General features: G+C 42.5%; 3 protein-coding genes and 1 long non-coding RNA gene across 10 annotated transcripts; 2 read left to right on the plus strand and 2 right to left on the minus strand.

The window, feature by feature from the left end:
• Window positions 1–4,050: 4,050 nt before the first annotated feature.
• On the minus strand, window positions 4,051–15,014 carry GFRA3 (GDNF family receptor alpha 3). The gene is made up of 8 exons (XM_075766546.1): window positions 14,868–15,014; window positions 11,898–12,173; window positions 11,108–11,200; window positions 10,334–10,679; window positions 10,146–10,255; window positions 9,133–9,267; window positions 8,022–8,152; window positions 4,051–7,698 (listed from the first exon to the last, which is right to left on the minus strand). Exons 1-8 carry the CDS (start codon window positions 14,908–14,910, stop codon window positions 7,564–7,566), a joined length of 1,269 nt encoding a protein of 422 aa, XP_075622661.1. The 5' UTR covers window positions 14,911–15,014; the 3' UTR covers window positions 4,051–7,563.
• A 1,359-nt stretch (window positions 15,015–16,373) lies between these two features.
• On the minus strand, window positions 16,374–26,707 carry LOC142603844 (uncharacterized). Of its 2 annotated transcripts, XR_012837728.1 has the most exons (5): window positions 26,327–26,707; window positions 26,107–26,178; window positions 24,573–24,709; window positions 24,014–24,169; window positions 16,374–19,371 (listed from the first exon to the last, which is right to left on the minus strand). It is a non-coding gene; the product is annotated as an uncharacterized LOC142603844 (long non-coding RNA). The 2 variants fall into 2 exon arrangements; XR_012837727.1 differs by lacking the exon at window positions 24,014–24,169 and having other exon boundaries at window positions 26,327–26,704.
• Window positions 26,708–33,518: 6,811 nt separating this feature from the next.
• On the plus strand, window positions 33,519–45,409 carry LOC104630065 (C-terminal-binding protein 2). Of its 4 annotated transcripts, XM_075766451.1 has the most exons (11): window positions 33,631–33,746; window positions 33,929–34,008; window positions 34,739–34,893; window positions 34,986–35,130; window positions 37,627–37,833; window positions 38,451–38,665; window positions 39,448–39,578; window positions 39,754–39,881; window positions 40,273–40,323; window positions 40,441–40,561; window positions 41,908–45,409. In XM_075766451.1, exons 2-11 carry the CDS (start codon window positions 33,960–33,962, stop codon window positions 42,077–42,079), a joined length of 1,374 nt encoding a protein of 457 aa, XP_075622566.1. In that variant the 5' UTR covers window positions 33,631–33,746; window positions 33,929–33,959; the 3' UTR covers window positions 42,080–45,409. The 4 variants fall into 4 exon arrangements, with proteins under 4 accessions (XP_075622567.1, XP_075622566.1, XP_075622569.1 ...); XM_075766452.1 differs by lacking the exon at window positions 40,273–40,323 and having other exon boundaries at window positions 33,519–33,746; XM_075766453.1 differs by lacking the exons at window positions 33,631–33,746; window positions 33,929–34,008 and adding an exon at window positions 34,097–34,219.
• Window positions 45,410–47,713: 2,304 nt separating this feature from the next.
• KDM3B (lysine demethylase 3B) lies at window positions 47,714–119,745 on the plus strand. Of its 3 annotated transcripts, none has more exons than XM_075766479.1 (24): window positions 47,714–48,024; window positions 68,240–68,407; window positions 70,859–70,972; window positions 71,421–71,526; window positions 73,038–73,162; window positions 74,592–74,660; window positions 75,603–76,181; window positions 78,623–79,868; window positions 80,223–80,424; window positions 81,778–81,992; window positions 83,060–83,212; window positions 85,755–85,862; window positions 90,251–90,378; window positions 90,993–91,269; window positions 92,234–92,490; window positions 99,403–99,669; window positions 108,288–108,459; window positions 111,595–111,685; window positions 111,772–111,902; window positions 114,383–114,502; window positions 115,015–115,154; window positions 115,496–115,672; window positions 116,219–116,353; window positions 118,403–119,745. In XM_075766479.1, exons 1-24 carry the CDS (start codon window positions 47,854–47,856, stop codon window positions 118,481–118,483), a joined length of 5,232 nt encoding a protein of 1,743 aa, XP_075622594.1. In that variant the 5' UTR covers window positions 47,714–47,853; the 3' UTR covers window positions 118,484–119,745. The 3 variants fall into 3 exon arrangements, 2 of the variants coding, with proteins under 2 accessions (XP_075622594.1, XP_075622595.1); XM_075766480.1 differs by lacking the exon at window positions 47,714–48,024 and adding an exon at window positions 62,834–62,970; XR_012837736.1 differs by lacking the exons at window positions 108,288–108,459; window positions 115,496–115,672; window positions 116,219–116,353; window positions 118,403–119,745.
• The last annotated feature ends 5,006 nt before the right edge of the window (window positions 119,746–124,751 follow it).

Raw genomic sequence — 124,751 nt, forward strand, 5'->3', positions numbered from 1 at the left:
TTCAGTCCTGTACATGTAATGTATGTCCTATGTAGTATGAATAAAACAGCTGAGATTTTACTCCCGAAGTTTTAGTAAATTCCTTCATGACAAGTCATAATCTCTCTCTGCCTAAGGGCCTTTCTGTGTTGAAAAACTTGCATTTGCACTGTGATTTGCAGTTCCTTATTAGTTTCATTTGCACTGTGATCTGTATTTACATGTCAAGAATGAAGTGTTCAGTGCAGTAAAAATGTGCTTCTGATGTGATACCACTACAGGTCCAAGTTGGATGTAGAATAGTGATCAGTTGTGTAGTGTATTTGAGGACCTGGACTACTTGTGCATTAAAAATTTTGCACAAGGCTGGATTGAAGTTGAGAAAAAAAGATGGGAAATCTCTTAACTGATTTCTGCTAGAACTATGACAAAAGATGCACACGCTCTTATTTGGAATGATGGGAGTGAAATCCAAAGAGCTTGAGGCTGGAAGAATTAGCTGCTAATCTCACATTTCTACAAAAAGACTGAGCAATTCCTGTTTTATAGCCCTGAAAACACAATGGAGCCCTGGGGATCACTGACACAACAAGCTTCTGAGAGCCACTAGCACTTAGCAAAATTGACTTCAGTTAATCAAAAGATTCTTTAGGGAGAGGGGGAAAAAAAAAAAAAAGCTGCTTGTTTGGAAAGCTGCAGAACAAGGAACTGTGTGTAGATGGTTTAAGAAATTTCAGTTCCTTGCAGTGGGGCTCAGTGACCTAGAATGATGGTATCTAATGGGCCAACTTAAATAGAAGGAAAAATAAGTGCTAGACTGGTGGGGAAAAAAGTGAAAGGGGAGAGTACAGCAGCACTTTGCTCACCCTTTATTAAAGCATTTCTTGAGTGAGTTGTGTATGAATCTGCAAGCACATAAGAGACTACAGCAATAATAGGTGCAAAGAGAACAGAATTATCCAATGTGCATGATCTGGAATATTAACGTGCTCCATTATGAAGAAACATTGGCCATTAATCTGACTCGTGCCATTTTCCTGTAGTCCTAGGTAAAAGGAAGCACTGAATTATAACTGATGCCCCACAGCTCTTGAAAGTCCTTGGCATTTTTTTGAAGAGCCCATGGTGAAATCTCTGATGTGGAATTCTAAATTCACATGTAGGTTTGAAGTCAGCTTGGGTTTAATAGTGTCCTTTTCTTAGGAGAAAACACATTTTATTTATGTTCTGCTTTTAACTGTTGAGTGCTAGATGTTTTAAGAGAAATCTGGGAGGGGATCACCCTTTCTATAGTCCACTGAAATGCCCAATATTATAAGAACAAAGCCAGAATAACAAAAATAGGACAAATATTGCAGAAAACAGTTTTGAAAAATTTCCATTTGCTTTTTTAGGAACTTAAGACTGCAAGGAACTTCCTGTGTCATCAGGCTCAATCTCCTGTTATCACAGTCCAAGTTCATGCATATAATCTGTCACATAATACTTGTTTTTTCTGGGAAAAAATGTGTTATGATTTATATGTCTCACAATAATGGACTAAATGTTTTTATTTCGGTGGAGTTTAAATTAGTCTTTTGTGGATGCCAGGGGAATTTATCTGCAACAGCAATTCCAGCATTATAAAACAGCTTGCAGCTTTTTCTTGCTGAATATGTCACTGTAAAACAAAGTTTTGATTTTGGCTCTGTAGGTGTTGCAATGCAGGTGTTTCCATGTAATGTTCCCTGCTGACCAAATGCCAAAAAGGTAGGAGTAGGAATGGACATAGTTTAGAACAAGAAGTATCGTTGCAGGAAAACACTTCTGATTTCCTTACTGAGCAGTATAGTATGGAAGGAGGAAGATGGGAACATAACGATTAAAATCTTTAACTTAATTTTGGATGTGAATGCGGAATCCTATATGGTTGTGGCAGGACAAAGAAAACTGAAGTCTCATGCAACTGTTTTATTCTGGCACTATCTTCAAGGGGATGATAGATGTGACAAAGTATATGTGTGGTGTAATGAAAGTGGAATAAAAATTATTAGATATATAGTTCCAGTTGCTGTAACTCTGTTTAGTGCTTTTCTATACTTTTTGCTCTTTATTTTGATCAGAGGTTGCTGAGATATAATTCAGTTGAAGACTAATTTACTAATTAACTTTAATTCAGTCAGATAATCAGTAGAACATTTCTCAGTCTTTTTATCTACAGACAGAGATAATGGTAATATTCTGCCACGTTCTCAAGCTCAGTAGCTCACTTGCAAAATGCTTCTAGAGGCTCCAGTCTACATCCCTTAGCTCTTCAAGCATCTAGTGGTGTGAACTCAGTGATTCTGGCCATGCAATACAACAGAGGCAAAGACGATTTTCTGTCCATCAGGATAAGCTATTTGAATGTTGCTTAATAAATTTTGTCATCTGGTGGGGAGAGGGGGAGAACAGCTGAATCTCATGCCTTACAGGAAAACAGGTGGGACCAATAAGAAGAAAGATGAGCCAAAAATCACGCAATTATTTTGTGCTAGCTTAATGGCTGCCTTGTTCTGCCCAAAGGTAAAGACATAGTTATCAGCGCCATTTATCAGGTACACCATTTTAGTATAAACTTGTTTAAAAGAGGGTAGAGCCCCTTTTTCATCTTAATTAGACAGTAACCCATTGATTCCAAGTGGGCCTTCATTTTCTAATTATTTAGTACATAATATAATGTCATTAAACGTCTTTGAGTGGACAGGATTGCTCTAAAAGCTTTAGCTCTAGAGCTCTAATATTAGGTTTTTGGCATTCATCCCTGTGTGTGAAAAGCAGTCAGTTTGTTTACCAGGAATTTAGATTCACATTACTGGGGGAATTAGCAGTGAGCTATTAGTCTGATTCAAGCACTTAACAATTGCTGATCATCTCCTCCTAGCCTGGGGATAATGGAGGTGATCAGCTGTAAATGGGAAGCATGTGGGGCTATTTTCATGAAGGCACTTGGAGAAAGTGCTGCATCCCCTGACCTCTGCTAACCCTGGAGTTTGCAAGAAACCCAAATACCAAGTCACTTCCTGGAGGAAAGCTAATCACCTATAAGAAGAGCTTCCATTAGAGATTAAACCAAGCTCAGACTCAACGCTCCCTTCTTCATCTGAAAAAAAGGTTCAGCCACAAAATCCCTAAGGTAGAAGTGATTAGCCTCTGATGGTATTTACCAGTATCTCTTTTGGTGGGGGAAGCAACTGTAGAATAGCGGCTGGTTTTGATTCCATAGCAGTGCTGAATGATCCTGTTCAGCTCAGCGATGCTGGTTGGTTTCCTGCTTCTCCGCTGTTGTCCCCAAAAGCTTTGTCTGGCTCCTGGACCCCTCAAAGATTGCTTTGAAAGATTTTTTCCTTGTCCTTCTGTAAAGTTGCCTATCATTTTAGCAATACAGTGACTTGTGATTTTTCAGATTTGTTGAATCATTCTTTATAGGTGCTGAACCTGTAGTGTTGTATTGTCAACTCAAAATTACCTTTTATTGTCAGCAGATTTTAAGAGGCATGCCAGGGATCGGTAGCCAGGAATTACTGTTTGAAGTAAAGCTTAGCTTTTCCTCATCTGTGATACATATTGTGTCCCCCTTTAACAGGAAAACTGCAGTCACTTGATCCTTGCTGAAACATACGCATTTGTTGGAGGCAGTGGAATGATTGTAGCGAGGCAAGGACACCATAAATTTGGACTTCAAATTCAAGGCTTATCTCTGGCATCACCTTGCTTATCACCTCGGGCAAGAAATGCATATTGCTTCTCTCACTTTTCACGTAAGAAACAACTTGTCTAAGGAAGTGACTGAGCTTACTGCTGGAGAAGGACTATATGAATGCCCTTTGTAGGTGCTACATTTGACCGTGTTAAGGGATCTAAAGCTATGTCAGAGTTCTAGAAGCCACATCTGAAGTACCTGACAGTGAGTGATGTCTGTAAAAGTTGTTGTGAGGATTGCTTTGTAAGAAATTCTAACTGTTCTTTAAATTTCTTTCCCATAATGCCTCCAGCAGTAGGAGACAAGGAGTGTAGCTTCTATTAAATGCAAAGGAAGGCAGGAGACCGCTAGAGTTGCGAGATAAATTTTATTAGTGTGATTTAGCATTATTTTACACTTTTAAAAATAATCTACATTACAATTAGAAGGTTCCCTCCTTTTATATGCTTGCTGAGAGCTCACTGTTAAGACTATATTAGATTATTTTTGTGTTTAGACCAAAGGTACTCACAGGATATTGTATTCCAGTTTCTGGGGAACAGAAGCTGAGGGATTTTTGTGAATTGCCGTATCGTATGGTTAGTAAGAACTGTTCTGAATTGGTCTAGGTAACTGTGCCAGTCTCTGAACATTGGTGGTGCTAACAGAACTGAACTGATACTGGCATGATGTTTCTCAGTACTGGTTATACTTGTGCATGCATGTATGCTGTGTGGTTGAATAACTGTGATATTTAGAGATCAGGTGTTACAAAAGACTAAGTAAAAATGGGTTTGTACTCATAGCAGTGTGAGTACCTATGAATGTAGGTGTATTTACAGCTGAATTTTGTTTGCAGTTATTGATGAACCAAGCCTAAGAGGCAGATGTATATAAAGATGCATATGTACATGCAAAAGGGACATAGGCCACTTGGAGAAAAACCCAAACTGACATGTTTTGCTTTAATTTCAGTCTAGACTAGCATTTGTCTGAGTGTCAAGCATTTTCCTGTGTAACACAAGACATGACAGGAGGCTGCAATTACAATCAATAACCTTCATAGTAGGGGTAAGGGAGTAAAGATCCACAGTGCTGTCTGTATGAACAACAAAATGGTAATACCTTTTCCCCCTATCAACCTTAGAGCACTAAAGTGGGGAAAGAGGAAAGATCACAGCGCAGATGAGTGGAAGATGAATGCAGTACATTGTGTGTGTGGTACAGATGGCTCAGGGAAATCTATTTCATTATTCTCACACTCTCACTGATTTGTGGAATATTGGAAGGAACATTTTCTTCTTCCCTGTCACTCTAATAAATTCTGGAGATGACAGACACTATTACACTACAGTCAAAAGTCTTGACACATTTCTAGTCCCACCATATGGAGGATGGTCTAATACAGATACTGGAATATGGTAATATGGACTCTCTTTTCATTAAAGAATGGTAGCAAACGTGGAAATAGTGCTGTGTCTTGGTCCAAATAGCCGTATTTCAGTAGGTAATTGGAAATACCAGCATTTGTACTCCTCTTAATTAAGAAAACATGGTATTTGTTCCTACTGCATGGAAATAAGATATTGCTTCTCTGTGCGACAGAGGAGATGGTTCTGCTCCATACAGCGATTTCCTTGCCCTACCTGCCCAGGAAGTAAAGAGAAGGCTGGAATTTGAAGTGGCAATATTACAGCTGCAGAAAGACAACTACTCTGATACACGCAACAACGTAAGATTCTGTAATAAGGTGTCTGACAGTGACTGGGAACCACAGCATATTACCTATCTGGTACTTTCCTTGCAACAGATAAAGCACAGGGTAAAAATACCCACCTGTTCTGCACCTATTCAGGATTGTAATATTGTTTGGCTGTGTATAATATTGTTCAGATGTGTTGTATCTTGTAGGATGAGCAAGGGGCACTACATGTGTGTGCAGAGGAGCGGCGTTGAGCTGAGTTTCTAGCTATCCTGAAAGCATAGGCTGGCTGATGAAGCAACTCTTGCACACAATTGATTGTGGACTATTAACCTATGCTCAGAAATCAATATTCACTTAACACCACATTTTAACAGGCAAATGCAGTACAAAATAACAGCAGTTACACAGTGCACACATTTACACTCAGAATAAACAGGTCATGAAATAGAATTTGGCAGCGGAGGAGGAGGAGATTGGGCAGGCAGCGTGGAAGGGGATAATGACAACTTGAGTATGTGGAGAGGTACAAGGTCGTTGCAGCTCCCAGAGATTTTTGCAACTGAATGCCCCGGGGGTTTTGTGGTCAACACAGCTTCAATGAGCTATATGTATTCTCTAAGCATTACCAGGAAGGATCATCCTGAGGCCAGGTAAGGTCATCCTTTGCTACCTAAATTTACTGGGGTTGAGCACAGAAATCCATCTTAAAACCCAAGTCTGTTGCTAGCTGTGATATTGGATGATATGTATGTTGCAAGGGGCAAACCAGAAAGGAGCAAGAATATAAACTGTAGTACAGTGTCCTTGATCTGGGGTGTTTTTTTCATATACTTAAAAGAATGGATTTGAAAAAAGGAACTGAAAGTAATCCAGAACTGGTGTTTACCAGGGACTTTATGTGTATGTTTACTGAGCTTTACCTGCAACCCACCCTGGAGTATGGACTTCGTCTTCAGGATGGTATGCTGTTCTCTATGCCTTGACAGGCTTGAGGAGTGGAGCCACGTGAACCTCATTAAGTTCAACAAGGCCAAGTGCAAGGTCCCGCACCGGGGTTGGGACAATCCCTAGTATCAATACAGGCTCTGGGATGAATGGGTTGAAAGCAGCCCTGTAGAAAAGGACTTGGGGATACCAGGGGATGCAAAATTGGACACGAGCCAGCGATACGCACTTGCAGCCCAGAAAGCCATATCATGTCCTGGGCTGCATAAAAAGCAGCGTGGCCAGCAGGTCGAGAGAGGTGATTCTCCCCCTCTACCCTACCCTACTTGGAGTCCTGCGTCCAGCTCTGGGGTGCCCAGTACAAGCCAGACATGGACCCATTAGAGCAGGCCCAGAGGAGGCCACGAAGATGCTCAGAGGGCTGGAACACCTCTGCTGTGAAGACAGGCTGAGACAGTTGGTGCGGTTCAGCCTGGAGAAGAGAAGGCTCTGGGGAGACCTTATTGTGGCCTCTCAGTATATAAAGGGGGAATCATAAGAAAGGCAGAGACTTACTACCAGGGCCTGTAGTGACAGGACAAGGGGCAACGGCTTTAAACTGAAAGAGGGTAGGTTTAGATTGGGCATAAGGAAGAAACTTTTCACAATGAGAGCCGTGAGACTCTCGAACAGGTTTCCCAGAGAAGCTGTGGATGCCCCAGCGCTGGAGGTGTTCTAGGCCAGGCCGGATGGGGATTTGGGCAACCTGACCTAGTGAAAGATATCCCTGCCCATGGCAGGGGGGTTGGATTAGATGATCTTTAAAGGTCCCTTCCAACCCAAACCATTCTATAGTTGTATGCCTGAGGAAGACCTCCAGAAGGTGGGGTGGTAGGACGCATTGTGTCAGGTCCCTCCCTGCAATCAGAAACTGAACCCTGCACGACTTCTGACAGAACTCAGATTTTTGTCTTAAAATATTGTGCTGGAATATTAGCCTGACTGTAACTCAAAATATTATCGTGGCAGAAGCAATGGTGGGCACCATATCTGCAGAGCTCAGTGCAAACCGATTGGGGGAAAGTGGGGTGCAAATTGTGGGGGAGGTTTTCGGTGACTGCCGTTCTGGGTTAAGGCTGTTCCATTCCTCTTTTCTGGAAGCCTTCTGTTTCCCAAAGGTAAATCAATAGTGGGAGGTGCCTGGATATGGAATAAGATTAATAATATAGGAAGGAAAGATGCCATTTATGTCAAGTTAACGTGGGCTCAGCAACAGGGGCAGGAACAGAGCCAGAGATGGCCAAGAACTAGCAGCTCCAGAATACACAGAGGAGGCCATAGGCATACTGCTGTGTTCGGAGATGTCTCGCTGTGTCTTCCCTTCAGCCACCTAAGAAATCAAAAGGAGGAATGAATCCCAGTTAGACACATTTATGCTCAAACATCTTGTTACAGAGCCTAAAGTTCTGAGCCCTAACATCTGAGCCCTAACATGAGACTATAGGAAACTCCTGTGGCCAGGCAGCATGGCCTCCTATTTCTGCTTGTCTGTGGAAGGAATAGCTCAAGGTAAAGTGGTCCAGGGTTCTGCATATGTGTGGCATCCCTTGCTTTGATGTCCAAAATCACACATTTCCGGACCCAAGGTTTTTCAAGTACCATCTCTAGGCTACCTGACTTGCTGCTTTGTGGAGGCAACAAATCGATGCATACCTGGGACATTTCTGAAGCAAGAGATGTGCTGGCACTGTCCCCTTGGAAACTTAGGGAAGATGAATAAAATAAGTCTTCCTGTCTTTCTAGAGCTGTCTGCTTCAGGTGCATTTGAGACCAAATGGCATTTTCTGCAAACAGAAGTAAAGCAAGAGTCTTATTGCGCTTTTCTTGAGCATGCCTTGGAGTCTAGTGAACAGAAGTATAGGGAAGCTAGTTTAGGAAATACACTCACAGGCTGTATGGCGTCGATTTAGAAAATACGTATTCTCTGTTCAGTGAATGGCCTGTTAGTTTGTGGGCTCATTTGTGAGGTTGAGCAGACTGCAAAGCCAATTTGCACTGTACTTGAGGGCTTTTGGGTCCCTCTGGGACTTTCCCAGCTGTCTATTTTGTAAGGGGCAGGTATGTAGTATCTCAGACGGGATGTTTAGGTTGTAGGTGCATCTATAGTGCTGGGTGTGAGGCTTTTCTATACAGCAGGAGGTAGGTCTTAATATTAATCATTTAGCTAATGATGCTGGTTTCTTTGGTATCATTTGGACACTTTTACAAACATAAAATATTTAAATCTTATTAAAGTCTGTTGCTAAAATGCTAGAGAGATAAAAGAAATACAGACTTAGGATTACATAGTTGCACGTAACAGGATTTTTGTAACTGCTATGCTGCTGAACCTATTAACAAGGTTATGTCAGGAGCCACTTATCTTGAAGTAAGTGAGGGCCAAAGGTGAGCGTAAGGAAGGAGGGGGAGAAGGGGAACCCCAACCCCATAATCCTGGTGCATTGCTACGGTTACTCAGGAACCTATAGATACAGCCTGTCTGACCTCCCCTTGTAATTTTTTTTGCAACCTCTTCATTTGAATGCTGTTTGGAAATAGCTTCGTCATGTTTGAGATGAACAGAAGTGTTGCCAAAAGACACAGAAACACTTCTGAAAGCAGATCCAGGCTCGTCCGATAGGCTGGATAAGAGATCATGGAGATGCTGCAGAAGAATACAGAACTATATGCAAGAGCAATGCAATGTAGGGTCTTGAAATCAACAGGATTTGAATTTCCCTGTGCTGAGCTGTTTCTCTGATTCTGTGATATGAATGATGCTTACCAAGGCATTTGTTGCTCTCAAACATGCCGAATATCTGGTCGCACTTCTCCTTCTGGTTTCCGCTGCTCTCACATGTACACCACAGGGAGACCTCCACGCTGGAGTTGCTGACATAGTTGGGTGTCATGGGCGTGCCTGTCCCAAACCCCCAGAAACTGCAATCAGGATTTACCTCACCAAGTGAAAGAAGCATAGTGAGTCCTGTTCTACTAAAGGGAATGCTCCCCTGGAAGCAGAAGCCTTCCATTGTGATATGCATGTTTCCCAGGAGAGGTGAGGAGTGCCTGCGAGGTGCCTGGTGAATCTACACGAAGTCTGCTGGGCTGTGAGAAAGTGTGGAGATTGCTACCCCTGACTCAGGCAATCTGATGGTGAGGTATACTGATAACTGAAGCTTTAGTGCAAGCTGGTGCAAGCATTAGATTGAAGGATGTGAAGCATCTGCAGGGACCCAACTGCGGAACTGGCATATGGCAGCAAAAGGCACTCTTACTTCTTCTGTAGCTGGCAACATTGTGCAGCCAAACGCCTTTTGCCAAATGAATGCTGCACACCTGCAGTGTCCTATTCAGCCAGAGTTCATTTAGCACAAAACCAGCAAAGACATCTGGAAAACCAGAAGGTATAGTCTAGATTTACAGCTTGCTATATTGGGATATTGCTCTGCTTCACAGCTCCTCTTTTGAGCCACTCTGAAAAAGTATTAGCAGGTTGGCAGTGAATGCCTAAAACCAAAGATGACCCTCCTTCAAACAGCTGGTAGTGCCATGTCCTGGCTGGGTCTGAGAAGATAGTGTGTACAACACTAAGAAACCATCAGGCGTCTAAAAGTCAGGCACTGAGGGAATGTCATGTTTAATCACTGCTGTGATTGGGATGTAAATCCTGCAGCAGGAATGACTTAGCTCATACAGGCCTACAGAGCCCTGTTGGTCAGAATCAGAATATGCCTGCAAGTTTGTGGCCTGACAGCATCCACCCTGTATGTTCCTGTATGTGTGGATATCACTTACCAATCATCCCCATGTAAGCCTGCAGGCATGCAGCATAGTTGTGCTGAGAGCAACCATCTGGAGACATGTCCGCAGGTTGACAGTTTTGTTGGAAGTCAGCCAGTCGGGACCTGTAGAAAGGAAAATAAGACTATGAGTGTCTATGCTGCTCTCTTCTCTTGGATAATATCCACTGCTGCCAGACCTACTTGCAGATATGGTCTTCTAAGCAGGAGTCCAGAAGCCAGAGGCAATTGGGTTTGGTATTATACTGAAAGGAACAATCAGGAACAATAGTTTTCCGGCGTCGTTCTCCACAAAGTTCATCTTGACATGGACAGAATAGGATCCTTTTGGTGAAATCCTCAGGGACTTTCTCAAAGAAATTCCTTAGCCCTCTGTGGCATCTGCGACGGTCACACATGTCCTCACTTCCTGCTCCCTTGGTGCAGATAGAGGCATAGTCTGTGCGCAGACGAACACACTTCTTGCTCAGATTACAGACGTGAGTAGCTTTCAGGCATGGATTTGTTGCATCTCCTGCTAACTGTGAGCCTAAAAAGCCAAAAGAAACCCAGAAACAATGAAGCAAGTCTCCAGAAGAGGTTCTGTGCAGAAACAGGAATAGCCTTTACTTGGTGGTCAGATCGGGAACATCAAAAACAACAAAGCGAAGTAGTCCTGCTATGTGCCTGTAGTATGACATTGCAGTTACATTAGTTACAAAATCATATTTTTTTATTGGTTCATGTTAAGGTGTTTGTTTCAGAAAGTGCATCATTGTGGGTTATGCCCTGTTTCATGGGCCTGGATCTGTGGCTATATTTATACTTGGTACGGGGGACAAATTTAGGCAAGTATGCAGAGCAGATGTTCCTCTGATTAAAGGGGCCATTACCCCAAATTGTTCTTCTTAATAATTTTCAGCCCCTGAAAAGATAAGAAAGGGCAGCATTATATCATGTAACCATTACAATCCTTACCTGATAACAGAGCTGCCAGTCTATTATAATCTGTCTTCCAGTGTTCTTCATTTGCTGGATTCTCATAGGGAGAGGTCTCCAAATTGAAATAACCTAGGCAAGATACAAGATATTTTATGTAGTAGCAGAAATGCTTTGTGACCAGCTTTCTTTTTTTTTTTTTATTTATTTTTTTTTTTTAAATTTGTGCCTGGCTGTTTCCTCAGGCTGGAGTTCAGAGATGCTCTGTCTTGCTCAAACCCAAATGCCAAGAATGGTTCTGCTGGAGATGCAAAACTATCACTGTTTAAAAACATCATTACATTTTGTCTTCAGATTTCCTCTGACTAGAATTTGGTATATGTTGTCATTTGGTTTGTTTCAGCCCCAGTACAAGTGAGGAGATGGGCAGCATAGGCCAAGTAGAAGCATCCCACTAAAGCTGGAAAGAAGCAGCATGCTCAAGGATGCCATTGCAGTATGTGTCATAACCACATGTCCGTTTTCAGTGATGGACAGATGTGATCATTCTGAGGTGATTTTCACAGCAGTCCCCCCTCACAGCACTAAATCTAACTGTTTCAGAGTAGCTATCCTTGTTTCTTAGGGTCCCTGGGGTATTTGAAAGACTGGTCCCAGACCAGATCAGTTTGCTTATCAAACAGAGCAGCAATGACTCCACTTCACTAGGAGATGCGGTTCCAAAGTGATGCCTGCAGTGTTGGGAAGTGGCCTTTCACAGTTGTTTTCAGATGAGGGACAGGGGTGAGCCTTACTTAGAACCTTGTAAATTCATATTATTTCGTCTCACCATCTGTCATGCTGGAGTGAACGGTCCAGAAAACACGTAAGCAGTGCTCCTGTCTCTTCATGCGCCGGTGACACTTGCAGTGCAGCAAAGAGCTATTTCCGAGGTCTAGCTCTGCATTCAGACATCTAACCCTGCTATTGTGATCCAGTGGAAGGAAGCGAGTCTTAGCAAGGGCACAGTTTTCCAGGGTCCTGTAGGTGGCATTGCAGGTAGAGTCCAAGAGACACAGCTGTTCTGCTGTTACGCAGTCACTCCTTGGCAGAGCCAGGAGGTCTCCTGGTCAAGTAGGGAAAAGGTTGTTAGGATTACAGTCACGATGAATGCCACACAAACACCTTGTCACTGTTCTGTAGGCATCCTATAATCAATAAGGACCCCTTTCAAGAGGCAGAACTGGTTGGGGTCCTTCATATGGAGTACAAAGGAACAAGAGATGTCTCCATTTAGAAACAAAAGGATGAGTATTAATGTATGAAAGAGGGAACAAAAGGTTAAAGAAAAGTCTCAGAAATAATTCTGTTTAATAAAACCTTTTTTTATCACACTTAACTCTTTGAACTTGGCCAGGATCAGAGATGGCTCTGTATTTTATGGAGCAGTAAATCCCTGTGGAAACCTCAGTGTTGCTGAGGCATGCCTTGAAGAAGCTCTTCTGTCTGGGTAATGAAAACCGCAGTGCAATAAGCACATAGCAACACCATACTGTGTGCTGTGAGTCGGTGCTGCTGCCATTGCTAAAGCCTATACTGGTCATTAAGAGATGTACTGAGAAAGCCATTTGTAGGGTGTAAAAGCAACTATTTCACTGAAATGGGAAACTTAAGAATGCGTATTTTTTGCATAATAGAAGAAATCTGTAACATAAGATACAAGTAGTTTCATATAGAAGTGCTGATATGCAATCAATTTAAGTATATAGAACCCAGTCCCTGAAATCTCTGCCAAAAATGCTGGGATGCAGGCTTGGCCTGCCAGCTTTATCTGTTGGTTGACTGTGAACTCTGACTATCTCTGTGTGTGTATATTTGCATAACACATGCATTGATTATATATGTGCACACACATACACACCACCTTATGTGGAATTATTAAATAATCTCAATTTAGCAATATAATCTTTTAAACTAGACTTTTTTTCAGCTTTTTAATTTTTTTATATGGACTGTTGTCTCCTAAGGGTGATACTGGGGTACACCACAGGTAGATGGATTGAGTCTGTAATCTTTCTTCTTTTCTGTAGTATATGAATCTGTGTTTACAGTACAAGTACAATGAAGATCTGGAACAAGACTGCTAATAAAATTCATATATAGGCTAGTATGTTTCTTCCCTTCAGGACAATATTGCTTGGCTGGTTTTAGGAAATGACTGTGCTGAGCCTTACATCTACCTTTAATGTCCTTTGGGTACATGATCTTACCTATCGTTCTCTTGTTCAGCAGGTGCAGTAGTACTATGTCAGTCTGCATTTACTACAGATTAGAAAAAAATCTTGGTACATATTACCTGGTACACCGTCTTCACCATCTAATCTGTTCTCTCACTTCCTTCACTTTTGCTGGCTTCATCAATTTATTTGCTGTAAGCAATAGGTTGCATAATTCTATGCCACTCTGCTTCTCAAACTTTCTACTTTTCCTACAGCCCAGTAATACTATCTAGGTATCTCTGTCTCACTTGTACAAATTTCTTTGCTTTTCTAGCAACTTACTGTACTTTGTCCATCTGACTGTTCCGTAGAGACTGTATGACTTTGTAAGCTCCCTGAAAAACAAATATCTCATCAGAAATGCTTTGTACCCAGCACAAGGGGTTTCGGTTAGCTGTTACTCCTAGGCACAACCTCAATGAACTTTCCATGTCCTGTCATATATATATATGTATTATTTTGATGCCCTTGGTGCACCATGCTATTGATAGAGGGGACAACTGCAGGAGGGAAACTTTTCCTTTATTAAGCACCGTTATCAAAGAAGCATTAGTATTTGGACATGGAAAACTGTGGGAAATCTACTGTAATCATGTGGCTGCAAGTGCTACTGAGGTGTCAGTGCAATAGCCCATTTTTATAACAGTCACTGTGATATTCAGCAGCTGTTTTTTCCTGAATGTAAAGCACTGACATCCTATAGCCAGGGTCTAGGAATGCTTCAGAGCAGTTTTGTAATTTCCATATTTCTAGTCACATCAGCCATGAAGGCTGCACAAGAGGTGATCTGGAAAGAGGAATAATTTCTAACCTCAGCTCTTGTGACTTGGCAGTAGTAGAAGGCAGAGGAGAACAAACAGCTGCATCTTTGCAGGAGCTCCTTGGATTTGTGTTTGCAAACTAAGCCTCATCTCAGACAACTATCAGCCTGAAGCATTTCAGAGGAGGGAATGCATGGAAGGCAGGTATCAAAAGAAGCTCTCTACAAAGTCAGCGTGAGAGGTACAGCAAGGATCTGTTAAGTGAGGTCCAGCCAGAGCAGATGTTCGCTTTGTGCCTTTTCTGCCGCGTTGAGGGATCAGCTCCTGGCATCTGCCCCTTTCTGCTGCGGGAGAGCAGCAAGGCGTCCTCCGTCCCCCCCTCACCCCTCGCCTCGAGGACAATCGTTTCCCCTCCCCAGCGCGTCCCTCCGGTTTGGTCACAGCCGCATTTGCAATTCGCGTTTCGGGGCAAAGCAGCAGCGCGCCTTTCCTGGTTGGAAAAGCAGGGTCGTCCCCGCCCGGGGCAGCGGGGCGCCCGCCGCTTCTGGCAGCCGGTGGCCGGGGAAGGGAGAGACGGGCAGCGGCCGGGAGCCCCGAGCTCGGGACGCGCCGTGGGCCCGCCCAGCACCGGGGGGAGCGCCGGCCGCCCGAACGTGAGCCGCGGATGCCGCCCGCCGGGAGAGGGACGAGGGACGCGCCGCCCGGCCCCGCCGCACTCCCCAGCCCGCCCCGAGCCCGGCGCCCGCCCCGTCCGCCGCCCCGCGCTCCGGGCGCTGTTACCGGCTCGGGAGAGGAGCAGCCCCAGGAGCAGGGCGAGCCCCATGCTGGAGCCCGGCGGTCGGTCGCTCCGAGCTCTGGGGCCGCAGCTCACATGCTGCGCGCAGCCCGCCGCCGTGTGAGCGGCCGCTGCCCCGCCCCGCCCCGCCCCGGCTCGGCACGGCACGGCACGGCACGGCACGGTCTGCCCGGCCCGGCACCGACCGGCCCGCCCCGTCGAGGTGCGAGCGGCGAGCGGCGAGCGCCGCCCCGCGGCCCGGCCCGGCCCGAGAGCCGGCACGGGGGAGGGCGGGGCACTGCCCGCCGGGAGCTCGGCAGGTCCGCCCGCGGGGGTCTCGGGTCCGCTCGGAGCCGCGACGGGCGGGGAGGGCGTGCGGCCGGTGGCGGGATGGGGTAGGGCTGCGGAGCTGGGGGCAGCCCGCTGCGGCTGTCTGCAGAGCGTCCGGGGCAGCTGCTGGGCCCCGCGGTGCAGGGACACGCTGCCGAGGCGAGATGTGCAAGGACGTTTGGAAAGGGGCTGTGGAAGACTTCGTTTATTAATTCATACCACATCCTAGCCCTGAGGGCAAAGCTGTGATTGCTGAGTGAGGAGCACCCACAGAGGTGTACTTTGATAAAAGAAAGTAAGTCTTAAACAGAGGGAGTGTTCTTGGAGGGGACAGATGCTGATTGGCTTTTGAATAAATTCCCTTGGTGCTGCTTTGGTCTGCAGGAGGGATGAGGGAGCTTCTGGCTTCTTCCTATTGACTTTGTTGTGAAGGGTCTTATTTCAGTATCTTACCTGTTGCTGGCTCAGCCTTGATTGAGCTATTTGACTGTATCCACTCTAAGGATGGCACTTCTGAGAGCCCACTTGACATTTAGGCAGCTGTGCTTCTTTTTGAACAGATCCTTCTTTTTAGTTTGCATCGTAAGGTCAAATTAACCAATGCAAAAAAGTAACAGTCCGACATGCACATCAAACATTAGTACTTGAAAATGAGGCAAACCTTTTGTAAGTCGATTGTTTGCACAAGTAGAGACACCTACCCCATCTGCCCGGAAAGCCCAACAGAAAGGGTAATAACTGTGCAAACACATTGAGTATTCACAATCCAATTCAGTGGTGCCCTCTTCTTCTTGCGTTTTGAAAAGGAATAGTTCTTCTGCTTACTGCAGGGAGCTGCTGTGACAGAATTCTTCTGAATGTGAACAAGTTGTCCACAAACACTGGAGGCTCTTCATGCTTAAGGAGGAGAGAAAAATAATTCTCACCATGGCTCAAAGTCTAATCAAAGTCTAGCAGGTGGAGAAGTTTATGGAAAATGGTGGATGGGATGCGGCCTTTTTAACTTTGTAGTGAATTGTTTGCAGTTACCATTCAGGAGGAGGAAACAGAGTAGTTAAACTGAAGGAAAACTAGGGGCAAAGAGGTTTACTTATAACGAAGACAAAAAAACCCAAGAAGTGACTTGGTCCAGTGAACTTCCAGTCAACATGTTTTTGTAAGAAATTATAAGAATAAACAAGTGGATCTGAAAGGTTTTAACTGTGACCCAAATTATAACTGTGGCACAGTAGAGACCTGTTTGGATGATTTCTATGGCTGGAATATTAATACAGTAGTGTGCAACTTGTGAGGAATAACTGGCAGATGAAGAAGAAGAGATGTTGCCATCTATGTCGTGGATTTGTATACTTGCTTTGAGATTGTAGGAGGATCTTTTCTAAACAAATTTGAGTGATTGTTAAAAGGGAAGAAAACTGGGCACTACCGTTTATGTTCCAGGCTGCCTGCCAGTAAACCCAAGCAGAATCATCCAGTGCACAGCAGTGGGAGATTACAGCTGCCCAGGCATCCCTCATTACAGCAGTACTGGTGGTATGGGAAGTTTGTGGAACATGTTAGTGAATTTCTTGGTACAGAAGATTATGACAACCACAGGAGAGGAAGCTCCACTAGACCTGGTTGTAGCTGACAGGTACAGCTTTTTGAGAATATTAACATAAAGGACAATTTGGATGGTAGTGGTTGTCAGTCTACGATCCTTAGTCTGCTGTTTCTATTTTGCTGGTTTTATGCTTTTCCTAAGCAAAGACAGATTTCACCAAACTCAGTGAATTGATAGCCAACATCTCACAGGAGAAAAGCCTGGAGAAGAGAAAACTGTGTGTGCCTTGAGAAAGGAAAGACTATAAGCAAGTAGTCTTAACTTCAAGCTCTAGGAAAATTCTGGAACGCATAAACTGTCTGTTAGTGTGTCAAAAATAGCAGGCTTGCTATTTGTCTCCCAGATGGATTTGTCAAGGACCAATACAATTTCTTCTACAACAGGGTAACAACTTTTGTGGAGAGGGAAGAAAAAAGAAGAGATCATATGTACTGGGGATCTTTAAGAACAGCTCTAGACAGGTCAGTCCAGCTTGGTACAAGAGAATAGTTTAGAGGATCTTTCAAGTTCCTTTCCAGACTCTTTTTCTGAGTCTGTGATTATAAATCTTCACCTAAAGCCCACGGAAATTATTCATTAACTCAGCTTTGAATTATGCTCTGCAGTAGATAAAAAAGGAAAGGGAAAAATCTTCCTTCCATGTTAAAGCTGGATGCTGCAGCAGTGTTTTCAGGTTGCCTCGGCAAGTGGCCAAGTGGAGGAACCCTAGCTTAACATCTGGTGAAGAGCTGGCCAATTCTTTACACTTCAGTAGCCACCACAGCCTATGACTGCAGTGGAATAGTCTTTCTCGATTTTTGCATACTTGTATGTGTCTTTGCATGGGACCCATGACATACAAGGTTATTTGGTTATTCACCCTCCCCGCACACACGCAGAGGAGCACAGTAACCTCATTACAGGCCTCAGAGAGTTGGTTAATTACCAATCTCTCACAAACAGAGCTTTCACCACTCTTTCTATTTGAAATTGTATAGGCCAACTCTGACCTGTGGGGGTCATGTACCAGTGTAATGTATAATATCTCAGGAATCAGTTTCTCTAATTCTGTGGAAGGTCCACGCCTTTGACCTTCTCAAACAGCTGCAGAAACAGTGATCAGCTCTGGTCTGATTTCCTCAGCTTTTAGCACCACTTCCATGGTTTCTGTTATCTTTGTTGCTCTTTGCAGGTTCAGATAGGTCCTGGCTGATTTTTGGGTTAGTGATGTCAGCAGGTCCTGTGATGAAATAGATATGTGACTAAGGCTCATAGTAAGTGACTTCTTGACAGATCTTTGCCAGTATTTTGTTTTAGCCAAAACTGAAGTGTTAACCTTGTGCATCAAAGTTGCATAGGGCTTAAACACATGCAAAAATTGGACACCTTGTTCCTTTCCTTCTTGCTCTGGCAGATTTGTCCGTAGCATCTTGTCAACACTTACTGCAGTAAGCACAATTCTCTTCACAAGGCTAAGCAGTACCTGGGCTGTATATCATCACTTAAGTACTTAAACACACTCACTTAAACACAAGCTCCTGAGAACTGTTACCATTTACACACGGGATCTTGAGGCACAGAGTTGCCCAAACTCATCAAGGAAGTCAATTTGCATGCAAATTTTTTTAGTCCAGAGCTACGCAGTCACATTCATGTGATCGCACTCTTTTCCTAGCATCTAAAGAGGGTTTGCTCCTCAGCAACTGGTTGGAGGGCATCACCCCTGCACATGTATGAGTGATGGGCTGTCGCTTCAAAAGAGCTGAGGGAAACATTCAGTAAAGTAGTCTGTCATGGTCAAGTAGGCAGTTACCTTACAGAACCAGAGCCAATGTTATTACAGAGCCGCAGTTCCTTTCAACTGAATCCCATGAAGACAGAACTTGCACTCCAACTCTGGAGTGAACCATCTTTCCTCTTGCATTGGCTGTTTCATCATTATTTCATCCTCATGGAGGTTGTGTGGTTTTGACAGTTACACAGAATCATCAGCCAAAGAGAGCAACTGCTTTTGCAGCAGTTGTAGGAACTCTCTCTTCCTCCCAGTACATTACAGGCAGCATGACCAGTATAGATTTGTACATTTCCTCCCCTCACCACTCCCCCCCTCCTCCCCTCCTTGGAACATTGCCTTAATTTGCTTTTCATTTTTGTTTTATCATTCGTGACTCTAAATCTTCTGGTCCTTGCAGTGCAGATTACAATCCAACTGCTTCATTGAAAATACTAGCACCAAATCTCATGTTCTTGAAATTCATTGGAACCATTGCAGTTCATCTTCATATTGCTTTCAGGCTATGAAGGACTTGATGCAGTGCATGGAAGTTTTTCCTCTAACACATTAAGAATTCATTCAGCAGGTTTGGACACATGGCAGGCCACATCTATGTTATGTCTTATCATAGATGGTGCGTGAGGTGCCTGCAGGATCCTCTATGAAACAGGAAATCCATTCACCATACTGGTGCTGTTTCTTCATTAGTTGTTCCTCTCTTTGGTGGAAGGAAGATCCCTACCGTATCTGCAGGAGGATAATTTCAGTTTCCTCTTCTGTTCCAATCAACAGCAATAACAATTCTTTCCATTTCTGAGGAGCCCTTTTGAACAAACCAAGAGCACAAAGCATTAGTTTCCCTCTGAAATGACTATATCACTGTATTAAAGCAAGTGACGGTTCCAGTGATGTTCTAGGCATTTCTTCTCTACATCTGACTGCCAAAGCCAGTGAAGAGTGGATTTGACCAAGCAAGTATTTTGTTTGCAGTATGTGCTGAGTTACTCAGTTGTACCTTATTTTGTGTAGTACTAATCTTATGATGATTATAGCACACTGGTGCTTCTGCTGCTTTTTTCAGGATTTGATCAGTACAACACTTCCTCAGTCAAAACCAGAGCATGTTACTGTGCAATGCAGAAGATTCTGAGGCTCTTACAGCTGAGCCCGGGTCATTTGTAAGGAATACTATCAGAGTACTACTGCAGGAGGCAGCACAGAGGAGGACTGTGCAAACACTTCCCCTGCCTGGACCAATATTTACAGCGCCACACTCTGCTCTTTACAGGGCTAGAGACAGACAGCAGACACTCACAGCTCATATTAACACCTGTACACTACAGAAATATTAACCTAATGCAAACAGCCCAGCAGAAGTTAATGTCTATATTCAGAGAAAACCAAATAAAAAACTCTCTCATTTCCTAGCATGAGTACTAGTGCCTTAAACAGCTCTGGCTGCTCATTGCCAAAGAAGGTTCAGGGGTTTGATATCCATAGCAGCTACCCATGGTTTTCTGCTTCAGTACGTGTGGTATTTGGCCACTTCTGGCTCAGATGATAGTTTTGTTCTTTTGTTCCTATGAATAAAGCTGCTCTTGTATTTTAGCCTCAGTGTGGTTCACAGCAGGAAGATCAGATACATTTAGGTGTCTGTCTGGATAGGTACAAAGTCATATAGCTTAATGGATAGACTATATCTTTGGTGAGAATGACTGTAAGTCATCCTACAGGAAAAAGGAACTAGTAAATTTATGATGATAATAATTTAGGGTGGGCAACTGACATGCCGAACAACAGAGCTTCAATCCAAAGGACTTTGAGAAATGAGAGGACTGGGTCAACAGGCACCTTGTGAAGTTTAGGAAGGAGAGTGGAGTTCTGTACCAGGTCAGTGTGACCCCATGCACCTGTTCCGGCTGGGGACTGACGGGCTGAGGAACAGCCCCACTGAAAGGACCTGGAAGTTGCTGTGGATACCAGTAAGCTCTGATCACGAATACGACAACCCACACACCACACTGTATTAGGAAGAACATGGCTAGAGACTGAAGGAAGTTATTCCTGTCTACTTAGCAGTGGTGTGGCCACATCTGGACTGTTGTGCGCAGTTCCCTGCCCCTGAAGTTCAAGAGGGATGTGGAAGAACTAGAGAGGGTACAGTGGAGGGCTACCAAGGTGGTAGGATGTGACCTACAAAGAGGTTAACAGAGCTGGGCTTGTTTGCTTGGCAAAGAGGAGTTTAAGAGGCAATCTCCTATCAGCCTTCCGCTACTCGAATGTAAGTTGCAAAGGCAACAAACCCAAACTCATGTTGGCAATGGCAGGTGATATAAGAAGTGATGATGGCCACAATTTCTAGCTTGCGTTGTTCAGGCTGGATGCTATGAAAAACTTTTTCGCTAAGAAATTTGTGCAGTGCTAGAACAGGTCATCCAGAAACATGTTGGAGTCTGTATCCAAATATGTAGAAAAACCCACAGCTGACTTGCTTTTGCATTGGTGGTAGTACTGCCTACCACACAGGTTTTAGATTAGAGACTCTGTAAGTCCCTTTCCACCAACTAGTCAAGACAATGGTTAGTGTGCGTATGCTTGGATGACAGATTCAGAAGTAATTCAAGTCATGAACGGCTTAGAAGAAAAATTATTTGCAAAAGGAAAGCCAAAATATTTCTTCAAGAGAAGAAAGGAGGAGCTCCTTAGAACAGCACTGCTCTAGTACCTTAAGTCTAATTTTTTTTTTTAGAGACAAGAACATAGAAAAAGTAAGCAGCTTTAATAATGCATTACACCAGGTTTTGATTCAAAGACATTTAAGTGATACACTGTGAGCCCATTGTTCTCATCCTGGTATATCCATGATGCATATTGTCAGAGCAGCTACTTGCTCTCTCCTTGTCTCAAGTGAAGCTAAATTAGTATGCAGGACAGTGGATCTGGCAGTGGCAAGACAGATCCAGGCCTTAGGGGTAGCAGCTGTTCAGAGGCATTGTACTATATTGAACATGATAACAGAGAAAAATCATGGAACCAAACCCAAGATTTTACTGTTCCTGTAGGTTGGCAAGGTACTTAAACAGGTGTGAGAACAATCAAGTTACAGAACGTGTCTTAGACTATTTCCCTTTGATTCAGTAGCAGCCCTACAGCTGCTTTCCACCATGAAATGGATTGGGTTTCCATTCATTCAAGCCATAAGACAGGGGACTCCAAGGCACATTCGGCAGCAAAGATCAGTGGTTCCACCCTGCTTCACTACCTTTCAGTGCTGTGGAAGACAACTGGAGGCAGCAGGCTCCAGCTGCTTGCAGTAGGTTTTTGTTTTAATCACTCCTGTACATTTTCTCCTATGTGCTTGTAAAAGAGATGGGCACATGGCTGGGCAGCAGTGCAGGGGCTGTTTACTCTAGTCTTATCAGCAGCATTAGGTGCTTTAGAGACTACCAGGAAAGACCCAGGTACGAGCCGCTCCCACATTGCAGGACTTTGGACCACAGCATAGAGCAGCTGTGTCCAGATGGATGAGGCTTTCTCTGCTAGTTCTACCCCCGGCAACAAGGTTTCTAGGATTTCCAATTTCTTTGTCTGTCCTCAGAATAACCCTCTCTTCCCTCCTATCCCTCCTGTTCTTTTTCCAACAAAGTACTTGCCTTAAGAGCTGTCAGCAAGATACTGTTGACAGTCCAGGAGGATACCTCACTGCGCTCAGAGAGGTTTTAACTGAGGTTTTTTTAATACAGAGGTGAAGGTCAGTTGGCATAAATGTAAAGGGAGGCTCCATGTGCCACGCACAATTGTGCTCCAGAACACTAAGGCAGTTTGGCTAACAGGTGAGAAGGTAAGGCTTGCCTCTCAGATTTTGCATGCAAGCCAAATGGGTAAACCTGTCCGGTTTGGTTTTTTTTAGTAGCAGTATATAGACACTGTTGTTGTGAGTTTTTTATTTTCACTAACTTATGCTGAAGGGAAGCTGTGCCAGTAGCTGAGGCACCTCGCAGGTATGCTCACGCACCTCTTTTACCCCAATGATTGAGATAATTTGTAATAAAAGGGAAGATGTTCTAGCTAGACCCCCAGGGCACTGCTCAGTGGTAGGTTGCATGGTTGGGGAGGCAGGATAGCTGGGAAGTAACACAAAGGAGTACAGCACCATCTCTTCCTGATGAAGTCACATACAAAGGGGCTACCGTACTGGAATCTGCAGCCCACCTAATGCCCTGAGGTGAAAAAAACGAATGCACAAACTCATCAGGAACATTAGATATTCTGCAGGGCTCTGAAGTTTCTGTTTGTGCCTTCTCTCAGGAGACACCTGTCCTAATCCCCTTTTCCTAGGAGTAAGATGTACTGGAAAAGCAGTTGGCTGCACCAGGTTGTGGCCGCAGTGCCTGGTGGTGCTGCCGGAGTGCCACCCAGTGGGTCCCCTCCTCACACCATGCCCAGAAGCCCTGGACAGAGCTCCACTGGGTGCACTGCAGGGGTGCACGGTCACCTCAGCCCTTACAGACAAGCATGCACAGAGCGGTGTTTAGAAAGCACTGCTAGGGACAGTGCTGTGTTTATTTCTACCATCTCTAGAGGACGTGCAGAAAAGGTGACACTCTTTCCTAGTGAGCGTGATCTTCAGGCTCTCTTGCTTTCAGGTGGGTTTTGTTAGATAAGAGCTGATAAATGAAATGGACACATTTCATCTGAGAATCACAGCCTTCAAAAGTATTACTTCATAGGGCAGGAGAAAATTAAAACATACGTGGCAGGTAAATTACAATTAATTTTGGTCTGGCACCTAATAGAACTCTAACAGAAGAGAAGTATTTTCTAACTCTACTGTTATCACCCCCATTTCATGCCTTTTTTTAATTGTGAGGAGCTCTGTGGTAACAAGTAATTTAGCTGTAAAGCAGAACACACAAGCTCATTGTGTATGATGATTAACTCTCAATTAGCATCAATATTTCTTTACCTTGATAATTTTCTTTCTTATTACATACAACCTCAGAACCCATGCCAAACCACTGGAGTGGCAGAAAGCAGCAGGATAGACTTCATCCTAGCCCTGGTCCCTCTCTGAAAACAGCCACCCTCAGCTGCTCCATAGGAGGCCATAAAAACATCCAAAAGGGAGAATTTGAGTAGTCGTCCCTTATGGAGAGCTGTCTGCTAACCTCATCTCTTGGCAGGTGCTATATAAATGTATATAAAACTACCAGATTTTCAACCTTGTCATCCCCACCTAGAGTCTAAATGGAGATACCAGCAATTCAATTACACTGAGCCAGTACTCAAGGAAAAAAAAAAAAGTATTTGTAGTTTAATAGCTGAAGCTTGGGGAGACCATGGCTGATGTGTCAATAAGGACTTAACAGACACACAATAGAGAAGTTACCCTTTGCCAGTTCTCACTATTAATCTTTATGGAAGCACACAGACTTACTTGCTGGGAACTTATTTGCTGGGCATACCTGATCCTGGCTGGTGATGGAATGAGAAATCATCATTTTAGGTATCCATTAGCACCTGCATGCTTTCCTTTCTTAACACTGAATTGCCACAGGGAAGAAGGTCCAGTGCTCAAATGCTTTGCTCCAACTCTTTATTTTACCAGTCAGAAGTGACAGCTAACAACAAAATCCATACCAATGTTTAGTATTAAAGAAAAACATGGAGGCTCTTGTCTGAAGCAGGAGGGGCGAGAGCTCAATGACACACTGCCTTGCAGTCTTTAGGCAAGACAGCCTAAAAGCTAGCTTAGTCTTTAGTGAACAAAGCCTGTTCTTTCCCTAGGCAGCTACAGTACTCTTTTATTTGTGGCTTTATGCTCAGCTAGTGTCTTGCAGAGGCAGTGTCAAGATTATTTTAAACAGACCTCCTAATTTGTCCTCGCAGTCTCAGCAGAATGAGGCATGTTCCCTCTCTTTCTTTCACCATCACAGTCTAGCCATCTTCAGGGACCTGAACTTTGTTCTGGAAGACACAACTCTTTTAAGCGGCTTCTACTCCAGATATTGCCTTGGTGCTCACAGTTTCATGAGCTGAGTGATCTGGTCCTGCTTCCTTCGCTCCATAGTCCATGACTTGCTCTTGGCGTGAAATTGCAGCAGCTCTACTTTGAAGTCCTGATGGTGCATTGGACAATAGCTCTGAGGTTCACAGAGTTCCTGGTAAATGGAGGGAAAATGGATAAGGTCAAGTGGTTAGTATTGGCAGGTGCTGGGCAGACAAAAGTAGATCGCTTATCCCAGGAGCTAGCATGTTCTCAATGTGGGCAGAATCATTGCTTATCCATGCCAGCACCTACAGGTGAGACAGCGGCATAGTCCACTGGCTGAAACAAACTAGGAGTCAGGCACTCCAGGAGCATCTTTAGCTACATCAGCTCTTATGGGGAGAAAACAATCCTGGCTTTACACAAAAAAAAATTATCAGCTTTGCACAGACTATTTGGGAGGAAGGTCGTGGGAGCTCCACAAAACTGCCTTTTATGATATCAGCTCAGTAATGGCCAAAACCAAAATTAATCAAATATGAAGAATGAACAATAAAACAGAGAAGAGCATTGTGCAACTGTATGAAGTCCTTGTAGGCCGTCTACCTTAAAGAATACAACAGAGATGGAAGAGATACAGAGAACGGTGGCAAGGCTGATCAAAGTATGAAATGGCTTCCTAGCAAGGAAGAGTTGAATACACTGAGATACTTCAGTCAAGAAGAAATGACTGAGGAGGATCTGACAGAGGTCTATAAAACCCTGAGTGCCTTGGAGAGCGTGAGAATGGAAAACTATACAGTCATTAGTAGTCATCACTACATAGAAAGTCGTTATGTATGGTCCTATAGCACTACTCTCACACTTGTTCTGCTGTTGCTGAACAAAAGCAATTGCAAACACTCAAGCTTTCTTGGCATGACTGAGTACATTTATCCTGTTGAGCATTTCCTATGGTTGATCCAGAGCAGAATTCACTAACTGTCCCATGACCAAAGCACAGTACATAGATGTGCATGTACGTAGACAGACATCTCAACAGTTTCCAGTTCCCTACTGGAAATTTCTCGTCGAATAGCAGACAGTGCCCTGTTCTCTACCCACAGGGAGGTCAAACTTACCTGACCTAGGCTTGGGCTACTGTGATACTACTGTCCCAGCACCTGCCATTAAGTCACTAGGTACCAAAAGACTGAAGCATGAACTCACAGAGAAGTGAGGTGGGTCAGAGGGTCTGTGCCTTTCTCCCAAACCAGCAGAGCCTCAGGTACATGCCAACCCAAGTGCCTAAACCAGCTACCCTCCTGAGAAAAATGAGAAAGGGCGGACTGTGGCACTTCAGTAGCACTGAAAGGCAGTAACACCTCCCAATACCTATATAAGAGACTTCACAATGGCAGTAAGAAGGCACAGATCCCTGCATAAGGGAAGCCCCTTCCCAAAATACAACAGGGGATTGCAAACCCCAAAGATTTGCCCCATCCCATGTTCCAATTCCTTTACTGAGCAGAGTTTAAAGCTACTGCTAAATGCCCACTGTTCTCTTCTCCTACCTGAAAGAAAACTCACCTTTTGGAGGGTATCAATCTCCCTGCTGTCTCACTGCACGGTGCCTTGGAAACTTGGTGTTGAGCACAGCACCTGTGTCTAAAATAGACAAGAAACATTCACCGTGAATCCTGACAACAGCAGCCAACAGTACATTCAAACACTGCGCACACACTGCCCTCCTTTGGGTTGTACCCTCACAGTAGAGCAGCCCATCTTACAGTAATGAGGAACTGCTTACCAGGAAAGATCTCACATGCTACTTCTGTGACACTCTGCAAGGAAGAAAATTGCCAGATATCAACAGGTGCCTGCATGCTGTAGGAAATGTCATCGCGCCTATTTATGGGCAGTGCTAGTCCGAAGAGCCCTAACTAAGGTAAATGCAATTTCTGCGTTCTGTTCAAATCTTGGTCTTTCCATCAAAGCTACTGTAAAAGCAATGCTCGCTTTCCCTTACAAAATGTAAGCCAGGCATCCAAGACGTGTCTCGGCTCTCTTAAGCAACAGCCGAGCTGTCCCGGGGGAAGCTCCAAGGCAGGAGGAACCAGGACACCAGCCCGGGGCCCATCGCTCCCGCGGCGCCTCTCTCCGCCTCCCCAGCCTACGAGCCGCCCCGCCCCCCCGGACGGCCCGCCCGGTCTGCCGGGAGAGAGGCGAGACGTCAGGCGGCGGCCCCCGGGACAAGCGGGCTCCGCGCCTACCGCCACCAGGGGCCGCGGCGACACCGGGGCCGGGCGACCGGGCGGCGCTGAGCCCCAACCGCTCCGGGGGGCGCCTGGGGGGCCGGCCGGGCACGGCGGCGTCAGCGTGGCCCGGGACCCGCCCGTCGCCGGCCTCCAGCTCTCATTCGGGCACGGTGCTGAGGCGGCGGAATCCGCGCCCCAGGTCGGCGAGGGCTGCAGAGCCGCTGGGGGCTACTGGGCAGCGAGCAGCCAGCCTCCCGCGGCAGGCTCAGCAGCAGCCCGCAGCGGAGGGTGCGGCTCCCGGCCACGCCACGCCGGGCCGAGCCGGGCCGTGCCGTTCCGTGCCGAGCCGAGCCAAGCCGTGCCGTGCCGAGCCGAGCCCAGCTGTGCCCAGCCGTGCCCAGCCGGGCCGTGCTATGCCGTGCCAATGCCATGCCATTCCACACCTCCACCTCCGCCGCCGCGCTGGAACGTCACCAGGTGCAGACTCCAACGCGCCGCCCAGCGCCGCCCAATCGCGCCACCGCCGCCAGAGGGCGGCCGGGCTGGCCGAGGGGCACGGCCCGAGAGGAGCGTTCCGATTGGGTCTCGACCACGTAACTCGAAGACGGGGCGTTGCGCTTACCGGAAGGCTCGGCGTACTTAGCGAGCCAATCACCGTCCTCGTTGTAGGAGGGCGTGGTTTGCGGTGTGTAAAGTGTGACCGGCCGCAGACGGGGCGTTAGGTGTGTTGGGGTCTGGTCGCGTGAGCGCTGTTGTCCCGGCTGTGCCGGGCCTCCCCTCCCGGTGCTCCAGTGACCTGCAACCTCACGAAACCCTGCTAGGAGGGGCAGGTATGCCCGAGCCCTGCTGGCGGTGCTTGGGCGGCTGATGGGCTCGGCACCCCACGGAGCTGCTCTTTGCTCTGGCCCCGCAGCTCCAGCCAGCGTCCCCGGGCCCCGCGTCGCCGTGCCTCCCCCGGGACGACCGCGTTGCCTGGCCGCGCCGCCGGGTCCGAAGCGCTCCCGGCACGTCTCGGTGCCGAGCGCCGCCGCAGCGCGGGGAACGCGGACGCGCTGCTCACGGGGCAGCGGCAGCGCCGCAGGAGCGGCCGCCCGGTGAGTGCCCGGCCCCGCCGCCTGGAACGGCCATGCGCTCACTGGTGCGGTCCCAGCCGCTCCTCCGCCTACCGGCCGCCGGTCGCGCCCCTTCTCCTCCCCTCCCCGCGGCGGGAGGGGTCGGGGCTGGCTCAGCGCTGGGGCCGGCCGACAGCTCTCCCCTGAGCCTCGATTAAGCCCGGCTTCGGCTTTCTCTTCTGCTTCCCGTCAGCGTCCCCAATCAGGAACGAAATGGCCATTGACAACCAGACAGTAAACATACTGGTTTACGTTTGTATCCGAGTTATTACACTATTTCAAGTCATTACCTTAATTTAATCTGTAAGCAGTTTTAGTTGTTACATTATACTGAAATGCTCTTTGTTCCATCGAGTCAGAACAAGTCAGTCTGAGTATTCTGACGGTGACCAAGAACTGGTGCCTAAGAAATCAGGTTGGAAGATTTTTCCAGCAGCAGTCCTGGTTTCCAGTGATCTGCCACTCAAGGATTTCCCAAATTGGAGGTGTTTAGCAGTCCTGAGCGTGCTTTTCTTTTGTCAATGTGATGGGTGGGTAGGGAGTTTCTTTTTTGATCATTGTAAACTTGTCGTATTCCTAGCGAAGAGTTCCACTGTTCAACTAATTGCAGGGGAGCTGGGGGGTAGTGGTGGTGGTGCAGAAATAAGTGCTTGACGCTTGTTTGGAACCTGCCAGTTCAGTTTGGTACTCATAGTCAGCCTTCGTTCACTCTTTCCAGACAATTCAAGAGTCTATAGAACTCTGTCTACCTGCCTCACTGTCTTTTTCCAAAGTTAATAATTGTCTTAATTTCACTGCTTTTTGTACAGAGGTGTTCCTCAGCTTCCCTCATTTTCAGTGCCTTCTGTAGAATTGTGAGTGTGCACATGCACCTACAGAGGTGATTGGATAGCTTAACACCTATTCTTATGATTGCTTTCTGCATTGTTGACAAACTGACATTTGGGATAACAGGAGCGGGGGAAAGAATGGTTCTTCTGTCATCTTTTATCTGCTACAGAACCTTCAGAGATTGCTGGAGGTAGCAAATCTCTGCCCACTGACTTAACGGTCTTTGGGTCAGGATCTGTACTTGTAAGGGAACAGGTAGAGGTCCTCTGGTCTATCCTGCTCTCCCAAGGAAGACCAGAAGTTCACCTGTTGTCAACTTGAGATACTCTTGTAAAAACAACCATACTGGGTCAATTGAAAGTCTTTCTAATGAATATGCTGTTTCTGAAGGCACCTGTAAAATAGTTTTCATTCTCAGCACTTTGGTTTTGTTTGTTTAACATAGGCTCTTATTTGAATTCTCCCTAGTTTATGTGTCCTCTCAAGATCTCTGGATAGCTAATGTTTTAAGCACTGACTGTAGTTCATCCTTATGGATGATGTTCAGCAGTGGATGCCTTGGGAGGCATAAAAGGTAGGATATGTAATGATACTACCCTAAAATACTCTCCAGCAGCTAGCCACTGAGTAGTGTTAATTACAAAGACATTTACAGTAGTTGAATCTAGTTCATGATTCCCTAGCTTGACTACAATACCACATGAAGCAGTTTCAGAAGGCTCACTAGAGTCAAGACAGGCAATCTTTTCTGCTTCTTCCTTATAGATAAGGGCTGTTACTTTGAAAGAGAAAACAGATTAATTCTTGACAAACTGTGTTGGAGATGAGTAGTAGTCTTATTGATTTCCACGAACAACTTAAATGGACCAGATTATTATTCTTTTTTAAATTACAGGCAAATTCATTGGTTCATAATCCTTAGCCTATCTTCTTGTCTTTTTCCACATAGGCAGGTTTTGGCCTCTTTCACACTCCTGGTATCTGATTCACCCTTCATGAATCTGTCATTATTTCAACCAGTTCATGAAATATCCTGAAACATTTAAAGGTCTTCAGACCCAGCAAGCCTGAAAATATGGCATTTTTCTAAGCACTCTCTATGCTTTTGTTGTCTGTATCTTTGCCAAATATTCTTACCTTGTTATTGTTTAACTGCTCTTGTCACCAGCTCACAGTTCCCATTATCACCACCTGTCCTTTTGCTCACCAAATCCCTACATACAGCAGGAGAAAGGCACACAGATTTGTTAAAACATACAGTGATGTATCTGAATGGAATTTGGGAGCTGTTGAAGAAAAGGGCCGTGTTAAAGTAGATCAGTTGTATGGATTTCAGATCAGGTACCAGGAATGTTTGTATAATAAATACCTTGGATTTGATATTCAATAAACTGTACAGCACTTGCTTGGTGATGTTACTTCCCCTGTGCTTGTCCTAATTTATGTAGTGGATTCTCAGGGTGAGTAACTCTTTTTTTTTTTTTCCTTACCTGGACTGATCATAAAGTTAACAGGTTCTAGGATGTGGTACAGGATCCATTTAGTTGATTAAGATTGTTCTCTATGTTGGCTGGGAAGGATGGCAAAAATAACTCATGATTTTTGAGGCTTTTAGAGGGGTAAAGATGGCTTTTGTGTTGGACTTGGCTGTAGTCAGCAAACATGTATGTTGTCTTACATTGTGGTCAGGCACAGCAAAGGATGTGTCTCTTGATTAGACTCTTCCAGAGACTCCATGGAGTTTCCAGGGAACACAGTAAACAGTAAGAGCTGCAAAGAAAGCAGGGGCACACTTTACTCGGTGCTGACCATGCTGATTCTGTGGATTTAAATTTTCTCATTTTGTGAATTTATTCTTCCTTGTGCTTGCTGTGCTTTTCTGATGAAAGGTATGCTATCTGGGATTTGTGGAAGGTGCAGTCATGACATGCAAAGGTGGGTCCCTGGGCATTAGGGGATGATGGGGGAAGAGGATATAAAAAGGGCTGTATTTTGTTATACTATTTCTATAGTCAGAAGAAGCTGGAGTGGCAGTACCCAGAATAGCCCAGAGCAGAGGAGACAGATAGATATATATGATATACTGGTGGTCATTCATGTTAACTTTCTTCCCCAGCTCCATCGTGGACATCACAGGAGAGGGAAGGAGCTTGCTTGTTGGACAGGAGTTGGTTCACTGACTAGAAGACTACTTGTAGGCTAGGGGCTTGCTGTCTAGTTAGAAGACTGACTTGAGCAAGTACCGAGTGGAGCAGAAATCTGCCCTTCTGTAGGGCGCTGTGGTGACAATTGGTGTGGCGTGCTTCACTGCTTAAGGTTTCCAGAGGTGGCCATCACTACTGTGTGGGTTGGTGCAAGGGTTTTGGTCTTTCCTGAGATGTGATGACTCTTTTTCCCTCCATAACCTTTCCCTGATCATCCAGATGTGGCCTGTTATGGTAGTTCCTCCAATGCGCAAGTGTTAATTTGTCTGGATGGATTTCACTTGTTGTACCCACATCAAGTCTCCCTCTGCCCCCCAACTCTTTTGTGGTGTGGGGTTTTTTTTGTTGTTGATTTGTTTGGTTTTCCCTTTTTTCTTTTTTTTTTTTACTAGTTTAAATAGTTATCAGAGATGAGGTCAATACAAAAGTGGAATGGATTTGACCGGAGGTCAGCTTGCAAAGTGGGTGTGTAAGTTTATAGGGTAAAGAGAAATGCTCAGACCCTTGTCTGGCTCTAGGAAGCACAAGACTGAGACTTTCCTCTTGTTTCTTTTGTCTCAAGATTGTGTTTCACTGTATGTCTAGTCTTAACTCTCCTTGTCCCACCATGCATGATTTTGGCTTTTCTGTGGCATCAAACTTAGCAGCTGGACTACTTGCTATGTGACAGCTCAAGGTGGCTCCTGTGGTTCCACAGCACAGGCGTGCATGTCCTATCTCTCATCTGTCACCCATATCCAGAAATGCAGCTTGCGTGTATTTATTCAACTGAGGGTTTGATGATACTAGTAGACAACTGAGATCACCAACTTTTCAGTGTGTTTGTGAAAATAGGCTTCTTTAAGAACTGATGGTGCAGCAGCAAGGCCTTGTGAATTCTGGGAACTAGGCAGTGACTGTGGCATCTGCTGTACTTCAGTTTGGTGCATTCAGATTTGTGTACACCCTCAGTAAAGTTCTTTGTGCTCAGTTTCTTTTTTGAGGAAAAAATGGTAGTGAAGGAGGTGATTGCGTCTCGTCTTTCACCTCCAAACTCTAACTGGTGTATATTAATGCTCTGCTAAGGGAAAAGCCAGTAAGTTTTGGATATGCAGAATGTAGGCTGGAGTGAGGAAGGCTTGTGCTGTCTGTGTCCTCACTTTGTCCCACTTCCTGCGGCTTGCTCCATTTATGTAATGTCCTTTGCTGCCCCACCTATCTCACAATGATTGCATCCTTTCTTGCTCGGTCAGAAGGAAACTGTCTCTTTAGTGCAGTCTGTGCAAACAAGACAGATTCTGGGACCCACGTCTGGGGGTAACCAGCTCCAGCTCTGTGGGCACTGGGGAACAGTAGGGAGACTGTGGGTAGCTGGTGAGCTAGAAAACTAGCCTGCTTTGTGATACTGTGCAGCTCATTTGTACATGAAGCATGGACAATTGTGCTGACTAGCTAAGGGAGTTGAACTGTGATGTTTGTCAGCACGCACTTGGGGTCAAACCTTCCTCCAGGAAAGGCAGTTAGCATGATGCATTCAGCAACAAGGTAAGTGCAGGATATTACTAGATGGGATGCAGAGATGCTGGAGAGGATATTGTAGTGCTGACCCACTCACAGGACCATGGGACTAACGTGGAAGATAAGGCTGCAAATGTGGCAAGACAGAAGTTGAGCTGTTTTGAATAGCTCCCCATTTTGTCTCATGCAGAGCAAGGTTCCTAGGAAGACCTGAAGCCATATCCCAGGATCTACCTTCCAGGCAATGCAGGCTTTTGTAACCACCCTTCCTGGTCAACTCCTTGCAGCCAAGACACTGCTCTCAAGTGGTAAACTTGCATCTCAAACATCTACTGAGGAATCATTTATGTTGGAGAAGACTTTTTAGTTCTCCTTTCCAACAGGTACTGCAGAGGCAGAGCAGAGCCAGGCCCAAAAAGCCTGTGTTCTCAGATTTGGCTAGACCTCCAGTGTTGGGTTGTTTTTTTTTCCTGCCTGCACAAGGCAGTAATGAGCTGTCCCCCTTTCTTTAGCCTGGGCCTATGCTGGGAATTCCCTGTTGTTGAGTGTCTTGAGAATTGGATACATCTTGGATCTTTACAGCCTGTACTGGTGCTTCTCATTGCTGCTTTTCATTCTTGCCCTTCCAAGAGTTCATATGCCTCCGTGTCAGAAGTGCTGAGATACCAGCAACCTCACATTCACACAAGAACAAGTCACAGGCCTTGATATGAAATGATCCACGTGAAGGGGTGGCAGAGGGCTAAAGGAGCAGAAGCCACAGGGTGGACTAGCTTGCGCTTTGCCTTCTCAGGTGAAGGACTTGGGCTCCTGCCTCCAAAAGCAGAAGAAAGGCAGAGAAAAAGATGCCCCCAACACAGAGCAGGCTAGGGGGCACCTATCCTACGTTTGCCGCTCTGGTCATTGCTGAAGCCATGTTACACAGACACCCCCCGCGGCTGAGCAGGCCTCGGCAGGCCTGACTGTGGGCCCAGCTGAGGCCGCGCAGCCACTCCCGGCGGGCGGTGCCGCGGGGGCAGCGCAGGTCCCGCCCGGCGCGGGGGAGGCGGGGCGGCTGCCGCACTCCGTCCCGCTTCTCGCTGCCCGGCGGCCCTCAGGAAGGGCGCGGAGCCCGGCGCGCCCCGGCGCTGGTTTCAAGTCCGCAGGCGCACGCCGCTCCCGCAGGACCCAGACGGCCCGGATCCGGGTCTGGCCAAGGAGAACTAGGGCCTGGCGGCGCGCGGGAGGACCGAGAGGCCCCAGAGCGGCGACGGCATCCGGCTGGCCCCCGCCTCGCCCTGCCGTGCCGGTGACGGCCGCTGGGCCTCGCTCGCTGCCGCGCCGCAAAGGTTTGTGGGGCGGGCCGGAAGCGGAAGCGAGCGGCGCCCCAAGTTGCGGCGGTTCTGTGGCGGCGGGGCCGCTCGGCGCGGGGTCGCGGCCCGGCCCTTCCGCTTCCTCCCGGGAGCCGGTGGCGGGCGCGTCTGCGCGTGCGGCGGGATCCGGCGGCGAGTGACGGCGTGTCCCTCCGCAGCGCTGAGGGGCGGTGCGGCCTGGCCCGGCCCATGGACCGGCACAAAGTGAAGCGGCAGCGGCTGGACCGGATCTGCGAAGGTGAGGCGGGGCGGGCCCTGCTCGGCAGCGGTGGTGCCGCCGCGTGGGGACACGCCCAGCAGCGGCCCAGCGCCCGAGCGGTGGAGACCAGCGCCGGCCGCGGCAGCGTGCCCTTGTGCGGCGGAAGCCCTGGCCCGGCCGCTGCTCTCCCTGTCGAGCTGAGGTGCCCATCAGACCGGCCGGCGGCTTGTCCGGGTCCTGCCGCCTGCGGGTGGGCTTCCACCCGGCGCTTCTGCAGCACGCTGCTTGCGGCCCTGCTGCTGGGGGGCGTCGGTGCCTCGCCGTTCTAGAAAGGGGGTGTCTGCCAATGACTGTCGGAGGCCCTGCGGACGTACAAGTTCTTCTGGTCACTTAAGGAAGAAATAGACTTAGTATCTTGGCCTGCTCAGGTGTATGTGGGGGAAGTTAATGGGGAGCAGGGCTGAAGTGGCTTTGTAACTAGTTTCAGGAGCCTAGAGTAAGACGGCACGCTTCTGAGTAGACAACCTCTATTGTCTTGTTATTGATAAAGCATGTTTTATTTTTCTTTATATAGAGGTGGCAGAGAGGTTTGGTTTTTTCCCCTAGCTTTGTTTCCCTGTGTGTGTTTCCTGTTTATTTCTGTTGCTTTGACCCATCCCTTCCTAAATACTATAGAACTCTAACAGAACTAAGGACTTGTTAGACTAACAAATGAGGGTTCCAGGATTCTTGTTTTTCATCTAATCACTCCTGCTGACTTTCTTAATAGGCATACGTCCTCCTATTGTGAATGGCCCAATGCCAGCACGGCCACTGGTTGCACTCCTGGATGGACGAGATTGCACTGTGGAGATGCCCATTTTGAAGGATGTTGCTACAGTGGCATTTTGTGATGCTCAGTCAACTCAGGAAATCCATGAAAAGGTGGGCAAGAACGTGTGCAAGCATTTGGATGTAGAGCTCTGCCTCTTAGTGTAACCAAAGCAGAGATTGATTTGGACTGGTTTTTGTTGTAGGTGCTGAATGAGGCAGTAGGAGCTCTGATGTATCACACCATTACCCTTTCTCGTCAGGATCTGGAGAAATTCAAAGCCCTCAGGGTCATTGTGCGTATTGGCAGTGGCTATGACAATGTTGACATCAAATCCGCTGCAGAATTAGGTATGATGACACCATTAGGGCTCTGTTACAATGAGAACTGAATGTGAAGTGGAACACTGCACGTGTTTTTCTGTTGTGTACCTGAGTGCATTTAAAACCTTGTATGTAAAAAGATTTGGAGATGCTTAGTATCAGGCATCTTTAGGAAGCTGACCAATACGGGAGGTGGTAGGTGGCTTGAAAGAGAGATTCTCAGATTGCTCTGCAATCTGACTATGTGGGATTCAGAAACCTGAATATGGTCTCTAGGTAACTTTTGGTGAGGTGGCTTTGGGTTGTTTGTGGGGAAAGAAGTGAGCAAGCTCTGTCTGAAAGCAGCCTGCAAATGCTGATGCAGGATAAACTCACTGTAAATGCTTGATAAGTGAGTTTTCATGTTAATTTTTTTATATGCAGGTAGGTTCTGATTCAACACTTTATTACTGATCCCTTTAGAGCCCTAGGCATGTGAAGAGTCTCTGGATCAGGTGACGAAAAGCTGCTATTTATTAAACGTATGACAGGGAGACTTTTGGACCTTGTAGTCTCCTAGGTGAGGTGGATCATCTAAGTACCCTGCCCTTTCTTTTTTAGGTTTGTGTCAGTGATTTGAAACCTTACTTAATGTAATGCAGATTGGATTAAGTTTAAATCAAATGCAAATATTTATATATGAAATTGAAACAGGCATTACATTTTCTAGATCTGTAAGAACAGATGCATTGCAAATAAACGAACAGTGCATATTTGTGTAGTGCTTGAATTAGGTCTAAAGAGTCTTCTCATCTGAATGATTCAACTGAGTAGTCTCAAGAGTTCCTGGCAAGGTCTTTGACTCTCATCCGGCCATTACATTTTTGGGCTGAGTTTGGAACTTACTTTGCTCTTAGGGTTCTCTGCGTAAAGTCACCATCCATGTCTTTGATTGATTCAGATTGAAAACCTTCCCTTTCCCCTCACTCCACACTCATTAACCCAAGGAGAAATCGGTCAAAGTTCTTTCACCATGAGACTGCTGCTTGCTACTTTTGCTTTGGAGCAATAGTATGATGACCCTTATGCATGGCCAGATTTGATTTTTTCATGGACAATTATTGATTATTTTCATGCTTAGCCAGGCTCTTTAATTCATTCTGAGGTAAGATACTGTTCCTTACATGTTCTGAGTCTTCAAATCAAACCAAAGGGCTGTTGTATGTGTTTGCGTTTTCTTACGTTTAGGCATAATATTGCATGTAAACACAAATTTGAGTCTAGCTGCGTAAAAGATGAGTGCATGTAGCTTGTCTGAAGTTGAATGAGATGGTAACCAGTGAGATGAGAAGAAGTTAGGTTTCCCTATCTCCCCATCTCATGTCCTCTGAGTCGTCTGTGTGGCATTATGGCACAAGTGCAAAGGATTTGACAGAGAAAAGGAGTCAGATATCTGGGACTGTGTGTGGCCATTGCTCTCCTAGTTCTCTTGGGAGAGCATGGTCTGAGTTTAGTCGAATGTCTCCTATGTAATAGGTTTACAAGAGTGACACATTGCTGAATTTTATGTGCCTTCTACCATTGCCTAGATTTTATTCCTAGTTTTTAGGTAGGAAGTGGACTTTTGAGGAGGAAGAGTTTCCTTGGTTTGGCAAGTGGCTGGGGTTACGTTTGGGAAGAGACCATTTTTTCACCTAGTTATTTTTATTTCTTGGCTGGTTTGCTGAATGAAGGATAGCAGCAGTGAAGCGGTATGTTGCCAGCCCCCATTTCCCTTCCCCTCTTCCCCCCCTCCTTTTTTTTTTTTTTTTTTTAATAGGCTGCTCAGGAATGACCAGATTTTGCTACAGTGTTCATCTTTGCCATTCCTGACAGCAATTTGTGCTTCCAGGACTTAAACTCTGTTTGCGTTAGTAATTTACCTGATAATTCTAGCCACTGGCTTTATGGTCCCTTGTGATTGTATGTTATTCTAGAGTGGGAGTGCTTATGTGTTGTTATTTTTAAGTGTAACTTCAAATGGATTTAGAGAGGCTCCTGTGGCTTTTCTTTGCCTTTAATGAGGTAGTTACTTATTGTTGCTCTTGGGGAAGCTGATGCTTGCAGTGAGCATCTGGACTGCAAGGCATGAAAGAGCTCAACCATCTGTCTTAATTCTTCTACAGTCTGTCAGTTAATCTGTCAGGAGTATCTCTGGAGCAAGTGCATTTTTTTGGATGCAGATCATCTAAAACAGTCAGTTTCTAGCATCACTTGAATGACCCGGTTTTCTCATTTCAGCCTTTCTCCCCTGCCCTGCTGTGTGTCAATCAAAGGGATATTTACAAGGAAGGAATGGTATTTCCTTGGGGTTAAAAAGCAGGCTGGTTGCAGCTGGCTGGTCGCATCTGTGTTGCTGTAGAATGAGCCTCTGAAATGAGTCCTGTGTTTCCTGGCGGTAGTTCTGGAGCACTGAATTATCTTTCAGCACTTACGCTTTAAGAGCTCTATGTTTGTTTAGCGTTGTGATGCTAAAAATCTTATATGACCTCTGTGGCTTTGTAGGCATTGCAGTTTGCAACATCCCTTCTTCCTCAGTAGAGGAGACTGCTGACTCCACCCTCTGCCACATCTTGAACCTCTATCGCCGTGTTACTTGGCTACATCAGGCTATGCGGGAAGGGAATCGAGCCTCAAGTGTAGAACAGATTCGAGAGGTGGCTGGAGGCGCTGTGCGTATCCGTGGGGAGACTTTGGGCATCATTGGACTAGGTAAGTGATGGGAATTGTTAAATTGAAAAGTGAACTGTGAAAGTTTTTGGGAACCTAAGAGTCACAGACTGAAAAAAGTGATAATTTTACAGCTGTTCATTGTGAAACACACTGACTCATAAGGAATACTAGTGCCCTATTCTGTGATGCTGGATATCTTCAAGAGTTGGGTGTATGTCATGGGATTGGGGAATTTTTTTTGTATTCAAATGGCTAGAAGAATTGGAACATTCAGATAGCTCTTCTTGGTGACTGTTTCCCTGTGTGCTAGGCTCTGTATCAGTAACAAAGCCACCTGAAAGCTACCAATTCCTTCTCCAAGTTCTTGTAATCAGATTATTACTGCCTCTGACTCAGGATCCAGATTTGGTTTGAAAAACAGAGCTCCTTCTAGGCTAAGCTCTGGCTATTGCATGGGGAAGGACTAGAATTAGCCACATGGGATCAGCACTGAATAACCTCCTCTGGATCCCTATGGCAATCCTAGGGGTTTCCAGGGCTGCAATACCTTGGGCCCTGGCAGTAAACTCCAGTGTAGGCTCCTAGTCTATCCCAGTATCTTGTCTTTAAAGTTTGTTTTACCTTTCCTTGATGATTGTGGGTTTTCTTTTGTGAAGGCCGAGTTGGACAGGCAGTGGCTCTGCGAGCCAAGTCCTTTGGCTTCAACGTGATTTTCTATGATCCCTATCTGCCGGATGGAGTGGAGCGATCCTTGGGTTTACAACGAGTAGGAACCCTGCAGGATCTACTAATGCACAGCGATTGCATCACATTGCACTGCAGCCTGAATGAACATAACCATCACCTCATCAATGACTTCACTATTAAACAGGTGCAGCAGGAGCTTGATTTCCCCCACAGAGCACTGTGGAAATGAATGCAAACAGAAACTGCTGCTTTCACAGAGGCTGAGAGCGTGTGAATCCTGCTGCCTCTGTCGTGTGCCTCCTGCTGCCTTTGGAGGCTGGTAGCGTGTGGATCCGGGTGCCTGTGCTTTGTGCTGTATAGAATTTCATGTTAAGAGAAGAGTAGGATTGGCTCTTTTTTGCCAAGTAATTTCATTTATAAAGAATGTTTTAAGTGATTCAATAACTTCAAATTACCTTTAAAATACATAATCGACTCTGCTGGTTAATGCCAGATGTGGTGTGGCTGGGTCTGTGTAAGTTTGTTTACACAGCTCTGCCAAAGCCTCTCTGCCCAAGCCCACTGCAAAGTCAGTCTCGGGCTCTACTCTGCTAGTCTATGAATGCTTTTCAGTGCTTTCATGAGAGACATCTGGACGTTGTAGTCCAGTTTTGTGTAGCTGGATACTTGATTCATGTCCTCTTTCTTTTTTAATGTAGTAGGATGAATATGGAGTGCAGAACTTGAGGGTTCCACTTTTGCCCTTGTTGTCTTGTGGTTTTGTTTGTTCATTTTTAAAGCAATTTCTCAAGCATTGCTTGCAGGCATTTCCCCTGTGGTTAGCTTTGCAGTGAGAGCACTCCTAGTTCGTCCAGGCCTCATCTAATCACTGCAGGCTCCTGCTCATTTCCAGTAGACTTCCCAAGATTCACTTAGCTTCCATGAAAAGTCTCATTCTCAACCCACTTAATATTTTTCTTCTTCCAGATGCGCCAGGGCTGCTTCTTAGTGAACACAGCCCGGGGAGGGCTGGTAGATGAGAAAGCCTTAGCACAAGCCTTGAAAGAGGGGAGAATCAGAGGAACAGCATTGGATGTGCATGAGTCTGAGCCTTTCAGGTAATGTTGTGCCTGCATGCCTGCTGCTATCTTGTGAGTCACCTATGCTGGATGATTCTTTTATTTTATTTTTGTTATTTGAGTTACAGTGATACCTGAGAGGACAGATGAGGTTATCACTTCTGGAGAGAAACCACTTTTTTTTCTTTTTCTTTTTTTTCTTCCCCCCCCACAGCTTTGCTCAGGGGCCCTTAAAAGATGCACCCAATGTGATCTGCACCCCTCACACTGCCTGGTACAGTGAGCAGGCTTCCATTGAATCCAGAGAAGATGCAGCCAAAGAGATCCGCAGAGCTATTACAGGTAATGAGGAAGACTGTGCTCTGCAGCTGCTGCTGAATTAGTATTCTTTTGTTAGTTCACTGCAACGATTATGCCGATTATTCTGAAAACTTAAGACTCAGTGGTTGGTTTCTGGAACTGGAGCGTAAGTTGGTAATTGTCTCTTTGCCTTCTGAGAATCTTGTAACTAATGCTGGAGGGGCACTTTCCCTCCCTGGGAAAGCCTTGTACCTAGTATATCTTCAAAATCCTTTGCAATAATTCCTTTGACAGTTATACTGTACACCTTTTTTCTGGAGTAGTATGTATTGTCCCTTGGGGAAGGTGAGGCATTGCAATTGCAGTTTGTGGCCAATAATTTCCACATGATCACAGAAGTGGAAAGGAATGATCAGTTTCTTGTCTTCTCCAGAGACCAGTTGTTCAGAGGAGAGTCTCCCCTGCCCTGTGTTATCCTGTGGAGGTAGATGGAAAAGGTGTTGCGCATTTCTTTTCTACTTTCCCTTGTAAATGCTTCAGGGAACGAGCCCCTCCTACTTGTGTCCTGGGCTTTTTTTTGTCATTCTTGGCACTCTTGCAGGTCACATACCTGATGCTTTGAGGAACTGTGTTAATAAGGAGTACTTGCTGTTAGCAGCTCAGTGGTCCAGTATTGATCCTGCAACTGTCCACCCAGAACTCAACGGAGCTGCAGCTTACAGGTGAGATATCTAGGTTGTCCAAGTTACTGCTTCCAAGCCTATCTTCCTACTGAAGTAGGCCAACATCCCTCTTTGGGTTTGAGATCTGCCTGTACCTGCAAGCGGGTATGTTTCTGTTCCCATATACTCTGTATATGAGCTCTTTCCAGAAACTTAACAGCAGCACCTCTGAAGCTGTACTCTAGGATTTAGCATTTACTTGGTCATATTTAGTTCCAGCTGCATACTGGTTAATTTTTCCAAATCCTTGCAAGATCTGCCCAAGAGATACCTTAATATAAGAAAGCCTGCTGGTTGCCTGAAAAGAAGTTGGATCTTAACATTTGAAGTTGTGCATATCATTAGGGCTGTATAAACAAAGCACAGTTCTTATCTGTAGCCCAGATATGGGCTATTAAAGAGACACTGCCCAGTGGATTTAGGCCGTGGTCTAAATAGGGTGTATTTCAGTTTATTTGTCTGTTACAGGCTTCCAAGTGATTGTGGGTAGGTTGCTTCCCTTCTGTTTTTCTCCCATTTGCAAAGTAGGAAACATCTTCTTTTCCCTTCTCTGAGAGATTTACAGAGCTTCATATATATTTATGGAGAAGGCACAGGGAGGCAGAATGGAAGAATGGTTCATTAGCAATTCATGAGCATTGCTCTTCCATTTTTCCTCTTATGTGTAGCTGTTTTAGTTCAGCTCCTTACTTTTTCTATCTTAGAGCCCAGTGAAGGATAATCATAGAATCATAGAATGGTTTGGGTTGGAAGGGACCTCAAAGATCATCTAGTTCCAACCCCCCTGCCACAGGCAAGGGTACCCTCCACTAGACCAGGTTGCCCAAAGCCCCATCCAACCTGGCCTTGAACACTGCCAGGGATGGGGCATCCACAGCCTCTCTGGGCAACCTGTGCCAGTGCCTCACCACCCTCACAGTAAAGAATTTCTTTCTTAACGTCTACCCTAAATCTACCCTCTCTTAGCTTAAACCCACTACCCTTTGTTCTGTCATAACTGGCAGCTTGCACACCTTCTGCTGATGGGGAAGGAATTTCCAGCCCTTCAGGGTACCTTCATACAGTGCCTCACACTGTTTCCCACTGGAGATAAACTTTGTACCTGTTTCCCAAGTGCTTAGTGTGTGACCCGAGACTCACTCTCTCTGTCTGAGAACAGGTACCATTTGGTATTGGGATATAACTGCTACTCTTCAGCTCTGTAGACTTTTCCTGTGTTCTATCTCTAGAGCATTTCTGTTAGAAAGAGGGTTTTGTATTCAGCAGGTGCCTGAGGGCATGGCTCCTGTCCCCTTGCATAATGCTGTTGGACAAGCTTGTAATTTCTATGTTTTTGTTGGTTTTAGGTTTCCTCCAGGAGTAGTGGGAGTAGCCACCCCTGGGCTACCAGAACCGCCAGTAGTGGAAGGAATTGTAGCTCATGGGATCCCTTCTGTTTCTCACTCTGCACCGCGTACCCCTTCCCCAGGAGAGACAAGCAAACTGGATGCAGACAGAGAGATTCCTGCTGACCAATAGCAGCATCTTTTGCTCCTCTGGCAGCAGAAAAAAGGAGGGTATCTCCTCCTAGGACCTTCTTTAACACCCTACAGAGACTGTTTCCTGTTCATACAGGATGGGAGAATGCATTTCATTACCGGCAAACTTTAGTTCTTGCCTTTATTTTGTAACCCTTTAGTTTTAATCTCTCAATGAATCTTTCTCCTTCTCTGGGGCAAGGCAGCAGTCACCTTGTCTCCCCTCAGAAATACTTGGTTTAACCAATGATTTTTCCCATATATCTGCTTCGGTTGTCTGTGACAGGGAACTGTCCTTGTGCACTTGAAAACAGAAGTGGAGCTCCCTGATCAGGGATGGCCCTCAGTGTTCCTAACACCAGAGTTCAGTGCACGCTTTTCAGTTGTGACTTGTAGCTTTAATTTAATTTGGCTGAACCTCTCTAAGTGTAGCCATGGGGAATATTAGAAAAATATTAGTGATTTGGAGAAGTTGTGACTATTGTCTTTATTATGCCCTTGGTAGAATGCAGTCTAGGCTCAGCTCTGTGTATTATTTTGCTTGTTATTAAGGTTTCCTATGAGAACAGACATAGTGCAGGCATTGCTAGTTCTTGACCATACAGAGTTTTGTCTGTGCAGTACTAGGCCTGAAGTTAAACGTAACAGTCTCAAAGCCAGCCTTGTAAAAAAATTTGGAAGGGATTAAAATGTCATCAAATGTGTTCTGGTGGCCACTGTGTTTGTGAGGCTTCAAGAATAGTTCACCCTAGAGTCTGTGTAACTCGGAGAAGGCAAAGAGAATGCAGAAATGGGGAAAACTTGCACTGTGAGACAGCAAGTAGCAATAACTTGCAGCTGCAGTTGCTGGTTCCTCACGCACATGTACCTCACAGTCTAATGGTGATGTTTATCCACACATTAGAATTGTAAGCTTTGTGCTACAGATTTTTTTTTTTTTGCATAACTGCATCAACTGGAAGTAACATACCAGTGCTAGTGACACTTGTCTCTGTGCTGACGGAGAAGGCAGCTTTCAACAGTTGACCAAAGTACTCTACTTCTGCTCTGCTAGCATATACCGCATCTCCAGCAGCGGGCAGGGCAAGGCAGTGGGGTTTTTTTACATGATTAAGCTTTGTGATATTAAAGGAGAAATAACACTCTTAGCTTGTCACCTGAAGCCAAGGCAGGATTGTTGCTTTCAAGTCTTTTCCCATTTCCCAAATGATTGAATATGAATTGCTTCTTTAAAGGGGTATGGAGTCTTCAGCAAAACAGGTTCCACAGGAGAAGATTTTCCTTAATTCCAAATATTCCTTTAATTTCATCTTGTTATGCTTTAGTTACAACCTTTCTGTGCACAAGATGTAACAGTTCCTGATAGATTTGTTCATGTCGTGTGGGTATATTCAAGTCGGTGCTATATGGGAGGCATACCCTATGCGTGGGTTTGGCTGCCTCTCTCGATTCTTCCCTCTATTGTGTGTCTGACTGTAAGCTGAACAGCTGGGCATAGACTGGAAGTACACATTGAGGTGTTGACAAAATCCTCTGTTCAGGCTATTTACAGTTTGGGAAGCTGAGGAAAGCTTTCGGAGTCACTAAGTTTTCAGATTTTTTTCCTGGTTTTAAAGCTTTCTCCAATACTGCCTTCATGTAATGGCTTACTACTGATACAGTGAAGTGATTCACTCCTTTCTTGTCCACCCCCCACACTCCTCAGCAATTCAAGAAAGGAAAATAGGCAAGAAGTAAACTTCAGGTGTTTTCTTATCGGTTTTACACTTTAACTGTTTAGCATTAGTGAGATACTAGTTCTCTAATGCTGAGTGTCTTTTTTGATAAGTTGTCTCGGTGAAGGTTTTTGGCTTCTGTGTTTTCATGGATAATGCTGATTCTACTTAATTCATATACCTCCTTGGCTGCTCAGGTTTAGCAGATCAGACTGGTACTGGTGGTAGGCACAAGTTGCAGGAGAACTTTTTCTGAACAAAAACCTAGAGCTCGGAAGCACTTTGGTTGCAGCTGTACCTAAAATAACCAGCACCACTTTCCTGAATTCTCTAATCTCTAGGAAATCTAAATTTTACAAGCTATTAGCTCGGAAAGCTGCTGTGCTGACAGGCAGATTGGGAAAAGTTTTCAGAGACTGAGAGCTCATCTTCTGTCTATTACCATGTTAGGCAATCTGTCAAAACTACTCTTTCCTTTGCTGCTGAAAATTCCTGCCCTGCTTAGAGGTTCGGGTCTGAGATTATTTTGTGGTAAGGGGCTTTTAGTTATGAGCTTTGTGAATACAGAGGATCAGAGTACATTGACCTTGTCTCTTCTAGAACACAATGCAAGATAGATTTATTTTTTTAAAAGAGGCAGCAATTTTTTTTCTTTCTTCTTAACTGCAAGTATCTCTATAGACCAGTCAACTGAGCAGAGGAAGAATGGAAAAATCTCATTTGGTGGACACTTGAATTTCTCAATTCTTATTTTTAGTGCCTAGATATACTGGTGACTAGTAAGCGTAGGAATTAAATAATTGATGTCATAAGAAATATTTCCAGTTATGGGTACAAAGGAGTTGAAGCTTACAGCATTGATAGTGGTTCTGTTCTATCCAACACTATGTAGGCTTGTGATTGGATATGAAGGCATTTTTTCCCTTGATTAAAGCCACAACAGAAAATGTTGAGGTAAAAATGAACAGAACCCTTATCATGACCTCAAAGGAGGACTCTCTTTGTGTTTATAGGATTAGTCTGCTTGTATGCCATTTGTACCTCTGCTTATAGACTGAACATATTATTACCAGATGAAGGCTGTTCTGAACAGATAGCGCAAAGAAAATTTTACCAGTACTAAAGTACACTGTGGTCTTTTCGATCCCGTGAGTGCCAAGTCCTTTGTTAGCACTCTTCCCTGTGTGATACACTGACTTGCAGCTCCCCCTCCCAAGCTTAGTGCAGTATACAGTAGTGGAAGGATTTTTTTTTTAACACCTTCCTTCAGAACTAGTGCAGAGCTTTAATCCCAAAGAACAGAAGTCTCCCAGGGTGAGGCAGGAGTGCCCTAGCTGCACTAATCTGCTTACAGGAGGTGCTCACACTGTCCCAAGGTACATTCTGTTTGTCAGGGTCACTGCTGCTGACCAGCTTTTTTTATAGAGGACTCAGAGTTTCAGAAATATATTTTTGTAGACGATGACTAAACTGTGAAACATTGAAATAAAGCATGTAAACAAAAACTTAAAGCACTGTCCTCTGTACAGATGTTTTCCTCACTTCAGCTCTCTCCTTACTCATTAGAAAATGTTTGATTACTTCTTGGATATATTTTAATAAAGTTCTCCAAAGAACATGGGTGCTGTCTATGGAAGGGGTGGCCTTAGATACAGTATTGAAATGGAGGGTTGAAAACCTGTACAGGTGAGTGTCTGCATCAGTCCCACTTTTCTCAAATTGGGTAAGTTGGATCTTCCGCACAATCACCCCCTGGATCACCCACTCTGGCAAATTACTTTCTTTGGATTCTGGAGTATTGACTGTCAATCAAGGCTGTGAAGGTGGCAGACTGGGGAAGAAGCCATGTTCACAGGTTAAGGGACAGCTTTGGATGTAGTCTGGTGTTTACTTATGTGACTTCTCACAAGTTGAAATTGTGGTAACTGGTTTTGCAGCCTTTTAAGTGTGTAGTTTAAATATACATGTGTAAGCAGCAGTAGCTGCCTGCCTTTTACAGCAAAATAGTATTTTAAATGAATACATAAAATTAGCCCATGAAATGAATTTTTCTAATGTATAATAAAAGCCAGTGCAACAGAATTAGCACGTGGTTAGGTATTTCATAAATCAAAGTTAATTCATGTTTTATGGCCTATGCTCCCTGTGTCAATCATTAATGAAAGTTAGGAAACCCCTTCTTGTTCTTGGTGGGTTATATCACTATTTGTCTAGCTGGTGCTGCACACCTTTGGAATATCTAGCACCATGCTTAGGAAATGGGAAATGCTGGCCTGCTTTATCATGGCATTTTCAGTCTTGGTGGAATGGAGACATAGAACCACTTGGCATCTTTCACATAGTGGTACTATTTCTAATACACAGCTGATGATCTTACTGTTTCAGTAAAGAAACTTAAGACATGAGGGCAAAGCCTGCACTTCAATGAATGTAGTACTGATCTTGGATTTATCATGGCAATCGCTTAGACACAAGACCTAATTACCCTTCAGTAATGTTTCATGCAGATATTGGCTCCTGTACTTAAAAAAAAACCAAACCAAAAAAACCCTCAAAACAAAAAAAACCACCACCACCCCAAAAAACTGGTGGGAGGGGTTAATAAAGCTAGTGGTGTGTAGTAAATCAAAATGCACAGATGCTGCACAGCAGAGGAGGATAGAGCAGAGTTCTGATTACACTAATATTTGTTCTTAAGTTCTGTGTAGCAAAGGCAGACCCCACTTCCAAAAAAAAGGTCTTGAACCTTCTCTTGATGTAATAAAATGTCTTAGAAGCTGTTCAGTATTTTATCTGTGTGCCACCTCAGGACTAAAAGTACACCATAGAGTGCAGATAATGGGATGAAATGATGAAATACACTTCTGAGGACAGGCATGTACAAACTGGTATTGGGCATCGTCTTACTCATTTCCCAGTACAGTATTGCATCCCTCTAACTAGAAAGTAACAAAGATGAAATGTTGTCATCTATTCAAAACTACCTAGCACAATCATTTTGAATAAAGTGAAAGCAAGCAACTTGCCGTTGCTGCTGCTAATTCAGTGTCAGATGTGACTCCCAGAGTGCAAGCACAAGAAGAAAACAATTATTTCCACAAGAATATCCTTGTTTTCTGGTATAGAGTATAGCTCTGCTCCTTATTCCGGTTTCTGTCTGTGTATTTACTGCACAAGCAGAAAGAGATGCAAAGTTGCACATCATTTCTCTAGCAGTATAGGATTCTGAAATATTTTGTGGTTGTTCAAGTATGTCAAAAAGGAGCAGGTTTAGGGCATTGCACTATTCTACATGGGAACTGTTCAAATGTATCAGCTAATCGTGACAGCTGCGTGCCATTAGCATAATGATTTTTTATCTTCATCCCCCAAATAAATGCCTTTTCAGATCTGCCTCACTGAAAAGCAAAGCACCCACACCTGTGACACGCTGCTGTTATTCTAGGGCCAATAGCGTTTACGCCAATCCGAAACATTGAAAACTACAACTCGGATCCCACATCTCAAGCTGTTATTGTACTGGGTGTTGTGTGTGTTTACCTTGAAATTTAGGTAAAAACTCCTTAATTTCGGTGACAATTTCAGATTTTGAACATAGTGTTAATGAGAGGCTCTGCCGCGGAAAGACTTTCTGCTCCGGCTCCTCCCCGCCGACCGGCTCCCCTGCCCCGCCGCGGGGCCTGTCCCTCCCGGCGGCCCCTCAAGCTGCGCGACCGCTCCCGTTCCCCGCCGCGGGCTCCAGGCCGTAGAGTCTCGTCCCTGGGCCGCGGCCCTGCCGGGCCCGTTGCTGTCGAGCCACAGAGAGCGGCGCCACGTTCCTCCGCTGCCGCCTCCGTTCCCCACGGCCGCGGGGCTCACGGTGCGAGGCCGGACGGGCGGTGCGGGGCATTGTGGGGCAGAGGAAGGTGGGGGGAGACTGTGCGAGCGAGGTGCATGCCGGGATCGGGGCGGGCGGCGCTCGGAGGCCCAGCGCGGGGCAGTCGCTTGCTCGGTGTTTCGGGGCGTCGGCGGCGACCGGTGGGCTCGGGCCGGTGGCGGAGGAGGTTCCTGCCCGTCGGGGATGGCGGACGCGGCGGCCTCCCCCGTGGGGAAGCGGCTCCTGCTGCTGCTGGCGGCGGGGCCGGGCGAGGGCGAGGCTGTGGGGCCGGAGCCGGGGCCTGCGCTGCCCTCCCGGGCCTGGCGGAGCGGCACGGTGCGGGCCATGAGTGGAGCCGTGCCCCAGGACCTGGCGGTGAGGCCCCGGCGGCGGGAGGGGCTGGGGCGAAGGGGAGCCGCGGGCGGGGACGCCGCGGGTCGGGCCGCCCGCGTGGGCCGCGGCCTCCCGCCTCCGGCGCGGGCCGCTGCCGGGCAGGGCTGTGGTGCGGGCGAGGCCGGGGCCGCGGGGCGCCTCCTGCCCCGGGCGGGTCGCGGCAGCGCTGTGCTGGCGACCTGTGCCCTCCCTGGAGCGCGCAGCTCGCCGCTGGGCCTGCCGGGACGCGCTTCGGGCCGAGGAGTGGCGGGCCCGGCCTGCGGCGAGTGCGGTGGAGGAGCGGCCCTGCGAGCTGCCGGGGCACGGGTCTCTTCGGGGCGGAGAGGGTCCAGCAGCTTGAGGTGCGGCGATTGGTAACCTACGTGTGGAACAAATGCATGTGGGACATTTCTGCTTTCTGATGCTGATTACATCTGTATATAACTTCTTGGTGGTGGGTTGGGTTTCTTCTGGGAAGAGGTTAAGTATTCTTGATCAGCCTAAACGATGCCCCTTGTTTGAAAGCATAATTTTGAGCGGAGATCATAGATTTTATTCCAATGTAGATTTTGTTTTCAGCTGTAGGAATTTGTGCCTTGTGTAATGTGTTTAAACACTGTTTAGCATTTGTTTGGTTTATTTCAAGTATAACTCAGTGAGACACTTGGGTGAAGATCTTAAAAAAAGCTCTTAAAAGATATCTGTGCTGTTTCTCTTTGCATGTGTCAGTTCTGCAAGTGTTCGCTGTAAGTGATGGCACGCTTTAGAGAATGGATGGCATGCTTCTGAGAACTGTGGCTGTTAAAATGGGGAATAAGTTTGTGTGTTTGTGAAGAGTTTTGTTAGTTATCTTTATTATTAGCTTCTTTAAAAAATTGTTGTTGCTGCGATAAGTTCTTTGGGCCTCTTTGCAGAGTTCCAACTTTGAGAAGTTCCCTTGACTTCTTACACATTGATCCTGCTTTCTTTGGCCTTGTTGTAGAACTGCAACTAGGACTATCAGTAGGAAGTATGCTGGTTTTAGCTTTGGAAACCCAGGTGGCCTGGCAGCCTGTGTCTGTGTTTGAGAGCTGTGGTGATGCACTCTAGCTACTCCCTTATTTGTTTAAAGAAAAAAACAACAAACCACACAGAAAGGGGATCTTCGAAAGGAAAATGGGACAAGCCTTTGAGACTCTTATCTGAAACATGAAGATGTATTGGGGCTAAGACCTGGTCTGGAGAGCTACGCTTGTAGCAAACTGCGTTTGATGTGTATCATCGCTATGCTTGTATTATGGAACCATCCATCTCAAATATGAGTATGATGTAAGGAATTTTTGTGTGCGCCTGATCTTATTACTATTTTGTTGGAAGGACTGGTGGAGTGTTGCCTTTTTTATTTTTGTGTGTGTGTGTATCTCTGTCCAGTAGAAGGTAGTCACTTTTTTCCTGGTTATTGCCATCCAGCCATGACACCTGTTTGACTTACCTAATAAAGTAAAAATCAACTTCTGTGCTTGATAGCATGGGAAGAGTAGGATTTTTTTGGTGTGTGAAGTCATTACCTTTGTTCAGCACTGCAGTTCTCACCCCAGGTCCTTTCATCAATAACCTTCCACTTAGTACAGTTTCAGTGATGCAGCTGCCTCTAAACAGTGTATTCTCCGAATCTGTACAAGAACTCTTAAATGTGAACTGTGTAAAACACTCAAGGCAGATTTTTCAGAGTTCTGTAATGTGGAGTATTTAGTGTTGTTATGGAACCTTCCATGCATAATGAACACTGCTTTTACAATGATAATGATGTACTATCAGAAAAATAAGTCTTCCTTTTAAACTCATTCTGCCAGAAGAAGCGATGAGTTGGCACCAAGCAGTCAACCACAGTTTAGGAAATACTCATCTAAGGTAAAGTAATAATGTGGACTAGAGCTGAAAAATGCTAGGAAAAAACCCTATTCTACTCTTCGGGTTACTTATGTCTGTACTTTCTAGTAGCATCCTGTAAGGATGGTTTCACTTACTAGCCCATAGTCTGACGTTGGGCTTTTAGAAATACAAAACTGCAGTCCAATATCTACACTTTTCCAAGGCAGAAAAGTCAGGAACAGATAAGAAGTGTAGAACTTAAAGTGTTTCAGAAAGCAGCTGCAATAGCTTTTTCTTTTCTTTTTTTTCTTTTTTCCTTAATATTGGAATTTTAAGAAACTATTACTATTATTACTTTTTCTGGTGGGGTAAAGCCTCTGAAAAGGTTTTGCTTTTTTCCATGTATAAATGTGGTTATAGAGAGTAGCTCCTAAATGTTCTTACTTTGATGAAATGTGGGATGATCTGATTATGGTTAGTCCACAAAAAATGTATATAATGGTCCTAGTTGTGCCATCTTCAGAGCACCTAGAAGAAATCCTGAGAAGACTCCACTGCTACTAGAAAACAGCTTTGCCTCTTCTAACTAGAAACAAATCTTACCCTTTTTCTCAAAATGTCATTTAGGACAGAATCATAAAAGAACTGTCAAGCTTTAGCTCAGTATTGTCCTGATACTGTAAAAGGACCTTACATGTTAATGGCAAAAGAGCTCAGTGTGTCATACGCAGGATAGTACTGCGTTTGCTTATGTGGAAAACAAAAGTGGGATGACTAATGCATAGACAAACTATACAAATACCATGGAAATTAGGAGGCCTGGGACACAAGGTATTTTGAGTAGGACTGTTTTGGAATAATCCGTATACGCTTCTATGGTAGATGGTAGAGAAGGGATTGGGTTTGGGTTGGGGTTTTTTCTCCCCCTTAATGGATAGTAAGTTAAATCTCTCACAAGTGGGGTTTTTTTTTATGTCTGAGGTTTTTATGTTTCCTACAGCATTCTGCACATATAATTCAATGTATTCTGAAAACATTTTCACTTGTACATGATACGTAGATTATACAGCTTAACAAAAACCTGTAGTAATCTAAAGTATCTTATTATCTTAAGGGGTTGCATTGAATAAAGTTGATATTTAGAAATTATCTGAATTGTGGAATAAGCTTAATTTACTTTGCAAGTATGAGAACTGCTGGAGTTAACCATAAATATCAGGGTATTTCAACTAGTTTTTATAACTAGGTCACATTGGAAAGGAGTACCTTCCTGTATGGAGACTGTGTGTAATAGATGAGGGATGCTAGAACCCTATGAGACTGGATTTCAACTTAAACTCTCTGGAGCAGTTTTTGGATGAAAAGTGATCTTGACAGTAGAGAAGAATGTGGGGAAAATGTGCGTATACTGCCTGTTTGGGATAGGGCGTGTGGAGGTTCTTGCCAGCTGTGCATATGTGTCTGCTGCAGAATTTCAGTTATCTCTGGTCGGGACTGAATGGGGAGTTTGTAGAAGCTTTCAAAGTGCAATAGCTATGAAAAGAGGAGTTTTCAGTCAAGGATGTGAAACTGGGACTCTGTGAAAGTGGTGGGAAGGTTCACAACAAGCTGGGGCTGTATGAGCCCAGGATATCCAGATTGCTTTCTGTGCAATTGTACTTGTCTTCATTTCCTTCTGTCCTGCAGAGGTGATCATATTCCTGGATTATTCTTCCTGTCAGCAAGACGCGCGTGTGTTTGCATGTTGAAAGTGTATGAGGGGAATGGACCACAGAAAGTGATCTAGGCTTTGTCTCGCTCCCTAAATGAGTCCTATTGCTGCTATTGAAGGCAGAATACTGGGCTGGGTGGATGCAGGCAAGACCAGTAGGCATATCTTTAATGCTTTTCATTGTAAAGAAGACATTTAAGAACAAACAGGATGTTGAACATTTTTTCAAATAAATTTTTACTTGCTTTGCAAGTAAAATACAGTTCTTTGATGGAGATCTGACTGCAAAAGTAGTGGATGTACATTTTCTCCACTTAACGCTGTGGTACTTTATTGGTGGCCTAAGTACAAAGTACTAGGCATGCTAGTTATGCCACAGTTTGTGGTGTGTGTTTGGAGTTTTTTGTGTGTTTTTGTTCTGTTTGTGGGTTTGGGTTTTTTTTTTTTTTGTCTGATAGCCTGTCTGTCTTCCCATTTGTGAAAGATAGACATTCACACTGACAAATTTGCATTCATCTGGTGAGCAATGTCTTCTGTGGCTCCACTGATGACTTTTCTCAGGGCTCAATAGGGTCATGAGGAATTCTATAACCATTTGTACTACTGAAATGCAAAGGAAAGGAGCAGAGATGATAGGAGGGGGATGGAACATCTCTGCATTTGTAGCTTATGTAAATATGAGTTTACATGATTGATTTAAAAAAAAAAGTCCTCTTTGGCCATGTAACTGCAGTAGAGGAAACTGACTTGCAAAATTCTCAAAAGGATCTTGGCAGATCTGAAGTGGTTATCAAGTTATAGATGAGGAATAGGGTGGAGACTCAAGCTAATGAGCCTTCCTAGTCTTGTGCCATCTCTGGTGTCCCTGTGTCATGCTCACTGAGTAGTAAGGGGCAGGGCAGATGGTGGCTGTGGAAGGAATTGGTAGGACGTGGTGTTATCAGAGCTGACAGTGGGACTGGGAGGTGAAGGGCTCTTCCTCCAAAATACAGGTCATGGAGAAGTTACAGTAACAAAATTTGTGTGGCAGTATACCAGAGAGGCTTATTAGCCTGCACGCATTTGGCTAAACAATTTACAGATTTGTCCTTACACAACACTGGTTCCATGTCTGCTGGGTACCTTCTCACCCTGCTGTCTTCTATGTTTCTATTAACCAAGACACTCCAAGTTCCTGTGTTTTCTTTTCTCCTCTTTTCCTTATTTGAGGATACTTGTTTTAATTTCTTGACACCTGGTAGCAATTACTGTACATGTGCAGGAGTTTCAGTTGAACTGCTTTATTCCTGGTGATTATGGAAATGCACACTTGGAATGTTCACTGTCCCTACATGATGCTTATGCAGTGTTTCTGGTGTTTTAGGAAGTGTAACACTATTGAACACGTGCTATGCTGATCTGCATATGTGCAGTAATTTCAATACATTTTAAACCTATTGTACTTGCACAAAATAAATATGTTGGGGAAGTCTAGGTAGAAACATGGAAGCTCTAGATTGAGAAGGTAAGCCTCTAAGATAGAGAAATGCTGCCTTTAATACATCAGTCTGAGTATTTTACATTTGTGTCAATAAAAACAGCTGTACTGGACAGTGTCAAAGGTCCACCTAGTCCCCTGTGTCAATCTGTGTGTCGTGTCGTGTCCCCCCCCCCCCCCCCCCCCCCCATCCTGTCTTGCACTGGTCAGATGTGGATGTCCCTACGCAGCTGTGGAAGGAATCAAAATTGTTAAGCCTTGCATCAATAGGCTGCCAGGTGGGAGTTTTCTGAAATGATGCTTAGCTGCAAAATCACATGCAACATGACTGCTATATATTTACATCGGTGAAGGACTATAAAGTAAGTTTTTGCTCCTCTGACAGTGGGTGCTCTGTAGAGCTCACTGACATGTAAATATTGGCTTGACTTTGGAGGGTCAGTCTCTTTCTCCTTCTCTATGGTGTTTATTGCAGCAGAATCAAATATTTCAGATTCCCTAGTTCAGACTTAGTGAGCCATGGTTATTTGACTTTGGAAAATTGGTGCTCAAATATTCAAGGAATATCTTACTAGAGTTAACCCATCTTCTTTATATTTATTGGTAAATGCATCAATAAAGTTTTATTAGACATAAGTAATACAAAAAATTGTAGCGTTCTTGCATGTTAAATTCATAGGAGTGTTCAGATCCAGCTTTTGCAAGTGAAAGCTGGGAAGTTACTGTGTATTGGCATAGTCTGTCTGCAGGAAGCTCCTTGTAAGTGTTTGCATTTACAGATCAAACAGTTTGCCTTTGAAGACGTTGAATGTTCCAATTAAAGGCAGAAGAGATGTAGAGATTTCATCAAAATTATTTATTTTTACCTTTTTGAATATTATTTTGTAGTGTTGTGTTAGTGTTGTAGAGCTTGTATTATTTTGTAGCTACAGAAACAAGGAAAAAAGGCTAGAAAAATAAAATATGCTTTGACAAGACTTTAGATTTTTTTTTTTTTCCCATCATTGTCAAAACATAGCATATTTTTCCTTGGCATTTTATTTTCTTGGGTGGACAGTGTTGACATAGTATGTACAGGGCTTGCTTTTTACCAAATAAAATGCCATAAGCTGGGAAAGTAGAAACCATATGTTTTATGGTTTGTTTGGTGAATATATAGTCTGAATTTTCAGTTACAGCTACAGAATGCAGTAGACTCAGTAAAACCTGTGCAAATAGAGTAGAATTTAGCAAGTTGAATACTAGTACATATTATCATAATTTAGGTCCCTGTCTTGACACATTTGTTGGTATGTTTTTCTTTAAGGCAGTTGTATGTGTCACACTTCAAATGAAAACAAAAGACTGAATCATGCATTTGTAATGGCAGTAATTCAGCACCGTAGCTGGTAAGGTTTTTGAGCTACAGGTTGGCAGCTGGGAGTCCATTTTGTCATTCAAATGTTCGCAGAAAGTTGGATTTCTGTAATATCCATACTAAGATGTTTTCTCAGTTTTCAGTGGAGATACTAGAAGTTTGAAAGGTTTCTTTTGTTTGTTTATGCTTCTAAGTGTGACTGCAGGGCACTGCCTGATGCAGAAATTCACCTGGAATACTAGCAGTGGCATACTTTTTTCTGTCAGGAAGACTGATTATTTTATAGGAGGTGAAAACACATGGACTTGTGTATATGGATCAACTTTTACTTGAAATGCAAATGATTATGACAGAGTTGTTTTGGCTTTTTGTCTCAAGTTATTGCTGTGTTACATATCTTCTACATGTAGTATGTATATACATATTCCTTGGGCAAGCTGTGTGTGCTGAGTAGCTGAGGGGTTTTTTGGCTGATCTTGTTCTGTGATTCAGTGAATTCCTTGTTAATTAGACTGACCATTCTTTTTTTTTTTCTTCAAGGTCTTTTTCCATGAGCACATATTTTGACTTCTCCATTTTGCCATCACGTGCTTGAGATTTTTACAGAGCTCCCACTTTTTTAACCAACTTCCAAGCTGATGGTGGCTTCAAAAATATTTCTATATAATCAGATCATGTTCTTATAGAAATGTTTGGAGAAATGTCTTTTCAAGAAGACTTGGCCAGCGTAATGAAAGTTTGTGTATCGTGTTCACATTTGGTTATTGAATAGCTCTTCAACGTGGTCATAAAATGCATTTGTTCATACAGTAGTTTCTCTTGATAGTGTTAGAGTGCTCTCTGAGTAGTCTTAATGCTTCCAGTTTGAACTGCTGATTACCAAAACAAAACTAAGTTTTATCTCCACATAGTTATTGTCCTGAGGTCACAATGCCTGTGACTCGTTATTTGCGCAACGCCTCATGCTTTCCCTGTGAAGCTAGCATGTCTGCATGTAATAATTTGTGCTACCACCTTTTGAGTAGATGCTCTTATCTAATTAAGGCATCCAACTTTTCAATCTGTGGCAGATTTATTTTCTTCTGTAGTTTCTAAGTATATTTTATTTTGAACCTGTTCTTATTGCAAGCTTATCTGTAGTTGGAAAAAAATCTTACTACTTCTGTCTTGTTAGCATTAATTAATTGATCATGCTCTTCTGAGGTAGTGCAGCTTGGTAGTGACTGCCTTGTCAGTACTCGCTGTTGGGAGTCCCATTTTAGTATCTCACACTAGGTGGTGATGCTCTGATTGCAAAACACAAAGAAGGATGGGGAGGTTTTCTTGCATAGTCAAGTGGGGTTTTTTGCAGTTTTTGCATGCTTAGCAGACCTTTTGCCATCTTTCTGAATTTCCTCCAAAAAGCCATGGTTTTGTTGATGTCCACGTTGTTCATTTTGACATTAATAACTGTATTCAGAGATCAGTTTCATTTGTTAACGTTGCTTAGTATGCTAAATGACATTGAGGTGGGTGATTCTTGAGAGAGGCTGACAGTTTCTTACACGTTCTTCTAAAGAATAGCATAATTTTCTACTTAAGAATAGCAGCTTTGGTTTCTTATTTTCAGATTGTTGAGAATGTGGCAGTAAGCTTCAGGTTAAAGCTTTTCTGTGAGATATGGTTTTTTTTAAACTATAGTCATGTGGTCTATCATCTAATAACTTGAAATAAATTTTGTACTTTATCCAATTCAATTTATAAAACTTAGCAAAAATGAGATGTACTACTACTTTATCACTAATGTTTTTTTCAAGGAAGACACGAAACTCGGAAAGCAAAGGAAAAAGAATGAGGCAAAACAGAATTAGCATTTGGAATAGCAAATTTTCAGAGGCTGTGATTATAAGAAGTTCCAAAAGCTCCTCAGATTCTTCTCTGGTCTGCATAAGGTACTGTTAGACTTGAGGCCAGGAATGTGTCTAAAGAAATTTGATACTTTTTATGCCAGCTCTATCAGTTACGTTATTAGTTATATTGCAATAGTAATTCTACTGCTCCAGTACTTGCCATTTTAAAGCTAATAATTTTCATCCTTTTACCATTCCCCTTAGACTTTTGTAAATCCCAGCCTTCTTCATTTTGCAGTACCATTTAATGCTTTGGATACTCAAGTTCAGGTTAGATGCAGTAACAGAAAGTCCTTCGTATCATATGTAAGCTATGTAGTTAAAACTTTCATTCACTTTTAACTCCTTCCATTTATTGCCATTCTTGTTTTTACAGCCCCAGCCATCACCTGAAACTTATTCTAATATTTGACAAGCCACCGGTATTGGCTTAATAGACTAATAGCTACAAGTTTCTCTCTTTCTTATTTTTAAATACAGGTGCTGTATTTGCCACTTGCCAATTATACAGATACCAATTTTAAATTGTTTAAAAAAATCTGGGTATCAAACCTGCAATTTAAGGTGTTGCTTTTCCTTCAGAGTACTGAACTGGAGGTCTTCATTGTTTTCTTAATTGGATTGTAGAGTACTTGGGATTAGGAACAGATATCATCATCTCTACAGTCCAAATAGCTGCAGAAAGAAACAGTAGTTAAAAAAGATTGCCTTGCTATTATTTCACTGAAGTTGTTTTTTATGATACTTTGATTGGGATGCAGGCAGACATCAGGAAAATATGCATTTTAGAAGCGATATCCACAAAAAGCACAATATTTGACAAAAATATGCATGCCTTTCTAAAATAAATTTATTCTATGAAACTCTCACTTTCCAATAGCTCAAGTATTTCAAGTTACTAATAGCAGAGAAAATTCAGAACTGTTAATTTTTAGTATAAATTAAGGAAAAAAAGGTGACAGTTTTTAAGGATAGGCCTGGGGAGTGGTGAATGAGTTCTTAGTGTACAAGATGGGCTGGTGCTGCTTCTGAAGGCAGTCTGTCTTTGGCTGTGCAGCAAGTAGGTCTCCGATGGCAGGAAGTTTCTGTAGGAATGCAAACATTTTCTGAAATAAAGTTCCTCTTAAAAAGCAAAGCATAGTGATTAACATATTTGGCTCTGCCTGGTGTAAAATACACCACAATTACTGGATTTCAGAGTGCGAGGGATGTTTCGTAACTGGCTTGAGATACGACTTGCATAAAGTGGTACTGTGTCTGATGTGCATGGTGTTGCAGTTTTTGATTCAGCTGGTTTGATAGACTTGTGTTGACCATGCAGCCACAGGGCTACGATGTTACTGTTAGAACCCAAATTTGACTTGGATAGCATTTGTTATCCAAGAGAGATACCTGGCATAGTAATTTTCTTGTTTGGCATAAACAAAACCTGTCCAAATTAGCTCATATCTGGAAGTATTCAGCTGCTTGACAGTTCTCGTGAGTCTTACTGGATAAAGTGGAAGAAAACAGTGCAGCTTCTGAGGGAGATGATAGTCTGGTACTTTTCTCACACATGAAAAGTGTGTAACAAAAACTTACCAGTGAAGACTTCGGTGGAAAAGGTTGGTCTGTAAGTCAAGATAGTAGTTAGCTACTGTCAAAAAAAAAAAAAAAAAACCCAAACCAAAAACTAATTGCCCTTCCTGTCTCTTGTGCATGATGCTTCATTGGACCCTTAAGCAAACAGCATGGAGGAAGATTGCAGGAAATTAACAATTCCTTATGAGTGCTTAAGTTTCTAGGACACTTATTCCCTAAATGTATGCACCGTGGAGTTGGCTGGGTTGCTTGTTCAAGGGGAAACAATGGGACTTTGTAGAGACAGTGGTGAGGCAATGTCCTGGTGCTTTCAGTAACAGCAAGCTGCTAGAGTGTGATTTGATCTTCATCTAAGCTGATCTAAGGGGTTTTACCCATCTAAATTTCTAAAACTCGTTAACTACATAAACTGACTACAAAGAACCTCCAGTGTTTTCTCAAAGTGCTGTTTTGAAAGTAACATATTAAAGGTACTTTGCATGCAGAATTATAAATGCATGGTTTTGTTACTTTCTGCATGTTGGGAGAATAAAGCGCTGTGCTACTTGAAGACTTTGTATTTTGAATTTTGGACAACTACTTTGCTTCAACTAATGATCCGGTTTGCATGGTGGCTGAATCTCGTGTTGAGGCCACCCTCAATCTGCCTTTTGCATTTGGATTGTATTAGGTGGAGTGTTTGGAGTTCTAGGCTCAATGTAAATCTGCTTGTACTTCACCTTGTGTTGTAAACAAAATTGTACATCGGTTTTGAGTAGTGTCTTGTTACAAGGATGAGGTAGCCTGGACTGAGGCCAAACTAGATTGCTCTCACATTCATACCTGTGATAATTAAGGTTGTGAACTGTCTCCATGTCACAGAGGCACTGACAGGGGTGGTTGCACAGGGCTCTGAGTGTTGCTTATTTTTATTACAACAGGAGTGTGGCAGTTGCAGTATGCTCTAAAATGAGTGTGAACTGAAGTTGGTACAGAATGGGGTAGGGACTTTCCAAAGATGAGACCTCTTCCCTTGCATTCTGTGGTTTGTGTGTAGTTCCCAGCACTGCTTTTTTAGCTGCGATAGTAGTGTTACTTGGCATTTTCCTCCACATGTGTGGCCAGCATTAGGGTCAGTAGTGATGCTCAAGCTGGAAATGCTGTAATACTGAAAGAAATGGGATACTGACAGAGCGCTGTGGTGGATTCTGTTTGTTTTGGCACTTTGTCACTCTTACTTTCCTACCTACTTAACCCAACTCATCTGAATGCATACCTTTTTGAGCCACATAAAGAGGTACTAGAAGATCAGTATTTTCAGAAATGGTTTTCTCTACTGCTTTTTGCTGAAATACATTTTGTGTTGTTGTGGGGTTTTCTTCTTCTTTTAAAGAGCTTATTAAACCAGGTCCTGCCTGGATCAGTCAGGGCTTTTAGGATAATTACAGAATTTAACTATGGAGTTCTTGTTTTGCAGTTGCTCCTGATTCCCTCTGTAATTCTGTTACTTACTGGTTTTGAAATGTTTCTTTTTCTTCCTTTGTTAAAGTAAAAATGAAAAACCCAACCAACCAACCAAAAAACAGAAAGGGAAACTTTATCATCATTATAGTGTCAAATGAACAGAGTAAACAAACTCACATTTTTTTCAGATACACTGTATTTAGGTACTTAAAGATCTGAATTTTTCTGTAGAGTTTGCCATATATTACTGTGGTGTCAGACTGTTGTACAGACTTCAAATGTAATAACCATAATGCCAGCCAAGAGAGATTTAAATTCTAGGAAGCTATTTTGATTCGGTAGTTGTTTGAAATGGCTGTGCAACTAATGATTTCTGTATTGGCACCAACAACTTGCTTGTGTAAAGAATGTTCCAGAAAGGTGTCCAACGTTGATTTGATTCTCCATGTAATACTGTGTTCTGTCACTTTTTACTCTTATTCATATAAGTGATCACCTTTGAATAATAATTCAAAGTCCCCCCCATCTCTCTTTGTTGTCATTCCATCCTGTTGCATCAAACCATCATTAATTCTACCAGTGCCATTCCTGACATGATTCTGTAGCCTCTTTCTTTCCATCTGCACTATATAGAGGTCTTTACAGAGTCCCTGCATAGTCTCTTCATTGCTTCTGTTCTTGCAATCTGTCATTCAAGGACATTTTCTGACCCAAGTATTTCTAGTTGAATCTTAATCCCAATATTGTCTCATCTTTATAGTGGACAGATCAAATAGGATTATTTATTGTCTTTTTGGCAGGCCTTTCATGAAGAATATGTTATTAATTCTCCTTTCAGTCTTCTTTTTTCTTGATAAAGTAACCTAATTTAACCACTCTGAAGTTAGCATTTTCTAGACCTTTGATCATTCTTGTTTGCTTTCTTCTGCTGTCTCCTGTTGTTCTGACCCAAGCTGGTCATGAGTATTTTAGCAGAAGACTTACTGAGGCTGAGTGGAACAACAAATCACTTCAGGTGTATTGTGCACTGTACACCTGTTTATGTGTCTATCCTTTTTCAAAACAGCATAAGATAGCGGAACATAGACCACCTCACGATCCATTAAAACCCGCTCACTTCTTTTTCTTTCTATAAAACTGATATCTGTCCTGTCACTGGTAGTTGTTGCCTTTGTTTACCACCTTGTGCTTATTTTTGTGATTGTGTTGTGCTCTGATCTGTGGCAGTTTCTCAAGTTTGTCAAGATAATTTTGAATTCTGTCTTCAAGTGTGCTTGCAGAGCTTTCCAGCTTGTGATCTTTCTGAACTTTGCAATCCTGGTGTCAGTTAAAACATTCAGTGACTGTTCTCAAACACTCTCATTTTTGGAGCTAGAACAGATTCTTATGAAGACCCTCAGTCAAATACTTTGATTTTATCAGAGCATAGTTGATTTTTGTGCTCAGCATATAGGCTATCTTTTCCTAGTGTGAAATGTTACGCAGAAGTGTTCCAAGTCTAACTTGAAAATGAAAGACTTGTATTTCTGTACTTGGAAGACCTGGTAATGTTGCTTCAAGCAGAGAATGGCAGGGGCTTTAAATATCTAATCTGTATCTACCCATGAATATTTTTAAGTAACTTTTATATGGGAAAGTTACTGCTCTTTCTTTGTAGCAGTGGATTAACAAAGCTTTTTCTTTTTCTTTTTTTTTTTTTTTTTAAAGCTTCAATATTAAAGTGAGGCAAAACTGTTATTTGTGTTGTATGCAACCGAAGATTATAAAAACGGTATTTTGCAAGCCAAAAAAGCTGTTCATTTAAAAAAGTGAATTGCTCGCACCTGTTGAATACTGCAGATGCATTGTTTCTCAGAATGCAGTGCTTTATTCTGACTATATGTTCAACATCTTATAACAAAGAACTAGGCTACTAATTTCTGACTGGCAGTGCTAAAAATGTATTTTATGATGCCATCAGCCTACCAGAAAAAGTGAGGTAGGACTGTACTGTCATCCTTGTTGTTTCCTTTGGCAGTTTTTAAATAGGCTGCCAGCTTTATCATTGGTAATGTGTTTCCGGGTCACTGATGCATCAAACTAACATCAAACATTGGACCAAATACCGATGTCTGTTGAAATTCACGTGAAGTACTCCTTTGCAGTCTTTGAGATCCATTAGGTTCATGGGTTTTTATGTGTTCAACTCGTACTCCTGTATGCATTTAGTACAGTGTGACACTAATGTTTTACAGAATTAAATAAGAAAAGTTTGATTGTTCAACAAAATAATAATTTTATCAAACCAGATAGACCTGACATTTTTATAGTTTCATTTTCATGCTGTCCTCCCTATTTTGGCCAGAACTGCACTGAGGCTAATAATCAGGTTAATTCCTTGTCCTTTTTTGTAACTGGCTCCTTAACTGTTGAAATTGTTGAAAGAAAGGCTTTTAAAAAAAAAAAAAAAGTCTCAAGTACATGAAGGTGCAGGTATTTTGCTAAGCTCTTGCAAAAAAAAGATACTGTTACCTGGAACCCATTAATTCATAAACATGTTCATCTTTATTAGAAATTGTTAAGTACTGTTGTAGATTACTGTGCTCGTTAAGTTGTTGACTCACATGATACCAATGCTCATCTTCAATTGCAGAACAGAAACACTTATGATAAATATTTGTGACCGTTTATTAGCTACTTGCTACTCCATAAGGTAATGGCTTTAGTAGAGTTATGATTTGTCTAGCTCCTGCTGGTTTAATACTATTTCTGCCCTGGATCCTGTTAAAACCATTTTTGATTGTTTTGCTTAATTACCATTATTTATTATAAGCATAGGAAAGTGCCAAGGAAATATAAAAAATATACATATTTTCTAATTTTAGTAATTTATTTAGTGTCTTCACTAAATATATAGTGTCTTATTCAGTATCAGCCTTTAAGCATAATTGTTCTGTCTAATAACTGTGGTTTCTTGGTTATGTGATGAAATCACTTTATGTCTGACTCAGTAGAAATTATTTCAGAGGAGGATTTTTCTCCTTAGTCTTTTTTTTTCTTCCTAATTTTCATGGCTTTGGGAATCAGCTGCAGTAACACACCTAGTGTTTATACATATATTTCAGATTGTATTTTTTTTTTGCCTTTGCTTGTAAGAAATAGTTTGAAGCATGATTACTGGATTGGAAGCCAAAAGTTTTCTAAGCATTGGTATACACATCGTCTTTGTCTTGTATAATGGATTACAGAATAATACTTTGCATTAGAAAACTATTAGAAAATGACTGCAGCTTAATGTTTTTTAAAATCTCATTTAAGGGTGGTACTAGCTGCATGAGATCTCAGATGTGTCTCCCAAGTTGAAATCTGAGTATCTACCTTCCGTTCTATCTTCTCCCCCATGTTGACAATGTAGATGAGTAAGAGGTCATGGACAAACTTGTTACCCAGCTTTACTTGGCAGTCTGCAACAGATTCCTACCAGTGCCTCCTTTCTGGGCATAAGTACTATTATTCCAATTTACAGATGGGGAAACTCAGCCAGTGAGACTAAATGGCTTGATCAAGGTCATGCAGGAAGCCTCTGATGGAGCAGGGAATTGAACCTGGGTCTCTGGCTACTCTCTAGCAACTGATGGACCATCCTTCCTTTCAAAACTAGGTAAAATTTAAGACCATTTTAAGGGATAACTTTGAACTTGGATTTTTTGCCATCTCTGCCCTAAAATGTAAAGATTTTATGTTTTTCACAGATGGCATCTACATTAGACCTTTGTGCAAATTCTAATGCAATAAGCTGCAGTACTTTTTTCTATTATAAATCATGTTTAGAGCCTGTGTGTCACATGATGAAAAAGACCAATATATCTGTCTTACCTACACTATGGTCTTCCTATTGTTGCTGCTTTTATAGTGGAACCGATGTTGGAAGACTTTATGGGAAATTCCATTTGAACCAGACTGTAGTTCTCTCTAGTGTATTAAGGCCTGAATGTTAGTGTAGTAGCTAGACAAGAATGTGTCTTCTGGACAAAAATGCTTCAGGCTGTCTGTATGTCAAATAAAGCAGAGCAACAGCTCTGCTTTCTAGTGTCGCTTTTTGTTGGGACAGACAAAAAAAAAGGGGGTGAGGGGGAGAGTTATGGGTGTGTATGCATCCTCTGGTTTTTGTGTTGGAAAAAAACCCCTGGTTTTGTAGATTAAAAAAAAACACACCAAAACAAACCAAAACATAAAAATCTTTATTGTTTACAATTAGATATTGCTTAGGGAAGTTGTTATTCCCCATAGGAGAACTTAGGAAATCCTGCAGGTACGTTTTTGTCTAAGCAGCATAATTTTTTTTTTATGTGACACAGACATATCTGCACTAAGTGTATATCTAGTTGCCATCATCAATAGCACTGTTCAAAAGCATTGGTATTAACAAAGCGCCATTGCTGTTCTTAGTTACGGCTTGTCTAAACTGATCGTGAGCAGAGTTAGGAGGGTCGGCAGAGGATACTGTTGGTAGATGTGACCCTATGAATTCTAGGGCTGTTGATACATTTGAGAGGTAATTTATTCTGATGTAGCCAGGGCTTTAGCACAGACGTTTCCCTTTTGACTCCGAACCACACAATTTTGAAATTAAGATGAGGAAAAAACCCAGGAAATTCTCAGTTATAATGCAGCTGCTTTGCTTAAGGCTTCTGGGTTTTTCAACAAAAGTAGAATATTTCTGTTTACCACTTTAAATATCTAAAGGAAATGTGTTTGTTTACTCTCAAGTCTGTCTCATCTGTCCTTACTTTCTTGCTTGAGGCATCCCTTTCAGGATTCTCGTAGTTTTTTTTCTCATAGAATTTAAGCATATTGGGCATCATTTCATGAATATGCTGTAGTTATTTTCTGTAGTAATACAAAGTGGTATAAGCACAAACACTCGGTGCACTCTGCAAGTCAGCTTCTGCTTCTTTTGCACCCAGTATACAAAGTGATTCCTATTGCACATTTGGGAAACAGAAACTGAGAACATAGCTGTTTATATTGAGGCTTTCATCCTTTTTGTTGCTGTGTGATCTGTTGGAAAGTACTGACAGTACTGACAATATCAAGTGTAGCATGGATCTGGAACAGCTGCCCTACATGTCTGTGTGTAGGAAAATACTCTGTTGGGTATTGACTTAGAATTAGTAACACCTTTTTTTAGTGGTTGCAAGTCAAAGTTTGGCAGGACTCCATTGCTTATGTTGATTATACAAAGATGGAAGAAAACTGAATATTGAATGTGAAGTGTGTAAACCAAACTTGCCACGAATTCCCGGTTTTGCAGGGAAGAGAGGTGATCTTAATAGGATAATGTTGTAAGCCTTTTCTCTCCTTTTGACTCAGTTTGTAGGTCTGGGGTTTTAGAAAGGAAAACTATAAGGTCTGTTTTCTGAGTTAAGTGATGAAATAGAATATTTCATTTGGAAGGAACCTACAATGATCATCTAGTCCAACTGCCTGACCACTTCAGGGCTGACCAAAAGTTAGAGCATGCTATTAAGGGCACTGTCCAAATGCCTCCTAAACACTGACAGGCACAGAGCATCGACCACCTCTCGAGGTAGCCTGTTCCAGTGTTTGACCACCCTCTTGGTAAAGAAATGCTTCCTCATGTCGAGACTGAACCTCCCCTGATGGACACAGCTTTGACCCATTCCCAGGTGTCCTGTCCCTGGATCTCAGGGAGAAGAGATCAGCACCTCCCTCTCCATGTCCCCTCCTCAGAAAGCTGCAGAGAGCGATGAGGTCGCTCCTCAGCCTCCTTCTCTCCAAACTAGACAAACCTGGAGTACTCAGCCGCTCCTCACAGGACATGCCTTCCAGCCCTTCAGCAGCGTGGTTGCCGTCCTCTGGACGCACTTGAGGACCTTCACATCCTTCTCAAATGGCAGGGCCCATCACCACACGCAGCGTTCCAGGTGAGGCTGCACCAACGCTGAACACAGCGGGACAATCCCCTCTCTGGACTGGCTGGTCCTGCTGTGTTTGATACCTCCCAGGAGCCCTCTGGGCTGCCAGGGCACACTGCGGGCTCCTATTGAGCCTGTTGCCACCAGCGCCCCAGATCCCATTCTGCGGGGCTGCTCTCCAGCCACTCCTCTCCCAGTTTAGACTTGTGTCCGGTGTTACTCTGTTCCTGGTGCAGAATCTGGCATTTGTTCTTGTTATGTTTCATGCCATTGATGATTGCCCAGTGCTCTAATCTATTTAAATCCTTCTGCAAGGCTTCTTGTCCCTTGAGGGAGTCAGCAGCACCTGCCAGTTTGGTATCATCAGCAAACTTGCTAATGGTGAATTCAACTCCTGCATTCAGATCATTGATAAAAAAATATTTGTCCTGGTTTTCAGCTAGGATAGAGTTTATTTACACAAGAAGCTGGGACAGGGACACAGCCAGGATAGCTGGCCCAGACTAGCAAAAGGGATATTCCATGCAATGACATCATGCTCTAGATATAAGCGGGGGAACTGGCCAGGGAGGAGTCGTCATTGCTGCTCTGGACTGGCTGGCCATCGGGCTCTGGGTGGTGAGCAAATTGCATTGCGTATCACCTGCTTTGTATATTCTGTTATAAGTACTGTTGTTGTTATTTTCCCCTTTGTTTGCTATCCCAGTAAACTGTCCTTATCTCAACCCATGCGTTTTACCTTTTTCTTCCAATTCTTCTCCTCATCCCGCTGGGGCGGGGAAGGGGATGAGGGAGGAGTGAGCGAGCAGCCACGTGGTGCTTAGCTGCCAGTCGGGGCTAAGCTACAACAATATTGAACAGCACTGTGCCTAGGATCGAGCCCTGAGGAACACCACTGGTGACCGGTCACCAGCCAGATGTAGCCCCGTTCACTACAACCATTTGAGTTCTGCCATCTAGCCAGTTCTTCACCCAGCGCACCGTGAACCCACTTATCTCACAGTTGGACAGCTTGTCCAGAAGGATGCTGTGAGGGACAGTATCTAAAGCATTACTAAAATCCAGAAAAACTACATCCACTGCCTTCCCTTCATCCACTAGGTGGGTGATTTTGTCGTAGAAGGAGATTAAATTAGTTAAACATTGTCCTTTAAATGTTGTTCAATAGCACCATGGGTGATTTTCATAATTTTTCCAGGTACTGAGGTTAGCCTAACAGGTCTGTAGTTCCCTGGGTCTTCCCTCATGCTCTTCTTGTAAACTAGACTAAGTTTAGACTTAAGTCTTGTGTGAAGTAATAAATTAAAAATAAACCTAATAGGTATCCTTATTTATTTGGGGCAGAGTGGTAAGCTGCACTTTATTGCTTGTTTGAATTTGTCTGCCTTTAGTGATCCTTGCCAGCTAGTTTGAGGGGATGTGCTAGTGAGAGGTCCTGTCTGTGTAGTTACTTATAAAATCTCCCCTCCTTTTCATCAAATTTTTAAAAACCTTGCAAAAAGGAATATATTCCAAAGTCAGTGTTATTCTAATAGTTCTTTTTGACAACCTTTTTTCATATAACCTTTATGATAAGAGAATCATAGCAAGATGATTACCTCACTAATACTGTACATATAAACAAATAATTCCATTTTGTTATCTTATGTGATAGTCCTCTATGTCCTCTCTTTTATTCTCTTTTTATTCTATTATTCTATTTATTGTGCCAAAGTAGCACAAATTATTATATTAAGAAAGGTACAGGCCCCAGAAACAGAAAATGTGTTCAGTCCAATTTTCACTATATTGCTGAAGCTGTTGAATTGAAGGAAGGATATCTTGAGAGGTCCAGTCATCTTTCTCTGCATGACAGCTTATGCTTAAGCAGTAATGAAGTTCAAGAATTCATCAGGAGAGTTGCTTCATACTCTCTCCCTCTCCCCTTGGAGCTTGAGCTTTTGAGTCGGGGGAGGAGTGGGGAAGAGGAGCATATGAGTGGTCTCTGATACCTCTTTTAACAAGGATTACTGGCAAAGCAGAGAGCTGTCTGTCTCCGATTAGTGCCCTGTTACCCTCAGTGATTTTGTAATTATTACAAAACTTAGTTTTGACTGTCCAGCTTAAGGTGTTTCTTAACTGATTAGGAATTTCTTGCTGTTCATCTGACATATTTGATTATATTTGTGTAATATGTAAACACTGTAGATGAAAGGTTGGAATGTGACTGTGTTTTAACATTTAATAGCCCTAGTTGTTAGGATGTGGAATGAGACTTGTAACCTGCGGGCCTGTTCTTAGCATTCTTGCTTTGTAATTTCATACGGCTTTAACACTTGTCCTTTGTGATAGAATAAAAGAGGATATCTCAGAATAGTGATTGAGAATTGTAGTGTGGTTTGTATTGTCACACTTGTAAATAAGGTAATGAAAAAAATCTATTGAGTAGATATTTCTGGATAATCTCATGCTATCCGAAATGTTTGCATTTGGTCCAGGGAGTTTAATAATGTACAAGGCAACGCAAAACTTGTGATTTAGAGTGAATTTCACAAACACAGACTTCCCTGGCTGAAGGATTTAATTCTTTGAATATCAGTTAACCATACTGATACAAGCCATCTGTTGAAGTGCCAAGTAAGAGTGTCTGAATTCTGTAAAAAAATCCTGAGGTTAGAGGCTTGCATTTGGTCATCAGTTGTATTTTCGGATGAACAATTTTCACATCTTGAATTTTGTATGGGAAAATGCAGCATTTGGAGCCAATGGTGTGTGTTTGGGGATAAATAATTTTTCATAGGTTAGTATTTGTGAATTTGATTCCCTTTTCTTTTGTAATGTTTGATAGCTATGTAGATGTGATGTTCTCAGTGGTGGTGTTACAATACTTACCCTGATTTTTCTGACTAAAGCTACTGTCTCCTTATCCATAGGGATTGTAGGAATCTAATTTTTTTCTATTCGGTGTCTGAAAAGAGCTGAAATGCCTTCCAATTTTTTTTTTTTTATCAGATCTTTGTGGAATTTGATGGCTGTAACTGGAAGCAACATGCCTGGGTGAAAGTCCACGCTGAAGAAGTTATAGTGTTGTTGCTGGAAGGATCATTGGTTTGGGCACCTCGAACTGATCCAGTTATGCTTCAGGGGACTCGAGTCTCACTGGCACAGTGGCCTGCACTGGTGAGTATTTGGCCAAAAGCTCTCCTATCCTCAGAGGTTTGCATCAATTCTACTGTGAAACACAAGGCTTGGGTGTCCTACAGGGCACCGTTATGCAGGTTCCAAAAATTGCTTGGGGATGTTTTTGTAGTTGGTTGGTTTTTTTTTTTTTAATGATAAATATAGCAGTTAACTCAGCGTTACAGTGCCTTTGAAAAGGCATGAAAGGCAGTATGCTTCCAGTTCCTTCCCAGAAATTCAAAGCTGTTACCTCACAGAAATGACATACTGTTTACCAGTGGGTCTGTGAAGAAATGTGATACATATCAGAAAAGATTATTTTTCCCTATTTTAGAACTTTGAGTGTAGGCTTTTCTGAATTGTAAGAATAAGCCTTTTGGTCTTACTACGGACTTTCTAGAGCTCTGTATGGTAAAGGTTACTGCATCATTTTAATAGGTATTTCTGAAGGTGCTTTAGGGAAGAGAATAGACTGTGGGCTGTGCCTGACCTATAAGCCATAAATTGGCCACTCCTAATCTAAACTAAAAATTTTACTTCAGTGGTGTTGCCAGCATTAACTAATATGACGTGCAAATTTTTCTCCTGTTTCTTGAAGTGATTATCCATATTGCTGTTTACATGGCAGTTAAATGTCATGACACTTGAGACCAAAGCCAATGTTTTAGCTAGTGTATCTGAGTATACCCATTCTGCAAACGTCCTGGTGAGTAGTACATAGTGAAGAGCATTCCTTACATCCTTCTATCTCCTCTTAGTGGCTTCTGAAGAGGAAAAGTCATTATATATGAGAATCCTACCCTTGTTTTCATGGTATTTTTTATTATTTTGTCCTCCTTTTGTTTCTTTTCTCTTCCTGCAGTCCTTGGACTCTGCTTTTTAATACTACATTTTGTGCATGGGCACATTAGAATGTTTTTTCCAGTCAAGGACCTTGTGCCTTGATAGAATTTGAATTTAGTGTTTTAAATTGACACTTGGGCTCAAAGGAACAAGTTCAGCACTGCATCTTTCTCTGAGGGTTTCTTTATTGCAGTTGTCTTAAGGCAGAAGAAAATCACAACTTTACAGCAGAGATTCTGTATATAGTGTTTTTCCATAGGCGGAGTTTTCCTTTCAATGTTATTTCCAATTTTTCTCCAAGAGTGAACTCCTGTTTAATTTCATCTGGGAAACTATGTTTATACAGGATCACTTTCTTTCAGATGATTCCCAAGTATCTTGTTATCTCTGTGATTTGGGGGTGTTACCATAGTCCGCACATTGATTGTGTAATGAGTTGTGTCAGAACCTGTTAGAAGACTGTTAGAAGCAAATATGGGTCCACTAAGGTCCCAGAGTATTTGCACTATAAGTCAAGCTGTATCTGTGGACTTGCTGAAAAAATGTTTCCATCCACTGTACTCTGCACAACCACACAATCACTCAGGCTCAAATAACTGCATGGGAATACAGACTGGAGTTAGCCAAAGCACCAGAGCACACATGTGCAACGTGGACAGTACTGGGAAGCCAACTACTTAGCATTACGAGTTGGACGTTGGTTGGGTTTTTTTCTGGGCGGTGGTGGGTTTTGGGTTTGAGATATATCACTTATGAATGGGTATTCATCCTTCATTGTTTCTTTCTTGTAGTCCTGTTCACCTTTATGAAATTGTTTTACATAAACTGAGAAAATAAATTTTATATTCATACTGTGGTGTACAGGAGAATGGAGTGTGAACAAACTTGATGAGAGCTGTTAAGGGAAAAATGTTCTGAATACTTGTGTGTTAAAATCATGTTAAGTGTGAGCGTGAGACAGATAACACGTTTCAAAGACTCCAGTGGTTGGCAACTTCCTCTTCCATCAGCAAGTTATGTTATAAGGTTATCGTTCTGATTGTGCTAGTTATTTTTAGTGATTTGTCCTGCAGCTTGGGTATCAATAATATACCTGTTGAACTTCAGTGTTGCACAAAACACTAGCGCAAAAAAAAAAAAAAGAGCTCCCCTTTATTAATAATGTCTATAAATTACTTAGACCTGACTTCTATACAGGAATAAAAATGCTCCTTTCAGGAGTCTATACCCGAAATATGTAGAATAGTTTGAACCATTAACCAAAGCTTTTTTTTTTTTTTAACCTGAGCATCAGAAGGTGCTTACCTATGAAAAAACAAATACCACAAAAGGTGTTTTCAGTTCTGATTTAAGTTCTAATGAATAAGTGGAGCCAATTTTCTGTAATTCCTTCTTGTAATATGCCACACTTGCAAGAATTAATTATTGGCTTAGACATAATGAGTAATAATTTACATTAAAACTCAGGCACTGGGCAATGCAAGTTCAGAAATTAAACTTTTTATTCTTTGTGATACTTAAATAGCATATGAAAACAACTATCGTTGGCCTATGTGCATGCTCAGTCATTTTTATAACCTTTTTTTTTTTTTCTGTTGTTCATCACAGACCTTCACTCCTCTAGTAGATAAGCTGGGTTTAGGCTCTGTGGTCCCAGTGGAGTTTCTTCTGGACAGACATTTACGTTTCCTGTCTGATGCCAGTGGATTACGTTTGTTTCAGGTATTTGAACTGTGTTCAGTTAGAGTGCAAATTTAACTTTGTGCTGTGATTGTCAGATTTTATTTTTTTTACTGTGCCACTTCCACATTATTGTCTTCCTCATTTCACTGCCCTGTGGTGTATTTCTGTTTTTTTCCCCTGCTTTTCCAGGTGCTTATGCTAACCTCCACCTGCATTTGAAAAGTCCTAGTTCCTCTCTGTATTGGTCAGTTGGAGAGCTAGTCGTCAAGCATATTGTCGCTGATAATTGCAATGGAAATTTTGCAACAGCTTTTGCGTAGTTAGTAATTTTTTACCTTCTGGCATGTTCAGCAATGGTTTTCTTAATTTTACTTTGTTTGTTTGTCAGTTTCTGAGAGCAGCTGGAGAAGAGGTGTCCCTTAAAAACTAATGATTCTGTTACCTTAAAAGACTATACTTTTATGTTAAAACTGTTTCTTGTTGGCAGATGGGAACAGAGAGTCAAAATCAGATTCTGCAGGAACAGCCTTCACTAAGAGAATCTGTCAACGCATTGATCAGTGACCAGAAGCTTCAGGAGATATTTAGTAGAGGTGAGACTGTTTTTCTATCTCAAAGGTACTTTTTTCTGGAACAATTAGACTGTGCTGGGATTTGTGAAGGAGAATAGTAATAGGATCTGTTACTGTTTGATTTGGAAGGTAAATTTTCTGTATTGTTTTGCAAGTTCTTTACAAGGAAGCATTATTTTGTCACAGATACAGGTAAGCGGTTGCTGAGATAGAACCAGAAATACCTACTGGGAATGATCAGCGAAGATGTAGTTAAAGTAGGATGACATATTATTGATAATGTCCATGTATCCGCAACTTTCCTTATTTTAAGCTTTGAATTTTTAAAGTTTTGGTCCTGTTCTGTGGTTCTGTTCTATAATTCTGGAAATTTAGAAGTGAAGTTACTCTGTAGTTGCTGATCTTTAAAAATTTTCTCTTGTTATTTCAAATTTTGGCATTTTGATAATACAGTACTTAAGTTGAAAATATGGTGTGGCAGTGGCTGCTCAGCATAAAGTTAATACCTTAACTGTTGCTGGATTGTGTATTAGGGTTAAGCCTAATTGCAGCTTTTGTTGTCAGATTGGGATCTTCTAGTTCAAGTGCTAAAATTATTTTCTATCCTGAGTTTGGGTTCATGGGCCAGGTGGCCACCCTAGAGGTAGGCCATTCTATAGCATTTGAAGGACGATGTAATTCTTAATGGGGATTTAGTGCCTTTTGGTTAAATAACATGTGTATTGATAAAAATGTTATGAGGGCAATACTTTTTACATGAGCAAGTAGCTTCAGAATTGTCCAGTGTGGAGCCTTCTTCTGAAGTGTCTAGTTCTGGTTGTATCAGATACAGGCTGTTGGATCATGTGGATTTTGATGATCTGATATTAACCGAGTTTTTTTTGTCTGGACTTAGGGTAGGAGGAAAGCTCTGCATGCTGATGTGGAGAGTGAGGGCAGGGTCGGAGGAAACCTTTCTGTAGATGATCCGTTACCCGTGTCAAAGAACTAAGACTGGTTGGTTTAGAGACATTGGATATTTGTGCAATTATATTACATTTTCCACAGTTACAAATATATGTTTGTATTTTGAACTGCATGCAGTTTATACTGGGATTTGATTCATCTGGACTGAGTCAGAATGCTGTGACTGTCCACTAGATTGATGCTTCATAATTACCGACCTGTAGGTTAGAAAGCAAAAGAGCTTAGTTAGCAAGGAGCCCCCATCTAGCTTGATTTTGTCAAAGGAGTGATTTTATTTTGATCTTTTGCTTTTTTTTTTTTAACTTGTAAACTGTATTAATTATGTCTTTACAATAGTTTTGAGTTACAGCAATGAGGGCTTACTGACTTTTTACAATAGAATGCTTGGCCTCTGCAGGATATGCAGCAGAAGCCGTAGCGTTTTCATTTCTTTCCACCTGAAAGATGACACTTCAAGCCCTAATTATGTGCACAGAACTTTTTTTTTTTTTTTTTAATTGTATGACTCTTAACTAGCATGACACAAACCTTGTCTGGAAAATGTACTCAAAGTCCTTCTTTTCCAGGTCCTTACAGCGTCCAAGGCCAAAGAGTTAAGATTTACCAACCAGAGGATGAAAATAGCTGGCTCTGTGGTGTTGTGAGCCATCAAGATCCAATAACTCGTCTTATGGAGGTGTCTGTGACTGAGGTAAAAATATGAAGCATTGCTTTGGTGTTCCTAAAATACCATTCCTCAATATCTGGTGGAGAATGACAGCTTCACCAGAACTTGTACTTTTGGTTGTTTTTTGCTATAAAAGATGAGTAATTATTCATGTTGCAATTTGCAGGTGGTGTTTGTTTTTTTTTCCCTGTTATGATGACTTTGCACAGTAAATAGTGATACACAGCCCACTTCTATAAAAGAAGCTAGAAGAATTTCATGGGAAATGAGCGCTATATGAAAAAATATTGGAAGTGGCTTTCTGGATGGGACAGCATGCTGATGTACAGAAAGCTACCTTCTGGATCTGTTATGCTATGGTCTTCCTATGCCTTCTCTCAGCTTCTATGTGACAGGCTATAAGTGGTTTAAAGCAAGTGTAGCACAGAAGATGAAGTTTTAGTCTAAATGTATTTTAGCTTAGGCTGTTTACTTTTGCACTGTTCCTATCAGTAAACCTAGTATATGTTGTAAACAGCACAGAAAATCTGTGCACTGCTAGAGTTATCTGGTTTGTATTACATGCTTCTGTGTAATCTGACAGGTAGTTCAGTCTCACCAGCAGCCTGCTACTAATGGCTTTCTCTTTTTCAGGAGTAACTAGGATCAGGTCTGTGGTGCTGTGTGTAAATGACTGTAACAGCAGCACTCTTCTCATTTTTTTGGGGCCTGTCTCGTGTCCCGTGCCCCCTGCCCCCCGTAGCCTTTTCTGCGTGCAGTAGTAAAATACGTGTGCAGAATGAATGCACTGAATGTGCCCAGTAAGTCCTGTGTACTCATGCAGTAATCCTGCACTCTGACTACTGGGTGTATTGCTGGTGCATGGGAAAAAGGTATACTATGTATGGTAAATAAGTATAATACTTTGGAGAGGCATTGAAATTTTGGACTATATGCTTTCAGCAGATACATGCCAGGAAGCACCCAACTTACTGTGTATCTACTGTGAAATAAAAACCTCCAAGCACAGTTACAGAGATTAGGTATTCATTGCTCCTTTTGGGGAGATGCTGAGGAGTACAGTTAGCATAAATTGATACGCTTCCCTCCAGTAGTATTTTCTGCATCTAGCAGAGTGAATGTGCAGAAGGCTAGAACAATACTAAATCAAAATTAAGAAAAGCTGTGTTTAATGCAATGAATACCTCTAGAGATGCTCAGTAGAACAAGAAATGTGGTAGGAATCAAATCTGAAATTTTTTGAAATAGAGAAGATGCAAAAGGATAGAAGGTAAACTGGGAGGCTGTAGCCTTACTAAGGAAGTGGGACAGAAAGAAAAGGCAAATGGGAGAGAGGTGACAAAGTAACCTTGTGTTTAAAGTCTTTTATGTTGATACTATATACTCTGAATTAAAAACTAACCTCCTCTTTTCTTCCTCCTATCTCCTCAATATCAATCTGCGTAAAAATTAGAGTGGTGAAATAAAGTCGGTGGATCCTCGACTGATTCATGTGGTGATGGATAACACTTCTCCAAGCGAGGTACTATAACAGTTCAGGTCTTGTACATACAGTGTGAAACTTCATAAAGATTTATATATAAAACATCTAAAACATGGACACAACTGAAATGCCATGCTATGTTCACTGTGAGCTTTTGATAATGTAAATGGAAAATGAAAATTTTCTTTACTGCTTTGAGAGATGGTCATAGCTTTCTTTAAACAATCTATTTTCTTTTTGTTCAGGCCTGTTTTACTGAGTTTAGCATGGATCTTGCGGGGGTGAGGGGAGGTTCAATAGATGTAGTTGTTGTGCTCCATTTTAAAGGGTCGTGCTCTGATAGAGAATGTCTCTGTGCTCACTGCCTTTTTCTAACAGGATCACTCTGTGCCCCTCACAGACGTTTTTAGGCATTTCTAAAATTTACCATCTGTCTTTTCTGAAGCAGGCTTTGTACGCTTGTGGCATTTCTTTGCTTTGGTTGAGAGGTTCCATGATAACATTTGAACCTGTGTTTTTACCCTAGGCTGAAGGGCAAGCTATCTCCTATAGTTGAAATATTGCAGGCTTTGGGTTGTGGACAGAAAGTGTGCCCTTCAAAAGAACTGTGGGGATTAGACTTGTAGCAAAAATTAGTGAGCAAATAGTTCTCATACATTAGCAAGAATTATGTTGGAGTATGGCTGCGTTGCATGTTTCCCAAAATCTGCCATGATGTGGTATGTGTAACAGCAAAGTAGCTCAGCTAAAAATCTTACTGTGAAGATTCTATCCTAGTACAAAAAAGACAAGACTGCACTTATGCTTGTGTTCTGAGTTCACATAGTATCTTTCCTTAGATAATCTGTCTCAGTTTGTGGTTAAAAGAAATGTTCCGAAGCTTGAGTAGTGTAATGTATTGTTTTTCGAACAGAAAAATGTTCTTTGAACTAGTATTCCAGATTGTTCTGTTTAGTGATTGCATGGTTTTGTCTGTTATAGGGAGGGGGCCTAAAAGCAGCTAAATCATCTAAAGGGAAAAAGAAGAAAGAATGTCTGGAGGGAAAGGATGGACGGAGGAGGAAAAATGCTTCAGATTCTGGGTGTGATCCTGCAACAAAGAAGCTAAAGGAGAGAGGCGAAGTGGATAGCAATGGTAGTGATGGAGGTGAGGCAAGTAGAGGTCCTTGGAAAGGAGGCTCCAATAGTGAAACAGGACTGGATTCAAGGGCCAAACAGTTGCCTTCATTCATCCCTCAGATTAATCGCAATATTCGCTTTGCCACTTACACCAAAGAGAATGGCCGAACACTAGTAGTCCAAGATGAGCCAGTTGGTGGTGACACACCATTGCCCTTCACTCCATTTTCCTCTGTGGCTGGACAAGCGTTACTGGTTGGATCTGGATGTAAAGAGGCAGGAAAATCCCTGGAACAGGTTGGCCAAGGCACAGTGACTTCTGCAACTGCGGTTACTACAACTGCTTTGACACCGACAACTATGAGAATCTCTGATACCAGTTTGCCAGCTGTTACTGGACAGGAGAAACTGAAAACAGGGCGATCACAAGCCCAGGGAGAGGTGAGTAGCTCATGATCCAGCATATTCAAGACAGACATACGTATTTGCAACAGATGTTCTGCAACATATTCCTGTTTCAAAGTGTGTCCATGGAATTGAGAAAACAACTTTTTCTCTGTTGTTTCCTTTGGAGATGAGGGATTCCTTTCTATTGTCTGATCTAAGAAAGAACTCAAAAGAAAATGGTGATATTTAGTGGAGGAGTTGTAAGACACAAACCCTTATCTTTATTCAGCCTTAATCTGAGAAATGCATCCTTAAAGTCACTTCAAGCGCTGCATTTAATATAATTAATCTTGTGTCATATGGAAAATAACCTACTTAATATCTCTTGTATTTATATAAACAAATACGCATGAGAGAGTGCACTGAATTGAGCATTTAAGTTACTTTAAAAAAAAAAAAAAAAGGAAGAAAAAAAGAAGCCTCAAAACCAGAAAAACAATGAGGCGACATTTAGAGGACCTTTTGTAGATGCCCAACTTGTCTGTTACAGCTATGGTATCTCTGTAGTAGAAGAATAAGCCAGTGGTATCATATACTATCTAGGGCTGAAAACAATGAAATAATTAAAACATTTGAGATGAGTGCCTTTGGAATAAATTTTATTAAAGAGCTCAGTCTGGAAGCAGCTTGAAGACCTTTTAGTTGTGTCTTTGTTTTGAAGGAGACAAGTGGAAAAGTAGAAGGCAAACTCTGTTAAAAACAAAATAGAAAAGTAATCAAATGAAGGCTTATAAAAACAAAACCCCACATCAGTAAGTAAAAAGTAAGTACAGCAAAAATTAAGACACTTTTAGTCTACTGTGTAAAAAAACTGAAGAAAATGGGAGATAGATTAGAGAGTCCAAGGTGATTGCCGGGAGATTAAATGAGTTACTTTCATCCCTGTCTTTTGTATTAGCTAATGAAATGGGAGGAAAGGCGAGATGTTTATCTTGAGATAAGGATTCCTAGGTGGTAAAGTTTAAAGGAGAAATAGAATTGTGGAAGACAGGAGTGTTACATAATTAAATTGTTATATAACAATACAACCTGCTTGCTCTTCCACACCCCCCCCCCCCAAAAAAAAAAAAAAAAGTTCAGCATTGACAGCAACTACAAATTGTGTAAGTGAACGGTCAAAATTGTATCTATCATCAGTTGTATTAAGAACTTTAATTGTACTGAGAAGTTTTGGTACCACCTCTCCTTCCATCCCTCTCCCCAACCCCAAATCACTTGTTTTAAATAATGTATTAGTAATCTGGCTTCAGAATTTGCAGGGGGACCACTAGTTCATTTGAAACTGTATTTTCCTTGAGGGAGGGAACCTGACACAAATCAGTAGGAGTGTTGTAGATAGTTCACATGTGTTATTGCTTCAGACTGTCCACTTTATCATAGTGTCATTTGGTCCTTGAGATTACTTAATAAGCTTGGTTTGCATTCATATTCATATGCTTTTTAAAACTGTTAGAACTCAGTTCATGGAAATTACTTTGGCTCTAAAAAGAAATATCTGAAATTCTAATATCTAATAGGTATGCGGTGACACTAAGGACCAGTGAAATGTGTTGCACAGAGGTTGTGCTTGTATTTAACATGGCCTTGGAATAAAAGTGTGTTAATCATGAGTATTCCTCATGGGAAGATTTCTAAGTGGAAACTCAAAGAAAAGGAATAGAACTGATGAGTTAGTCACAGAATATAGTCAGTTACAGTAGGACTGTGGGAATTGGAAAATCTGAATAAGTATAAATTGACAAGAAAGCAAGTGAATATTCCATGTCACAGTTATGGGTCTAGTGGAAGTCTGCAAGTCAGAAAACTTTCCAGTATTTGAAGATCATAAAAATTAAGCCCTTTGTGCTTAACCTCTATTGAGTAATCCTCTGGAGGGCACCACTTCTTAGGTGTCTTATCTGTCAGCATGTGACCAGAACCAGTTTGTTCACTAACTGCTAGAGGGCTTTCTTTGCTTAATTAACTTTGCAAACCAAGTTAATTATTTCAAGTGTGCTGGTTAAGTAGGAGAATCTTGTCAGGATGATCTTGAGGGAAGGGTGAAAGACAGGAGACTATTGAAAAGCAGTTTCTATCAAGGTTCCCTTCTTGCTGATTTGAAGTAGAACAATCAGCAGTTTAAATAACTTTCTGTGAATTAGTTCACTTTGTCTTGTGTCTCACTTTTGTTCTAAAGCATGATAAGACACTGTGTTCATTTTCTCCATGTGTCTTTAGTATGTAGTGGACACTGTTAGCTCATTAAATAGCTTGTAGGTAGGAAAAATTAGTCTAGCAGAATCTTTAAAAAAGTTTCTTCATTGTAAATAATTCTGCTGGAAGTTTCTATTACAGGTGGATAAGTAGAATGCTAATTGTACAATTAGATGAACCGAAGTATTGCTGAATCAAATAAGAATCTTTTAATAGGCTAATGCTTCTTAATTTTGTTTCAGAATTCCCGAAATTCACTTTTGGCTTCTTCTGGATTTGGAGTCTCTCTCCCAAGTGCTTCCCAGTCCTTGGTATTTGGGGGTGGAAGGAGCCAATCAAATGGAGTGGTGACTCCAGAAAGCAAGCCTTCTGGATTTCCTTTTGGCTGTAGTACTGGACAAGAGGCTCAGAAAGATTCTGATCTGTCAAAGAACTTGTTTTTTCAATGCATGTCCCAAAATCTACCTTCCAGTAACTACTTCACAGTCATTTCAGAGAGCTTGACTGAAGACGCCTCTAGTCGGGACTCATTCAAGCAGTGTACAGAGAGTATGGGTGCTGGGATCTGTAAAGGTAAAATTCTTTCAGCGGACACTAAACCAGGAGCCCAGTCTGGCAGTTCTGTGGAGCGGAAGCTGCCTGGGGAATCTATGCCTACCCTTACTCCAGCCTTTTCACGAAGTCTGTTGAATACTCGCCCTGCAGATAGTCATGAAAACCTATTTTTACAGCCCCCAAAGCTATCAAGAGAGGAACCCTCAAACCCTTTCCTGGCATTTGCTGAGAAAGCAGAACTTAGTCCTTTCAGTGGCTTTGCATCTTCATCTCAGACAGGGGTTTCTACTCCCTCTACACCTGTGGGTCATAAGGCCACTTCTGGCTGGCCAGAATCGCTCACCTCTACGGACTCTTCTCTAGCTAAGAAGAAAACCTTGTTTATAACAACTGACTCCTCAAAGATGATCTCCAGTACTCCTAGTTCAGCAGTTACGGCAGGTGTTCAGAGCCCTTCCACTGTAGGGAATGGCCGTTCCACCTCACCGACCAGCAACCTGACACAGCCTATTGAGATGCCTACGCTTTCCTCTAGCCCAACAGAAGAAAAACCAGCTGTTGGGCCTGGGCAGCAGGACAATCCTCTTCTGAAAACATTTTCTAATGTGTTTGGCAGACATCCACCTGGCTTTTTCTCTTCACAGGCAGAATTTCCACAGGAGAACAAAGCCCCTTTTGAAGCTGTGAAAAGGTTCTCTCTAGATGAGCGGAGCTTGACATCCAAACAGGACTCAGATTCCAGTACCAATAGTGACCTGTCAGATTTGAGTGACTCTGAAGACCAGTTGCAGGCCAAGGCTTGTATGAAGGGAATCCCAGACCACTTGATGGCAAAGCTAGGCCCCAATGCAGAGCGCAACGCTGAATTGCTGCTGGGGAAAGGAAAAGGGAAACAAACCCCAAAGGGCCGGCCTCGCACAGCTCCCCTAAAAGGTGATGATTTGAATGCAGGGTGTCTTGGAAGCACAAGGAGGTGGGATACTGGGATATCTCCTGTGTGATGAACTCTATGAACTAACCATAGGTGTAAACCTCATTTATGCTCAGTAGGCAGCACACAGGATATTTATAAGGCTAAAGCTTAATGCTTCTTTTATGTGAATTATGAGAAATGTTTAAGCGTGTATTTGTCAGGACAAAAGTGTGGTATGCTGCAGACTTGAACAGTCTTATTGGTTTTGCATGGGTATGAGCATACAGATCTCCGAATATATGTTTATTGGGGCCAGTATTCTTTTGTGGTTGCAGTTAACTAATGGATTTTTAATTCTACTTTGCATCACCCAGTTGGCCAGTCTGTGCTGAAAGATATGAGTAAGGTGAGGAAGCTGAAGCAGTCAGGTGAGCCTTTTCTCCAGGATGGCTCTTGCATCAATGTAGCTCCACATCTGCACAAGTGCCGGGAGTGCCGTCTGGAGCGGTACCGCAAATTTAAGGAGCAAGAGCAGGATGACTCAACTGTGGCATGTCGCTTCTTCCACTTTCGGAGGTGCTCAAATTCTTCCTTCCTTTATATGTAGTCTGTGTGCAGAGCTTGGACATGGTCTGCACAAAGTAATTACATTTTACTTATTTAATGTGCTTGGGTACAATAATGAAGATTTTGAGTGTCCTGCATTTCCCTGCATCACCTGACTGGAATTCCCTCACTGGGGCAGGGAGAGCTGCTGTTGGAAGATACAGCATACTGTGTGGGCCTAAGTGTGATACTAAGTGGGCCTTCAGGTCCAGCCTCAGGAGATTGAATTCGCTTTATTGGGCAGAATTTTTCTGTTGGGTAGCAGTTTCTATGTAATAACTGTTCTCTCCCCCTTTCATAAGGAGTTCAGAACAGAGATAAAATTTTTAATCAGTCAACAGGTAACTAAACATTGCCAGCATGAGGCTAATGTTTGACTAGGTTTTGTTGAGTATAGAACTGATTTTTAGGAGTAGAACGCTGCCTGTGTTTTCTCTCTGTGTTGTGTACAGGTCTAACAGTTCTTTGACCTGTCACGATTTCCTTTATCTTCCTTAGCTGCCTATTCTAGCAAGTGCTATGCATTTTTTCCCAAAAAGATGCTTCTTCCCTTTCTGGCATATAAAGGATGAAGTGCATATTTTGTGCCACCCATCCAGTAAGGATTATAGCTGCTTCTCTTCTTAAAATTGTTAAAAAATTAATCTAGCATTGAAATTAGAGATAAGATTGTTTTTGCTTGAAACTGAAGTTACCTTTAATATTGGCAGGAGGCATTCAGGGTTCTGTAATGTTGTTATACCTTTTACCACACAAATAATGATAAAAGAATTGTGGCTCATCTCTGTGGAGAGCAGTGGCAAGAACAGTAGATACAATAAGAATTTTTGTATGTCTTGTAATGTGAACTGTTAGAACAGTTGACAAGTACTAGCAGCCCTAGCCAGAACTGAAATACTGGTTTCCCAAAAGTTGGGAAATTAACTTTCTTGTGAGTTAAAGTAGAGAATTAGAACCATGCACAATTTTACAAGCAGCATCACACAGAAGCCCAAATAAATTGACTTTTGTCATCTCTTTCTGTTGATAGCATAGAGAAATGTGACTTATCAAGCTGTAGGAATTTTCTGTATGTAGAATTTCCCACCAATGCTTACTGGGACCTGGGGATTCATTCTAGTGGATTTTGTGCCCATTGCCTTCGTGTACCTTATTCTTTGTGTTATTTGGATTTGCATAATCATTGTACTGGCTGTAGAGTATAGCACTCTATCTCAAGCGTTTTTTTCATCTTTCTGGGTTTATGTTCTGATATAGGTGGCATCGTAAGTTAATTAAAGGTGGTTGAGCAGCTTCTCAGTTACTCCATCCTGTTTTCTGCAGGCTGATATTTACCCGAAAAGGTATTCTACGAGTCGAGGGTTTCTTGAACCCACAACAGAGTGACCCTGATGCCATGAGCCTATGGATTCCTTCCTCCTCCCCTGCAGAGGGGATCGATTTGGAAACTTCAAAATATATCCTGGCCAATGTTGGGGACCAGTTCTGCCAGCTTGTTATGTCAGAGAAGGAGGCAATGATGATGGTGGAGCCACATCGTAAGCTGGGCTTTTGACATGTTTTTTGTCCATCTTCTCTGTGTAATGTGTGTACAATGCAGTGGCATAGAGTTGAAAGTCTAATAGAATTCCTTGTTAAAATGCTTTTCCTTTTCTTCTAAAGAGAAGGCTGTATTCACTTCTTTGGGGTGTGTGTAATTGTGGGACCAGCATTTGGGATTTTTCTTTTTTTGATCAGTGCAGCTTTACTACTGAGGAAGCTAATGGTAACTTTCCCAGACATCATTCAATTATTTTTTTCAATAAATAAATGCAGAAATCAGCTGATAAGAAAATCAGAATTAAGTCCAGAACACTTACCACAGTGACCAGCTGTGCTTTAATGAGCAGCTTTTCTTACATATTCCTATCCTGTTACGCTCCAAGGAGATCACATAAAAGCTCAGGGTTTTCTAGGGAGGGAGCAGCACCTGCATTCAGCCTGCAAGGACTCAGCTGAGCAACTAGTAGACAGCGTTGCCGCTATAAGGGGAGTGGGTTTAGAAGAAATTTTCTGAAGTTATCTAGTTCAGCCTATCACTTGGATAGCTCTGTGTGATTTTTTTTTTTTTTTTCCTTTAGCTTCTGGAATGTTCAAGGGCAGCCATTTGGAGAGCACTTCCCCTTCCTCAGCAAACGTGTTGGTTTAGAATCCAAGGAGTTGACAGGCATCCAATTAGTACAACTAAATACGCATTCTTTATAGTTTTATAAGTTCATGTTATTTGTTCATAAAACTAGCAGAAGTTTTATAATTTTGCTGTAAGGTCCATAAGTGCTCCCTGAAATTCAGTTACAACAAAGCTCTGTAAAGTACTCTATTTCCTTGTAGTGTGTGCATTTTGGGACTTTACCTTACCCAGTGTTAGAAGTGGGGATTTTAATAGTGTCACAAGACTAGCAAGGATTGTGTCTCTGGATGTAAAAAGTATGTTTTTCTGTACTCTGCCCTCAAGTCATGTTTCTGTGAATTGTTTCTTTATCAATGTTACTGTGATATTCTCAAATTAGGTGGGAGAAATGCAAAAGGTCAAAGCAATAATTCCTAATGTTCCTTCTCTTTATAGAGAAAGTGGCATGGAAGAGAGCAGTACGTGGCGTGAGGGAAATGTGTGATGTATGTGAGACAACGCTCTTCAATATTCATTGGGTTTGTCGCAAATGTGGTTTTGGGGTCTGTCTGGACTGTTACCGGCTGAGGAAGAATCGTCCACGCAGTGGTGAGTACTGGATATTTCCCCCCCCACACCACTGTAATCTTTGAACTGGCTGGTTTTCAGTGGGGATAATTTCTGGGAAGTTGCTGAAGGTTTTGTAGGAGAGTTAGTGACTATCAGCTTGGGAGGCTGGAGGTTTGGAATTTTGGCACTACTGTCTTTCATGCTGCTGTTCTGTTCTTCGTTTCCTTAGATACCTGTGTTTTATCTATTTGGTTTGAATTTGTATGTTAAAATTGTAACATCAGCAGGCATAGGCTGTGTACTGAGACAGACTACTGTATAGTTCCATCTTTTCCTCAGAGAGTATAAAAGAAAAATTAAGTAATATCTTAACAGTTTGGAACCATCACAAGATGAACTAGCATACATTGCAGAGAACCCCTTTCTGTAACAAGGAGTTAGATTGGAAAGTTTTCTTCTTTTTTGGCTTTGCTGACACACTAGGGTTTGTAATTCAGGAATAAGGTCAGTAAGCTCAATTTCTAACAAATAGAGGCATACTGTGTTTAAAGAAGTGAATACCTGGTTGCTTTTTTTGTGTATTTTATTGTATGGAGACCACTTTGGTAGCATGGGTGCTGACAATGGACAGTCTTAGTAAGTGCAAGGCTATTAGTGGCAATTACATTATTTTATGGAGCAGATGTACAAAATACTGGATGTTAATAAGCGTGAGTACTGCTGTCTATTCATAATGATAAGGGTGCCAGAGAACACTGAATGAATTATAAAAGCAATGTATTTTTTAAAATAGATAAAAAGTCACCTATTTTTTATCATTGTTGTGGGTTAACCCCAGTAGGCAGCTAAGCATCACACAGCCACTTGCTCACTCCTCCAGCATGAGGACTGGAGAAAGAGGAAAGGAAGAGGAAAAGCAAGAAAACTTGTGGGTCAAGATGATAATTGTTTAGTAAGCAAAGGAGAAATAAAAAAGAGAAAAAGAAAAGGAAATGAAACAAAGCACGTGATGCAAAAGCAATCTCTCACCACCTCTCACAGGCAGACCGTTGCCTAGCAGTTCCCCAAGCAAAAGATGGCTACCACCCTTTAACTCCCTCATCTCTGTTTTTATTGCTGACTGTGACATTGTATGGCATGGAACATCCCTTTGCTTAGTTTGGATCATCCACCTGGTGGTGTTGCATCCCAACCTCTTGTGCACCCCCTGTCTATTCACTGAGGGGTTGGGTAGAGGTAGAAACAGAGAACACCTGGTCACTGCAAACACTGTTCAGCAGTGGCTAAAACATTAATGTGTTACCAGCATTGTTTTGGTCGCAAGTCTAAAACACAGCACCACAAGCTGCTATAAGTCAGATTAACTCCATCCCAGGCAGACCCAGTATAATAATGAAGCCTATGAAATTACTGCCAGAATACACCAGAAGAGAGCACAACAATCTTTAAGATGTGGTTACCTAGGGTACAGTGGAAATAGTTGAAAGTTGGCACTGTGTATGTTTGATAAAAGCATTTGGGACTGAATATATCACTGGCAGAATGTGGTATAAAGATGTCCATGATTCAAGGGCAGTAAGTCTCTTAACCACTTGTCTTCTCGCATCAAGGAAATAAATAGGATAACCTTACCCGTGCCAGGTTAAAATGAAGAGATGTCCTAGACGTATGAGAAGTTTTTACTCACTGGTGTACAGAGGAGGGTCAGCTTTGAAAGGATTGATATTTTACAATGTCAAGTGATAGTGGAGTGTGTATGTATATGTATATTGCTTATCAGTGATGTCTTCCTGAAAACTGTACTGTAATTATGAATTATTAATCAAGTCTGAAATTTTGGAATAGGCCAAAATGTAGAACCAAGGCATTACTTAAATACAATTACTTGCCTCAAGAGGCTTATGAACTTTGTGCTGTAGAAACAACCTGTGCAGATACCAGATCTAAAGGACCCTGAAATGAAGTTTTATATGATCCTTCTCATATTCTCCCCCACTGACCCCTTCCACCTCCCCCTTCCTTTTTAAAGGAAGAGCATGGTATGTAGTTTATACAGCTACATATTTGTAGGCTCAACTTGGTTTAAAATCTGAAGAATTTAAATTTGTCAGCCTACTTTTCAAACTATTAATTTGCTACTTGTTAGCTTTGTAAGTAGATATACTGACAGGAGAACTTGGTTTCCTCTTCCTGGAACTGATCTGCAGATACTTGTTGAAAAATCTTGGGAGATGATGACAAGAAGAGACAGATTTATTCGATTACTTAGGAAAGCATAATGAGAACAAGAGTACAATATTCAAAAATTGAGGCTAGAGGCTGAGATTTTTAGGTGATTGAAAGTAACAAACTACTAGATATGAAGCAAAAATTACTCTGGTAGTTTTATAACCTGAAGAGGCAAAGGAGTTGCTGTAGATCCTTTTCTAATGGTCTATATTTACAATTTATTTCTGAGATCACTGGATTAATCTCCTGCACTGTAAAGAGTCTAAAGAAACAGCATTGATACAGAAACATTCTGCACTGTAAAGTTCTACTGACTTCTGTAAAAAATTTTTTGTCTGTGTCTTTATTCCAGAGACAGAGGAGATTGGTGATGAGGAAGTCTTCTCATGGTTGAAGTGTGCAAAGGGTCAGTCTCATGAACCAGAGAATCTTATGCCAACACAGATCATTCCTGGTACAGGTAATGCTTAAAACTTGAAAGGAAAAATTCCTGGTTTTTTTCTCAATTCTGAACAAGCATGTGGAAAAAAATACTGAGATAGTTGGTGTTCCTAGCATGGATTTAGAGGAGACATTCGCATGGAATAGTGGAATAGTTGAAGGGAAGGTAACCCAAGTAAGGTCAAGCTGTGGGTTTGAAGTGAACACTCTTCTGACACTAGCTGTGACTTCTTGTGCCTAGCCGTTTTTAATTGTATCAGTAAATTTGGTTAACTTGCAAGACAGATCTCTTTCTTTTCTGTTAGGGGGAGGGAAAGAAAGTAGTCAGTGCTGACCATTTACTTGACTCTTTACATAACTGGTCACGGAATCATAGAATGGTTTGGTTTGGAAGGGACCTTTAAAGATCATCTAATCCAACCCCCCTGCCATGGGCAGGGACATCTTTCACTAGGTCAGGTTGCCCAAATCCCCATCCGGCCTGGCCTTGAACACCTCCAGCGCTGGGGCATCCACAGCTTCTCTGGGAAACCTGTTCGAGAGTCTCACGGCTCTCATTGTGAAAAGTTTCTTCCTTATGCCCAATCTAAACCTACCCTCTTTCAGTTTAAAGCCGTTGCCCCTTGTCCTGTCACTACAGGCCCTGGTAGTAAGTCTCTGCCTTTCTTATGATTCCCCCTTTATATACTGAGAGGCCACAATAAGGTCTCCCCAGAGCCTTCTCTTCTCCAGGCTGAACCGCACCAACTGTCTCAGCCTGTCTTCACAGCAGAGGTGTTCCAGCCCTCTGAGCATCTTCGTGGCCTCCTCTGGGCCTGCTCTAATGGGTCCATGTCTGGCTTGTACTGGGCACCCCAGAGCTGGACGCAGGACTCCAAGTAGGGTAGGGTAGAGGGGGAGAATCACCTCTCTCGACCTGCTGGCCACGCTGCTTTTTATGCAGCCCAGGACATGATATGGCTTTCTGGGCTGCAAGTGCGTATCGCTGGCTCGTGTCCAATTTTGCATCCACTGGTATCCCCAAGTCCTTTTCTACAGGGCTGCTTTCAACCCATTCATCCCAGAGCCTGTATTGATACTAGGGATTGTCCCAACCCCGGTGCGGGACCTTGCACTTGGCCTTGTTGAACTTAATGATGTTCACCTGGCTCCACTCCTCAGGCTTGTCACGGTCCCTCTGGATGGCATCCCTTCCCTCTAGTGAATCAACTGCCTCACTCGGCTTGGTGTCATCTGCAAACTTGCTGAGGGTGCACTCAATCCCACTGTCTGTGTTTTTTGATGAGATATTAAATATTATTGGTCCCAGTAAGGAAACCTGAGGGATGCTGCTTGTTACTGATTTCCACTTGGACATAGAGCCATTGACTGTAACTCTTTGGATGCGGCCAGCCAGCCACTTATCCATTGAACAGTCCACCCATCAAACCCGTGTCTCTCCAGTTTAGTGGCAATAATGATGTGGGAGACCGTATTTAAGGCCTTACAGATGTCTAGGTAGATGACATCTGTTGCTCTTCCCTTGTTCAGTGATGCAGTCAGTCCATTGAAGAAAGCTGCTAGATTAGTCAGGCACAGTTTGCACTTGGTGAAGCTGTGTTGGCTGTCTCTAATCACCTCCCTGTCTTCCATATGTTTCGACTTGTCTTCCAGGAGAATCTGCTCAATGATCTTACTGGACACTGCAGTGAGGCTGACTGGTCAGTAGTTCCCAGGGTCCTCCTTTTAACCCTTTTTAAAAATGGGCATGAAGTTTCCCTTTTCGCAGTCACTGAGGACTTCACTTGACTGCCAGGACTTTTCAAATATGATGGAGAGAGACTTGGCAACTACATCAGCCAATTCCCTCAGGACCCTGGGGTGCATCTCGTCAGGTCCCATCGACTTGTGTATGTTCAGGCTCCTCAGGTGGTCTTGAACCTGACACTGGTGCAGCCCCACCTTGAGTACTGTGTGCAGTTTTGGATGCCTCAATACAAGAAGGACATCAAGCTGTTAGGGTGTGCCCAGAGGAGGGTGACCAGGATGGTGAAAGGTCTTGAGGACAAGACTTAGGAGCAGCGGCTGGAATCACTTGGTTTCTTCAGCTTGGAGAAGAGAAGGCCAAGGGGTGACCTCATCGCAGTCTACAACTTCCTCAGGGGAGGCAGCAGAAGGGAAGGTGCTGATCTCTTCTCTCTGGTGACCAGCAGTAGGACACAAGGAAATGCAATGAAGCTGCACTGGGGAAAGTTGAGATTGGACATTAGGAAAAGGTCCTAAACTGAGAGGATGGTCGGTCCCTGGAACAGGCTCCCAGGGAAGTGGTCATGGTACCAAGCCTGTCAGAGTTCAGGGAGCATCTGGACAAGGCTCTTAGTCATATGGTTTAGTTTTAGCTGGTCCTGCAAGGAGCAGGGAGTTGGACTTGATGATCCTTATGGGTCCCTTCCAACTTGATATACTCTATGATTCTCCTATGATGGGAGGAACTTTGGTCCCCCAGTCCCTGCCTTGAGGTTCAGGGGCTTGAGAGGGGTGAGAAGAGAGAATACTATTGAAAACTGAGGAAAAAAATTAATAAATTTTTGAGTACCTCAGCTTTCTCCAGTCTTATTTAGTGGGGGTAGGAGGGGGCTGTAGATTTTCTTTAATCTTCCTTTTCTGGCCAGCATACCTGTTGAAGCCCATATTATTCTTTTCATCCCTTGCCAAATTCAGCTCCAGCTGTGCCTTACCTTTCCTGATCCCATCCTTACACATCCAGGCAGTGTCCCTGTATTCTTCCCAGGATACATGTCCCTTGTTCACAGCCTGTGCATTTCCTTCTTACATTTTAGTTTGACCAGGAGGTCCTTGCTGACCCATGCCTTCCTTGCTTGATTTTTTACACACGGGAATTGAGAACTCTTGCACTCTTAAGAAAAATGTTCTTCAAGAGCTGCAAGCTCTGTTCAGCTGCTTTGTTCCCAAGGACAGTTTCCCAGGAGGTCCCATGCAGTAATTCCTTAAGCAACTGAAAGTTCGGTCTCCTAAAATTTGGCATCCTGACTCTACTCTTCACCTGGACCATATCCCTCAAGGTTGTGAATTCCACCAGGGCACGATCACTGCAGTCTAGTCTGCCACCAATCTCAACATCTCTAATTAGTTCTTCTATGTTGGTGAGCCACAGGTCCAGTAACGTTTTTCATCTGGTTGGGCTGTCTGTCTCCTGGATTAGGAAATGATCCTCAATGCACTCCAGTAGTCTCCTTGACTGCTTACAGCTTGCTGTGCTGCTTTTCCAGCAGGTGTCAAGGTGATTGAATTTCCCCATCAGGATCAGAGCCTGTGAGCGTGATGCTTCCTATAGTCGAAGTAAGAACACTTTGTCAACAGGCTCCTCTTGGTTGGGCGGCCTGTAATAAACACTAACAGAGAGGTTTCCTTTGTTGGCTTGGCCCCTAATTTTTACCCATAAGCTCTCAGCCTGTTCATTACTGTATTTCAAAGACAGCTCTGTGCAGTCAATCCATTCTTTTACACAGAGAGCAACCCCCCCACCTCCAATGTTCCAGTTGTGCATTTTGTCCCATCACGTTTCAGTGATAGCGATTAGATCATAGCTTTCTAGTTGCACAATGACTTCCAGCTCCTCCTGCTCGTTATCCATGCTGCATGCATTGGTATATAGAGGTACTTCAGCTGGGCTATCAACCTTGTCATCTCTTGAGAGGAACTTGCTCAAATTCCTTTGAGGCATTTCACAGGTGTTTCCCTGTTGGTTCCTAATACACCATCAGCCCCTGGCTCTTCTCTATTGCTCAAATCTCCATCTTCTTCCCCCACTAAATCTAGTTTAAAGCTTTCCATATAGGTCTGGCCAACTTGTTGGCAAAGACTCTCTTGCCCTGCTTGGGCAGGTGAATCCCATCAGCTCCCAAGACACCCGGCTTCTCAAAGGTAGATTTGTGATCATAGAAGCCAAAACCTTGAGTATGGCACCGTCCACGCAGCCAGGCATTCCCCTGTTCAGTTCATCACCTCCTTCCTCTTACTGGGAGGACAGAGAGAGAACACCACCTGTGCTCCAGATCCTTTTAACATTGCTCCAAGGGATATATAGTCTCTTTTGATGGTTCTAAGTTGCCTCATTGCAGTATCTTTGGACCCTACATGGAATAGTAGGAGCAGATGATAATCTATAGGATTTTTCCAGGCTTGACAGCCTCTCAGTGATGTCGCAAAGCTAGTGTTAGCACAATTCTCCACACTATTTGGAGACAAGTGTCTTGTATGTTGCACGTGATCTTAAAGATGCTTAGCAGTAATACTAAAAAAATACCCACCCCTCTGAATATAGTTATATTATAGTTATATTATAGTTAAGGCCTTGGTTTTAGATTTCTTTACATGTGATATTAAAGATGTTAACTTTATTTCCAGCGCTTTACAATATTGGAGACATGGTTCATGCAGCACGAGGCAAATGGGGTATTAAAGCCAATTGTCCGTGTATTAACCGGCAGAACAAATCTGTGTTGAGACCAGCTGTCACTAATGGAATATCACAGGTGTGTAATTTGAGGCTGAAATTGCCTTGTTTGACATTACATTTTTAAGATCTATTAAAACATTACATCCTTTAGATTAATCTCTTGTGAAACACAAATTTTTTTTCTCCATATGTATTCTAAGTGTTTTAGCTTAGCAAAAATCTTCTGGGACAGTTTTTGGGCATGTGTGCTGCAACTGTTATTTACAAAGTGGATATTTGGGCAAATACTCTTATGTAGAAATTGGGTAGGAAGCCGTTCCTATTGATGCTGTACCTTAAAACAAACCACTATGAATAGATTGCAACACATGCATTTATTTTGTTATGGTTCCTAAATGTATGGTGAATCTAGAGCAGTTCTGTTCACACAAAAAGTCCGCATGTGAAAAAAGAAATTGAAAAGCCTGGGTTTGTGTTAAAAGATGATGTGGTAAGAATTTACACCACAGTGCAAGGTCTAATGTACACAGAGAAGAAGCTCTTGTACTCTGCTGCTACGTAAGCATAGAGGAACTCTACTGTGCACTTAAATGAACAAACTAACCCAATACATTGGATAACTAAAATGTCTCCCAAGTTTAACTCTTCCCTTTATTCAACATTAATCAGTTGTTTATATTTTTGTTTTAGCTTCCGACTGTAAATGCTAGTGCATCAGTCTCTGGAAACGAGAGCACCTTTTCCACTGGACCAGGAGCAGGAGTGGGGCAACTAGAAATGGACAGTGTTCCAAAATCTGAAGCAACTGATAGTAGGATAGAAGAACCTGTAAAAACAGAGACATTACCAACCAATAACACTGGTGAAATGAAGACTAACAGACCACTTTGTCCAGAAACAGCTCCATCATCAGCCTTACACTGGCTTGCAGATTTAGCAACGCAAAAAGCAAAAGAAGAAACAAAAGGTGAGCAAATGATATGCCCTTTGGGATTGGAATGAAAAGATAAATGATAATGTACTGCTTGGTTGCTCTAAGTAGCTCTAGCTCTAAGCAGAAAAGAACATGGTCATTTTTCTTCTTTTGCCTCTTAGAACCAGTTCTCTTTTACAGACTTAGGAATATGCAAAGCTGGAAAGATGATGATAGAGCTGAAAATTAAAATACTGTCTTGTCATTCCCAGTTTATTTCAGTGCCAGTTCTTGTATTTATTTTCTAAGTAATAAGCAGCTGGTATCCTAATGTAAAATGATATTAATTAATTTCAGATGCAGCTTTGTAACATTATAACTATTGAAGTATATAAAACTAGTTTGTGTGCTATGAGTGCATTTCCAAAGAATTGAGAGGCTAGAGTCTACTTTGGAGGGTTAGATGAAAGCTTAGAACTTCTTTAATACTCAGTAGTTTGAGTGTGATTCTCAATATGAAATAACTGTTTACAGAATATACATCTCAATTGTCAGAGGTAGCATGACTAACAGGATTTATTCCTGTCCCTGTGTTTAGCAGGAACTACTTTATATGTCAATGTTAAATATTCATGACTCTTTCACGAGTTTTGCAGGGCTTAGCCACTGTAATATTTTGACTACAGTTAAAATTTGAAATATTTCATATTGAAACAATTCAGAAAGTCAGTGAATTTTTTTTAATTGAGTCTATTACAAAGTTGTGGTTTCTTGTGTATCAAGCATTTTCAGATTGTATTTGTGCTATTCAAAACCTTAACTAACGGCATACTGAGGGTAAAATCTATGTACATGATGTCTTTGATTCTCTTTGAGGTGCCTTATTCACTGTTGCAGTGATAATTTACCACAAGATTTTGTCAATATCCTATTTAATGCAAGAACAAATAATTTCAGAGAACTTTGTGATCATTTGAACTTTGACTTCCCCCCCTCCATGTTGATATTTGTCTTGCAGAATCAGGATCACTGAGGTCAGTGCTTAATAAAGAATCCCATTCACCCTTTGGATTGGATTCCTTCAACTCCAGTACAAAGGTTTCCCCACTAGCCCCGAAGCTGTTTAATAGCCTCTTGTTGGGCCCAGTGACATCTAGCAACAAAGCTGAAGGCTCCAGTCTCAGAGATCTGCTGCACACGGGGCCAGGAAAGCTTCCTCAGGTCCCATTAGACACAGGAATCCCCTTTCCTCCAGTCTTTTCTGCAGCTTCTACGGTAAATAATTTTGTATTCTTTCAATTATATCTGTTCTAGGGAAGAATTTTATGGTGATCTAATAGTTTTTATCTAAATGTTTTTACAGTATCTTATTCTTAAGTGTTGAAACAAATGCGACATCTCACAAAAACTCACCACCCCCACAAAGCTGTGGAGAATTTTTATGCTAATTGATAGTTTGTAGTTTGGTTTACTACTGCTGTGGAGAAGCTATTCCTTGCAAGAGACCAAGAAGGCAAGTTAAAGATAGCCTTTAAATTGTTTAATTGATAATCAGCATCCCTATAAAAGCTCATTTTAAATTCCACATCTTTAAAAATATTGCAAGAGCATACCACAGAAAAAGACAAAAAACAGTTCCTTAAAAAAACTTAAGTATGCTTGAAAAACATTTAAGGTAGAATATGAATTTAAGAATTTCAGGTGTAGTTGCTATTTCTGGATACGTATTCTAGAATCAGGATACTTTATTTCTCTTTAATCCATTTTGGAGGAAATAACCTTAAAAAACCCCAACTGAACAAATCAATGGTATTTGAAATCGTTAAAAAATCAATGGTATTTGAAATCGTTAAAAGCATTTAGTTTAAAAGAAGGATAGATTGTGTAGAATTTATCAAGGCTTAGTTCTTCTTGGAGAATACTTTCTCCAAAAGCTTAGGCAGATGGAACGAGGAGGATGATGAAATGGCTTGTCTCATAGCAGATTTTTTTTTTTCCCCTCTTTGTCAGATGGAACCCTAATAATGGTTCATGTTGTGTGTTTTTGGTAGAGAGAACTGTATGGGAAAATATGTCACCGCTACAGGAAAGTGAATCCAATAATACTCTGTCTCCTCCCCCCGCCCCCCATCACTGGGTACAGGCAAAGAAATCATGATCACTTGTTTTAAAGCAAGTTATTCCTTGAAGGCTTGAGGGGGCCTGTCTCAACTTGTATCTCTGTCCCTGCAACTCTGTGCATTCTCTCACCACATTGAATCAGATCTATCATGTAATGTATTTTTTTCACTTTCTTGACTTCTGCTCTTCACAGAGTAATTTAGATTTGAAAGAACTTGTGGGGAACTCTGGTCCAACCCCCCACTTGAATGCCTGGATGCTTAACATAGAATGTATATGAGCAAAACATAACTGAGAGACAACAGTTGTGTTGGTCAAATCAAGAGGAATGATTGCTGTTCATGAAGAGAATCATCTTGGTGTTTCTGGAGCACTGACATTCTGTTGTGAAGAGTAGTTAGTGTTGACTGTAATAGTTAAACTGCACATTATCTATTTATGGCCTCTAGAGAGATAGTGTAAAGGTACATTTTTAAGACCATCATAAGTGGATGATGTTATTGCCTAGTCTTACTTGCATAAGACAAGCTGTAGAAAACTGATATAATCCCAAGCAGCAGTACAGGTTGGGGTCTGACTAGCGGAGGTGTAACCCTTCTGAAAGGAGCCCAGGGAGGACAGCATGCTGAACATAGAATCATAGAATGGTTTGGGTTGGAAGGGACCTCCAAAGATCATCTAGTTTCAACCCCCCTGCCACAGGCAGGGACACCCTCCACTAGACCAGATTGCCCAAAGCCCCATCCAACCTGGCCTTGAACGCTGCCAGGGATGGGGCATCCACAGCCTCTCTGGGCACCCTGTGCCAGTGCCTCACCACCCTCACAGTAAAGAATTTCTTTCTAACATCTAATCTAAATCGATCCTCCTTCAGCCTAAACCCATTACCCCTTGTCCTGTCACTGCACTCCCTGATAAACAGTCCCTCTCCATCTTTCCCGTAGGCCCCTTCAGGTACTGGTAAGCCGCAATTAGGTCTCCCCGGAGCCTTCTTTTCTCCAGGCCGAACAATCCCAACTCTCTCAGCCTGTCCTCATAGGAGAGGTGCTCCAGCCCTCTGATCAGCTTCGTGGCCCTCCTCTGGACTCTCTCCAACAGCTCCATGTCTCTCCTGTACTGGGGCCCCAGAGCTGGACGCAGTACTCCAGGTGGGGTCTCATGAGAGCGGAGTAGAGGGGCAGGATCACCTCCCTCGACCTGCTGGTCACACCTCTTTTGATGCAGCCCAGGACATGGTTGGCTTTCTGGGCGGCAAGCGCAAATTGCCGGCTCATGTTGAGCTTCTCATCAACCAACACCCCCAAATTCCTTCTCCTCAAGGCTACTCTCAATCCATTCTCTACCCAGCCTGTAGCTGTGCTTGGGATTGCGCCGACCCACGTGCAGGACCTTGCACTTAGCCTTGTTGAACTTCATGCAGTTCACACGGGCCCACCTCTCCAGCCTGTCAAGGTCCCTCTGGATGGCATCCCTTCCCTCCAGCATGTCGACCACACCACACAGCTTGGTGTCATTGGCAAACTTGCTGAGGGTGCACTCGATCCCATTGTCCGTGTTGCCGACAAAGATGTTAAACAGTGCCGGTCCCAGTACTGACCCCTGAGGAGCGCCACTCGTCACTGTTCTCCACTTGGACATTGAGCTGTTGACCACAACTCTTTGAGTGTGATCATCCAGCCAATTCCTTATCCACTAAGTGGTGCATCCATCGAATCCATGTCTCGCCAGTTTAGACACAAGGATGTCGTGCGGGACAGTGTCAAATGCCTTGCACAAGTCCAGGTAGATGATGTCAGTTGCCCTTCCCTTATCCACCAACGCTGTAACCCTCTCATAGAAGGCCACCAAGTTTGTCAGGCACGATTTGCCTCTAGTGAAGCTGTGTTGGCTGTCACTTATCACCTCCTTATTTTCCATGTGCCTGAGCATAGTCTCCAGGAGGGTCTGCTCCATAATCTTGCCATGCACGGAGGTGAGACTGACCAGCCTGTAGTTCCCTGGGTCTTCCTTTTTTCCCTTCTTAAAAACGGGGGTTATGTTTCCCCTCTTCCAGTTGGTGGGAACTTCGCTGGATTGCCAGGACTTCTCAAATATGATGGAGAGTGGCCTGGCCACTTCATCCGCCAGGTCCCTCCAGACCCGCGGGTGCAACTCATCTGGTCCCATGGACTTGTGCACCTTCAGGTTCCTTAGATATTCTTGAACCTGATCTTCTCCTACAGCGGGTGGTTCTGCATCCTCCCAGTTCCTGCCTTTGCCTTCTGTGACCTGGGCAGTGTGCCTCGAGCCCTTGCCAGTGAAGACTGAGGCAAAGTCGTCATTGAGTACCTCAGCCTTCTCCATATCCTGGGTAACCAGGTCACCCATTTCTAACCAGGTCACCCATTTCATTCCAGAGGGGACCGACATTTTCCCTCGTCCTCCTTTTATCACTAACATACCTATAGAAGCTTTTCTTGTTGTCCTTGACATCCCTGGCCAGACCAATTTCTATCAGGGCTTTGGCTTTCCTAACCTGATCCCTGGCTGCTTGGACCGTTTCCCTGTATTTCTTCTAGGCTACCTGCCCTTGCTTCCACCCTCTGTAGGCTTCCTTTTTTTGTTTGACTTTGCCCAGCAGCTCCTGAACATGAGTCAGCATTGCACTGTGCAGCTGTGAGGGCAAACTGTCCTGGGCTGCATCAGGAAGCATACAGCTGGACCACATCAAGGAACATGATTATTGCACTCAGTGCTTGTTAGGCCACACCTGTAACACTGTTTCCAGTTTTGGTCTCCTCAGTTGAAGAACCACACTGAAAAATTGGCAGGGGTCCAGCGGAGTGCCATGAAGAATGACTAAAATGTGGGAGAGCTTGACACATGAAGAAAGGTTGAAGAAACTGGTTCTCTTCATCCTAGAGAAGAGATTGTTTTGGGGATCTGATCAATCTTACATCTAAAAGCTAGTTGTAGAGAATACGACGGTACTCCTTTCACAAGGATGCATGGTAACAGGGCAAGAGGCAACGGACACGAGTTGCTTCAGGGGAAATTCTATCTGGGTATAAGACAAAATTCTTACGTTACATTCTAGCGGTGGTATAGGCTGCCCAGAGAAGTGGTGTAATCTCCTTCCCTGAGAAGTTAAGGTTTGGCGTGGCCCAGCCTAGGGTAATTTAACCTGATTTCAACAGAAAGTTATACCAAATGATCTCTAGATCTTCCTTCTGACTTATACTCACTACAAGAAGGACCTTGAGGTGTGTCCAAAGGAGCTGGTGAAGGGTCTAGAGAACAAGTCTTATAAGGAGCTGCTGGGGGAACTGAGGTTGTTTAGTCTGGAGAAGAGGAAGCTGAGGAGACACCTTATCACTCTCTACGACTACTTGAAAGGAGGTTGTAGTGAGGTGAGTGTTGGTCTCTTCTCCCATGTAACAAGAGGAAATGGTCTCAAGTTGTGCCAGGGGAGGTTTAGACTGGATATTAGGAAAAATTTCTTCACTGAAAGGGTTATCAATCACTGGAACAGGCTGCCCAGGGAAGTGGTTGAGTCACCATCCTTGGAGGTATTTGGCACGTAGATGTGGTGCTTAGGGATATGGTATAGTGGTTGGACTTGGCAGTGTTAGGTTAACAGTTGGACTTGATGATCTTAAAGGTCTTTTCCAACCAAAATGATTCTATGAATTATACTTCATATTATATGAATGTACTCCGGTCTTCAAAAAGAGCAAGAAGGACAACCCAGGAAACTACAGGCCAGTCAGCCTCACCTCTATCCCTGGAAAGGTGATGGAACAGCTTATTCTGGAGGTCATCTCTCAGCATGTGGAGGAAAAGAAAGTTATCAGAAGTGGTCAGCATGGATTCACCAAGGGGAAATGATGCTTGACCAATCTGATAGCCTTCTATGATGGCATGACTGGCTGGGTGGATGAGGGGACAGCAGTGGATGTTGTCTACCTTGACTTTAGTAAGGCTTTTGACACTCTCCCATAGCATCCTTATAGGTAAGCTTAGGAAGTGTGGGTTAGATGAGTGGACAGTGAGATGGATTGAGAACTGGCTGAATGGTAGAGCTCAGAGGGTTGTGACAAGCGGTGCAGAGTCTAGTTGAAGGCTTGTAGCTAGCGGTGTGCCCCACGGGTCAGTACTGGGTCCAGTCTTAGCATATTCATCAATGACATGGACGAGGGGACAGAGTGTACTCTCAGCAAGTTTGCTGACGATACAAAACTGGGAGGAGTGGCTAATACACCAGAAGGCTGTGCTGCTGTTTAGCAAGACCTGGACAGGCTAGAGAGTTGGGTGGAGCGGAATCTAATGAAATTCTACAAGGGCAAGCATACAGTCCTGCACCTAGGGAGGAATAACCCCAAGCACCAGTACAGATTAAGGGTTGACTTGCTGGGAAGCAGCTCTGTGGAGAAGGACCCTGGGAGTCCTGGTGGACAGCAAGTTAAGCATGAGCCAGCAATGTGCCCTTGTGGCCAAGAAGGCTAATGGTATCCTGGGGTGCATTAAGAAGAGCATGGCCAGCAAGTTGAGGGAGGTTATCCTCCCCCTCTACTCTGCCCTAGTGAGGCCACATCTGGAGTCCTGTGTCCAGTTCTGGGCTCCCCGGTTCAACAGACAGGGAACTACTGGAGAGAGTCCAGCCGAGGGCTACAAAGATGATTAGGGAACTCGAGCAACTCTTGTATGAGGAAAGGCTGAGAGAGCTGGGTCTGTTTAGCCTGGGGAAGAGAAGACTGAGAGGGGTTCTCATCAATGCTTAGAAATATCTAAAGGGCAGATGTCAAGAGGATGGGGCCAGACTCTTTTCAGCAGTTTCCAGCAGCAGGACAAGGGACAACGGACACAAACTTAAACACAGGAAGTTCTGTTTGAATATGAAGAAAAACTTCTTTATTCTGAGGGTGACAGAGCACTGGAGCAGGCGGCCCAGAGAGGTTGCAGTGTCTCCTTCTCTGGAGATACTCAAAACCCACCTGGACGCGATCCTATGCAACCTGCTCTAGGGGATCCTGTTTTGGCAGGGGGTTGGACTAGATGATCTCCAGAGGTCCCTTCCAACCCCTGCCATTCTGTGAATATTTTTTACTGAATTAATATCTTCAGTTATGCTTAGTGTTTCATTTTAGATTGATAGCTCTGCATATGGTAAATTTTCTGTCTATTGAGCTTTAGTTTTAAAGAAGATGGCAAAATTGTTCCAGTAATAGGTGTTTTGCTGTGACTGTTCATTCAGCTTCCAGTCCCTGGGTTTTTGTGGGGGGGTGGAGGGGTGGGTTGGTTGGGGGTTTTTTGGTTTGTTTTTTTTGTTTTTTTCCTAGAACGAGCTCTTTGCTACCAGAAATCAATCACACCCCTGCCCCCTCCCACAAATGTCTTGTGAATAATGATCCAGTTAGTGTTTATCTTCTATTGAATATATGAAATATATTTAGTCTCTTAAGTATTTTGCTATAGGCAGGCTTTTTTTTTTAAGTTAAGAACACAATTTAAGATTGTGGTGTTAATCTCTTTCGAATTTGAAACATCCCTTGAGGAGTTTTAAATGTCCTTTGAGGAGCATGGATACCACAACCAGAGAGGCTGTCTACTAATAGTTCTATTAACGTTATACATACTGGAAGCACTTTCTCCTGTCTGTCAGTGTTTACTTAATGTTCCTGTATTCATCAGCTTACCTGTGCCGGGGTTGAATTCACTTTCTTGGTAATGGAATGAGGAAAATAGGGAAATAAAGTTAAGAAATCAATGAGGTTAAGAAAAATATGAAACATTTTTACTGTTGAAGTAGCAGAGTTAGATGACTTAAGTTTTCTATTCCATGATTGTTTGCTCTAATATTTTTCTAGATAGCCTGTAGCAGGTTATTTTAAGTTTTACTGTTGTAAAACAGGAGCATAGCTGTTTCTGTTCTTACTGGATATGTGCAGGTCTCTGAGTTGATTTGTTTACTGTTGCATGTTTTTCTGATAGCAAGATGTCTATGACTAAAATCTGAATGAGAGCAGATATGCATTAATACATATGCTGTTGCAAGACTAAACTTATCTCTGAATTTACATCTTCTAGGGGGCCAAAGGTAAAGCCAGCCTGCCTAACTTCTTAGACCACATCATTGCTTCTGTGGTGGAAAATAAGAAGACTTCTGATGCTGCAAAACGAGCTAGTAATTTAGCTGACACACAGAGAGAGGTGAAGGAAATGGTAATGGGCTTAAATGTGCTGGATCCACACACTTCCCACTCTTGGCTGTGTGATGGTAGACTCCTTTGCCTTCATGATCCTAGCAACAAAAATAACTGGAAGATCTTCAGGGAGTGCTGGAAACAAGGCCAGGTGGGTGATGACAAATAGCCAACCCTTACTGCTTATAAGTATCCTGAAACTTTAACCTGTACCTTGGTTATTGACAGAGCCATCCATAGTTTGGCCAATTGCTCCTGAGTCAATATGAGGAATGAAGATTTCAACTGTAGCGTTATAAATAGGGGACATAGTGGCCCTGTCCACTCCATGCTGTACTGACTGAAGCCCATGTGCCCTTGCACACTGAGCTTTTCTCAGCTTACCAGTATGAGGGTGTTTGCTGCAGCAGCCTTTTTAGTTGTGGTGTGGTTTGTGCTGAAGCTGCTCTACTACAGCCTAGTGGTGAATCCACTATGATTCCTGCATGCATCCTAGCATCTACTCTATACTTGATGCTTTATAGCCTTAGGAGAAGGTCCGTTCTTTCCAGAGCAGCATGTAAAGAATAACTTCTGCATGCAGTAATTTCTGCTAAATTTCTGCTGAAATTTTTGGGTGTACTTGATGCAATGTCTCATTCTGAGCCTACAGCCTGTGTGAACCCAAGTATTGTTTTGAACTCAGTATCTCGTGTATTGAGCACTCTCCTGGATTATCTGAGGGATCATCAGCCAGTTAGGCCTTCAGTCAAGAGACTGGACTTTAGACCTGCTGCCAGCATAGCTGCTTTTTCAGATCTCAGTCCATAGTGCTACAGCTTAGACTTCTCCAGAGAGTCATAAAGATTGGTCTAGTCAGACAAGCTGAATCTTAAAAAATGGATGAGTAGCTGCTGCTGCAGAGGAAGCACACCCATATCTCTAACAGAATACGATGTCCATCAGTGTTCAAATGGTGTTCTTGGCACTTGGTTCTGCAGCTACTTCTTACACCATTACCTTCACTGACTACTCAGAATTGAGACTGCTGGTGCTAAACAGTTATGTCCCTCATCATCTTTTCTGGAGAAGTCCTTGTTGTCAGCTGTTCTGCTATTATTGTGCTAATGCTTTTGGCACTCTTCATTCCATACTTGCATTTGCTCACAAGACATGCAGACTGCCGAGCTGTGGCGGAGGAACAGATCAGGCTGCGTGTTCCTCTTTTGGTGTTCGGGGTCCATTCCTGCCAGAAGTAGAGTGCTTTTCAAGTTAAGTTTAGCGTGTTCCATGGGACTGCACGTTCTCTGGGTCCCCTGGGCACAAGCATAACTAGCATGTAGCCGTGAGAAATGTGGAGAGCGTTGTGGCACCACCAACCACAGAGTTACCAGTTCCTGTTTCTGACTCCCCTAGCCAGCTCCTAGTAGATGGAAGAGGCTACTATGCAGTGCACTCTGACTTGTCTGACTAGAAACTTAGCTTGCCGCTGGTATTACCAGCTTTCACCCTAACAGCAGTTGTTGTCTTGTCCTGATATTTTTGGAGTGTACAGAGGTGTCTTATTTTTTCAGAACCTGTTGCATCTTTGAAGATGATTAGAATGCTGGAGCACCTCTCTTATGAAGACAGGCTCAGAAGTTGTGGTTGTTCAGCCTGGAGAAGAGGAGGCTCAGGGGAGACCTTATACCAGCCTTCCAGTACCTAAAGAGAGGGACCTACAGGACAGATGGAGAGGGACTGCTTTTCAGGAAGTGTAGTGATAGGATGAGGGGTAACAGTTTTAAACTGAAAGAGGGTAGATTTAGATTGGATGTTAGGAAAAAATTCTGTATTGTGAGGCACTGGAACACATTGCCCAGAGCAGTTGTGGATGTCCCATCCCTGGAAGTGTTGAAAGCCAGGTTGGATGGGGCTTTGGGCAACCTAGTCTAGTGGAGGGTGTCTCTACCCGTGGCAGGTGGGTTGGAACAAGGTGGTCTTTAAGGTCCCTTCCAACCCAAACCATTCTATGATTCTATCTTTCTGATTTATGAAGGATTTCAGATCATTCTTTTGCAGTGCTGTGGTGTCAGTCATCTGCCTGACTTGACAAAGAATTCCTTAGTTTCTGGTCAGTATACTCTGATAATTTTCTCAACCATCTCTGTCACCAAATAATACTGTCTGAGGAGGATCCTAAATGTTTTGGGAGCTACTTAGAAAAGATGTGCTTGTCAGTTTCTCTGCAGATGAGACTGATTAATCACCAGGTGCAAGATGCTGCACTTGGCCATGGGGTTCTTGACTGGTAACGAATCCTGAGAAACTCCTTGTGGAGTCTAGAGATGTGATTACCGATCTTCTGTCAGATGTGTAGCTTTCAGCGTGCGTCGCCTTCCAACTTGGTGCACGCTTTGAGGCTCTGGCCACAACTGTCATGCTCATGTACTATTTGTGATCCACTGTTTTAGGCTTCGCCCCAAGATGTGCTTTTGGATGACTTTGTCATTCAGAGGATCCCTTGTATAGCAGCAGACTGGGCGAGTCCCTTGCTTATTCAAGGATTCTGTAGTGATGTTGCACTCTAATTTCCTGCTGAAATGTGGAAAGGAATTTAACTGAGCCTCTCTCATTCTTGTACGAGGGAGAGCAGGTGACCTAGGCAGGCATCGCTGTCTTGACAAGGCTATTCTAAACAGAATTTCTTCAAGCAGAGGTTCTCTCAACAAACTCTGCTCTGTCACAGTTCTCCCTTGGCTGATATCCTCCTGTACATCCCAGGTGCACCTTTAAAAGTGAAGTCAAAGAATGTTAATTCCACCATCATTCCCCAAATCATCTTCCCCTTCCTATTTTGTGGTCAGGAAAAGGTTAGTTGGAAAAAACCTCTTGGCTACCCTCCCCAGCACAATAAATGCACACTGGATACTAGATCTGAGCCATATGAAGATTTTAGCCATGGTAGCATCCCAGATTATTAAAAGAGAAAATTCTTTCCCTGATAATGAATGCCACTCTTTCAGTGTCATGCAGAAAGAGCAATATTTTTCAACTCCTTTGTCTTAAAAATTGTCAGAAATAAGTTAAACTCTTGTCTTATCCCAGAATTCACTGGGAAACCATAGGATTTGACAGGCTGAGAGAGTTGGGATTGTTCGGCCTGGAGAAAAGAAGGCTCCGGGGAGACTTAATTGCGGCCTTCCAGTACCTGAAGGGGCCTATGGGAAAGATGGAGAGGGACTGTTTATCAGGGAGTGCAGTGACAGGACAAGGGGTAATGGGTTTAGGCTGAAGGAGGATCGATTTAGATCAGATGTTAGAAAGAAATTCTTTACTGTGAGGGTGGTGAGGCACTGGCACAGGTTGCCCAGAGAGGCTGTGGATGCCCCATCCCTGGCAGCGTTCAAGGCCAGGTTGGATGGGGCTTTGGGCAATCTGGTCTAGTGGAGGGTGTCCCTGCCTGTGGCAGGGGGGTTGAAACTAGATGATCTTTGGAGGTCCCTTCCAACCCAAACCATTCTATGATTCTATGATTATTTCTTTCTGGAGCTGTTCTTCAAGAGCATTTTACTCTCCTGAACGTGGCTGTTGCTCATCTGGGGATACTGTCAGGATTCTCATCCTATAGCAACCTGTTCTTTTCTGAGTTTCCGTGCTAGGCTTTCTCTTTTTTGAGATACTGAAGATTTGGGGTGGTGTTGGAGATTTTAATTTGTTTTCTCCGTGTAGTCTGAGAGCAGATCTGGCAGGAAATGTCTGCCAACCAAGTCTGCTATCCTTTTATCTTGCAGCCCTAGATGTGCTCTTCACTAGAGCGAGCATTTTCTTTCTTCCATCAGAAATTCTCTGCCTAAGAGCTGGAAGGGTTCTACTAGGTTAAGTAGATTTTATTTTTTTTTAAATTGTTCAAGGGGTCAAGTGAATACAGCAGGGATCAAAATTTGTCATTGTTTTCCTGGACTGAAGACAACTAGTACTTGGGATCGGTGTGTCTGCTATGTCATCTTAGTTTGCTGCTTGTCAGGCCTCACATTTGGGACGTAGTGGAAAGACTGCCAAAGTTTTTCTCTCACTCAGACATTTACCCTCTGCCGCTCTTCTGTGTTGGCATGAACAGTGCTACCAGGGAGACCTAGACAGTGTTAAGAGTGACTATATGGCTCTGAGTAGTGGTCAAGGCCATGGAACCCATGTGGTTTTCTTAATCCTGCCGGTAAGGGGCAGACAGATTATCGGATTCTGCGTGTCAGCCATTGTTTGCGAAGCTGGTTTCGACAACAGGGTTTTGGGTTTTATGATCATGGGAACCTCTTTGAGGATTGAGGACTGCTTGGAAGAGATGGGATCCATCTAAGCAAGGCAAAAGCATCTTTGCCAACAGGCTGACCAGCCTGAGAGACCTATAAGCCAAGAACGACAGCAGAGGGAGAGTATCACCAGTGATCAAGAAACGAATTAGTTGATTGGGTTGGCAAGCAAGCCATGTGGGGTGATGTGAACAGGAGAAATCTCATACTCGAGACAACAGGGATGAAAGATGTCCTCAAACATATGCACATAAGTAAGGAACTGTGTACATCACAGCATTGTGAGGAAAGCTCTCGTACTGCTTCTGGGAAATCAGCATAGCTGGGTACCTTTCTGAAATGCCTGTACAGTAATACATACAGTACAAGGAACAAACAGGAGGAGTTAGTGTGCAGTTGCATGGCCACAATCTCATTGCTATGACAGAGAAGTGGTGGGATAGCTCCTGCAACTGTAGTATGGCAAGGGATAGGTGCAGGCTGTTCAGGAAAGACAGTTCAGGAAGGTGAAGAGGCAGCATTGCTGTTTATGTGAGGGAGCAGCTGGAATGTGTGAAACTGCATAGGAGTGGATGATGAGCTATTTGAGAGCTTGTAGGCCAGGATTAGCAAGCGAACTGATGTGGGCAACCTTGTGGCAAGTATCTGCTACAGACTACCTGATCAAGAAGTGATAAGCCTTCTTCAGATAATTGGCAGAAGCCCTGTATTCACATTTCCTGGGCCTCATGGGACCACCCTGATACCTGCTGGAGGAACACCACAATAGGTCACAAACACTCCTGAAGTTTTATGGAGTGCATCGATGACAACGTCCTGACACAGCTTATCAAGGAGCGAACTTGGGAAGGGTGCTCTGCTGGACCTCATGCTTACACACAAGGAAGAACTGGTTGTTGATGTGAAGGTAAGGGACAGCTTTGACTGTAGTGACTACCAGATGGTGAGGTTCAGCTCAAGATCCTGAGAGGACGGAGCAAAGCAAAAAAGCAAGATCACAAGCCTGGGCTTCAGGAGAGCAGACATTCACCTTTTCAGATATCTGCCTGCAAGAATCCCCTGGGATATGGTCCTGAAGAGGGGCTCAGGAATGCTGTTTGAGTCGTGCTTAAGCTGCCTTGCAGCCTTCTGTGATGAGACAACTGGCTTGGTGGATGAGGGGGAGGGCACTGGATGTTTTTTATCTTATCAATAAGGCTTTTGACACTGTCATAATGTCATCAGACAAAGTGATGAAGTATGAACTAGAGAAGTGGACAGTGTGTGGATTTAAAACTGACTGAAATGCCATGCTCAGAGGGTTGTGATCACTAGCACAAAGTCCAGCTGGAGGCCAGTCACTAGTGGTGTACCGTAGGGGATCAGTATTGTGTTGAGAACTATTTAACATCTTCACTAACGACCTAGATGGGACAGAGTTCATGCACCCTTGGTGAGTTTACAGATGATACAAAACTGGGAGGCATGGCTGATACACCAGATGGTTGTGCTGCTATTCAGAGGGACCTGGACAGGCTGGAAAGTTGGACCGAGAGGAATCTCCTGATGTTCAGCAACGGAAGGTGTAAAGTCCTGCACCTCAGGAGGAATAACACCCTGCAACAGCACATGCTGCAGAGGCGGCTGGCTGGAAAGTAGCTTTGCCTGGAAGGACCTTGAAGGACACCTTGTCACCTGGAAGGACAAGGAGGTGACCATGAATCAGGAATGCATCCTCGCAGCAAAGAAGGGCAGCGGCATCCTGGGCTGCATTAGGAGGAGCGTTGTCAGCACGTCAAGGGAAGTGATCCTTCCCCTGGACTTGGCACTTGTAGAGGCCTCACCTGGAGTACTGTGTCCAGTTCTGGGCTCCCCAGTACAAGACAGACGTGGGCTTACTGGAGCAAATCCAGTGAAGGGCCACAAAGACGATTAAGGGACTGGAACATCTTTCATGTGAAGTGAGGCTGCGAGGGCTGGGACTCTTCAGCCTAGAGAAGAGAAGGCTTGGGAGGGCGTGGGTAGGAAACCTTATCAATGCATATAAATACCTGATGAGAGGGAATGAGGAAGGAGCCAGACCCTTCTAAAAGCAGCACCCACTGACAGGACAAGAGGCAATGGGCACAAATTAGACCCCAGGAAGTTCAGCCTGAACAAAAGAAAACACTTTTTTAGTGTGAGGGTGGTCCCTTCCAATCTAAATGATTCTGTGAGGTTTTTTTCTGAAGTTGACAGGAGTAAAGTAACAACCCCTTTTTGTTTACTGAAACCTCACTCTTCTGGAGTTGAAGTTTCATTGCTGTCTTCTAGAACTTAAAGGCTATGTTGTGTTATATTTGAAAACCAAGGCCATTTCTGTTATCCCCAAAGTTGGTTGTTGGTTGTTTTTTTTTTTTCTCCTCCGTTCATTTCTGAATGAATAGTTGTCCTCAGGAACTAGAATGGATACTAGTCCTGTTAGACGCCATCCAGGTGAAGTAGTGGTTAGCTACTGGACTGTTTTTAAGCAGCGTAACTTTGGACATGCTCGTCTATAGCTCTGTAGGTATCTTTGCCTAATGATACTGATACTACTAGAACATCTAAGGGCATCTGTGCTCCTCAGGGTGTTGTACTGAGCTCTTCATGTGAATAAACCCAGGATCCACCTTCAGATTGTTGTTAACGTATAGGGCACAGCTTGGAATCAGTTCAAACTTGCATAGACATGTGAACTGTCATTTGAACATAGGTAACAGTTACTGAATGTAGAGCTTTTCAGGTGGGATAGTCCATGTGCAAGTTCCGTTCATACCCTCTTTCCCTTTTCTCTCAAATTTTGTAACTCTCTAGAGATTGCAGGGTGAGAGGAACTGACAAGGTCTTGGCCAGTGTTGGGAGGATTGTCTGGCATACCTTTTCCTAGTATTGTTTGTTTAGTAAATGCCTTGAGCATTTATGGGGAGAGGCTGCTCAAATCTTGGTGTGGAATCTATGTACATGGTTAGCCTAAACATCTTAAAACCCCTTTTGCAAGTGAATAGCCGCTTTTCCGCTCCATGTTTTTTTACTAGGGAATTAGTGATGCTTCATGATTATGCATAAAGAATGAATGAAATTGTTTAAAAAAAATCATATGAGAATATGAAAATTTCATATGAGAAGGCTTTACTACAAATGCTGTTTCTAATGGTAGTTGCATTTGTACTTAAAAAAAGGAAAGGTGGTGAGACATGACACCCACTGTACTTCCACAGGTGGATTGACCTTGCCTGGCTGCCAGACCGCTACCCAGCCACTCTATCACTCCCCCTTCTCAATAGGACAGGGGGTGAAAATAAGGTGGGAAAATTTGTGGGTCACAATAAAGACAGGCAGATCACTTGGCAATTGCTGTCACAGGCAAAACAAATTCAACTTGTGAAAAAGTAATTTCATTTATTGCCAATTAATTCAAGTAGGATGGTGAGAAATAAAGACAAAGCTAAAAACATCTTATGCCCACCCACTCCTCCTTCTTCCTAAAGGCTCAACTTTACTCCTTCATCCCTGGCTCTGCTACCTCCTCGCCACCCCACGAAGTGGCGCAGGGGGGGATGGAGAATAGTGGGGGTTACAGTCAGTTCATAACACTTCGTCTCTGCTGCTCCTTTCTCCTCACGCTTTTTCCCTGCTTCAGTGTGGAGTCCTTCCCACAGGATACCATCATTCATGAATTGTTCCACCTTGGGGCTCTCTCCATGGGCTGCAGTCCTTCAGGAATAGACTGCTCCAGTGTGGGTCCCCAACGGGCCACAGTTTCTGCCAGAACACTTGCTCCTGCATGGGCTTCTCTCCAAGGGCTGCAGCTCCTGCCAGGAGCCTGCTCCAGTGTGGGCTCTCCATGGGCTGCAGCTTCCTTCAGGGCATCTCCCTCTGCTACAGTGTGGGGTCCTCCACAGGCTGCAGTGTGGATATCTGCTCCACCATGGTCCTCTACAGGCTGCAGGGGGGCAACCTGCTTTCCCCGTGGTCTCTTCCACAGACTGCAAGGGACTCTCCTCCTTCTTCTTCACTGACCTTGGTGTCTGCAGAGTTCTTTCTCTGACTTCCTTCCCCTCTCCCTCCCCCCACCTCCCAGCAGCTGCAGAGTTTTTTCTACCCTTTCTTATTATCACAAAGGTGCCACCAGTGTCAATTACGGGCTTATCTTTGGCCAGCGATGGTCAGGTGGAGCCATCTGTGTCCAGCACGGGGCAGCTCCCAGCCTCATCCCACAGAGCCCACCCCTGCTGCGAACACCTTGCTGCGTAGACTTAATAAGCTTGCCTTAGAAGTGGTATTGTATTAGACTTACTAAGGCAACTGCACATGGCCTGGAACTGAAGTTTGCTTTGACTCTGGTTATTTGTTTGATGCACAAAAACCAGACATTGATGAAAACAGATTTGTGATGTCTTTTGTATTATGGTAGCCAGGAGTCTCAGCTCTTAAGAAAGTTTGGGTGCATGTGTAAGAAATTTGGTTATGGTGGAGTAAGCATTCATCTTTGTATTCTCAGCCCGTGCTGGTATCTGGTGTCCATAAGAAGTTGAAGTCAGAGCTTTGGAAACCAGAAGCTTTCAGCCTGGAATTTGGAGATCAAGATGTAGATTTGGTGAACTGCAGGAACTGTGCCATAATTTCAGACGTGAAAGTGCGTGACTTCTGGGATGGCTTTGAGATAATATCTAGTAAGTAATATCTATGGCTGACTAGTTTAATTGAGCAGTCTGTCTTGCTACCTTTAACTCCTCCTTTTCCACTTATTTTCTCAAAAAATAAAAACCAAACAAAAACAATAGTTAAAAAAAATCCACATAGCTATCAGTCTTACCCAAAGAAGCCATTGCTCCTTAGATGTAGCACATTCTAGAAAATATTGCTGAAGATTAGGGCAGGGCTACCCAAGAAAACTTCATCTATACTACAGTGTGTTGGTGTGTGTTACTTTCATGTGTCAAAAGATGATCCCTTTCATGGGAAACTACTTTTTGTTTTAACTTTCCTCAATGAAATTAATCATCAGTTAGTTACCATTATTAAGACAGTAACTGATTTGACTGCCCTTACTCTCCTTCCAACCTCAATGTTTATTGTAAAACTAAAGGGAATCCGTAGAGCTAAAACAGACTGAGCCTTTTGATACTAAAATTCAGAGTTGGTGGGATACATCAAATAAGTAAACTTGGCATTGCAAGTTTTTTTATAGTAGATTATCTGCAAGTACAATACAAATACATGTTTATATGTATTATGAATAGCAATGCTGTATGCATACCTCATGTGATAACACATTACTTAATGTTTGAGTTCTTTGAGAAAACCTTTTGTCAAGTGTGGATGTGGAAGCTAGCCAGTTAAAATTCCTGGGGATATAACTGGTCAGATTAAGGAGCTTCTGAAAAGCAGAGTGCTCTGTTTTAGATTGTATATACTTAGATCAGAGTGGTCTTATATTTACAGATATTAGAGCTGTAACAGTTCATTGCAATGTGCCTGATCTTAGTGTATATAAAACATTTTATGTATTTATTGCTATGTGCACGTAGCAGAAATGGTAAACTATTAGATGACTTAATGGAATGTTTGTTCAACAGCGAACAAAATGATAAATTTGTAGACCAAGAATATTCTCTTCTCTAGTCATTTTCCAGTGAAAGAGCTCCCAACTTTTGACTTGTTTTTATAAGGTTCCAAGTACAGAGTCTCGTATTTTGTACTGTCAAATTTCTTACTATTTCTGTTATTACTCAGAAATAAATTGCCTAGAAGGATATAACAGTGTGGTATTTCTGTGTATTAACAATAATTGAGAAACTTCACAAATTCCTCACTTTTGTGTTAGGGTCATTCATGACAATAGTAAATTTGTATGGGTCAAATTATCTTTGAGAAATTTATTTGTAGTTTGTGTCCAAACAGATATGCTCCTTGCAGCAAAATCAGCTGCTGCCTTTCTTTTAGACAATGCCTTTACCACACTTTATATGAGAAATCTTAGTGATCTAGGTTGGAAAACTTTATCACTTTTGCTAGTTTTTTTAAAATACATTTTATTTAGTGTTTTTCAGTCATGTGCAATCCCCAGTTTAGAAGAGTATTATTTGCTACTAGTCCAGAGATTTCACACTAACTCATATGAAAACTCTTTGCAAATTACGTAGTGACACTTGACTTCTCTGCATTATATGAATTCTAGATTTCTCAAATATGTGGCTGGTTCACCCCTCCCACACACACACACACTCACATTAAGTTATTGAAGAGACGTAGAATAGCCACTGAATTTGGAGATGGTATTGAGAAAATCCCTTAATATTCCATGTGATACTTCAGTTAATTTAAATCTTGTGCTGTTTATTTCTAATATCTTTGAGTTCCAAGTGGACTTTTGGCAGGTCGAACTTTTTGTTTTGATCCTTCTTAGACCTGCTTTTCTTTGCTGATCAGATATTTTCTGGGTTTTGTCCAGTTTCATGTAATTTGTCAGATCTGTATGTTTTCCTCCAGGTAGTTCTTCACTGTGTCCTTTCTGAATAGCCTTACTGCAAGTTTCTTCTCCTTGTTTGGAACAAAGATCCTTAATGAGTTCAAAATCTTGAATACATGAAGTTCTAAAACATCTTTAAATTCAAGTCCTTGAGCTTCTCAGTTCATTTGCCTCTCTAAAATCCATAGCTCATCAAAATCTGTTTTCTTTAAATCGATCACTTTGGTTTACATATCTGCAGTTCTTAATTCCTTTAAATTTCAATATTTTTATTTTTTTTTATTGCAAACTAAGGCTGTCTGTAGTCTGTTGATATATAATGCAAATGTGATTCACAGGTCTCCAAGTCCTTGTTTCCTACATATGCTTTCTCTTTTGGTGTTGTCAGCAGCTCTGCTAGGTCTGGGTAAGATCAGTTGCTTTTTGTTTGGCTGACAGTCCTTGGTAAGGTAGGAAGTGGTGAATGATGTTAATTATTTTCTGGGCAAAAGGGGATGTGAGGGTGTCAGACTGCAGTACATCCTGTATTCCAACTGATGGCTTCATGTAGAGTTGTGAAGAATCTGGTGGAAGAGTGAACTTTGTTCCTCTCTAAATGTTATGCTTAGTCTTCTAAGCTGCTGCATGTACGACTTCCAGATATACTCTCTTAGCCATTGTAACATCTGAGGCAAAACAGCAGTTGCTGTGGTCAGTGCTGTCATACTGTACATCCATTGTTGCGTTCGTAATGTCATCTTTCTGTGCTACCAGCTTTCTCTGTTACCAATCAGGACTCACGTACAAGTCTTGAAGTGAAGAACAAATGTTTGAATTCGGTACCCTGCTAATTTGAGTGCCTCCAGCAAAGAATTTAAAAAACTAGAGGCTGTCTTCTTCAGTAACCAGCTGCCATTTAGCTTTTTTGAGTGTGGTACCATGGGTTCATGCTTTATACTGAGGTTAGGGATGATTTCTGAGCATGAACCAATAACTTTAATTTTACAGAAGCATCACTTCTCTTGAAATCAAAGATAAATCTCCCTTAGGCTTTGGTAAAGTAGTAAGGCAGAATGCTTAGGAAAGGCTAGTTTTCAAAGTTGAGTAAAAACTATCCTAAAACTTAGAAGCTGTGCAAGATCTGTCAAATTTCTGCTGTAGTTAATGATATGTATATCTAATTGTTGAACTGTTGTTTGGTCATACTATAATAATGCTTGGAAGCCCAAAGAAAAATCAGGATCCATTTTGCTGTGCGATGTAAGACATCTTGGTGCAAAAGACTTACAGCTTAAACAAGATAATGGGCTGTGGTAAAAAGATACTGCATGAAGAAATCTTAATTTGTTTCTTGCAGAACGGCTCAGGTCAGATGATGGTCAGCCAATGGTACTAAAGTTAAAGGATTGGCCTCCAGGGGAGGACTTCAGAGATATGATGCCTACAAGGTAAGTAAACCTTAGTATTAATGCTTACAGGGCTGCTGTAGGCACTACAGGCAGAAAATATGCCTTTTTTCTCTTTTGCTCTCTAGGTTTGAGGACTTGATGGAAAATCTTCCTCTTCCTGAATATACCAAGAGGGATGGCAGACTGAATTTGGCTTCTAGGCTGCCAAGCTACTTTGTCCGTCCTGACTTGGGTCCCAAAATGTACAATGCCTATGGTATGTGAGAATAGTTCTGCAGATGTTGATTTTTGTGACTCTCTATTACACTTAGGGCATATGCAAGGCTATGGCATTAATCAAAACTCAGTGTGTATCCTAGAGCACACTGTCATTTTTTCAATTGGTCCTGTGATCTATTCCTATGCTAGTCTTCTGTCAAATGTGCCCTTTTTTGCCTTGTGATTTCCAAAAGATATACATATAAGTTTGAAAACAATTATTATTTAATACATATAATAAGCATAATACCAATCAGGGCTCAAAGAGAGTTAATATCTTTTTGAGACCAGTTGATACATTTGAGGGGAAAATTAGCTAGCTTCTGGGCAATTCGATCTGTGTGTTCATGTTTCCAAACAGAGATGCAGTTTTCTTCATCCATGTCTAACAACACAGACCACAGTTCACATGCAAGACAAAACTGTAACCATGGTCAGCTACCTGAATTGGATAGTTTTGTCCTCTTAAGACTGTAATTATATAGTAGCTAAACAGCATATAAATGGCAGAAACCCTTGTCTGAACACATACCAGTAAACTTTCAAATGATTGTCAGTGTAGCAGAGTGTGGAGGATATATGAACAATTAATGCATGTTGTATCAACTTGAATTACTTCAGTTCCTGAATGTACTGACTTTGAGGTCATGGCCAAACGCAGGTTTTGGAGACTTTTAATTTAAAACAAATGATTGTTTAAGTTCCAGGATACTTTTAAATAACTGATTGATTTGGAAGTATGTATTTTTGCAACAGTAAAGTAAGATAAATAACATTTAAAGTAGTCGCTCTTTATATATACTGAAAAATGTGCAGTGATACTGATAAGGGAAAAGTTGCAGCCATCTTGCAAAGCGAGTACGTGGAAGCAAACTTACCCTAATGTAACTTCTGTAGTTCTCTCTGAATGTTTGAGACAGGGGTGCGGGGTTTTTTAAGGTTTTGCATTCCAATTATCAATATAACTACAGTAACAACTCATCTGAGGACATGAAAGATCTTTATTGTTTCATCTTTTTTAAAAAATGTTTTAGGTTAGTAACCAAATGCGGATTAGACTTAAGCTGTAAACCAACATATTGCAGGTCTGAGAAAGCATTTGTGGGGTTATTTTGGGGTTTTTAGCAGTATCACAAATAAGAGTTAAAAAAACAGGGGTTTGTGAACTTAGACAAATTGAGTTTGTTCAGTATTTAACAGTATTCAGTGTTTTGGTTTATGTGTTATTTGACATGTAAATTGAGTAAGAAGGCTGTACACCAAAGAGTTTACAATATAATCAAGTTTATATTTATACATGAGTGCAGTGAGAAGCCAGGTAATCAGTGACAGCTAACTTGTCTTTCTGTATTGCTAGTTGCTAGCAATGAATGGAATGTATTGATTTTGTTGAATTTATCTTAAATGTCAAAGTTTTCTTTTCCTTTATTGCAGAGTTTGTTGAAGGAGTGTTGACGGTATTTTTTTAGCATAGAATGTAACCCTGTACTATTTGATCCTTCTCAGATGTATAGATCTTGGTCAAAAAAAAGTACTGTACAGTGAGTTGAGTTCCTGTCCCCAGAAGCTTATATTTTAAATACAAAAGAGATAAATACAATGGTGATTCTAAAACATAACCAGTAGTCTTGTGGTCATACTTACATTAATGTTTGCCAATACAAAGATTTTTCAATCTTTTAATTTTTTTACCCATGTTACTTGATTGAGGAGATGTTAAATCAAAAGTAGAGAGAGTGAGTGCTATTGAAGGGTCAGAGGAAGAGAGAAGAATGTGTTATATGAGGTGAAAGAATTAAGCAGCAAACATTTGAAATCTCTTTCTCCATTACTCATAGCCACTTCAGAGGGGTAAGAGCATCCAATGTATAAAGGTATAAGCACTTGAGAGTCTGCAGGTGTTTTTTCCTTACTCAGTTGTAATCTGAATTGTTGATGATGAGTTGGACAGTAACTGCTGTGAATTCAACTGATCACATGGATTTTACACCTGAGTATGAGAAAATAACGAACTGCTGGAGGCTTATACTTGTAACAGTCCAGTGATTTGCTAATGCTAATGCCACTTACAGCAGTCGGTGTTTCTCTTGTATCTTCAAGCAGAGGAAAACAGTGCCAAAAAATGCCTACTAACTTTGTATTATGACTGCTAAGTTGCCTGCTACAGGCTGTATAAATGATCCTCAGAGAGACAAAATTGTAAAGTACAAGTTCAGGCTTTGTTTTTAAAATGCTTATTTTCGCATGACTTGAGTGAACTGTATTTGCTAGTTCTATCTCCTGTAAAATAAAAATACTAGTTATCAGTAAACTTTTTATGTATACCACACATGATGTGAAAATAACTACTTCAGCTGCCCTTTGACATTGGTTTCTGCTTTCATTGCTGTGTAAAGTTAGCATTCTAGAACTTTCAGGCAGCTCTTATTTCTATAAGAGCTTCAATAGAATTTGATTTTATTTTATACTCTATTATAGGCTTAATTACTGCAGAAGACAGACGAGTTGGTACCACAAACCTGCACTTGGATGTGTCTGATGCTGTTAATGTCATGGTGTACGTTGGGATTCCCATTGGGGAAGGGACCCATGATGATGGTAATGTTTGAGGAAAGCTGTTTTCTGTCCATTAAAAATCAATCGTGTGTGTGAGAAAGATGACTACCTTTTATTGTTTAAGCTTGTCATATCTATGACATATAACCCAAATATACAAGGCAGTTTGCTACATCTGCAGCAAATCTTTAAAAGTGCAGTAATGTTTCATTGGTTCCCAACTGTGGAAGAGGCAGTTTTGCTAGAAATTAGGTATCTCCCTGAAGAAAGGAGGAGAAGGAGTGATAAGTTACTCTTTCTTATTCTTGTACTTGAATAATTGTAGTTATTTCAGTTTGAATTTGTGACTGAGCTTTGTGATTAGCTGTCAATTAACACATTTCCTGAATTTGGTTAAGATGAAGCTTGATGTGCTTACAGGGGGCACTGTATGATGCAGCAGTTGCAGTAGCAGTGTGGCCGGATTTAGCAGCTCAGAATGTTCCTTCCTCTTCTGTGTGTCAAAACTCAGAAGCTTTGTAATCATATCACTTGTATGTGAATTCCCCTTTCAGAGGTTCTGAAAACAATTGATGAGGGAGATGCTGATGATGTAACAAAGCAGCGAATCCATGAAGGAAGAGAGAAACCTGGAGCATTGTGGCACATCTATGCTGCCAAGGATGCTGAAAAGATACGGGAACTTCTCCGGAAGGTATGTTAGTTACAAACAAGGCTTGAGCCTACAGGATTCCTTGACTAGCTTGCTTACAGCAGCTGAATGATAGAAATTGCTATCAACATCAAGGGCATAGGTGTTCTAATGGTGTCTTTGAGGACATTAATAGTTATTATGTTCCCAGGTTTTCAGCCTGCTCTAGAATCTTCACACTAATGCACATGTCACTAGTTAAGACCTAAATGAGTTTAATGAAAGTAATGTCCTACCTTGAAATAGTTTGTTTGTTATGTTTTTTGGTACAGAGCTTTTTGTGAGCCAGCAATATCAAGGTGCTGTGTCATGGTTTTCCCCCCCACCCCATATCTTGGCCCTAGGTTGGAGAAGAACAAGGCCAAGAAAATCCCCCAGATCATGACCCCATTCACGACCAAAGTTGGTACTTGGACCAGACCTTACGTAAGCGACTCTATGATGAGTATGGTGTACAAGGCTGGGCGATAGTGCAGTTCCTTGGAGATGCTGTGTTCATTCCTGCAGGTGCTCCCCATCAGGTAAGTATGCCAACTCTAGGCCATATTGACAAATAGAATTGAATTTGAGGCTCAACAGAACTGCGACTTCAAAATAACTGTTAGTTAATATTGCTGACTTAGGTTGCTTTTTCTGTGTATGCAGTTCTTACAGGAACCCTTTGAATTGGATCTTAGTTATTATGTTAGTAAAAATTATATAAATCCCGAATGATGTGTACAGTACTGTGAAGAAAAAAAATTTAGGGTGAATGGTCAGAAAACATTTCTGTTTAGTGAAACTTCAATGGAGGGAACAGAACTCCAAAAAAGTGTGGACAACAGTAGAGAACTTGCATTAGGGAACACTAGTGTATGCGGGAGAATTGGGAACATGTGAGATGTCATGTATTTTGTTCTGTTTTTACCATTAGACACAATTCTGTGTGAGATGAAATAGGCTTCAGTTCCTGTTTCTGCTAAGTAAATGTGGAAGAACCTACATATGTGGGGGTGGGTGAGGTTTTTTGGGTTTTGTATGGTTCACTCAATCTTGACATATCTATCATTTGATCTGCGGTTTTTTAGGTCCATAATTTGTACAGCTGCATTAAAGTGGCAGAAGATTTTGTATCTCCAGAACATGTGAAGCACTGCTTCCGTTTGACCCAGGAGTTCAGGCACCTGTCTAATACTCATACAAACCATGAGGATAAACTGCAGGTAACCATTTTATGACAGTAATCATTAAATACATCCTGTGTTTTGCCGGTTTTGTTCAGTACTAGATACGTGTGGCTAATGATTTAAGAAAAAAATAATAACTTCCCACAACTTTGGAGGTTCTCATTTGATAAGTATTAAAAAAATAATTAAGGCACCTATGTCTACAGTATTATGTAAACAAAAATTAGTAATAAACTTTTGGATTTCCAGACAACTTTGCCACTATTGAACTAGTGCATGTGTCGGTATCGTTCTAAAATGGCTGTATCCTGCATGAGAGTGAAGGGTAGCAGGAGAAAAAAAACCCAACCAAACCCACCTATTCAAAAGGAAAAAGCAATGGTTTGTTTTGAAGAGATATGTTTATTTGACCAAGGACACTTGTATTTGTTTCTTTATTACCTCAAGGAAAATTGCTCTGAAAGTGAAGGCTTGCTTATTTAGATCAGGGATGTGGTTTAGTGGTGGATTTGGCAGTCTTAGGTTTACAGTTGGACTCGATGATCTTAAAGATCTTTTCTAACCTAAGTGATTCTATGATTCTAAATTAGTCCCAAAGAGGAAAATTAAACGTGTTTTTGGTTTGAAGAAATGTGACTGCTTAAACTAGTAACTATGCACAGAACATATTACGCACTGTAGCAGTACATTGTGTGTAAGACAGTAAGTTCTACACAGAGAAGACCATAGGAAACCCTCTTTGATTTCACCTATGTATGCTTCTGAAGAGTTAGTAGTATCTGTTTAGTTTGCAAATTTTGTCATCAGCATTTTTTCTGTATTAGTAATCTCATGCATGTAAAATGAAGGAGGGTGGAGATCTGCAGAATGGCTGTTCTTGTAAAAGTGAGTACTCTGTATATAGCCATTCTCCAGTATGTAACCCAAGAATGTCAGAATGTACCATGGTAATTCTCTCAAACAACTCAGTGAAAATTTGCTATAAGTTTCTGTATGGATTTGCATAGGATTTTACAGAGAAGCAGAAGTAGGATCAACTCTCATTGTGGGGATCCAGATTCTAACACTTTACCTCTTCACCTGTAATGGTACAGATGTGGAAATGTTTCTGTAAATTAATAGGTTGTAAATGAATAATGCTTGCTATTTAAAAAAAAAAAAAGAAAAAGTTAAAAAAAGAAAAATGTAACTGCTGGCAAAGTGGAACTCAGTACTCCTGTGAAAAGAAATACTGGTTGTATTTGTGCCTCGCAGCCAAACTTTATTGTTTTTCTTTGTTATTTTTCATGTATATTTTTATAGTATTTTTATATAACATCTGTATTTTTTATATAGACAATAACTGTTGCATAAATGGTATAAAAGATTGAGATCATATGTACATCAGGAAAAAATGATGGTACTTGTCAGTTGAGCAAGTGCATATTAAGCTATTTACTTAGAGGTGAAACTGTTCCATTCAATACCTAGAAACTGAATTCAAATAAACTTAGATCAGGAAAATCAGAAACAAGGTAGAGCTTTGATTGTTAAATAGCTAAGCGTAGAACAGATTGCCGTGAGCACTAGTGAATTTTTCATCTCTGATCTTGCTTGCCTTTCTGGAAGATGCACAAATTAGAAGAATTTCTAGCGTCCATACAAAGACAACAGGATTTGTTCCATCATCTTTGTTTACGTAGGGTTAAACCATATGATTTTCTTGATACTTTTGGGTTTGATTTATGTGAATCTGTAAGTGACTTGGATCACAAGGACTTTTTGAAAATAAACTTATATGTGTGACTTCATCATGTGTTTCCTCCTAGCTCTCACGAAAAAGAGACTTTATCTTAAAATAACATAAGTAAATATATGTTGCTAGATGACTAGAAAATCAGTTAGTAAATCAGTGCAGGTCTAAAATATTTGTCATCTAACCGTGACAGGTAAAACTTGTGCTGTTGATATCCTGAAGCAGTGATAGTATATACTTTGTGTATACTTGCCAACTATTACGAATTCAGTTGTCAAAGTTGATTGCATAGATATGTAAAACTCTCCTTGTTAGTCTGTAGAAGTTGATTTTTTTTTTCCCTGTTACAGGTGAAGAACATTATCTACCATGCAGTGAAAGATGCTGTTGGCACACTGAAGGCTCATGAATCCAAACTAGCTAGATCATAGGAATTGCTAATTCCAAATGCCCTGTGACGTAAGCCTTTTGCTCACATTATGTACAGGGATTGCACATGACTGCCTCTGCAGGAGCAGGGGCTTCTCACTAAGAGCTGGTGTGGTCAGTATTACACACACTCTTCAGCCACTGTTTTCTACGCTGCCTCAACACTGAAGGTCTAATGGAAGGTCGCACTGTTACATGCAGAATCCCAGATTCTAACGAAAGGTGCCATGTCCCTTTCCCGTGGCCTTTTGCAAATTGGAAGAACATGGAAACCACTTGGTGTTCCTGCATATTATGATTAGAAATGGTATAAAGAGTGTGGATGTTTTTTTTTTCCTCATGCCTAGTTAGTCTCCATGAAGTTAGAAGGAATGTGCTGGAGGTGGGTTGTCCTGCTGCAGACTTAGTTGATAGCTGCTGAAGGAGTGTGACCAACAGCAGCCCAACTCAGAAATTTAAGCAAACTTCCCATGCGAGATACTGGCCAAGGAAAAGAAGAAAGCTATTCTCTGCACTCCCCTTCTTGTAGCTGTTTCTCTATACACTGTAGAGTTGCAGAAATAAAGGGAGAACCCACTTTTTTTTCCCCAGGAGACTCCAGAAATAGGAGAATTGTGTATTTAGTGAAAAACTAGGTTTGTAGTGAAACAGTTAATATTTCATGAAAGTAGATATTTTTAGTATTTTTGAAGTACCACAACTGTTCCTGGATTTTCAAGGAAAGGCGCATTACATATAGTCTTCCTTTCAATAAAATCAAGAAGTGATTTTTAGAAAGCAGTCCAAAATAGCACAAAAACAGCCAAAGGAGAGTGAATAGAAATTGACACCCCACCTCCCTTGCCCATATTCCTCACCCATTTTCCTCCCTCTTCCTATGCCACCCTGTTTCCTCAGAAGTAAAAAGGAGTATAAACTCTGTTCTCATGTGGAGATGTTGTACATCTCTCCCTGCACTGGTGACTGCAGGTAATAGTTCACCCAATACCAGTGCTAGCTGAAAACATCTATCCTTTCCAAAGTGAAGGAGAAGTTAAATTTCAGTGTCAATTTTGTCCAGAACTATTTTAAGTAAAATGTTCCTGCTTGATAGAACTGTATTCAGAATTTACTAATGTCAGCATTGATGCAATGGATTTCATTGTCCGGGTACATGGGGAAATGTATCTACCTTATATCCAGCTGTACTGTAGTGCCACCTGCAGGCCTGTTAATATGTTCACGGTTATTTCATTTTTTTAAAAATAAAAGTCATTTACTGTAACAGCCTGAGCGGTTTCTTTCAGATTTGTACACTGATCTTCCCACTTCGAGTTTATCTCAGCTTCTGTCTCTAGGGTGGGCTACCGGTTAATTTCTTGCCCTGTGTCTGACCAGAAGGCTTGGGTGTTTTAGGCCTGGTGTCCCAAGTATGTGCTGGGAGCATACCAAGCTACCTGCAGATTCTTGCTTCTCAGAGATAGTTTGGGTAGAGGATCTATCCTGTCATAAACCACATCTCTTGTGCTGTGCTCCAAACCTCTCACTGTGTTCCTAACAGGTTGGGGTTCTGAGCTGCCCTCTCCACTGGAGATACGGATAGAGTGGTAAACTCTGGTTTCTGAACTTGAAGGTTGTGGTGGCAGCAGCAGTTCAGTTCACTCGCGTGTGGCATGCCGGCAGCTTCCTAGGTTGGTTACTGGGTGCGAGTAGTTCCCCCCTGGGCTTTTGTTGCCTTCATACCCTTGCAGCTATCCTGTGAATGTGGGCTGATTCAGTCTGCTACAGATCGAAAGGATTATCCCAGACCCATGAACCATACAACTTCACCATATTCCTGTTGTGCAGAACTTCTTGTGCGCTTTTGTTGTATTTGGTGCATATAACCCATTCTAAATAGTTAATTATAGCTGAGATGTTTTCCTCCTTTGTGTTTGTATGTATATCAGCAATGAGGTAAAGATCAAAAAGACAAAGACCTGGCTATGTGTAATGCAGTAGCTTTGGCCATTTCCAATGCAGTGATCTACACTAAGAGTAAGTTCTGTATCTCATGCTGAACCTTTGTTTGGTTTGAGTCTATCATTTGTGTCTCTTGAATTTCTTCTTTTATTAGTCATAGAGTACAATCAACCTAAAGCAATATTCAGGCAAAATCAGAGGAATGATTTGCACAAAAATTACAGATTAAGAAAGATGTAGCAATCCAGATTTCAGACCAGATGAGGACAGAAGAATTCGTAATTTGATCTGGCAAATCAGTTCCAGTAACTTACATTTGGAAACTTTCTTCCTTTATCTGGATTGTATGCACCAGGAGGTGAAGACTACCACTTTTGGCAAGTTTTTCCAAGTAGGCATTCTTTTATATGGGACACAAACTTGCATTTATGTAAATTCGGAATCCACTTACCAGTTCTTGCTTGTTTTCCACCAAGAGGTCTTCAGTTCATTAAAAGCTGTAATTGTCAGCTGTCAGAATTCTGTTCAACTAATTAAAATTTAGCTGTTACTGTACAGCAATTTCAGAATTTCTGAAATAGAATTCTCATGTATTGTGTATCTGCAAACATATAGGTGTTTATTGATACAAATCAGATGTGTATATATATAGATAATATAGAACATTAATGTATTCATGGATGTATATATTATACATTACATGTATTATGTATTACATTTTATGTATTCGTATATATAAAACCCAGACAACTGCAGGGGTTTGTTTTGGTTTTGTTTTCTTTCAAACATGCTTAGCTTCTCTCTGCTGTAGCCTTACACGGTCAGGGATATTTTATGGTACTTGTAATTAGACTGTGAAGCTCACTGCAAGTCTGTCATGTTGATGCCAGAAATAATTGTATTTAGAGCTTCTACTACATCCTTTGACAAGAGTTGCAAGTTTTAATTATGCTTTGTTTGAAAGTATGTACCTTTGTTAGTTTAGTAATTTAACTGGGCTCCAGAGCCTTTTTTCCCCAAGAAATGTTGTCCTCTGTGTACCCCTTTGACCGTTTTCATAGCTTCATAGTTCTTTTTTGTGCCATTTCACTCCCCCAATGCATCTGTCTTCCGAGATGAAGTTTTGGACTGTAGAATCTTTGCACAGACCCAGCTCAGTGCCTCTCTTTGTTCTTGTTGACTTTCTTGTGCCTCCTTTTTGTTCAGCTATCCCATTTTTGAGGTGAGATGGTTCAAGCTATGTGCAGGGTTTTAAAGTTTGTTCATCACGTGTTTCTCGTTATTAATTTCTGAAACGTTCCTGTTGCTGCATTTCTTACTAATGCTAAGCATTGAGATTTCCCGTAGTGATAACTGTACTATCTTTCCTGAGTAGTGACAGCTAATCTGGGCCTGTCACATATATGTTTATACGTGTACGGTTAGGGTGTCTCAAGGGCGTGTATTAGGATTCTCTCTTAACAGGGTTTGTGTGAAGGGTCAGTATAAACACTCACCCTCCAGTGTCCACCAGTAGTTCTGTCATACTTCATATAGAGCTTATAGCAAAAGTAGCCAGCCAAAGTGATTATAAAATTGCTTTAAGATGTACAATCAGTAGTTTTTATCACACTATTTTCTGGTTACAAATTTTAAGGGGCAGCTGATGTTACCTGGAATGTAAGCAGATTACAGGAGACATAAATCAGAAATTTTTGAACAGAGGGAAAATAAAAACTTCAGTTGCATATCTTGAAACTTAGTTCACTGCAGTCATGGCATTTGTTTTACTGAATGCAGTCTTGCCATTACTAAATGGAGCTGCACAAGTTAGTGGGCAGGCACAGTTTTTTAATATTGGCTTTAAGCTCTGGTTGTCTTTTAGGCAATGTCCTTGGAACTACAGACAAGTGGAAGCAGGAATTCAGGATTATATGGCTGTTGGCCCGCCCAGGTGAATTTGGACTGCATTCACAATACTGAAGCTTGGTGTGTGCTCAACCATGCAAGGGCATACTCAGCACTGTCATTGAACAGTTTCACAGAGCCCTCAAAAGTTACACAGGACACATTCGTCTTTTTCTCTCACTCTCAAGTGAAGAGGAAGAAATAATGTCCCTGGTCTGAAGACTTCTTTTCAACCCAACTCCTTCCTTTTCTTGATGGTGATTAAAAATATAACTATCTGCAAGGGTTAATTTTTCAACACTTAATCTTTTCTCTATTTATAAACTCTACTCTGAGGCAACTGAACCAGGCAACATCAATATGAGAAAAATTAGGTACTTAATACATCAAAGGTTGTAATCCATTTGTTGTTCCTCTGAAAGATTGAGACAGCCTCTTGTAGAAGCTAAGGACGTGGAATCAGAATTGGAGGAGTTCGATGTCAAGCAGTAACTTGAATTTATCTGCAATACAAGTAAGATGAAAGAAGTTACCAGGCGTGGATATTCTTAAAAATTATTGCTCCTATGTACATATGACTTCCCTCTCCTTCCTCATTTCTGATAGCCCTTTGATAGCTCTCTGAGCTTCTACAGTTAGGAGGTATTGGTTGAGCTGTATGACATGCACTAGTGACTTACTCTTGCATCAAGCGTATCTTGTAAGTATTGCTTTGGTGGAAAAGGAGTGTGAAACTACACGGCATGTGAGTGAAGCATAGCATGGAAGCACCTGTGGACAATGCATCTTACAGGCTCTGGTTACTGTAAGTAATCTTATCTTCTGATTGTCAACTTCAGTGTTTTCCCAAACTTATCCCTTGTCTATCCAGGATGCATAGACCTGCTTGTGATCACTCTCTCACAATGCAGCTCAGGATCTGAAATCAGCCCACAGCTTCCATTCCTCTTAACTGCAGTGTCTTTAAGATCCCTACTCTCAACATTTGAAAAAGAACTGTGTGTTCCCACCAGGAATTTGAAAAATAAACAGGCAGAACTCATCTTTTCTCTCTTATCTCCCTCATCCCCCTGCCTTAGAAGAGCTTTTTATTTTATTTCTCTGCCTTTATATAGGCTAATATGAAAATGGTAAAGTGAGTTTCAAGAGCTGGATATAACAAAATAGAGCTGCTTCCCCTAGGAAGGTCTATTCTAACTAAACAGCTTTCAATCACAAAGCAAAACAGGTAAAGAAGGGAAATGTTCTCAGAATAAATTCCAATTCTAGGGCCTTATCTCCCACAATGCCAGTATATACTGTCAGCTCATGCTTTTTCTGTGTTTTCCTTATCCCTTTCTGTGTTTGATACTCTTCCATTACAATCTGCATCTTTAAGCTTCAGAGAGAGGGTTCTTCCAATTCACATTTCTTCCTAAGACCCTTATTTATTCTGCAAAAAATTTCCAGAAGCACTCGTGTTCTTGAGCCCTGACTAATTGCTCTTCCTCTGCATTTCACTGCTTCTGCCTGAACCTCTGCTTCAGCGGGATCTCTGGATCTGACCTGGCATTGTTCTAAATGTAGCTTTGCTTAAGCTGCTCTACTCAAGGAACAGTTAGTTTGATTCCCATGCCTTATTGTTGGACATCTATTTTAACCATTTGTAGAACAAAAATTGGTTATGAGTTATTTCAACATTAGCATATCTGCTAGAAAAATGTACAGCCTTAATTTGAAAACAATCAATGAACTGCTTTCCTGGTAGGTCTTAAGATCTTAATTATACAGCACTATACGATATTACTAATAACTTTGTAACAAGAATACTACTAATAAATCATTCTGATTTAATTTGACCTGCAGCTGGCTTTTGTTCAGAAAAAAAAAAAAAACAAACCTTCAGTACCAGTAGTTTCTCCTTGTGGGAAGGTAAATTAATGGATTAATTTCTCATTCTTCTTTATGATATGGAAAGAAATTGAGCTACTTATTGCTAACTGTAAATTGCCAGCTTAAAATACGTTTCCTGAAGTTGCTCTAAAGCTCAACATGCTGCTTAACCATGACATGCCACTTAAGACATTCACAAGACCACCTGCTCTAATGTTGATGTACATATTCTGTTCTTGCCACCATTATTTCTAATGCACTGTGAATCTTCATACTGCTCCTCAGCACATTAAACACTTTAAACCACTAAGGCACGTTTTATTTAGGTGCCAGTTACCCATGCTGCAGTTACTTAGCACTCCCACACTGTTCATACGTTGTACTCACCAGGTCTCTGAATTTTCTCTCTTCTATGTGCATCTTCCACTCACCCGAGTATGAAAACTTTATTCAAGTACCAGAGCTGTTGCCATGCTGGTCCCTGATAGGAAACTGGTACAGTTAGAAATAGAATTATTTTGGTGAAGGTTGTACGTGTGTGTGTTACTTTGAGAGAGCAGATTCCTTTTA

This window comes from Balearica regulorum, chromosome 14 (genome assembly GCF_011004875.1).
Source record: "Balearica regulorum gibbericeps isolate bBalReg1 chromosome 14, bBalReg1.pri, whole genome shotgun sequence".
Lineage (NCBI taxonomy): Eukaryota > Metazoa > Chordata > Aves > Gruiformes > Gruidae > Balearica > Balearica regulorum.

Bases quoted from the DNA above. Each gene is read 5' to 3' on its own strand.
- GFRA3 (XM_075766546.1), bottom strand. From the start codon at position 14,910: ATGGGGCTCGCCCTGCTCCTGGGGCTGCTCCTCTCCCGAGCCG. The intron at 11,201-11,897 runs GTGAGACGAAAT...TATCTTGCCTAG, and splicing joins TCACTCCAGCATGACAGATG to GTTATTTCAATTTGGAGACC. The intron at 10,256-10,333 runs GTAGGTCTGGCA...TCCTTTCTACAG, and splicing joins TTAGAAGACCATATCTGCAA to GTCCCGACTGGCTGACTTCC.
- LOC104630065 (XM_075766451.1), top strand. From the start codon at position 33,960: ATGGACCGGCACAAAGTGAAGCGGCAGCGGCTGGACCGGATCTGCGAA. The intron at 37,834-38,450 runs GTAAGTGATGGG...TCTTTTGTGAAG, and splicing joins TTTGGGCATCATTGGACTAG to GCCGAGTTGGACAGGCAGTG. The intron at 39,882-40,272 runs GTAATGAGGAAG...TGTCTTCTCCAG, and splicing joins GATCCGCAGAGCTATTACAG to AGACCAGTTGTTCAGAGGAG.
- KDM3B (XM_075766479.1), top strand. From the start codon at position 47,854: ATGGCGGACGCGGCGGCCTCCCCCGTGGGGAAGCGGCTCCTGCTGCTG. The intron at 81,993-83,059 runs GTAAGCTGGGCT...TTCTCTTTATAG, and splicing joins GATGATGGTGGAGCCACATC to AGAAAGTGGCATGGAAGAGA. The intron at 90,379-90,992 runs GTGTGTAATTTG...TTTTTGTTTTAG, and splicing joins TCACTAATGGAATATCACAG to CTTCCGACTGTAAATGCTAG.